Source organism: Amia ocellicauda, unplaced genomic scaffold (assembly GCF_036373705.1).
Source record: "Amia ocellicauda isolate fAmiCal2 unplaced genomic scaffold, fAmiCal2.hap1 HAP1_SCAFFOLD_113, whole genome shotgun sequence".
In the NCBI taxonomy this organism is placed as follows: Eukaryota; Metazoa; Chordata; class Actinopteri; order Amiiformes; family Amiidae; genus Amia; species Amia ocellicauda.
In genome coordinates, this window is record NW_027102678.1 from 136,009 (window position 1) to 242,964 (window position 106,956).

At 42.1% G+C, this 106,956-nt stretch overlaps 9 non-coding genes and 8 pseudogenes across 9 annotated transcripts; 10 read left to right on the forward strand and 7 right to left on the reverse strand.

Annotated features, from left to right (window-relative positions):
- The first annotated feature begins 20,615 nt into the window (after positions 1–20,615).
- On the forward strand, positions 20,616–20,734 carry LOC136721277 (uncharacterized; annotated as a pseudogene).
- Positions 20,735–20,950: 216 nt separating this feature from the next.
- On the forward strand, positions 20,951–21,069 carry LOC136721285 (uncharacterized; annotated as a pseudogene).
- Positions 21,070–21,278: 209 nt separating this feature from the next.
- Positions 21,279–21,397, forward strand: LOC136721273 (uncharacterized; annotated as a pseudogene).
- A 210-nt stretch (positions 21,398–21,607) lies between these two features.
- On the forward strand, positions 21,608–21,726 carry LOC136721275 (uncharacterized; annotated as a pseudogene).
- Positions 21,727–21,935: 209 nt separating this feature from the next.
- LOC136721281 (uncharacterized) lies at positions 21,936–22,054 on the forward strand (annotated as a pseudogene).
- Positions 22,055–22,269: 215 nt separating this feature from the next.
- Positions 22,270–22,388, forward strand: LOC136721284 (uncharacterized; annotated as a pseudogene).
- A 218-nt stretch (positions 22,389–22,606) lies between these two features.
- Positions 22,607–22,725, forward strand: LOC136721294 (uncharacterized; annotated as a pseudogene).
- A 209-nt stretch (positions 22,726–22,934) lies between these two features.
- Positions 22,935–23,053, forward strand: LOC136721279 (uncharacterized; annotated as a pseudogene).
- Positions 23,054–24,032: 979 nt separating this feature from the next.
- LOC136721288 (U6 spliceosomal RNA) lies at positions 24,033–24,139 on the forward strand. Its single transcript, XR_010805878.1, has one exon. It is a non-coding gene; the product is annotated as a U6 spliceosomal RNA (small nuclear RNA).
- A 1,394-nt stretch (positions 24,140–25,533) lies between these two features.
- trnak-uuu (transfer RNA lysine (anticodon UUU)) lies at positions 25,534–25,606 on the reverse strand. The gene has a single exon. It is a non-coding gene; the product is annotated as a tRNA-Lys (tRNA).
- Positions 25,607–25,841: 235 nt separating this feature from the next.
- On the reverse strand, positions 25,842–25,930 carry trnay-gua (transfer RNA tyrosine (anticodon GUA)). Its single transcript is given in 2 exon segments — positions 25,842–25,877; positions 25,894–25,930. It is a non-coding gene; the product is annotated as a tRNA-Tyr (tRNA).
- A 3,386-nt stretch (positions 25,931–29,316) lies between these two features.
- On the reverse strand, positions 29,317–29,405 carry trnay-gua (transfer RNA tyrosine (anticodon GUA)). Its single transcript is given in 2 exon segments — positions 29,317–29,352; positions 29,369–29,405. It is a non-coding gene; the product is annotated as a tRNA-Tyr (tRNA).
- Positions 29,406–32,745: 3,340 nt separating this feature from the next.
- Positions 32,746–32,818, reverse strand: trnak-uuu (transfer RNA lysine (anticodon UUU)). The gene has a single exon. It is a non-coding gene; the product is annotated as a tRNA-Lys (tRNA).
- Positions 32,819–36,379: 3,561 nt separating this feature from the next.
- On the reverse strand, positions 36,380–36,452 carry trnak-uuu (transfer RNA lysine (anticodon UUU)). Its single transcript has one exon. It is a non-coding gene; the product is annotated as a tRNA-Lys (tRNA).
- Positions 36,453–48,863: 12,411 nt separating this feature from the next.
- trnak-uuu (transfer RNA lysine (anticodon UUU)) lies at positions 48,864–48,936 on the reverse strand. Its single transcript has one exon. It is a non-coding gene; the product is annotated as a tRNA-Lys (tRNA).
- A 235-nt stretch (positions 48,937–49,171) lies between these two features.
- trnay-gua (transfer RNA tyrosine (anticodon GUA)) lies at positions 49,172–49,260 on the reverse strand. The gene is given in 2 exon segments: positions 49,172–49,207; positions 49,224–49,260. It is a non-coding gene; the product is annotated as a tRNA-Tyr (tRNA).
- Positions 49,261–86,240: 36,980 nt separating this feature from the next.
- LOC136721291 (small nucleolar RNA SNORD66) lies at positions 86,241–86,317 on the forward strand. Its single transcript, XR_010805881.1, has one exon. It is a non-coding gene; the product is annotated as a small nucleolar RNA SNORD66 (small nucleolar RNA).
- The last annotated feature ends 20,639 nt before the right edge of the window (positions 86,318–106,956 follow it).

The following is a 106,956-nucleotide window of genomic DNA, read 5'->3' on the forward strand; positions in this document are numbered from 1 at the left end:
GCCTTGTTGGGGCGGAGCTGTGATCCAGGTGAACAGCAGATCGGGCATAGGTGGGCATGTGGGCAGAGGAGTAGGAAGGCCGGTCAACCAAATAAGCTTGCTAAGGTACGCAGAAGCAGCAAACAGCCCCCCCATCCAGCCAGCCAGCCACTCTGGCTGGCAGTGACTGAGTGGTTGACAGACGGCAAGCAACGGAATGTACGTGCTCTGTGATGTCATAGCAGTCAGCTGAGAGAGGCTCGTGATGTCATCGCTGAGCTGGCTGGCTGGCGGGCTGGCTGGCTCTGTGTTTGTGTGTGTGTGTGTGTGTGTGTGTGTGTGTCTGTCTGTCTGTCTGTCAATTCATTTGAATTCAATTCAAAGGTGCTTTAATGGCATGATCTATCACAATATTGCCAAAGCAGATACAAATGTTCTATCAAACAAGACAAAACATTGCAATACAAGATTCAGTGGAACAAATATCATACACATTGAAATAAAATTACGTAGAATATAAACCATATTTGTTGTTTGTATCAAAATTTGTGTCATGACATCAGAAAAATCACTGTTTTTATTTTGTTTTGCAAATGGAGTCCCACAGGCTGGTGTCTACACACTATCTCGCAGGCTGTGGCAGGTGGATACATATTGTGCTGCTAAGATGGCAGTGCGCTCCTCCTCTCCCAGCAGGACGGGGAGTTTGCAGCAATCGGGGATCATGTTGAACTCAGGGATTTGCATTTTGAATATTTTAAAGTATGTCTCCCTGATTTTTGTGTATTTAGGGCAGGACAGCAGGAAATGCGCCTCTGTTTCGACCTCCCCTAGGTCACACTGGCTGCACAGCCGCTCTTCTCTGGCAACCCAGAATTTTCTGTTGCGGCCTTTTTCAATGGCGAGGCTGTGGTCAGTGAGCCTGTATTTAGTTAGATTTTGTCTCTCTTTTATATTTTGGATTTTTAAGTATTCAGCCAATGTAATGTTTCTATTCTGGGCCCGGTAGCATTCTAATTTGTTTTGTAATTCTAATTCGTGTCTCCATTCTTTTGTGTATTTGCTTTTCAGGTACATGTCAATTTTCCCAATTGTTGTTGTTTTGGTCATTGTGTGTTCGGGCTCTGTGAGCCTCAGAGCCAGCCGGCCAAGGGGGTCCTTGTCTGGGGAGAGGTGGTTGCTCAGTGGAGCCTTGTATTGTTAGGACTGGGTCTCTGCTGTGTTTAGGTGCAGCCAGAACTTGGCTGCTCTTTCTTGTGCAGAGTGAAGAGTCCTAATTCGGCTCTGCAGGCGATGTTGGGGGCGTTTCTGTGTACGTGTAAGATGTTTTTAATAAATTCTAGGTGGAATATTTCCGTGGGGCTTTTGTCCCAATTTTTGTTATTGAGGTTCATGAGGGGACCCCACACTTCGCTCCCATATAGCAGGATTGGTTAGATGATGGAGTTGAATATTTTAATCCAAATAGTTATTGGTATTGTTGTTTTCCCAAATCGTGTCTTTATGGCATAAAATGCCCGTCGTGCCTTGTCTTTTAATGCGTTTATATCCAGGCTGAAGCTCCCTGACACACTGATGGTCAGGCCAAGGTAGTTGTATCTGGTGCAGTGCTCAAATACAGTGCTGCCCAGAGTGAAGCAGTACCTGTTTCCCTGAGATCGGGCTTTTTTCTGGAAAACCATAACTCTGGTCTTGTCCAGATTGACTGCCAGGGCCCATTTCTGACAGTACTGCTCTAGCAGAGCCAGGTTCTGCTGAAGCCCCTGCTCTGTGGGCGACAGCAGCACCAGGTCGTCTGCGTAGAGCAGGAACTTGATCTCTGTGTCGTGGAGAGTGAGGCCGGGGGCGTCAGACTGCTCCAACACTGTGGCCAACTCGATGATGTAGATGTTGAACAGTGTTGGACTCAGACTGCAGCCCTGTCTCACTCCCCGCCTCTGAGTGAAGAACTCTGTTCTTGAGTTGCCAATTTGAACTCCGCATTTGTTTTCAGAATACATTGATTTAATGATGTCATAAACTATACCCCCTACACCACTCTGTAGAAGTTTATAAAATAGTCCTTTGTGCCAGATTGAGTCAAATGCCTTTCTAAAGTCTACAAAACAGGCAAATATTTTTCCTTTATTGTTTTGGGTATATTTATTTATGAGGGAGTGTAGAGTGTAAATATGATCGGTTGTGCGGTGTATTGGTAGGAAGCCAATCTGACTCTTATTCAGGACACTGTGCTCGGTAAGGAAGGCCAGTATCCGGGCGTTGATGATACTGCAGAACACCTTCCCCAGGTTACTGCTCACACAGATGCCCCGGTAGTTATTGGGGTCTAATTTGTCTCCACTTTTAAAAATCGGGGTGATCAATCCTTGATTCCAGACCTCAGGGAAACACCCGGCTCTCAGCACCAGGTTAAAGCGTTTGAGCAGAACCTCCTGCAGCTGCGGGCTGCTGTGCTTCAGCATCTCAGGGCTGATGCTGTCGGGGCCGCTGGCTTTCCTGGGTTTGAGGATTTTGAGTTGATGTTTTAGGTCCTGTATTTTGTAATTGGGTTATCTAAGGGATTTTGATTATTCTTAATGATTTCTTCCAATTTATTTAGGTTTTTTAATATTTTAACCTGTTCTGGGTTTGGATTGTTTTCAACATTTTGGTAAAGTTTTTCAAAGTGTGTTTTCCAGATTTCTCCATTTTGAATTGGTATTTCATTTTTTGTTTTTGGGGTATTTATTCTGCCCATATAGTGGTCTTTTTTCTTCCTGAAGAGTTGCTTGTAGTGCCGCAGGGCCTGGCAGTAGCTGGCCTGGTTGTCGGGCTCTCTGTGTTTAGTGTTGGAGAGATGTCTCAGGTGTTTCCTAGAAGTTTCACACTCCTGGTCACACCACTGTTCTTTTTTTCTTTTAGACGATTTTATATTTTGGTTTTTAATTGTTTTAATGTTTCATTTTAAAGCCAGTCTTTCAAATATTTCATTCAATGTTTTGGTGGCTGAGTTTATTCCGTTTTGGTTTATTTGATAGTGTGAGGATTGATATCTGTCTAACATGTTTTCAATCTCATCACTATTCAGGGCTCTTGTGTAGTTCTCTGTGCTGGGCTCTGACCATCTGTAACTGGGGGGCAGGGAGACCAGTTTTGTGGGAAGTTTGGCTCTGATTTGTGGCTGCGCTGATCTTTTTAGGTAAAGTGTTATTTGGCTGTGGTCTGATAGTGGAGATTGTTGTCTGACTATAAACGCATTGATGGCTTGTGGGTCCAGGTCACTTATGGCGTAGTCCACCACACTTCTGCCCAGAGCCGAGCAGTATGTGAATCTCCCCAGAGAGTCCCCCCTGGTCCTGCCATTGATGATATATAGACCCAGGCTTTTACATAGGCGCACTACCTGCTTCCCGCTCTTGTTTACCACGCTGTCCTGGCTGTGTCTCAGTGTGGAGGTGTGTGTGTGGCACAGCGGGGAGTCTCAGAACAGGTGTGTGTTCCCCTCTGCATTGATGTAGTCCATCTCTCTGCCAGTCCTGGCATTGAGATCGCCACACAGCAGTACAGAGCCCAGGGTCTGGAAGTGGCAGATTTCTTTTTGAATCTCTTGAAAGCCTTCCTCATTATAGTAGGGGGAGTCTGCGGGTGGCATATAAATTGCACATAGGTATATATCTGTGTTATTTTGTAGGGTGTCTTTTCTGATTTTCAACCGCAGGTGTGTGTCTCCTCTCTGTACTGGGCATAGGGCTGCTCGGAGCTCCTCCCTGTACCACACGATAATCCCCCCCGAGGCCCTGCCACACCTGACTTTGGGTTTTTTATAGGAGGGCACAATCAGCTCCCTGTATACATTGGGACAGGATGTAGACATATCTGCACAGCACCAAGTCTCTACAAGAATGAAAACATCTGAACTATTTACAGTGTTGATCAGTTCAGGGTCTGTGCTCTTCATTCCAAAAGTTGAGGAGCGTAAACCCTGGATATTCCAACTGCTTATTTTAAAGGACATGTTAATATATTTTATTATACTTGTCTCTTCTACATAAGAAAGTTTAATTTGTGGTCTACAACTGATATTATATTACTATTAATAATTATATATGGATATACATAATGTATAGAATTCTATTATTATTATTGGTAGCGTTATCACTCACAGATTTAATCTTTGCATCAAAATATCAGAATAATTAAATTACATTTTTTCTTACTCTCCATCTCCACAACCATATATATGTGTGTTGAGGCTCAGTTAACTCAGCAGTGTGGTACAGATGACACTGAGGAGTTGCCTTATCTGGGCCAGCTGGGCGGCATTGGGCCTCCAGGCTCTGGAAGCCGCTGCTGCGTGGCTGTGTGGCTGTGCTGGTCCCCGGCTGTCCGCTCTGCTGTGCTGGACGGGCCCTCTGGGGATGGGGGGTGGGGCCGCGGGGTCTCAGGGGCTGGGGCTGGAGTGGGGCCGGTGGCTGGGGATGTGGCCGGGGGCTGGGGGGTTTGCTCCTGGTCTCGAGGTGGGGGTGTGTGGGGTTTCGGCACAGGGTTGTGTCCTTGAGGACCTTTGCGAAGATCCTCACACCCGTCTTGTTGAGGTGGTCGTGGTCATACAGGTGATGTGGCTGGATGTCTCAGTGGTGTGCCAGGTGTACATTGGGGAGGAGGGCACATCTTCGGGACACATCTGCGTTGATGGCCTGGATGATGTGCAGGGGCATGTCTGTGCGGGGCAGCAGTGTGGAGATGGTGATTTTGGCAGTTGGGAATTCCTCTGTGGCTTTCGTTGCCACCTGTCTCAGGGCTGAGGCCACATCGCCCATGCGGGCACTCAGGTCGTTAGTGCCGGTGTGGATGAGGATGTGTTTGACCTGGCACAGCCTCCTCTTGGAGAGCAGCTCCAGGGCTCTCTGTGCTGTCGGGCACCAAAGCTTTTTCACTTTTCACCCAGGGAAGAGGCACCTCTCATCCAGGAACTTCCCATTGGAGTCGCTCAGAATGACCACCTCTGTGTTGACCTGCCACTCCGGGTTTGCGTCGGAAGTGGTGGGGGCAGCGGGTGTGTTTTGGGGGAGTGGCGTTTCAGGGGTTTGTGTATTAGTGGCAGGTCTGGTGATAGTGGGGGTGTCAGGAGTGGTGGGGAGTGTGGGTGGATCAGTGGGTGTGTCAGTGTTGGAGGTGTCAGGGGTTGGAGGTGTTGTGGGGTCAGTGCAGTGTAGTCTCTGTGCTCCAGTGATGTGTAGCTCCTCTCTTAGCTCCTCCAGCTGGCTCTGCAGGCTCCTTAGCTGGCTGTGCTGGGGTGTCCTGGTCAGCTCCTCCCTCGCTCTGCACAGCTCAGTCCTCAGGGTTTGACTCTGCTCCTCCAGGTCTCTCACTGCTGCTCTCAGCTCATGGATCTCAGCCTTGTGCTGCATCTTTAGTCTGTGCATCTCATCCCGGAGCTGCGCAAACTCCAGCTCCAGCACTGATAGGCATTCCTTTAGTGTTTTAATGTTGCTGGAGAGTTTTGGGTAGACAGGAGGGCAGTCTGTGGGAGATTGGGCACTGTCTGGCTCCGTGTGGCTGGGGGCAGACTGCAGGGTGGCCGGCTCTGGCACTTGTTTCTCTACCTCAGTCTGCTGCTTTGAGGTGTGGAAGCCGAGAGATAATTGGTCCAGGCTGCTCTCGCTGCCCTGCACCATGATGGTCCCATTGTGGTATACATTAAAAGTGAGCATCACACTGTCTGTGTCTTTCTCTACCAGCACTGAGATCTGCCTGCCTCTGCTAATGCCCCTCTTGTTGTTATTGGGGTATGTCTGGCACAGGGTTTTGTGAAAGGCGGTGTAGAACAGTAGATTGTTCTTGACCCTGTTTTCTCCTTTACCGGTGTAGTCTAGGATGAGGGTCTCAGGAGATGCTCTCATCACAGCTTGTTTGTAGTCCTTCTTAGCCTGTGTAGAGCGAATGTCTTCAGGGTATCGGATTTCAAAAGGCAGCTCTGCAGTCAGACTGCTGTTCGATAGATTTGTATCAGTCTCAGTGGCAGTTGGGCTCTCTCCTACTGTCACTCTATTCAAAGTGAGCTCTGCATTTTCATTAGCTGAGTCAACTACTGAGAATGCTTATTTATTTTATTTATATATATTGTTTTGTTTAATAATTTGTGTCTATAGGTGAAAGGTCTTACCTCCAATTCTTGTCTTCAGCTTTTCTTTTCTGACTTTTCTTCCTGAACTGTCTCTCTGCTTTCTACTTTTTGTGTTTTTATTAAAATTATTATTTTTTGAATACTTTTTCTTCTGAATTTCTATTCCATGTCTTCTGTGTATGTTTATAGTGCTATATATTCATTTGTAAATGACAAATTAAATCTGCTTATGTATAAAAACAAATGTTTTTTAGGAGCTCATATTCCTCTCTCTCTCTCTCTCTCTCTCTCTTTCTCTCTCTCCCTCTCAATTCAATTCATTTGTATTGTCAAAGCAATTGGACATACATACATATACATATATATATATATATATATATATATATATATATATATATATATATATACACACATACATACATACATATATACATATACACGGAAAATGAATAATAGAATTATGAATCACGTAATCAAGTACAGAAAAAGAAAATGTAATAAAATGTGATCTTTAATACATACAAATAAAGAAAATAGGTTTACTATTTCCAGATTCCTTTTTTGAAATACAACGACATGCATTACAAACGAGTATTTACATTATATTTACAGTCGGTGCTCGTGTGTCACTGTGTCCCTCAGGCTGTGGTAGGCGCTGACATATTGGGCAGCCAGGGTGGCTGTGTGTCCCTACCCCAGGAGGACTGAGCGTTTTTCTTTTTTCTCAGTTTTGTCACAGGTTGGGTGGGCATCCATTATGTTGTTACAGAATGTGTCCCTTATTTTGGGCTAAAGTTTTCCGTGGAGGGGAACGTGAATCAGTTTGTACCATTTTTGGGAGGATCTGCCTTGTTGGGGCGGAGCTGTGATCCAGGTGAACAGCAGATCGGGCATAGGTGGGCATGTGGGCAGAGGAGTAGGAAGGCCGGTCAAGCAAATAAGCTTGCTAAGGTACGCAGAAGCAGCAAGCAGCCCCCCCATCCAGCCAGCCAGCCAGTCTGGCTGGCAGTGACTGGGTGGTTGACAGACGGCAAGCAATGGAATGTACGTGCTCTGTGATGTCATAGAAGTCAGCTGAGAGAGGCTCGTGATGTCATCGCTGAGCTGGCTGGCTGGCTGGCTCTGTGTGTGTGTGTGTGTGTGTGTCTGTGTCTGTCTGTTTTTCTGTTTGTCAGTCTGTCTGTTTGTCTCTCTCTCTCTCTCCCTCTCAATTCTATTCATTTGTATTGTCAAAGCAATTGGACATACATACATTCATACATATATATATATATATATATATATATATATATATATATATATATATACATACATACATACATGCTAGAAAGTCATTACTATGTTATCTTAAAGGCTAACTAAGCAGAACATATATCATTATAGAACAGAGTTCATAGGTCTACACATGGTATTAGGGAACAGGCACGTAGGTCATTCTGTTTGACATTGTCTCCAAGGTTCTCATTGTAAATAACAAAGAGAAATCAAACTACCTTATGGCCTCCTGACCTTCTAGCTTGACCTTATCTTTCTTAAGTATACAAGAAAGAAAAACAGTTGTGAGAAAAGAAATTCTAACTTTCCTTCCACACATACATACATACATACATACATACATACATACATACAAACCAGAGGCATGCAAAAAAATATAAAGAGGAAGAAAATGTTGTATAGCACATACAAAAGGGATGGTGATGAAACAAAATACATAGAATATGTTGAGCTGCAAAGAGATCTTAAGAAAGGGATCAGGAAAGCAAAGAGGGAAATAGAAAGAAACATAGCTCTTGGAGCTACAACCAATGCAATGAGCTTTTTTCAAAATTACAACAGCAAGCGGTCAATTAAGGAGGAGGTGAAACAGATAAAGAGCAAAAATGGAGGTATCTTGGAAAACGAACAAGATGTGTCAAATATTCTAAATGAGTATTTCACAGAGGTTTTTAGAAAAGAAGAAACAGATGACATGCCACAGGTTGACAATCAATCCAGTCAAACCCTAAGAGAGATCAGGATAAATGAGGAGGAGGTACTAAAGGGACTAGCAGAATTAAAATCAAACAAATCACCTGGGCCAGATGGGATATTTCCAACAGTACTTAAAGAAATGAGGGAAATTATGTATAGGCTGCTAACTCGATTATTCCAAATGACACTTAGAACAGGGGATGTTCCCACTGACTGGAAGACAGCAAATTTCATACCAATCCACAAGAAAGGGGACAAAACTGAGCCAGGAAATTACAGACCAATCAGTCTCACCTGCATCACCTGTAAAATGTTGGAAAAAATGATTAGACAGAAAATAAGAGGAGCATCTCAATGAAAACCATATTCTTGGAGATAGTCAACTTGGGTTTAGACGAGGCAGATCATGTCTTACTTACATAATAAATTTTTTTGAACATGCAACTGCAGCTGTAGATCACGTGAAAGCATATGATATGATATACTTAGATTTCCAAAAAGCTTTTGATAAGGTTCCACACCAAAGACTGATCCTCAAATTGGAAGCTGTCGGCATTCAGGGTAATGTAAGTAGATGGATTATGAACTGGTTGATGTATAGGAAACAGATTAGAGGAGTCACTTCTAACTGGAGTGAGGTTGTTAGTGGAGTTCCACAGGGATCAGTACTAGGGCCTTTGCTTTTTCTAATCTATATTAATGATCTGGACTCTGGGATACTTAGCGACCTTGTCAAATTTGCAGATGATACTAAAATAGGTGGCTCAGCAGATACAATCTTGGCAGCACATGCTATTCAGAGGAACTTAGATAAATTCAGTTGTGGGCTGACACCTCGCAAATGAAATTCAATGTGGACAAGTGCAAGGTAATACATGCAGGAAACAAAAATGTCCACTATAATTACACTATGGGAGGTACAGATCTAGATGAAGTAATGCATGAGAAAGACCTAGGAATCTATGTGGATTCACTTTCTCCATCCAAACAATGTGGGGAAGCAATACAAAAGGCATACAGAATGCTAGGGTATATCGTCAAAAGTGTAGAATTTAAAACAAGGGAAGTAATGTTAAGACTGTACAATGCGCTAGTTAAACCTCATCTGGAATACTGTGTACAGTTCTGGGCACCACACTTCAAGAAGGATATTGCTGCTTTAGAGGCAGTTCAGAGGAGAGCAACCAGACTTATTCCAGGTCTGAAGGGAAAGTCCTACTCGGAGAGACTGAGGGAACTGAACCTTTTCACCCTGGAACAGAGGAGATTACGTGGGGACTTGATCCAAGTCTTCAAAATCATGAAAGGTTCCTCAAACCAGAGGAGCTTTTCCAGATCAGCAGGGACACACACACCAGGGGACACAAATGGAAATTGGGCTTCAAGGCATTCAAGATGGAAAGTGGTAGAAGCTGAAAGTTTGGGAACATTTAAAAATAGACTGGATAGGATCCATGGATCACTTAGATATTAATGGACACCAAACGAGCATGATGGGTCGAATGGCCTCCTCTCGTTTGTAAACTTTCTTATGTTCTTATGTTCTTATGTTCTTATGAATGTTCCCTAAGCATGTTTCAAATGTTCCCTAATTTATGTTTCAAATGTGCCTTAGCACCTCTCTCTCTCTGTCTCTCTCTCTCTCTCTCTCTCTCTCTCTCTCTCTGTCTCAATTCAGTGCATTTGTATTGTCAAAGCAATTGGACATGCATACATACATACATACATATATATGGAAAATAAACAATATGTGTACATCTCTGCATTAATGGTGCCCTAACAGATGTGCAAGTTACATGACAGACAGACAGACAAACACTCACACACACTTTCACACACACACACACACACACACACTTTCACAGACAGACAGACAGACAGACAGACAGACACACACACACACTATCACAGACAGACACACACACTTACAGACACACACACAGACACACTTTCACACACACACAGGGGAATAGGCACCCCACCCTGACACGTATAGAAGACTGGATAGGGAGATATAAATAGCAACGGGGAGACTCTTGTACTTGGTGTGGCTCTATCCATATAGTGGGGCCAGCAGCCACTTAGCAGGTGTAGCAATAGAAGCTCAGCCTGGGGAGACTGGATTTAGCATTTCCTCTCCATTTTGATAAGTATCCTTAATCATTTCTGCAAAATACTTCTATGATACCTATGTATGTTTTTTACTTGTACTATATTATACTATCAAGTATCAGTGTACACATACAATGTGACCTGTTACATTAATACAGAGGCCATGGAAGGCCAGATCAGTAATAGCCACTGTCCCCTGATATTACACTTTTTTACAATCACTTTGGCACTCATTTCAGAACCTTGATGTCATTTTTCAAAACTCTAGACACAAAACTCACACCCAATGATCAAAATGCACATTTTTCAATTGCTTGGATACAATACACATCAACCTCAGATCATTTGTTCATTGAACTAAAATGACACAACTTAACATCAAAGAATTACCATTTCAAAATGCAATTCACACATTACATCTGAGATCACTGTCTATTCATTTCATTACAAAGATCTAACTATCAATTGATACAGCTGCTCAAAATGATAAGTGACTGTTGCATTACTCTTAATTCATAGTTTTATGGAAACTGACGAAGAGTATTCCATGTTTCGATAATGAAAGTTTCAGGATAATGAGATCCATTGACACCAATAACCGAGGAGCATGAACCAGTTGGACTACATTATCTATGGATGTAATATTTCATCATCATTCATCATCATGTAGCACTTTTCCACACCATGTTTTCAGTGTGGAAGGAAAGTTGGAAATTCTTTCTCTAATACCTGTTTTTCTTTCTTGTATACTTAAGAAAGATAAGGTCAAGCTAGAAGGTCAGGCCAGAAGGTAGTTTGATTTCTGTTTTTTATTTACGATGAGAATCTTGGAGACAATGTCAAACAGTATGATTGAAGTGCCTGCTCCCTAATCCATGTGTTGATCTATGAACTCTGTCCTATAATGATATAAATTCTGCTTAGCTAACTTTTAAGATAACATAGTAATGACTTTCTGATTATAACCAGCTCTTTGATTTTTGTGTATAAAAGCTCTGACTGTTAAAATGAAGGCAGAGTGACTTTGGGATCTTCTTGAGTCACTGTTCCTCTCCACGCTGCGTGTATTAAAGGCATTGCAACTAACGCTCCAACCTGGTTGAAGATGATTGTTCTTCCACATCAGATTTGACATTACTGTATGTATGCAGGCCCTTGTAATTGCTTTTCCAATACTGCCAACTGGTTATTGATGATTGATTTCACATTGTGGTACGAGTATCGAGTGAAATGAGTGCTATCCACCCCAGCAACACAGTGATAACATGGAGCCGGCAGGTCATCCAGGTCACAATAGAGGTAAAGCAGTGGGAGGAGGAAGACGTGGTGGTCAAAGGAATGGAAGGGGACATGCACCCCTTCTGAGAGGTGGTCATGGGCCTCGTCATAGAGGAGGGCTTAGGGCTCACCAGAGAGGCAGCCATGGGCCTCATTTGAGAGGTGTTGGGGGAACGTGGTAGAGGACAAGGCCACGGACCAGACAGCGGCAGCAACAGCAAATAGTGTCCAGTGAAATCCGAGAAATAGTTGTAGAGCATGTTGTAAATCATGGCATGACCATGACTGAGGCAGCTACAATGATTCAATCAAACCTCAGAATCAACTCAGGATCAACTGTGGCCTCAATCATCAGAAATTTCCGTACTGAGAAGCGGCAAGTCTTCAGCATGCACAAAACATTAGGCTACTCTCAATTGTCAAATGACTGTATACTGCATACCAATGTGTAGCACAGAGTATAGTGTGCCTTTTGAAAGAAATGCAGACAGAGTGAAGCAGCTGATGACTGAATATGTTCAGGTATGTTCAGTTTCAAGATGCCTCTTGTGAAAAATGGTTGTGAGAACCTGAACCTGAACACAGGGCTGATGGAAATTTAGAAGTACGGTAATCAATCCTTTGTTTTGCTTTTTACACTAAGCCAGGTGAGGAACACTGCAGTTGACATTTTACTGTAGTTTTGTTCTTTTTTGTAGCTAATTATTGTTGCATGGATTCAAAGAAACCTATGGTGTGATTTGATTGTATTGTATTGTATTGTATTTCAGATTTTGTTCAATGATTCCACTGTGTCTGTAGTATTCTCTCTACTAGTCCTTTTACAGTGATGTATTTATGTGTAGTACCATAATGAAACATGTATCACATATTTTGTACTACAATATTTAATGATTGTACGAACAACTACACAGTGAAACTATCGGTATCTTCTGTTTTACTATGTTACTATGGTATTTCATGATAAATGAGTTATTTGAACCAACAAGTCTGCAAGTGCAAGGTTTCTTTAAAGATATGAATGCACAATGCAATGTCTTGAACATTGGACAGCCTGTGTTACAAGTGATGACCGTTTTGAGTTTTGTGTCTAGAGTTTTGAAAAATGACATCAAGGTTCTGAAATTAGTGACAAAGTGATTGTAAAAAACTGTATATTCATCCTATTTAATGTGCTCTTTTAAAATGTACTTTTCTTTTTTATGTTGCCATTTCTGTTCTACCAATGTTTCAGTTGTTAGCCAAAGATTGACAGAGTACATCTCATACACACAGGCCAGACAGCAAGGATTTCTTTTTGAAATTCAATTAAAAATGCTGCATGAACTCATCAATACGATTAGAGCTCCTGAAAGCAATATAACTAACTCACTCTACAGCATCTCATTAGCAGTGAAAAGAAACCAAGAAAGTTGGGACAGTCGACTGTTTACCACTATGTAACATCACCTTTTCTTTTAATAACACTTATTAAGCACTTGGGCACTGAAGACACCACTTGGTTAAGTTTAGCAAGCGGGATTTTCCCCCATTCATCCATTATGCATTTCCTCAGCTGCGCAACTGCACAGGGCCTTCGTTGTCTTAATTTGCACTAGTGCGCCACACATTCTCAATTTGGAGACAGGTCAGGACTGCAGGCAGGCCATGCTAGCACCCGCACTCTCTGCCTATGCAACCATGCGCTTGAAATCTGGGCAGAATGTGGTTTGGCGTTATCCTGTATGTATGTGTGTGTGTGTGTGTGTCTGTCTCTGTGTGAAAGTTAGTGTGTGTGTCTGTACGTGTGTGTGCCTGTCTCTGTGTGAAAGTGAGTGTGTGTGTGTGTATGTCTCTCTGTGAAAGTGTGTGTGTGTGGGGGTGTGACAGTGTGTGTGAGTGTCTGTCTGTCTGTCTGTCTGTTTGTCTGTCATATAACTCGCACATCTGTGAGGGCACCATTTTTGCAGAAGAGATGTACACATTTTGGAGCAACATATGCTGCCATCCAGACCTCATCTTTTCCAGTGACGTCCCTGCATTTTCAAAAAGATCACATTTTATTACATTTTGTTTATCTGTACTTTATTACATCTTATTGTGATTTATACTTGTAATGTTTCTTTTCCATATATATGTATGTACAGTGGGGGAAAAAAGTATTTGATCCCCTGCTGATTTTGTACGTTTGCCCACTGACAAAGAAATGATCAGTCTATAATTTTAATGGTAGGTGTATTTTAACAGTGAGAGACAGAATAACAGCCAAAAAATCCAGAAAAATGCATTTCAAAAAAGTTATAAATTGATTTGCATGTTAATGAAGGAAATAAGTATTTGACCCATTTTCAATGCCCTGGCTTAGGGAAGGAGGTTCTCACCCATGATTTGACGGTACATGGCCCCGTCCATCGTCCCTTTGATGCGGTGCAGTTGTCCTGTCCCCTTAGCAGACTTTATACTCGAGTGGTCTATGCGATTACACCCTGTTGGTGTTATTAAGAACGCCAAGTACCAGAATGCAGAGCGGGACTGTTTTTTGTGCCGTGACTTGTCGGGGGAAAAACGCGCAGAAAAAACGGATGAGAAGGTGAAGGTAGTATGGCGGTGATGCACGCGTTGGTGAAGTGGGAAAGCGGGGTCGACAAAGACTCTTACAGCGTGATTCCCACTGCTTGCTTTCGCAATTTTGATTTATTCAGCATTGCTGATGATGACGAAGAGACGACTCGAAACTTCAGAGCAGAGTGGAGAGACATGAACAAACCTCCAAAAGGTGGATGGCCTGTCCATGAAGCGCAGATCATTATGACTGGTAAAAATGTTTATTTAAAAAAAAAAAACATTAAAGTCTTTACATGCTATTTGATATATACAATCACAGTATATTTGAAATGAATGTTTAAGTTATTAATGTGTTGTACTTCTAACATACTCTTATAACATGGTAGGTGGTGGTGAGGGCACTAAAAACTCGTCATACTTGACTGGCATTTGTAAGAACGATTTATTGTGTGTTGTGCTTTACAATAAAATCCCCCAAATCACAAAATAAATTAAACCAGATATAATTTAACTTCAGTTTTGATTCAGTGTTGGCTGTTCATCTTAATTTGTATGGTCAAAGCACAGTATTTTTATGACAAATAAATATAATCCCCAAATATCTGTGGACATAATGCAGGGTTTTATTTATTTTATTTTTATTTTAGGAAAAGAAGGTGAACTAAGAAGAAAACTTAATGACCTAACAAAAATGCCCTCTCCTAAAATGAAGAGAGTACCTAAAACAAACAAAAAACTTCAAATTTCAGATGATAGTGACCTTGATGAACCACAGTTACCGGTGAGATAATTACTGCAAATATTAAATAAATGTATTGCAGGATTGTTTTTTTTTAATCATTTTCTTATATATATATATATATATATATATATATATATATATATATATATATATCATTTTAAACTCTTTTTCTCTCTGAATACAGCACAAAATAAGAAAGAAAACCGATGGAGCTTCAAGAATTAGATCCCATCACATTCTACAGACATTTAAAGAGTCCAGTGAAGTTGAGCTACAGCAAAAAGTTAAGCAGCTCGAAAAGGAAAACACAAGACTTAAAAATGAAAACCAATGTCTTCGAAACCGTATGGTTGATGGTAAGTTTTTTTATTTATAGCAAATAATTCCTTACCTTGATAAATGTTATTCTTAAGTAATTTAGATTCCAGAGTAATGTATTATAGTTGATCATACTGAAGTAATCTAGAACCACAATACAGACTCGTAATGTGCACTGTCTAATAGTTTAATAATACTGATTATTAAATAAAGTTTTTCAACATAACTTCATAATCCTACATTAATGACTATATGCATTACATTAGACCTGGTAATTGTTGTATTTTATCTTTTTTATTTTTTTCGTAGCTAATGTTAATGACCCACAAAAAGGTCAGTTTGCCAATAACATAGAGCAAGTCTCTCAAGTATAATTGCAGGCATTGATGGTTTTGTTTTCACTTTGTATTAAATATATTACTAGAAATGATTATCAATCAATTTTGGACAATCTGAAAAAAATTGTAACAAAAGCCACATTTATCAGCAATGAAGACAAAAGTGTGTCACCATCAAGTGGTTCTGACAGCCCCACAGCAAATTGTTCTGAATCTGACAAAGAATCACCAAAACAGGTGTAACACTCTTGGTCTACAATATTACAAAGACAAGGTAAAAATATATATATTGAAAACAAATATTGGTTGTAAACAATCTAATGATGCTACATTATCAGGTATATTCATAGTTATAGTTGATAATAAGAATGTAATTGAATTATGGGTGTCACAGATTCACTGACTTTATTATGTCTGTAAATTAATAAACTTAGAATTGAGACATACTGTGGTCTTTAATAACACATTTCTGTAACAAAATCACAGCCTCACTGATAATGTCTGAGTATTCCACTTAACATAATATAAGAATAGTTTGGGGATAAACTTGTTTTTTATTTACCATTGTCTTTTAGGTGGAAATATTCCCAGGCACTGGAGTTTACATTGACAAACTGTCCTGGATCCTTGCAGAGAGGTGCAGCACGAATACGTCATATGCAAGAACCCTGACGGTTGCTGTCTTTGACTTTCCAACATTACTAAAGAGCAATCTTCGTGGTGGTGGCAGAAAGAGAGATCCAACTTCGGAGACATTAAGATCCTCATTGATGTTATTGAGGATCATATACAGCTGCCTTCGGAAGGACACGACGTGTTTCAGTTGCGGGGCTTTGCAGCCCAGCGGGACCCTCTTAATGCCGGACATCAGCTGCCCGAGCCGGTGCGGATGAACAGAGGGACGTTAGACAGCGTTACCTTCCGGGCAGGAGCAGCGAGCGGCAACACCGGGGTGAAAGTGTCGTCTAACACTGTGCCATTAGCCACTAGCTGATTGAGCAGATCAGTGGTTTTTAAGAAGATAACAATGGCAGCAGACTTGATATTTTCACACCCTGCTACCTCCCCAACCGCTAACACACACTGCTCTAGGGGGCAGAACTGCACCGGAGCGATCTTGACTCCATGGCGTCGGGTCAGTTTTTCTTATCAAAGACGCATTCAGGGGGTCCGACCCCCCGACCCGGGAAGAACTACCGGTACTCCCCCCTCCCCTCCCCTGTTCCCCCACAATAAGAAAAGCACTGAAAACAGAAGACAAAATAAACAAACTGAAAAAAGTAAAGCAACAAAAAAACGCAGCCAAAGGACAGAGCTCTCAGCAGCACTCCCGCTCACTGCAGACCCCTCCCACACACTCCCAGCTGAGAGAGAGAGAGAGAGAGAGTGTTAGTGTCTGTCTGTCTCTCTCTCTCTGTAGATGCATCATAGGGAACATATGTAACAATCTCTCTTTTTGTTTACCAAAAATGAGAATTAATGTATTTCAAGTGGGTGTTGCCTTGGTTGGAAACGTTTTAAGATTATTTATGAAGTGTAAAGTGGATTTGTCTCAGTTCTCTGTAGTTTTCAATGTATGTGCCATTCAGTAGCGTTCATGTTACAGATATGCCCTATGCAGTGGTAGGGTCAATAAAATGTCAGTAAAACTTTATTTTAGCAATTATGGAGGGGAAGAACTGCAAATAGAGGGTCCCCACTAATTATCTAACTTACCAACAACGTTTAAAATTAGGTCTTGCGAAGCTGCCAAATAATGCTGTATAATCGTATGTGTCTTCATACAACGGCTGCTATAGTCTGATAGCTTTGATTATATATATATATATATATATTTTCTTGTGAACCACAAATGCTATTTGCTTGATTTTTACAGAGTATGTTATAAATACCATTCTTATGAAGCCTGACAAATTGTATGCTGTAATTATGAATATTTTCAAATCATTTGTTTGTTTTTCCTAACATGTTACAAATGTTCCCTATGTGAAAGATGCATTATATCTTAATAATGTCTAAACAATTAAAGATATACAGATTATTATTTTTGGTAAAGTTATAATACATTGCTATTAACTATGTGTGTCAGTAAAAGTTTAAATTTCCTAAAGGATTTTTATTGATCTTGCAAAATAAGTGTTTAGGGAACATTTGTAACATAGAGGTGGGTTAGCCACCGAGTAAGGGCAGCGGCTCCGGCTCCAGCACCATCACCATGTCGCTGGAAAAGCACTAAGTGAGCTCACAGTGAGCTCAGTGTAATGTCTGCTCTGGTGAGCTCACAGTGTGACCTAGTCGTGAGTTCACGTCTTCACTGGGTAGTCCTTGACAACTTAATTGACTCAAATCTTGGGCTTAATTGGTCAAAATGACCATTGGTTGAAGGTACTCAGGGACTGATGTGTAGAGAGACTTATTAAACCTGCAGGATTGTGGTTTTCCCAGATCAGAATTAACCAGATCACCACAAAGGAACATGGTAGGTGCTATTGCAACACACATTACACAAATACATTGAAATCCAAGTTTGCAGTGGTCCTTGGGCCATTGTGTGGTGATCCAGATCACTTCAGCAGGAATTTTGCAGCGGTCTGGACTACCTCTCTCTCTCTCTCTCTCTCAATTCAGTGCATTTGTATTGTCAAAGCAATTGGACATGCATACATACATACATACGTCTGATGAGTCTCGATTTCAGAGTCAGAATTTGGTGTATACAGAATGAGAACATGGATCCATCATGCCTTGTTACCACTGTGCAGGCTGGTGGTGGTGGTGTAATGGTGTGGGGGATGTTTTCTTGGCACACTTTAGGCCCCTTAGTGCCAATCGGGCATCGTTTAAATGCCACGGCCCATTGTTTCTGACCATGTCCATCCCTTTATGACCACCATGTACCCGTCCTCTGATGGCTACTTCCAGCAGGATAATGCACCATGTCACAAAGGTCGAATCATTTCAAATTGGTTTCTTGAACATGACAATGAGTTCACTGTACTAAACTGGCAACCACAGTCACCAGATCTCAACCCAATAGAGCATCTTTGGGATGTGGTGTGTAGCGTTATGTTGGGTGTATTTGGATAAGAGTATTTGGGCTCTGAGCTGAAGCACGGATCTAAAGAAGACCTCTCCCCCCCAAAGTTATCAGATTTCCTTAGCTCATCAGCTTGGAACTGGTTTGCATCAAAGTGACAGTTTTGGGGAGGATGGCACCGAGAAGAGGCCAAATAGTTTGTTATTCTGCTATGAGATGTCTGGAGAAAGGGGCCTGTTGGTGATAAAAACTCTTTGAAGTGGATGAGAGCTGAAATCCCGACATAGAGCTACGAACCCAGGCCAACCGGCATTTCCAAAAGATGGCATGGATTGACATCAGTCATAAATCAAGCCCCCCTCCAATAGGACACTGGGGGCTGAAACCGAAATCCAATCTCAAGAACTCAGGAACCAATCACCTATTGATCTGACAGACTATAAAGGACAAACACGGCCTTTCTTTCTCTCTCTCTCTCACCTGAACCAGTAACTCGCTGCCACAGCATAACCTGTAGCTCTGTTGCCAGAACCGGAACCAGAAACCAACCAAGTCTTTGCCGGCAACAGAAGAGTTAAACTGGGAGAAGGAGATTGAGCCGTACGAAGAATTCTTTTAAAGGACTTTATTAAATAAAGAACTTTACAGACTGCACTGCCCGCCTGTGCCCACCTGATCAGTGGAGTTTTACAGCTGGACAATTGACTAAGTCGACTGAATACGAAAGTGTCAGTCATTTAAATAGCTATTTGAGTCTTAAGAAACTTGACCCTTGGAACAAACAGGGCCCTGCTTTCCTCAAAGACTTCATCTTCAAGTAACTACGGTGGAACCCCAGCTTACAAAGAAGATTTTGTGCACAACCTTGGAGCCTTCAAACCAGTGGAAAATCTGTTTGGAAACGACTCTACTTTCGCGAAACCCCAACTTCCAGGTGCATCGACTGAGTGGAAGTTCTTGGACAAAGCCGAACCGGACTGCCTTTGTTCCAACCACACGGAACTCGTGCCGTGTGCTGTTATCTGAGCCGGAAGCCAGAGAGGCCTATCTGCGACGAAGTTCACATAAGTTTAACAGTTTGGAGTTCATGATTCATGACATTTGAGAAATCAATTAGAAATGTTAATCTGTGATTCATAACTCTAGAATGTGTAATATCATTTAGTTTTCTTAAATATAAATGTGTGTTGCATTAAACTGTTTTGTTGATAATTTTAGAAATAAAATCTGTCAACGCCGAGAAATATCTTCTCATTCCTGTTTTACTGTTTATTCTGAAATTGACACAAGTTAATAGACATTAGATTAGTGGTGGCCCTGCCTATCCTTAATCATTGAATAATAATCAGTTAAGGGAAATTGTGGTAACAAGTAATGATAGGATCTTTCTTGGCACCTAAACGTAAATGAGACTGATATATATATATATATATATATATATATATATATATATATATATATATATATATATATATATATATATATATATATATATATATATAATGAGAAGTTACCTGACATAAATACTAACCTGCGTAGTTATTTAATGTGTGACTAATAATACTAACGAGAGACTCACCTTCGTCTTACTAACCGGTATTGTAGTCAATGTGTTTATAACCTTTTTTGTTTAACGATTTGTGTGTTATCATATGCGATCCCATGGTCTTTGATTTGGTCACGGAAGTGATTTGTCTTTGATTTGTTGATCTAGAGTTGAATTTTAATTAGTTTTTCCCTTTTGTATAATTAGTGTAGTGCTACATTTAGTCTTTGTTTTGAATAAATTTGACAATTTATATCTTTGGAAATGGTGTCTGCGTCAAATTATTACAGAAATTGAGTTCTACAAGATTCCAGGATTCGTGATAAGGTGATACTATAAATACACTTCTATAATTGAAATTTATAAGTGTACCTTACGCTACATAATTGGTGCCCCGTGAGAGGAATCTTAGACTGAAAAGAACTAAGTTCTGTAATAGTTATTGGAGAGCTTTGTCCAGAAATCCAGATTCCAAAGGTTAGTAACAAGAAAACTTTTGTAGGCACGATACACTGTTTGTACTCTAGGGGACGCTCTAGAATTGCCCACGTGGTATGTGTATTTTTCTTTTTTTTTTTTTTTTTGCTGGAAGTTCTGTCAATACCCTCCAGCCTTTAAGAGACATCATGCAGCCAGGCCTCTTGGCTTGCGGCCACACCGTTCTGAACGCGCCCGATTTCATCAGATCTCGGAAGCTAAATGGAGCAGCGCCTGATCAGTACTTGGATGGGAGACCTCCTGGAAATACCAGGTACTGCAAGCTTTTTACGTCTCCTGGGTAACTTCATCGTAGATCTTAATACTCTCTTTCTGTCTGGAGGAGATATAATTGATGAAATGTACACGTACCCGGCTACTTTCAACACCCTTTGCTGCACTGATATTTTTTCCTCCATTTTTCTTTTTCTTTTTTCTTTTTTCTGGAAGTTCCGTCAATATCCGCCAGCCTTAAAGAGACATCATGCAACCAGGCCTCTCGGCTTGCGGACACACAGTCCTGAACGCGCCCGATCTCGTCAGATCTCGGAAACTAAACGGGGCAGGACCTGGTCAGTACTTGGATGGGAGATCTCCAGGAAATACCAGGTGCTGCCAGCTTTTTACGTCTCCTGGGGAACTTCATCGTAGCTCTTAATACTCTCTTTCTGTCTGGAGAAGATATAATTGAAGAATTGTACACGTACCCGGCTACTTTCAACACCCTTTGCTGCACTGGTATTTTTCCCTCTATTTTTCTTTTTTTTTTTGCTGGAAGTTCCGTCAATACCCGCCAGCCTTTAAGAGACATCATGCAGCCAGGCATCTTGGCTTGCGGCCACACCATCCTGAACGCGACCGATCTCGTCAGATCTCGGAAGCTAAACGGGGCAGGACCTGGTCAGTACTTGAATGTGAGACCTCCTGGAAATACCTGGTGCTGCAAGCTTTTACGTCTCCTGGGTAACTTCATCGTAGCTCTTAATACTCTCTTTCTGTCTGAAGGAGATATAATTGAAGTATTATTCACATACCCGGCTTCTTTCAACACCCTTTGCTGCACTGGTATTTTTCCCTTCATTTTTCTTTTTTTTTTTTTGTTGGAAGTTCCATCAATACCCGCCAGCCTTTAAGAGATATCATGCAGCCAGCCCTCTTGGCTTGCGTCCACACCGTCCTGAACGCGCCCGATCTCGACAGATCTCGGAAGCTAAACGGGGCAGGGCCTGGTCAGTACTTTGATGGGTGATCTCCTGGAAATACCAGGTGCTGCCAGCTTTTTACGTCTCCTGGGAAACTTCATCGTAGCTCTTAATACTCTCTTTCTGTCTGGAGAAGATATAATTGAAGAATTGTACACGTACCCGGCTACTTTCAACACCCTTTGCTGCACTGGTATTTTTCCCTCTATTTTTCTTTTTTTTTTTGCTGGAAGTTCCGTCAATACCCGCCAGCCTTTAAGAGACATCATGCAGCCAGGCCTCTTTGCTTGCGGCCACACTGTCCTGAACGCGCCCAATCTTGTGAGATCTTGGAAGCAAATCGTGGCAGGGCCTGGTCAGTATTTGGATGGGTGACCTCCTGGAAATACCAGGTACTGCAAACTTTTTACGTCTCCTGGGTTACTTCATCGTAGTTCTTAATTCTCTCTTTCTGTCAGGAGGAGATATAATTGAAGAATTGTACACGTACCCGGCTACTGTCAACACCCTTTGCTGCACTGATATTTTTCCCTCCATTTTTCATTTTTTTTTTTTTTTTGCTGGAAGTTACGTCAATACCCGCCAGCCATTAAGAGACATCATGCAGCCTGGCCTCTTGGCTTGCGGCCTCACCGTCCTGAACACGCCCGATCTCATCAGATCTCGGAAGCTAAACGGGGCAGGGCCTGATCAGTACTTGCATGGGAGACCTCCTGGAAATACCAGGTACTGCAAGCTTTTTACGTCTCCTGGGTAACTTCATTGTAGCTCTTAATTCTCTCTTTCTGTCTGGAGGAGATATAATTGAAGAATTGTACACGTACCCGGCTTCTTTCAACACCCTTTGCTGCACTGATATTTTTCCATCCATTTTTCTTTTTTTTTTTTTTTTTTTTGCTGGAAGTTCCGTCAATACCCGCCAGCCTTTAAGAGACATCATGCAGCCAGGCGTCTCGGCTTGCGGCCTCACCGTCCTGAACGCTACCGATCTTGTCAGATCTCGGAAGCTAAACGGGGCAGGGCCTGGTCAGTACTTGGATGGGTGACCTCCTGGAAATACCAGGTGCTGCAAGCTTTTTATGTCTCCTGGGTAACTTCATTGTAGCTCTTAATTCTCTCTTTCTGTCTGGAGGAGATATAATTGAAGAAATGTACACGTACCCGGCTACTTTCAACACCCTTTGCTGAACTGATATTTTTCCCTCCATTTTTCTTTTTTTATTTGCTGGAAGTTCCGTCAACACCCGTCTGCCTTAAAGAGACATCATGCAGCCAGGCCTCTCGGCTTGCGGCTACACCGTCCTGGACGCACCCCGTCTCGTCAGATCTCGGAACTTAAACGGGTCAGGGCCTGGTCAGTACTTGGATGGGAGACCTCCTGGAAATACCAGGTGCTGCAAGCTTTTTACGTCACTTGGGTAACTTCATCGTAGCTCTTAATACTCTCTTTCTGTCTGGAGGAGATATAATTGAAGAATTTTACACGTACCCCGCTACTTACAACACCCTTTGCTGCACTGATATTGTTCCCTCCATTTTTTTTTTTTTTTTTTTTTTTTTTGCTGGAAGTTCCGTCAATACCCACCAGCCTTTAAGCGACATCATGCAGCCAGGCCTCTCTGCTTTTGGCCACACCATCCTGAACGCGCCCGATCTCGTCAGATCTCGGAAGCTAAACGGGGCAGGCGACCGATTGTCATTTCTCACTACTTCTTTCTTAGCAGACGCCCTCTTCCTGTGCGACTTGCCAAGGCACAAGAGATTTTTATAATGGTGCAATTCAGAATCAAATTACCCACCAAGGCTTAGTACCAATGACGTGTTCAAGACGTTACACAGGTGCAGTGGAGAAATCTACAGGTCACGCACGTCCTGCAGCCCACATTGTGAGCTAATCATTGCAGACCAGGTATGGAGTCATCGTTAATGGCTCAGGGGAGGGGGGCTGTAAGGGAACATCAAGATACGATACGATACGATACGATACACCTCACCTCACCAGCGCAGCCCCGGCCGCTCCGCCTGGCGGCTGGCAGGGGGGAAGCATCTCTGCCCACTACTTTGGCGTATCGGGGATTGTAGTGGATTTCTGCTCCGTTTTCCAATGACACTTGGGATTACGGTTGATTGATTACCTCTCCGGATTTGCACATTCCCCCAGCATGCCTCTGCCCGGCATGGGGATGGGGTGAAGTGTCCCTGTCTGCCATGGTGGTACGGACGTTTGGTGAAAGAGAGGCGCTAGAGTCTCTCCAGGGAAGGCCCCCGGCCTCACCGCCAACGAGCAGGGAGTGGGACAGGCTTCCCGGCCCCAAACAGCGAGTCGCCTCGCTCCCCCGGCCCACCTGGGTACAAAGGCGGGTGCTCTCTAACCCAGCCCTTGTGTTCGCGACGGCAATACGTATAATAAAACTGGAACGATACAGAGAAGATTTGCATGGCCCCTGTGCAAGGATGACACGCAAATTCGTGAAGCGTTCCATATCTTGGTCAGTTTCTCGGTAGCGCGCCGGTTCCCATTGTCCTTGCGGGCATCTGGTGCTTGCGTCGCGGGCGGTTTCTCACACCGTGGGTATCTCTCCCTCTCGCGCCCGTGCTCGGTGGTGTCGAGTCCTCTCGCACTCCTGCGTCACAGCGGATCTCTCGACCCCGTTCGGCGCAAGCGAATTTTCCCTCCGTTTTTGTTCTTTCCACTGCTAGCGCTGCCTCTGTGAAGGCGGATGGTGCTTGTGAGAAGTCAACAGCGTGTCCACCGAAAAGGGTGTCTGACTCCTGGTTTTGGATCCGGAAGGGTTGATAACAGACCGAAACGGTTACAATATGATACTGCTTAGATTAATTGTGAATATGTATTGTGATCGTGCTCGGCTCAGGTGTGCGTTCAGTCCGCACACAAAACATTTTGGTCGCGAAACGTCTAATCAAATCGAATAAAATGGCGGGGATAGCATGTTTGATCCGTGTGCTATTGTTTTTCAACAATTGTAATGCCCTTTGTAACGTTTAACCACTTCGTTACATACAGCTTGTTATAGGATATTTTGAACTGAACCTATTTTGCTGTGAATTTATATTTACTGCGAATAGTTTATTGTGGCTGGTCTTGGTCTGTCTGCACTAAATAAATGATTTGTATCAAGGGATTATTTAGTTTGTCTGTGTACTTTTTTACCTAACCACTAAAGGCCACTCCTTGCACTTCACACATTTGCCCTTTTAATTACTCCCTTACTGACATACATTAACATGCAATGTGCGTGTGATAATAGTTTTAGCAGCCTGTTGCCATTCAGCTGAGACAATAACTAGTAAATCCTTTTATTTATTTTTTCATGTTGGTGCGCCGCGAAGGTTTTTGGTCTCAGCAAAGTGTGCCGTGGCATTACAACGCTTGGGAACCACTGGCTTGGCTTGTTGGGCATCCAGGTATGCACTGAGATTACGATCGGCACGATGATTGTCGTTCTCAGGAGAATTGTGTTTCTTTGCTGATCACGTTCTCTGTCGCTTTTTACACAGTTCTTACAAGTGGCACATTGGGGATGAGGAGCAGAGCATGCTGACACGCATAGCTGTGGACTTCTGCATGGCATGGGGCCACAGGTCATTCCAAGTATTTCAAGACGACTGCAAATGTGTGGACACGTTGTGTTGGCCCAACCCTCACAGATTGTGCCAAGTCAAGTAGAGATGCATGTTGTGCTGTTCTAAAGTGACACGTCGTCAACGGCAAAAACACCTCTCAGAGTTCCTGGCTTGACTTGCCTCTGGAAGACAACAGGCTGGATATTTGCCGAAAGAAGCAAAGAGGACTAGACACCTCGCCTAGACGCAACTGCAGATTTCATTGTCATTTTACCATCATGGCCCTCGGTCAACAAGGCACCCAAACAGGGACTTGAACCCTGGCCCCTCGGATTAAAAGTCTGATGCTCTACCGGCTGAACTACCCGGGCTTCAGTGAGGTGCTTCACAATGTGTTGGCTTCATGATATTTCCAGACCGCTTTCTGGACGGTTTAGAAAACTGGGCTCAGGGTGAAAAGGGTCACATGCATATGAGATGTGTGGGCAATGCGAGTTCTCCACAACAAATCCGAATTTCCGGGGTTTTTTCCTTGTCCTCATGCAATTCCAATGGCTTGACATTTGGGAGCTCGTCCAAAACCGATGTCAAACCATAATCACGCCTTTCTTCGAGCCGGAATTGAACCAGCGACCTAAGGAAGCCCGCTGCCTGAAACCTACAGTCCTCCACTCTACCAACTGAGCTATCAAAGGGAAGCTTCTCACCGTCTTCCTCTGGAAGTCTCTGTGGCCGTGCAAAGCCAAGAAGCACCGTGGCTTGGCTCAGTGGTTTTCAACCCGTGTACCGTGAGTACTACCCAATTGTGTCGTGAGATTTTTATCCCCTGAAAAATATTATGTCATTTTGTTTGGTCAACTTCATAAATCTTGTATCAAATCAAACTTATTCAAATGTGTGAAAATATTACATTTATACATCACCTGTAGAAAGCGTTTCATAACTGAAATGTTGTGTTTGCCGGACTGAACGCACACCTACACTGAGTTGCAGTGCTATCAGTTGTATCGTAAGGTACACTTATAAATTTCAATTTAAGAAGTGAATTTATAGTATCACCTTATCACGAATCCTGGAATCTTGTAGAACTCAATTTCTGTAATAATTGGACACAGACACCAATTCCAAAGATATAAATTGTTAAATTTATTCAAAACCAAAGACTAAATGTAGCACTACACTAATTATACAAAAGGGAAAAGCTAATTAAAATTCAACTCTAGATCAACAAATCAAAGACAAATCACTTCCGTGACCAAATCAAAGACCATGGGATCGCATATGATTACACACAAATCGTTAAACAAAAAAGGTTATAAACACATTAACTACAATACCGGTTAGTAAGACGAAGGTGAGTCTCTCGTTAGTATTGTTAGTCAGACATTAAATAACTACGCAGGTTAGTATTTATGTCAGGTAACTTCTCGTGATATATATATCAGTCTCATTTACGTTTAGGTGCCGAGAAAGATCCTATCATTACTTGTTACCACAATTTCCCTTAACTGATTATTATTCAATGATCAAGGATAGGCAGGGCCACCAATAATCTAACGTCTATTGACTTGTGTCAATTTCAGACTAAACAGTTAAACAGGAATGAGAAGATATTTCTCGGGGTTGACAGATTTTATTTCTAAAATTATCAACAAAACAGTTTAATGCAACACACATTTATATTTAAGAAAACTAAATGATATTACACATTCAAGAGTTATGAATCACAGAATAACATTTCTAATTGATTTCTCAAATGTCATGAATCATGAACTCCAAACTGTTAAACTTATCTGAACTTCGTCGCAGAGAGGCCTCTCTGTCTTCGGGCTCAGATCACAGCACACGGCACATGGTCCGTGTGGTTTGGAACAAAGGCAGTGCGGTTCGGCTTTGTCCAAGAACTTCCACTCAGTCGATGCACCTGGAAGTTGGGGTTTCGCGAAATTAGAGTCTTTTCCAAACAGATTTTCCACTGGTTTGAAGGCTCCAAGGTTGTGCACAAAATCTTCTTTGTAAGCAGGGTTCCACCGTAGTTACTTGAAGACAAAGTCTTTGAGGAAAGCAGGGCCCTGTTCGTTCCAAGGGTCAAGTTTCTTAAGACTCAAATAGCTATTTAAATGACTGAACACTTTCATATACATTCGACTTACTCAATTGTCCAGCTGTAAAACTCCACTGATCAGGTGGGCACAGGCGGGCATGCGCAGTCTGTAAAGTTCTTTATTTAATAAAGTCCTTTAAAAGAATTCTTCGTACGGCTCAATCTCCTTCTCCCAGTTTAACTCTTCTGTTGCTGGCAAAGACTTGGTTGGTTTCTGGTTCCGGTTCGGGCAACAGAGCTACAGGTTGAGCTGTGGCAGCGAGTTACTGGTTCAGGTGAGAGAGAAAGAGAGAGAGAGAGAGAGAGAGAGAGAGAGAGAGAGACTGTGCACTGTTCCTTATAGTCTGTCAGATCAATAGGTGATTGGTTCTTGAGTTCTTGAGATTGGATTTCGGTTTCAGCCCCCAGTGTCCTAATGGAGGGGGGCTTGATTTATGACTGATGTCAATCCATGCCATCTTTTGGAAATGCCGGTTGGCCCGGGTTCGTAGCTCTATGTCGGGATTTCGGCTCTCGTCCACTTCAAAGAGTTTTTATCACCTACAGGCCCCTTTCTCCAGACATCTCATAGCAGGATTCAACCTATTTGGCCTCTTCTCGGTGCCATCCTCCCCAAAACTGTCACTTTGTCTCATTTGGCTTTGGTTTCCCCCCTCTGTGTTGAATAATCGGGCTCTAAATAGCCCCGGCGTTTCTCCTGCAGTTCTTCGTTCTTTCCACTGCTAGCGCTGCCTTTGTGAAGGCAGATGGTGCTTGTGAGAAGTCAACAGCGTGTCCACCGAAAAGGGTGTCTGACTCCTGGTTTTGGATCCGGAAGGGTTGATAACAGACCGAAACGGTTACAATATGATACTGCTTAGATTAACTGTGGATATGTATTGTGATCGTGCTCGGCTCAGGTGTGCATTCAGTCTGCACACAAAACATTTCGGTCGCGAAACGTCTAATCAAATCGAATAAAACGGCGGGGATAGCATGTTTGATCCGTGTGCTATTGTTTTTCAACAATTGTAATGCCCTTTGTAACGTTTAACCACTTCGTTAAATACAGCTTGTTATAGGATATTGTGAACTGAACCTATTTTGCTGTGAATTTATATTTACTGCGAATAGTTTATTGTGGCTGGTCTTGGTCTGTCTGCACTAAATAAATGATTTGTATCAAGGGATTATTTAGTTTGTCTGTGTACTATTTTACCTAACCACTAAGGGCCACTCCTTGCACTTCACACATTTGCCCTTTTAATTACTCCCTTACTGACATACTTTAACATGCAATGTGCATGTGATAATAGTTTTAGCAGCCTGTTGCCATTCAGGTGAGACAATACCTAGTAAATCCTTTTTTTTTTTTTTCATGTTGGTGCGCCGCGAAGGTTTTTGGTCTCAGCAAAGTGTGCCGTGGCATTACAACGCTTGGGAACCACTGGCTTGGCTTGTTGGGCATCCAGGTATGCACTGAGATTACGATCGGCACGATGATTGTCGTTCTCAGGAGAATTGTGTTTCTTTGCTGATCACGTTCTCTGTCGCTTTTTACACAGTTCTTACAAGTGGCACATTGGGGATGAGGAGCAGAGCATGCTGACACGCATAGCTGTGGACTTCTGCATGGCATGGGGCCACAGGTCATTCCAAGTATTTCAAGACGCCTGCAAATGTGTGGACACGTTGTGTTGGCCCAACCCTCACAGATTGTGCCAAGTCAAGTAGAGATGCATGTTGTGCTGTTCTAAAGTGACACGTCGTCAACGGCAAAAACATCTCTAAGAGTTCCTGGCTTGACTTGCCTCTGGAAGACAACACTTGCCCAGGCTGGATATTGAAAAGGGTCACATGCATATGAGATGTTTGGCCAATGCGAGTTTTCCACAGCAAATCCGAATTTCCGGTGTTTTCTCCTTGTCCTCATGCAATTCCAATGGCTTGACATTTGGGAGCTCGTCAAAAAACCGATGTCAAACCATAATCACGCCTTCCTTCGAGCAGGAATTGAACCAGCGACCTAAGGATGCCCGCTGCCTGAAACCTACAGTCCTCCACTCTACCAACTGAGCTATCAAAGGGAAGCTTCTCACTGTCTTCCCCTGGCAGTCTCAGTGGCCGTGCAACGCCAAGAAGCACCGTGGCTTGGCTCAGTGGTTTTCAACCCGTGTGCCGTGAGGACTACCCAATTGTGTCGTGAGATTTTTATCCCCTGAAAAATATTATGTCATTTTGTTTGGTCAACTTCATAAATCTTGTATCAAATCAAACTTATTCAAATGTGTGAAAATATTACATTTATACATCACCTGTAGAAAGCGTTTCATAACTGAAATTTTGTGTTTGCCGGACTGAACGCACACCTACACTGAGTTGCAGTGCTATCAGTTGTATCGTAAGGTACACTTATAAATTTCAATTTAAGAAGTGAATTTATAGTATCACCTTATCACGAATCCTGGAATCTTGTAGAACTCAATTTCTGTAATAATTGGACACAGACACCAATTCCAAAGATATAAATTGTTAAATTTATTCAAAACCAAAGACTAAATGTAGCACTACACTAATTATACAAAAGGGAAAAGCTAATTAAAATTCAACTCTAGATCAACAAATCAAAGACAAATCACTTCCGTGACCAAATCAAAGACCATGGGATCGCATATGATAACACACAAATCGTTAAACAAAAAAGGTTATAAACACATTAACTACAATACCGGTTAGTAAGACGAAGGTGAGTCTCTCGTTAGTATTGTTAGTCAGACATTAAATAACTACGCAGGTTAGTATTTATGTCAGGTAACTTCTCGTTATATATATATCAGTCTCATTTACGTTTAGGTGCCGAGAAAGATCCTATCATTACTTGTTACCACAATTTCCCTTAACTGATTATTATTCAATGATCAAGGATAGGCAGGGCCACCAATAATCTAACGTCTATTGACTTGTGTCAATTTCAGACTAAACAGTTAAACAGGAATGAGAAGATATTTCTCGGGGTTGACAGATTTTATTTCTAAAATTATCAACAAAACAGTTTAATGCAACACACATTTATATTTAAGAAAACTAAATGATATTACACATTCTAGAGTTATGAATCACAGAATAACATTTCTAATTGATTTCTCAAATGTCATGAATCATGAACTCCAAACTGTTAAACTTATCTGAACTTCGTCGCAGAGAGGCCTCTCTGTCTTCGGGCTCAGATCACAGCACACGGCACATGGTCCGTGTGGTTTGGAACAAAGGCAGTGCGGTTCGGCTTTGTCCGAGAACTTCCACTCAGTCGATGCACCTGGAAGTTGGGGTTTCGCGAAATTAGAGTCTTTTCCAAACAGATTTTCCACTGGTTTGAAGGCTCCAAGGTTGTGCACAAAATCTTCTTTGTAAGCAGGGTTCCACCGTAGTTACTTGAAGACAAAGTCTTTGAGGAAAGCAGGGCCCTGTTCGTTCCAAGGGTCAAGTTTCTTAAGACTCAAATAGCTATTTAAATGACTGAACACTTTCATATACATTCGACTTACTCAATTGTCCAGCTGTAAAACTCCACTGATCAGGTGGGCACAGGCGGGCATGCGCAGTCTGTAAAGTTCTTTATTTAATAAAGTCCTTTAAAAGAATTCTTCGTACGGCTCAATCTCCTTCTCCCAGTTTAACTCTTCTGTTGCCGGCAAAGACTTGGTTGGTTTCTGGTTCCGGTTTGGGCAACAGAGCTACAGGTTGAGCTGTTGCAGCAAGTTACTGGTTCAGGTGAGAGAGAAGAGAGAGAGAGAGAGAGAGAGAGAGAGAGAGACTGTGCACTGTTCCTTATAGTCTGTCAGATCAATAGGTGATTGGTTCTTGAGTTCTTGAGATTGGATTTCGGTTTCAGCCCCCAGTGTCCTAATGGAGGGGGGCTTGATTTATGACTGATGTCAATCCATGCCATCTTTTGGAAATGCCGGTTGGCCCGGGTTCGTAGCTCTATGTCGGGATTTCGGCTCTCGTCCACTTCAAAGAGTTTTTATCACCTACAGGCCCCTTTCTCCAGACATCTCATAGCAGGATTCAACCTATTTGGCCTCTTCTCGGTGCCATCCTCCCCAAAACTGTCACTTTGTCTCATTTGGCTTTGGTTTCCCCCCTCTGTGTTGAATAATCGGGCTCTAAATAGCCCCGGCGTTTCTCCTGCAGTTCTTCGTTCTTTCCACTGCTAGCGCTGCCTTTGTGAAGGCAGATGGTGCTTGTGAGAAGTCAACAGCGTGTCCACCGAAAAGGGTGTCTGACTCCTGGTTTTGGATCCGGAAGGGTTGATAACAGACCGAAACGGTTACAATATGATACTGCTTAGATTAACTGTGGATATGTATTGTGATCGTGCTCGGCTCAGGTGTGCGTTCCGTCTGCACACAAAACATTTCGGTCGCGAAACGTCTAATCGAATCGAATAAAACGGCGGGGATAGCATGTTTGATCCGTGTGCTATTGTTTTTCAACAATTGTAATGCCCTTTGTAACGTTTAACCACTTCGTAACATACAGCTTGTTATAGGATATTGTGAACTGAACCTATTTTGCTGTGAATTTATATTTACTGCGAATAGTTTATTGTGGCTGGTCTTGGTCTGTCTGCACTAAATAAATGATTTGTATCAAGGGATTATTTAGTTTGTCTGTGTAATTTTTTACCTAACCACTAAGGGCCACTCCTTGCACTTCACACATTTGCCCTTTTAATTACTCCCTTACTGACATACTTTAACATGCAATGTGCGTGTGATATTAGTTTTAGCAGCCTGTTGCCATTCAGGTGAGACAATACCTAGTAAATCCTTTTTTTTTTTTTTCATGTTGGTGCGCCGCGAAGGTTTTTGGTCTCAGCAAAGTGTGCCGTGGCATTACAACGCTTGGGAACCACTGGCTTGGCTTGTTGGGCATCCAGGTATGCACTGAGATTACGATCGGCACGATGATTGTCGTTCTCAGGAGAATTGTGTTTCTTTGCTGATCACGTTCTCTGTCGCTTTTTACACAGTTCTTACAAGTGGCACATTGGGGATGAGGAGCAGAGCATGCTGACACGCATAGCTGTGGACTTCTGCATGGCATGGGGCCACAGGTCATTCCAAGTATTTCAAGACGCCTGCAAATGTGTGGACACGTTGTGTTGGCCCAACCCTCACAGATTGTGCCAAGTCAAGTAGAGATGCATGTTGTGCTGTTCTAAAGTGACACGTCGTCAACGGCAAAAACATCTCTCAGAGTTCCTGGCTTGACTTGCCTCTGGAAGACAACACTTGCCCAGGCTGGATATTTGCCGAAAGAAGCAAAGAGGACTAGACACCTTGCCTAGACGCAACTGCATATTTCATTGTCACCTGGAAGGCCATCCAGGCTTTTCACCATTATGGCCCTCGGTCAACAAAGCGCCCAAACAGGGACTCGAACCCTGGACCCTCAGATTAAAAGTCTGATGCTCTACCGGCTGAGCTACCCGGGCTTCAGTGAAGTGCTTCACAATGTGTTGGCTTCATGATTGTTCCAGACCGCTTTCTGGCCGGTTTAGAAAACTGGGCTCAGGGTGAAAAGGGTCACATGCATATGAGATGTTTGGGCAATGCGAGTTTTCCACTGCAAATCCGAATTTCCGGTGTTTTCTCCTTGTCCTCATGCAATTCCAATGGCTTGACATTTGGGAGCTCGTCCAAAACCGATGTCAAACCATAATCACGCCTTCCTTCGAGCGACCTAAGGATGCCCGCTGCCTGAAACCTACAGTCCTCCGCTCTACCAACTGAGCTATCGAAGGGAAACTTCTCAATGTCTTCCCCTGGCAGTCTCAATGGCCGTGCAAAGCCAAAAAGCACCGTGGCTTGGCTCAGTGGTTTTCAACCCGTGTGCCGTGAGGACTACCCAATTGTGTCGTGAGATTTTTATCCCCTGAAAAATATTATGTCATTTTGTTTGGTCAACTTCATAAATCTTGTATCAAATCAAACTTATTCAAATGTGTGAAAATATTACATTTATACATCACCTGTAGAAAGCGTTTCATAACTGAAATGTTGTGTTTGCCGGACTGAACGCACACCTACACTGAGTTGCAGTGCTATCAGTTGTATCGTAAGGTACACTTATAAATTTCAATTTAAGAAGTGAATTTATAGTATCACCTTATCACGAATCCTGGAATCTTGTAGAACTCAATTTCTGTGATAATTGGACACAGACACCAATTCCAAAGATATAAATTGTTAAATTTATTCAAAAACAAAGACTAAATGTAGCACTACACTAATTATACAAAAGGGAAAAGCTAATTAAAATTCAACTCTAGATCAACAAATCAAAGACAAATCACTTCCGTGACCAAATCAAAGACCATGGGATCGCATATGATAACACACAAATCGTTAAACAAAAAAGGTTATAAACACATTAACTACAATACCGGTTAGTAAGACGAAGGTGAGTCTCTCGTTAGTATTGTTAGTCAGACATTAAATAACTACGCAGGTTAGTATTTATGTCAGGTAACTTCTCGTTATATATATATCAGTCTCATTTACGTTTAGGTGCCGAGAAAGATCCTATCGTTACTTGTTACCACAATTTCCCTTAACTGATTATTATTCAATGATCAAGGATAGGCAGGGCCACCAATAATCTAACGTCTATTGACTTGTGTCAATTTCAGACTAAACAGTTAAACAGGAATGAGAAGATATTTCTCGGGGTTGACAGATTTTATTTCTAAAATTATCAACAAAACAGTTTAATGCAACACACATTTATATTTAAGAAAACTAAATGATATTACACATTCTAGAGTTTTGAATCACAGAATAACATTTCTAATTGATTTCTCAAATGTCATGAATCATGAACTCCAAACTGTTAAACTTATCTGAACTTCGTCGCAGAGAGGCCTCTCTGTCTTCGGGCTCAGATCACAGCACACGGCACATGGTCCGTGTGGTTTGGAACAAAGGCAGTGCGGTTCGGCTTTGTCCGAGAACTTCCACTCAGTCGATGCACCTGGAAATTGGGGTTTCGCGAAATTAGAGTCTTTTCCAAACAGATTTTCCACTGGTTTGAAGGCTCCAAGGTTGTGCACAAAATCTTCTTTGTAAGCAGGGTTCCACCGTACTTACTTGAAGACAAAGTCTTTGAGGAAAGCAGGGCCCTGTTCGTTCCAAGGGTCAAGTTTCTTAAGACTCAAATAGCTATTTAAATGACTGAACACTTTCATATACATTCGACTTACTCAATTGTCCAGCTGTAAAACTCCACTGATCAGGTGGGCACAGGCGGGCATGCGCAGTCTGTAAAGTTCTTTATTTAGTAAAGTCCTTTAAAAGAATTCTTCGTACGGCTCAATCTCCTTCTCCCAGTTTAACTCTTCTGTTGCCGGCAAAGACTTGGTTGGTTTCTGGTTCCGGTTCGGGCAACAGAGCTACAGGTTGAGCTGTGGCAGCGAGTTACTGGTTCAGGTGAGAGAGAAAAAGAGAGAGAGAGAGAGCGAGAGAGAGAGACTGTGCACTGTTCCTTATAGTCTGTCAGATCAATAGGTGATTGGTTCTTGAGTTCTTGAGATTGGATTTCGGTTTCAGCCCCCAGTGTCCTAATGGAGGGGGGCTTGATTTATGACTGATGTCAATCCATGCCATCTTTTGGAAATGCCGGTTGGCCCGGGTTCGTAGCTCTATGTCGGGATTTCGGCTCTCGTCCACTTCAAAGAGTTTTTATCACCTACAGGCCCCTTTCTCCAGACATCTCATAGCAGGATTCAACCTATTTGGCCTCTTCTCGGTGCCATCCTCCCCAAAACTGTCACTTTGATGCAAACCAGTTCCAAGCTGATGAGCAAAGGAAATCTGATAACTTTGGGGGTGGAGAGGTCTTCTTTAGATCAGTGCTTCAGCTCAGAGCCCGAATGCTCTTATCAAAATACACCCAACATAATGCTACACAGTGGAACTGCAAGGCAATTGATTAAAGGGACATGTGGTGAATTCCTTTTTATCTTTATACTGTTGTTGGATGTCTCCTGTTCCTCTAAGTCTCATTTGGCCTTGGTTTTCCCCCTCTGTGTTGAATAATCGGGCTCTAAATAGCCCCGGCGTTTCTCCTGCAGTTCTTCGTTCTTTCCACTGCTAGCGCTGCCTTTGTGCAGCTTGTTATAGGATATTGTGAACTGAACCTATTTTGCTGTGAATTTATATTTACTGCGAATAGTTTATTGTGGCTGGTCTTGGTCTGTCTGCACTAAATAAATGATTTGTATCAAGGGATTATTTAGTTTGTCTGTGTACTTTTTTACCTAACCACTAAGGGCCACTCCTTGCACTTCACACATTTGCCCTTTTAATTACTCCCTTACTGACATACTTTAACATGCAATGTGCGTGTGATAATAGTTTTAGCAGCCTGTTGCCATTCAAGTGAGACAATACCTAGTAAATCCTTTTTTTTTTTTTTCATGTTGGTGCGCCGCGAAGGTTTTTGGTCTCAGCAAAGTGTGCCGTGGCATTACAACGCTTGGGAACCACTGGCTTGGCTTGTTGGGCATCCAGGTATGCACTGAGATTACGATCGGCACGATGATTGTCGTTCTCAGGAGAATTGTGTTTCTTTGCTGATCACGTTCTCTGTCGCTTTTTACACAGTTCTTACAAGTGGCACATTGGGGATGAGGAGCAGAGCATGCTGACACGCATAGCTGTGGACTTCTGCATGGCATGGGGCCACAGGTCATTCCAAGTATTTCAAGACGCCTGCAAATGTGTGGACACGTTGTGTTGGCCCAACCCTCACAGATTGTGCCAAGTCAAGTAGAGATGCATGTTGTGCTGTTCTAAAGTGACACGTCGTCAACGGCAAAAACATCTCTCAGAGTTCCTGGCTTGACTTGCCTCTGGAAGACAACACTTGCCCAGGCTGGATATTTGCCGAAAGAAGCAAAGAGGACTAGACACCTTGCCTAGACGCAACTGCATATTTCATTGTCACCTGGAAGGCCATCCAGGCTTTTCACCATCATGGCCCTCGGTCAACAAGGCGCCCGAACAGAGACTCGAACCCTGGACCCTCAGATTAAAAGTCTGATGCTCTACCGGCTGAGCTACCCGGGCTTCAGTGAAGTGCTTCATGATTGTTCCAGACCGCTTTCTGGCCGGTTTAGAAAACTGGGCTCAGGGTGAAAAGGGTCACATGCATATGAGATGTTTGGGCAATGCTTGTTCTCCACAGCAAATCCAAATTTCCGGTGTTTTCTCCTTGTCCTCATGCAATTCCAATGGCTTGACATTTGGGAGCTCGTCCAAAACCGATGTCAAACCATAATCACGCCTTCCTTCGAGCCTGAATTGAACCAGCGACCTAAGGATGCCCGCTGCCTGAAACCTACAGTCCTCCGCTATAACAACTGAGCTATCGAAGGGAAGCTTCTCACCGTCTTCCCCTGGCAGTCTCAGTGGCCGTGCAAAGCCAAGAAGCACCGTGGCTTGGCTCAGTGGTTTTCAACCCGTGTGCCGTGAGGACTACCCAATTGTGTCGTGAGATTTTTATCCCCTGAAAAATATTATGTCATTTTGTTTGGTCAACTTCATAAATCTTGTATCAAATCAAACTTATTCAAATGTGTGAAAATATTACATTTATACATCACCTGTAGAAAGCGTTTCATAACTGAAATGTTGTGTTTGCCGGACTGAACGCACACCTACACTGAGTTGCAGTGCTATCAGTTGTATCGTAAGGTACACTTATAAATTTCAATTTAAGAAGTGAATTTATAGTATCACCTTATCACGAATCCTGGAATCTTGTAGAACTCAATTTCTGTAATAATTGGACACAGACACCAATTCCAAAGATATAAATTGTTAAATTTATTCAAAACCAAAGACTAAATGTAGCACTACACTAATTATACAAAAGGGAAAAGCTAATTAAAATTCAACTCTAGATCAACAAATCAAAGACAAATCACTTCCGTGACCAAATCAAAGACCATGGGATCGCATATGATAACACACAAATCGTTAAACAAAAAAGGTTATAAACACATTAACTACAATACCGGTTAGTAAGACGAAGGTGAGTCTCTCGTTAGTATTGTTAGTCAGACATTAAATAACTACGCAGGTTAGTATTTATGTCAGGTAACTTCTCGTTATATATATATCAGTCTCATTTACGTTTAGGTGCCGAGAAAGATCCTATCATTACTTGTTACCACAATTTCCCTTAACTGATTATTATTCAATGATCAAGGATAGGCAGGGCCACCAATAATCTAACGTCTATTGACTTGTGTCAATTTCAGACTAAACAGTTAAACAGGAATGAGAAGATATTTCTCGGGGTTGACAGATTTTATTTCTAAAATTATCAACAAAACAGTTTAATGCAACACACATTTATATTTAAGAAAACTAAATGATATTACACATTCTAGAGTTTTGAATCACAGAATAACATTTCTAATTGATTTCTCAAATGTCATGAATCATGAACTCCAAACTGTTAAACTTATCTGAACTTCGTCGCAGAGAGGCCTCTCTGTCTTCGGGCTCAGATCACAGCACACGGCACATGGTCCGTGTGGTTTGGAACAAAGGCAGTGCGGTTCGGCTTTGTCCAAGAACTTCCACTCAGTCGATGCACCTGGAAATTGGGGTTTCGCGAAATTAGAGTCTTTTCCAAACAGATTTTCCACTGGTTTGAAGGCTCCAAGGTTGTGCACAAAATCTTCTTTGTAAGCAGGGTTCCACCGTAGTTACTTGAAGACAAAGTCTTTGAGGAAAGCAGGGCCCTGTTCGTTCCAAGGGTCAAGTTTCTTAAGACTCAAATAGCTATTTAAATGACTGAACACTTTCATATACATTCGACTTACTCAATTGTCCAGCTGTAAAACTCCACTGATCAGGTGGGCACAGGCGGGCATGCGCAGTCTGTAAAGTTCTTTATTTAATAAAGTCCTTTAATAGAATTCTTCGTACGGCTCAATCTCCTTCTCCCAGTTTAACTCTTCTGTTGCCGGCAAAGACTTGGTTGGTTTCTGGTTCCGGTTCGGGCAACAGAGCTACAGGTTGAGCTGTGGCAGCGAGTTACTGGTTCAGGTGAGAGAGAAATAGAGCGAGAGAGAGAGAGAGAGAGAGAGAGAGAGAGAGAGACTGTGCACTGTTCCTTATAGTCTGTCAGATCAATAGGTGATTGGTTCTTGAGTTCTTGAGATTGGATTTCGGTTTCAGCCCCCAGTGTCCTAATGGAGGGGGGCTTGATTTATGACTGATGTCAATCCATGCCATCTTTTGGAAATGCCGGTTGGCCCGGGTTCGTAGCTCTATGTCGGGATTTCGGCTCTCGTCCACTTCAAAGAGTTTTTATCACCTACAGGCCCCTTTCTCCAGACATCTCATAGCAGGATTCAACCTATTTGGCCTCTTCTCGGTGCCATCCTCCCCAAAACTGTCACTTTGATGCAAACCAGTTCCAAGCTGATGAGCAAAGGAAATCTGATAACTTTGGGGGTGGAGAGGTCTTCTTTAGATCAGTGCTTCAGCTCAGAGCCCGAATGCTCTTATCAAAATAAACCCAACATAACGCTACACAGTGGAACTGCAAGGCAATTGATTAAAGGGACATGTGGTGAATTCCTTTTTATCTTTATACTGTTGTTGGATGTCTCCTGTTCCTCTAAGTCTCATTTGGCCTTGGTTTTCCCCCTCTGTGTTGAATAATCGGGCTCTAAATAGCCCCGGCGTTTCTCCTGCAGTTCTTCGTTCTTTCCACTGCTAGCGCTGCCTTTGTGCAGCTTGTTATAGGATATTGTGAACTGAACCTATTTTGCTGTGAATTTATATTTACTGCGAATAGTTTATTGTGGCTGGTCTTGGTCTGTCTGCACTAAATAAATGATTTGTATCAAGGGATTATTTAGTTTGTCTGTGTACTTTTTTACCTAACCACTAAGGTCCACTCCTTGCACTTCACACATTTGCCCTTTTAATTACTCCCTTACTGACATACTTTAACATGCAATGTGCGTGTGATAATAGTTTTAGCAGCCTGTTGCCATTCAGGTGAGACAATACCTAGTAAATCCTTTTTTTTTTTTTTCATGTTGGTGCGCCGCGAAGGTTTTTGGTCTCAGCAAAGTGTGCCGTGGCATTACAACGCTTGGGAACCACTGGCTTGGCTTGTTGGGCATCCAGGTATGCACTGAGATTACGATCGGCACGATGATTGTCGTTCTCAGGAGAATTGTGTTTCTTTGCTGATCACGTTCTCTGTCGCTTTTTACACAGTTCTTACAAGTGGCACATTGGGGATGAAGAGCAGAGCATGCTGACACGCATAGCTGTGGACTTCTGCATGGCATGGGGCCACAGGTCATTCCAAGTATTTCAAGACGCCTGCAAGTGTGTGGACACGTTGTGTTGGCCCAACCCTCACAGATTGTGCCAAGTCAAGTAGAGATGCATGTTGTGCTGTTATAAAGTGACACGTCGTCAACGGCAAAAACATCTCTCAGAGTTCCTGGCTTGACTTGCCTCTGGAAGACAACACTTGCCCAGGCTGGATATTTGCCGAAAGAAGCAAAGAGGACTAGACACCTTGCCTAGACGCAACTGCATATTTCATTGTCACCTGGAAGGCCATCCAGGCTTTTCACCATCATGGCCCTCGGTCAACAAGGCGCCCGAACAGGGACTCGAACCCTGGACCCTCAGATTAAAAGTCTGATGCTCTAACACACAAATCGTTAAACAAAAAAGGTTATAAACACATTAACTACAATACCGGTTAGTAAGACGAAGGTGAGTCTCTCGTTAGTATTGTTAGTCAGACATTAAATAACTACGCAGGTTAGTATTTATGTCAGGTAACTTCTCGTTATATATATATCAGTCTCATTTACGTTTAGGTGCCGAGAAAGATCCTATCGTTACTTGTTACCACAATTTCCCTTAACTGATTATTATTCAATGATCAAGGATAGGCAGGGCCACCAATAATCTAACGTCTATTGACTTGTGTCAATTTCAGACTAAACAGTTAAACAGGAATGAGAAGATATTTCTCGGGGTTGACAGATTTTATTTCTAAAATTATCAACAAAACAGTTTAATGCAACACACATTTATATTTAAGAAAACTAAATGATATTACACATTCTAGAGTTATGAATCACAGAATAACATTTCTAATTGATTTCTCAAATGTCATGAATCATGAACTCCAAACTGTTAAACTTATCTGAACTTCGTCGCAGAGAGGCCTCTCTGTCTTCGGGCTCAGATCACAGCACACGGCACATGGTCCGTGTGGTTTGGAACAAAGGCAGTGCGGTTCGGCTTTGTCCAAGAACTTCCACTCAGTCGATGCACCTGGAAGTTGGGGTTTCGCGAAATTAGAGTCTTTTCCAAACAGATTTTCCACTGGTTTGAAGGCTCCAAGGTTGTGCACAAAATCTTCTTTGTAAGCAGGGTTCCACCGTAGTTACTTGAAGACAAAGTCTTTGAGGAAAGCAGGGCCCTGTTCGTTCCAAGGGTCAAGTTTCTTAAGACTCAAATAGCTATTTAAATGACTGAACACTTTCATATACATTCGACTTACTCAATTGTCCAGCTGTAAAACTCCACTGATCAGGTGGGCACAGGCGGGCATGCGCAGTCTGTAAAGTTCTTTATTTAATAAAGTCCTTTAAAAGAATTCTTCGTACGGCTCAATCTCCTTCTCCCAGTTTAACTCTTCTGTTGCCGGCAAAGACTTGGTTGGTTTCTGGTTCCGGTTCGGGCAACAGAGCTACAGGTTGAGCTGTGGCAGCGAGTTACTGGTTCAGGTGAGAGAGAAAGAGAGAGAGAGAGAAAGAGAGAGAGAGAGAGAGAGAGAGAGACTGTGCACTGTTCCTTATAGTCTGTCAGATCAATAGGTGATTGGTTCTTGAGTTCTTGAGATTGGATTTCGGTTTCAGCCCCCAGTGTCCTAATGGGGAGGGGCTTGATTTATGACTGATGTCAATCCATGCCATCTTTTGGAAATGCCGGTTGGCCCGGGTTCGTAGCTCTATGTCGGGATTTCGGCTCTCGTCCACTTCAAAGAGTTTTTATCACCTACAGGCCCCTTTCTCCAGACATCTCATAGCAGGATTCAACCTATTTGGCCTCTTCTCGGTGCCATCCTCCCCAAAACTGTCACTTTGATGCAAACCAGTTCCAAGCTGATGAGCAAAGGAAATCTGATAACTTTGGGGGTGGAGAGGTCTTCTTTAGATCAGTGCTTCAGCTCAGAGCCCAAATGCTCTTATCAAAATACACCCAACATAACGCTACACAGTGGAACTGCAAGGCAATTGATTATAGGGACATGTGGTGAATTCCTTTTTATCTCTATACTGTTGTTGGATGTCTCCTCTTCCTCTAAGTCTCATTTGGCCTTGGTTTTCCCCCTCTGTGTTGAATAATCGGGCTCTAAATAGCCCCGGCGTTTCTCCTGCAGTTCTTCGTTCTTTCCACTGCTAGCGCTGCCTTTGTGAAGGCAGATGGTGCTTGTGAGAAGTCAACAGCATGTCCACCGAAAAGGGTGTCTGACTCCTGGTTTTGGATCCGGAAGGGTTGATAACAGACCGAAACGGTTACAATATGATACTGCTTAGATTAACTGTGGATATGTATAGTGATCGTGCTCGGCTCAGGTGTGCGTTCAGTCTGCACACAAAACATTTCGGTCGCGAAACGTCTAATCAAATCGAATAAAATGGCGGGGATAGCATGTTTGATCCGTGTGCTATTGTTTTTCAACAATTGTAATGCCCTTTGTAACGTTTAACTACTTCGTTAAATACAGCTTGTTATAGGATATTGTGAACTGAACCTATTTTGCTGTGAATTTATATTTACTGCGAATAGTTTATTGTGGCTGGTCTTGGTCTGTCTGCACTAAATAAATGATTTGTATCAAGGGATTATTTAGTTTGTCTGTGTACTTTTTTACCTAACCACTAAGGGCCACTCCTTGCACTTCACACATTTGCCCTTTTAATTACTCCCTTACTGACATACTTTAACATGCAATGTGCGTGTGATAATAGTTTTAGCAGCCTGTTGCCATTCAGGTGAGACAATACCTAGTAAATCCTTTTTTTTTTTTTTCATGTTGGTGCGCCGCGAAGGTTTTTGGTCTCAGCAAAGTGTGCCGTGGCATTACAACGCTTGGGAACCACTGGCTTGGCTTGTTGGGCATCCAGGTATGCACTGAGATTACGATCGGCACGATGATTGTCGTTCTCAGGAGAATTGTGTTTCTTTGCTGATCATGTTCTCTGTCGCTTTTTACAAAGTTCTTACAAGTGGCACATTGGGGATGAGGAGCAGAGCATGCTGACACGCATAGCTGTGGACTTCTGCATGGCATGGGGCCACAGGTCATTCCAAGTATTTCAAGACGCCTGCAAATGTGTGGACACGTTGTGTTGGCCCAACCCTCACAGATTGTGCCAAGTCAAGTAGAGATGCATGTTGTGCTGTTCTAAAGTGACACGTCGTCAACGGCAAAAACATCTCTCAGAGTTCCTGGCTTGACTTGCCTCTGGAAGACAACACTTGCCCAGGCTGGATATTTGCCGAAAGAAGCAAAGAGGACTAGACACCTTGCCTAGACGCAACTGCATATTTCATTGTCACCTGGAAGGCCATCCAGGCTTTTCACCATCATGGCCCTCGGTCAACAAGGCGCCCGAACAGGGACTCGAACCCTGGACCCTCAGATTAAAAGTCTGATGCTCTAACACACAAATCGTTAAACAAAAAAGGTTATAAACACATTAACTACAATACCGGTTAGTAAGACGAAGGTGAGTCTCTCGTTAGTATTGTTAGTCAGACATTAAATAACTACGCAGGTTAGTATTTATGTCAGGTAACTTCTCGTTATATATATATCAGTCTCATTTACGTTTAGGTGCCGAGAAAGATCCTATCGTTACTTGTTACCACAATTTCCCTTAACTGATTATTATTCAATGATCAAGGATAGGCAGGGCCACCAATAATCTAACGTCTATTGACTTGTGTCAATTTCAGACTAAACAGTTAAACAGGAATGAGAAGATATTTCTCGGGGTTGACAGATTTTATTTCTAAAATTATCAACAAAACAGTTTAATGCAACACACATTTATATTTAAGAAAACTAAATGATATTACACATTCTAGAGTTATGAATCACAGAATAACATTTCTAATTGATTTCTCAAATGTCATGAATCATGAACTCCAAACTGTTAAACTTATCTGAACTTCGTCGCAGAGAGGCCTCTCTGTCTTCGGGCTCAGATCACAGCACACGGCACATGGTCCGTGTGGTTTGGAACAAAGGCAGTGCGGTTCGGCTTTGTCCAAGAACTTCCACTCAGTCGATGCACCTGGAAGTTGGGGTTTCGCGAAATTAGAGTCTTTTCCAAACAGATTTTCCACTGGTTTGAAGGCTCCAAGGTTGTGCACAAAATCTTCTTTGTAAGCAGGGTTCCACCGTAGTTACTTGAAGACAAAGTCTTTGAGGAAAGCAGGGCCCTGTTCGTTCCAAGGGTCAAGTTTCTTAAGACTCAAATAGCTATTTAAATGACTGAACACTTTCATATACATTCGACTTACTCAATTGTCCAGCTGTAAAACTCCACTGATCAGGTGGGCACAGGCGGGCATGCGCAGTCTGTAAAGTTCTTTATTTAATAAAGTCCTTTAAAAGAATTCTTCGTACGGCTCAATCTCCTTCTCCCAGTTTAACTCTTCTGTTGCCGGCAAAGACTTGGTTGGTTTCTGGTTCCGGTTCGGGCAACAGAGCTACAGGTTGAGCTGTGGCAGCGAGTTACTGGTTCAGGTGAGAGAGAAAGAGAGAGAGAGAGAAAGAGAGAGAGAGAGAGAGAGAGAGAGACTGTGCACTGTTCCTTATAGTCTGTCAGATCAATAGGTGATTGGTTCTTGAGTTCTTGAGATTGGATTTCGGTTTCAGCCCCCAGTGTCCTAATGGAGGGGGGCTTGATTTATGACTGATGTCAATCCATGCCATCTTTTGGAAATGCCGGTTGGCCCGGGTTCGTAGCACTATGTCGGGATTTCGGCTCTCGTCCACTTCAAAGAGTTTTTATCACCTACAGGCCCCTTTCTCCAGACATCTCATAGCAGGATTCAACCTATTTGGCCTCTTCTCGGTGCCATCCTCCCCAAAACTGTCACTTTGATGCAAACCAGTTCCAAGCTGATGAGCAAAGGAAATCTGATAACTTTGGGGGTGGAGAGGTCTTCTTTAGATCAGTGCTTCAGCTCAGAGCCCAAATGCTCTTATCAAAATACACCCAACATAACGCTACACAGTGGAACTGCAAGGCAATTGATTAAAGGGACATGTGGTGAATTCCTTTTTATCTTTATACTGTTGTTGGATGTCTCCTGTTCCTCTAAGTCTCATTTGGCCTTGGTTTTCCCCCTCTGTGTTGAATAATCGGGCTCTAAATAGCCCCGGCGTTTCTCCTGCAGTTCTTCGTTCTTTCCACTGCTAGCGCTGCCTTTGTGCAGCTTGTTATAGGATATTGTGAACTGAACCTATTTTGCTGTGAATTTATATTTACTGCGAATAGTTTATTGTGGCTGGTCTTGGTCTGTCTGCACTAAATAAATGATTTGTATCAAGGGATTATTTAGTTTGTCTGTGTACTTTTTTACCTAACCACTAAGGGCCACTCCTTGCACTTCACACATTTGCCCTTTAAATTACTCCCTTACTGACATACTTTAACATGCAATGTGCGTGTGATAATAGTTTTAGCAGCCTGTTGCCATTCAGGTGAGACAATACCTAGTAAATCCGTTTTTTTTTTTTTCATGTTGGTGCGCCGCGAAGGTTTTTGGTCTCAGCAAAGTGTGCCGTGGCATTACAACGCTTGGGAACCACTGGCTTGGCTTATTGGGCATCCAGGTATGCACTGAGATTACGATCGGCACGATGATTGTCGTTCTCAGGAGAATTGTGTTTCTTTGCTGATCACGTTCTCTGTCGCTTTTTACAAAGTTCTTACAAGTGGCACATTGGGGATGAGGAGCAGAGCATGCTGACACGCATAGCTGTGGACTTCTGCATGGCATGGGGCCACAGGTCATTCCAAGTATTTCAAGACGCCTGCAAATGTGTGGACACGTTGTGTTGGCCCAACCCTCACAGATTGTGCCAAGTCAAGTAGAGATGCATGTTGTGCTGTTCTAAAGTGACACGTCGTCAACGGCAAAAACATCTCTCAGAGTTCCTGGCTTGACTTGCCTCTGGAAGACAACACTTGCCCAGGCTGGATATTTGCTCAGTGGTTTTCAACCCGTGTGCCGTGAGGACTACCCAATTGTGTCGTGAGATTTTTATCCCCTGAAAAATATTATGTCATTTTGTTTGGTCAACTTCATAAATCTTGTATCAAATCAAACTTATTCAAATGTGTGAAAATATTACATTTATACATCACCTGTAGAAAGCGTTTCATAACTGAAATGTTGTGTTTGCCGGACTGAACGCACACCTACACTGAGTTGCAGTGCTATCAGTTGTATCGTAAGGTACACTTATAAATTTCAATTTAAGAAGTGAATTTATAGTATCACCTTATCACGAATCCTGGAATCTTGTAGAACTCAATTTCTGTAATAATTGGACACAGACACCAATTCCAAAGATATAAATTGTTAAATTTATTCAAAAACAAAGACTAAATGTAGCACTACACTAATTATACAAAAGGGAAAAGCTAATCAAAATTCAACTCTAGATCAACAAATCAAAGACAAATCACTTCCGTGACCAAATCAAAGACCATGGGATCGCATATGATAACACACAAATCGTTAAACAAAAAAGGTTATAAACACATTAACTACAATACCGGTTAGTAAGACGAAGGTGAGTCTCTCGTTAGTATTGTTAGTCAGACATTAAATAACTACGCAGGTTAGTATTTATGTCAGGTAACTTCTCGTTATATATATATCAGTCTCATTTACGTTTAGGTGCCGAGAAAGATCCTATCGTTACTTGTTACCACAATTTCCCTTAACTGATTATTATTCAATGATCAAGGATAGGCAGGGCCACCAATAATCTAACGTCTATTGACTTGTGTCAATTTCAGACTAAACAGTTAAACAGGAATGAGAAGATATTTCTCGGGGTTGACAGATTTTATTTCTAAAATTATCAACAAAACAGTTTAATGCAACACACATTTATATTTAAGAAAACTAAATGATATTACACATTCTAGAGTTATGAATCACAGAATAACATTTCTAATTGATTTCTCAAATGTCATGAATCATGAACTCCAAACTGTTAAACTTATCTGAACTTCGTCGCAGAGAGGCCTCTCTGTCTTCGGGTTCAGATCACAGCACACGGCACATGGTCCGTGTGGTTTGGAACAAAGGCAGTGCGGTTCGGCTTTGTCCAAGAACTTCCACTCAGTCGATGCACCTGGAAGTTGGGGTTTCGCGAAATTAGAGTCTTTTCCAAACAGATTTTCCACTGGTTTGAAGGCTCCAAGGTTGTGCACAAAATCTTCTTTGTAAGCAGGGTTCCACCGTAGTTACTTGAAGACAAAGTCTTTGAGGAAAGCAGGGCCCTGTTCGTTCCAAGGGTCAAGTTTCTTAAGACTCAAATAGCTATTTAAATGACTGAACACTTTCATATACATTCGACTTACTCAATTGTCCAGCTGTAAAACTCCACTGATCAGGTGGGCACAGGCGGGCATGCGCAGTCTGTAAAGTTCTTTATTTAATAAAGTCCTTTAAAAGAATTCTTCGTACGGCTCAATCTCCTTCTCCCAGTTTAACTCTTCTGTTGCCGGCAAAGACTTGGTTGGTTTCTGGTTCCGGTTCGGGCAACAGAGCTACAGGTTGAGCTGTGGCAGCGAGTTACTGGTTCAGGTGAGAGAGAAAGAGAGAGAGAGAGAAAGAGAGAGAGAGAGAGAGACTGTGCACTGTTCCTTATAGTCTGTCAGATCAATAGGTGATTGGTTCTTGAGTTCTTGAGATTGGATTTCGGTTTCAGCCCCCAGTGTCCTAATGGAGGGGGGCTTGATTTATGACTGATGTCAATCCATGCCATCTTTTGGAAATGCCGGTTGGCCCGGGTTCGTAGCACTATGTCGGGATTTCGGCTCTCGTCCACTTCAAAGAGTTTTTATCACCTACAGGCCCCTTTCTCCAGACATCTCATAGCAGGATTCAACCTATTTGGCCTCTTCTCGGTGCCATCCTCCCCAAAACTGTCACTTTGATGCAAACCAGTTCCAAGCTGATGAGCAAAGGAAATCTGATAACTTTGGGGGTGGAGAGGTCTTCTTTAGATCAGTGCTTCAGCTCAGAGCCCAAATGCTCTTATCAAAATACACCCAACATAACGCTACACAGTGGAACTGCAAGGCAATTGATTAAAGGGACATGTGGTGAATTCCTTTTTATCTTTATACTGTTGTTGGATGTCTCCTGTTCCTCTAAGTCTCATTTGGCCCTGGTTTTCCCCCTCTGTGTTGAATAATCGGGCTCTAAATAGCCCCGGCGTTTCTCCTGCAGTTCTTCGTTCTTTCCACTGCTAGCGCTGCCTTTGTGCAGCTTGTTATAGGATATTGTGAACTGAACCTATTTTGCTGTGAATTTATATTTACTGCGAATAGTTTATTGTGGCTGGTCTTGGTCTGTCTGCACTAAATAAATGATTTGTATCAAGGGATTATTTAGTTTGTCTGTGTACTTTTTTACCTAACCACTAAGGGCCACTCCTTGCACTTCACACATTTGCCCTTTAAATTACTCCCTTACTGACATACTTTAACATGCAATGTGCGTGTGATAATAGTTTTAGCAGCCTGTTGCCATTCAGGTGAGACAATACCTAGTAAATCCGTTTTTTTTTTTTTCATGTTGGTGCGCCGCGAAGGTTTTTGGTCTCAGCAAAGTGTGCCGTGGCATTACAACGCTTGGGAACCACTGGCTTGGCTTGTTGGGCATCCAGGTATGCACTGAGATTACGATCGGCACGATGATTGTCGTTCTCAGGAGAATTGTGTTTCTTTGCTGATCATGTTCTCTGTCGCTTTTTACAAAGTTCTTACAAGTGGCACATTGGGGATGAGGAGCAGAGCATGCTGACACGCATACCTGTGGACTTCTGCATGGCATGGGGCCACAGGTCATTCCAAGTATTTCAAGACGCCTGCAAATGTGTGGACACGTTGTGTTGGCCCAACCCTCACAGATTGTGCCAAGTCAAGTAGAGATGCATGTTGTGCTGTTCTAAAGTGACACGTCGTCAACGGCAAAAACATCTCTCAGAGTTCCTGGCTTGACTTGCCTCTGGAAGACAACACTTGCCCAGGCTGGATATTTGCCGAAAGAAGCAAAGAGGACTAGACACCTTGCCTAGACGCAACTGCATATTTCATTGTCACCTGGAAGGCCATCCAGGCTTTTCACCATCATGGCCCTCGGTCAACAAGGCGCCCGAACAGGGACTCGAACCCTGGACCCTCAGATTAAAAGTCTGATGCTCTACCGGCTGAGCTACCCGGGCTTCAGTGAAGTGCTTCACAATGTGTTGGCTTCATGATTGTTCCAGACCGCTTTCTGGCCGGTTTAGAAAACTGGGCTCAGGGTGAAAAGGGTCACATGCATATGAGATGTTTGGGCAATGCGAGTTCTCCACAGCAAATCCGAATTTCCGGTGTTTTCTCCTTGTCCTCATGCAATTCCAATGGCTTGACATTTGGGAGCTCGTCCAAAACCGATGTCAAACCATAATCACGCCTTCCTTCGAGCCGGAATTGAACCAGCGACCTAAGGATGCCCGCTGCCTGAAACCTACAGTCCTCCGCTCTACCAACTGAGCTATCGAAGGGAAGCTTCTCACCGTCTTCCCCTGGCAGTCTCAGTGGTCGTGCAAAGCCAAGAAGCACCGTGGCTTGGCTCAGTGGTTTTCAACCCGTGTGCCGTGAGGACTACCCAATTGTGTCGTGAGATTTTTATCCCCTGAAAAATATTATGTCATTTTGTTTGGTCAACTTCATAAATCTTGTATCAAATCAAACTTATTCAAATGTGTGAAAATATTACATTTATACATCACCTGTAGAAAGCGTTTCATAACTGAAATGTTGTGTTTGCCGGACTGAACGCACACCTACACTGAGTTGCAGTGCTATCAGTTGTATCGTAAGGTACACTTATAAATTTCAATTTAAGAAGTGAATTTATAGTATCACCTTATCACGAATCCTGGAATCTTGTAGAACTCAATTTCTGTAATAATTGGACACAGACACCAATTCCAAAGATATAAATTGTTAAATTTATTCAAAAACAAAGACTAAATGTAGCACTACACTAATTATACAAAAGGGAAAAGCTAATCAAAATTCAACTCTAGATCAACAAATCAAAGACAAATCACTTCCGTGACCAAATCAAAGACCATGGGATCGCATATGATAACACACAAATCGTTAAACAAAAAAGGTTATAAACACATTAACTACAATACCGGTTAGTAAGACGAAGGTGAGTCTCTCGTTAGTATTGTTAGTCAGACATTAAATAACTACGCAGGTTAGTATTTATGTCAGGTAACTTCTCGTTATATATATATCAGTCTCATTTACGTTTAGGTGCCGAGAAAGATCCTATCATTACTTGTTACCACAATTTCCCTTAACTGATTATTATTCAATGATCAAGGATAGGCAGGGCCACCAATAATCTAACGTCTATTGACTTGTGTCAATTTCAGACTAAACAGTTAAACAGGAATGAGAAGATATTTCTCGGCGTTGACAGATTTTATTTCTAAAATTATCAACAAAACAGTTGAATGCAACACACATTTATATTTAAGAAAACTAAATGATATTACACATTCTAGAGTTATGAATCACAGATTAACATTTCTAATTGATTTCTTAAACTTATCTGAACTTCGTCGCAGAGAGGCCTCTCTGGCTTCGGGCTCAGATAACAGCACACGGCACGAGGTCCGTGTGGTTGGAACAAAGGCAGTCCGGTTCAGCTTTGTCCAAGAACTTCCACTCAGTCGATGCACCTGGAAGTTGGGGTTTCGCGAATGTAGAGTCTTTTCCAAACAGATTTTCCATTGGTTTGAAGGCTCCAAGGTTGTGCACAAAATCTTCTTTGTAAGCAGGGTTCCACCGTAGTTACTTGAAGACAAAGTCTTTGAGGAAAGCAGGGCCCTGTTTGTTCCAAGGGTCAAGTTTCTTAAGACTCAAATAGCTATTTAAATGACTGGCACTTTCGTATTCAGTCGACTTAGTCAATTGTCCAGCTGTAAAACTCCACTGATCAGGTGGGTCTGTAAAGTTCTTTATTTAATAAAGTCCTTTAAAAGAATTCTTCGTACGGCTCAATCTCCTTCTCCCAGTTTAATTCTTCTGTTGCCGGCAAAGACTTGGTTGGTTTCTGGTTCCGGTTCTGGCAACAGAGCTACAGGTTGCGAGTTTCTGGTTCAGGTGAGAGAGAGAGTAAGAGAGAGAGACCGTGCGCTGTTCTTTATAGTCTGTCAGATCAATAGGTGATTGGTTCTTGATTTTTTTAGATTGGATTTCGGTTTCAGCCCCCAGTGTCCTAATGGGGGGGGGCTTGATTTATGACTGATGTCAATCCATGCCATCTTTTGGAAATGCCGGTTGGCCCGGGTTCGTAGCTCTATGTCGGGATTTCGGCTCTCGTCCACTTCAAAGAGTTTTTATTACCTACAGGCCCCTTTCTCCTATCTCATAGCAGGATTCCAAACTATTTGGCCTATTCTCGGTGCCATCCTCCCCAAAACTGTCACTTTGATGTAAACCAGTTCCAAGCTGATGAGTTAAGGAAATCTGATAACTTTTGGTGGGGGGAGAGGTCTTCTTTAGATCAGTGCTTCAGCTCAGAGCTAAAATGCTCTTATCAAAATACACCCAACATAACACTACAATAATATATGGTTTGCTAAGTTGTAAATAATGGCTAAAATGCATTTACTGTGCATTCGGTTAATCATTAATTACTAGGTTTATGTTTATTTATTGCATGAATGTGGATCCTTCAAATGTTTAATAAATAATGACTAATATGTAAAGTTAAAAATTAATTACGAGTGTGTTTGTGCTTAACTAATGCATACTTCTGGCCCCTTAAAATAAAGTGTTATCAGATCTCCTTTGAGATATGACTCCCTCCCCTTCAGGTTCTGCAACGTTGAATAAATAAACTTAGATAGCCGCGACTGTTTCCCAAAAATGTATTGTTTCAAATATGCCGTTTAACAGCATTTGTTAGGGGTGTAACGTTACGGTACACAAAACTGACAGTTCGGTACGTACCTCGGTTTTGAAGTCTCGGTTCGTTATGGGTTCGGTACAGCGGGGGGGGGAACTAAACATTAATTCCTTTGTGCATGTTTCTAAGCTATGCAAAAGAGATTTCACTTGTTTCTCAGTCTGTCTGGTGATGCATAGCCCACATAGGGCACGTGCAACACATAACACAACATTTAGAAAGCGGGTGACACTTATTTTGTTACATATAAGAGCGACACTACTCCAGACACTCCCTTGCTCGTGATCTAAAGTTAGACAGAGATGCTGTGCTTGGCTGGGGTCACCTATCAGACAGGCCTCACACTTATCAACTAATTCACGGCCAATACAATGTTGTAACACTAGCGCAATAATGCCCTTTATGGTGTGTGTCATCACTAGTGTTACATGATCATCATAGTTTTTACAATTATATCTCGGAACTTCCCTGTCTGAATCAAAACTCTTGTGGGTTCTAGCAAGGCAAGAACAGAAGCATGCAATGTTCAATCTTGTTCGGGGTCTTAAAGAGTTGACAGAGGAATCAATATCACTGGTGTCTGGTACTCCACTATTCTAATGAAGAGAAAAGAAAATAACACTTAAAACTGTAATGTGTGTCGGTCAGTAAAGAAGTACACAACTAAACACAGTTGTAGGACCTCTATATTTACCTCTCTTTCCATTGATGGTCCAACTCCATCATCAGTGTCTGAGGTTTTATCCTCCCTGCCATGTTCATGGTCCTTGTCATCATCTTCAGACTCATCACCAGTGTTGACACCTTCGTCTTCATCAGACATTGGGAGAGCATCCCTGGGGCTCAGAGGAGGAGCGCTGACACTATTCTTTTGATAAACATACAAAGAAGAAAACATGCATTTAAATTCACTTTGCATTGAAATTCATATATACACACATACGGCCTAACAGCATGTAAACACCGGCATACGTTTAAAATTAATAATAATATTCTAAACACGTTTTTAAAGTAAAATAAAGTGTTACCTCTTTTGGGTCCCTGTCTTCCGACCATCTTAATTTTGTGTTAGGTGCCCCCGCATCTTCATCAGCAGCGTGGTCGCTAGGGGGTGTCTTCTTAGCTGGTGTAGCCATAGTGCGCTATGGGGGTTTCCACCAGTTACCGCAGACCTGTTCTGTCCCGAACGGGTGACATGTTTTCTGTGTTTACCAGCATGCTCTTTATACTGTAAATGGTGGCCGGCGGCTCTACAGAGGAGGCGGGGTGTGGGCGGGGTTGGGGGCGTGTGTGGGGACACGTGGGTAAATGGGGGGCAGTGGCTATACAGAGGAGGAGGAGTGTGGACGGAGTTGGGTGCGTGTATGGGTGCCACGTGGGTACAGTCATTTGTACCCATTAGGCTCGTGTCCATAACAAATATGTGATAACAATTTATCTCTCCAAATGGTCACCTCACCCAGTGTGTACACGTTGTTTTGAACGTGAGACCATGACCATAGCACGCATAGATACAGATGTCTGTTGGAGATCAACTTTATCGGAGTGAAATAGACACCCCAACATTCCGCCCCAACTGAATTCTGTAATGAGAACAACATTTTTGGCGGTTTCCTGGTATGTTATGTGGAATACAATTTTGTGTGATTCTTAGAAAAATTATGAAATACCATTTTGCCCCCCCATAAATAAGCCGCTCCAAGCAGTTAATTTTACACATCCAATATAATATATGAAGGGACACACTCTTCATAATGGCATCTGACTGGGGTCCATTTGATGATGATGGGGTCCGTTTAATGGCCAGTTTTATTCAGATTCCATGGTATGCCATAGAACAAGTTGTTATATATTATAAATTAATTACATCTTCTAAAACATTATATTGTGTACATTTATGGGACCAATGTTTGTTTTTTGAATTGACAGTTGTTTAACCCACATAACTAAGCACTCCCCCACCCACCCCAAGTCACAGAGCAAACTTTGAATGGAGGTGTGTAACATTCACCGTTTTTACCAATGTTATTAATAATAATAATAATAATAATATTATTATATTTTGTATTTGTTCGAAATGTAGTGAAAAGTCACTGTATAAAGTGTAATTGACATGTTTGTTTTATTATAGCTAAAAATGCGGCACAGCCTGCATTGCCCTGCTTGAGAGGCGTGTCAAGTGGAAAACAGCTGAAGAGATCCGATCGTGCTGATAAAGGGAGGTCCGTTCTACAGCGGGGGAGACAGCCACCAGTCACACAAAGGGGAAACACAGCGCCCAGAAAAGCCCTGAGTAAGACAAACCGGGTGGCACACGACACCACCGATGTGGGGGTGCAATGTGTGAAAGTGAACCGACCGAGCTCCGCTACTGTAAAAAGAGGTAAACGGGGTAAAAGCACGGTTAAAGCCACCACTAGTGGGGATACTGAGATGAAATGTGATCAATCACCCTGTGTTGACATACAGACCCCTGGTGATTGTAGGGCCCTGGTGTTTAGCAAGCAAGCAAGTCAGCTTGTGGAGGCGTTAAACACCGCTCAGTGCAAAATACATGTTTTGACAAATTTGTTAAAACAAATAGGGAATTGCCCCGTTTCTGATGAGAGTTTGATGAATCTGTAATTAACACTGTGAATCAATCAGTCTCTGCACGATCGAGAAGGGTTGTTACAAAAAACAACCAATTCTGAAAACAACAATTGACAAACAATGAAAAAGGAGAAGCACAAAAACTGTCAGTCTGCTTGTGTAATTAGGGGGGTAATGAGAAATAAAATTAATGCTGCGAAAAGAATGCTGCGTAGGCTTAAATTTAGAACAAATGTGTCACAATTAGCACGGTCACAGACACTGTTGCACACTCTCCAGACGGGAGGCCATCCGGTAAACTTGGAAATTCAGGAATATATAGATCAGGATGTATCTAAGGAACTAGCATCGGTAGCTAATAACAATGATAATCAGATTGGGGGTGGTGATGCTGCAATGTTAGAGATGAATAATGAAAATGATGAACAAATGGCTGAGGGTGGCGTTGGCGGGGACCCTCCTCGGGGGTTTTTGGAGATTATTCGTCGCTATGACCGAGAAATTAATAGGTTTCGGGATATGGAGTTTTATGAAGAATTCAGGTTTGTGAACCTGGATCTGGTACAATCTTATATGAATGCTGTCCGTATTGTGCATGGAGCTGTGCAAGGATTGCTAAATGAAATATCACACAATGTGGGTCCTAATGATTTTGTACAGCTGAGACCGAGCTCGGGGTCATTAAATAATCCTTTCTAATCGAGGAGGCGAAATGTGGGGGAGCTGGACGCTGCAGATTTCTTAGAGAGCATAGCTAATTTACTACAAAGTCACACCGAAATTCTAACACATGGGAGTTTGCGAATAACGGTCACTGTGATTAGAAATATGCAAGGTGGTGGTGGTGCGCGGAGGCGCTTAAAAGGTATTTTATTTAGTAAAATAATAGACATAAACCAAGGTAACAATTTATGTTTTGCTGCCAGTGTGTACCGCCTGTGGAAGGGTAAAGAATGCACAGATTCCGAAATGTTAGATGGTGCCAAACGAATGCATAGCCAGCTAGGGTTTTCAATTCAGAAAAAAAAATGTTTATCAGATATTCTGGCATTTGAAAGACTATTGGGGGTCATTATCAAAGTATTGTACCATGAAAACGGATGGGAATATTTTACTACGGGGCCTACACCTATAAATTCTAAGTATCCGTTGCTCTTATCCTGTATCAAGTGTTGCTCATTGCTTCGCTGTCCTCGTCCTGTACCCTCAGTGTTTTCAGAGCCCGTTCTTGATCTTGTAGAAATATATTGCAGAAGAGCAGAACTACAATCACACTTTTTCAATGCTATTGCTGTTTTCTACCTCCCTGGTGAGGTACCAATGCGGGAAGTTTGAGAGAGTATTTCTAAAATGTGTATGATCCAATACACACAGTTATTTAAAAAGCTGACGTCTTGTACATGCTCACCAGAACCAAGCCTAATTAAATAACACATTTAATATAAAATAAGTACATGTGCAGTAGCCACTTGGACAATTACAGATCCCCAGGTCAAAACACAACAGAAAGACATGGAAGATCGTTTTTTCAAATCACACCTGTGGCCCCCCTAACTGTAATTTGGTATTAGTGGGTCAAAGGATTTATTTAGTTCAAGTCATAATAAGATCATATTTTGAAAGGAAACACTACAGGATGTAATATTTAAAATGACTGTGAGTACCTTTCATTAACATTGTTTTAAAGGCTGGGACCAATATGGTGGAATATCTCCAACACACGGACATTGAGAGACTCGACCCCTTTGTGCTGCTGCTCAGAGACCAACTCTCAGTTGTCTCTGAGTAGGCTATGGATCAACTTCCTTTCCTAATATGAAGGAGACAATGGATACAAAACTACAAAACCTATAGGCAACTATGAAAAACAGGTGATTATTGTTATTCTTCTCATTATAAACTACTTAATACATCTCTCCCATAAAGTACAACAGGATAGTGGTGACGTCATTCAGGATTGGATTGCCATTGGTCAAAAGCCCTCTGAGAGAAATTGTGTGGCGACACTCCACACTCTTAGAAGAAATTGTTCTGCACAGAACCATAAAGGGTTCCTCGAGTAATCGCTCTGGTGGATCCCTTTATGGCTCTATGTAGAACCCCTTCAAAGGGGTTACATGAAGAACCCCCAAACATAGCGTTCTATACAGAATCATTCGTTTTAAAATGTTATATATAGAACCCATTCAAAAGGGGGACACGTGCTATACCTGAATTTGTTTTCCAAATACAATCTTTAAAAAATGTATGAGTTCATATATACAAACACACATACACAACGTAGAAATCACACTACTAGTGAAGTAACTTCATTTACATTATATGCCACAACTCCTCAATTTGGAAAGCAAAAACAAGACATCTGATGTAAAAGTGTAAACTAATTACGAACAGCACTTTTGATTTTTATCTTCAATTCAGGGGCTACTTATTCGCACAGTAAACTGTATTCTCTCTTCAGAGTGACTGGAATGTTTTTACCTACATTCAACTTAAATATGAAAGTTTCCAAAAACGGCATAGTTTTCTTTAAGGCTATTCAATGCCAAACACAAAATTCTCTCTGCTTTCAGTGCTTGTCCTTCAGCATAATTACACAGGTTCATGATGTTCTCATTTCAATACATTGTTTTCTTATTTAAACTATTTGACTTTGAGCTTACATTGAGAATAAAATCACTTTTGCAAGTAAAACCTGGCCAAGAAAGGAAGCAGCACTACAATAAAACAATACACAGAATACAAAGCAGTTCCTTCAAAAGTGAAAGTGATAAAGAGTGATGTCTATCAGTAAATGACGTTGAGATCTATTGCATAATCTACAACACCTTATACATCAAACCCAATTTACTAATATTATTGTTATGCATTCATTTGTCACATCTGCCTTTGTTGGTAAGGATAACAGTACAGGATCATCAATATGTACTGTAACGAAACCTGTCCTAGTAAGGTCGTGTCCTAACTGGATTTGACAGAGGAGCGTGTAGCTGCCACCACCTTTGGTTTACCGGACGGTCCGGTCGAATAACCCTGGAAGCTAAAATTAGTGATGTAAAGGGAGAGTGAAAAGCCAAGAGGAAGTATATAACCAAGTCTTTTTAATAACCAATTTAATACGCTGGGTACACAATGTGCAATTTAGGCAAATAGAATAACAATCACAGTATCACTAAACAATCCATAAAAAGTCAATATCCATTAAACAGTTAAGTTAATTTCTCCCTCAAATACATACGACCAATTATTATAATAAAACCGCAATTGACCTTCATTAAAGAAATACTAAAAAAAAACATACAATAAACACCAATGTAAGTGAAAAGAAACCACAATATAAACATCAGATAAACCATACAATAAACACACCAATATAAGTTACCACAATTACAACAGCAATTTCAACTAAAAAAGAACACAATACAAACTCTTCAATGTAAAGCCAAAATTCACAACAATCCAAAAAAAAAAAAAGACAGAATAAAAGTATGAATGTTGTGTTTATGTGCTGCGTATGATGACATTGTCCCGGTGCTCCCGTTTGGTGCAGCACACACACCTCAACACAACATTCAGTCAGTGCGAGTGGTGCGGCCGAGCAGTGTGGCGAAAAAAAAATACGATCTTCCAACAGCAATTTCAACTAAAAAAAAAACACAATACAAACTCTTCAATGTAAAGCCAAAATTCACAACAAGCCAAAAAAAAACAAAAAAAAAACGGGTTAATTGCTGTTTTAGATCAATTGATTGGAATATAGCTAATAGGATCAGCAAAATCCAATCAATCAATCACTCACTTGGCCCTGTTACACAGACTGATTAATAGCAGTATGTTTAAGTCTAACCATAAATTCATAAATTAAAGCAAAGAAACTGTTACTATGGGCAAGGACTTGTATAAAACCAAGTTTAAACAATGAAAACATGTAATCAAATACACATAATCCCACAAACAAACACATATAGATTTAAAATAGAGTCAGAGAGCTCCCGTCAACTGAACAGCTCCCCAGTGGCTCCAGAGGTTCAGCTCCAGGCTGGATCTAAACATTTAACTGTATATAGAGTGCATATAGAGTGCATAAGGCATCACAAATTATAAATAAATTATATATTCTATTATGAGAATAATGTTAAAGTAATACACAATATACACTAAATAATAAAAATAAAGTAATAATAAAGTAAATAAATAGTAATGGTGTCGTCTAAGACCCAGAAGGACAAGGATTTGTTTGTTAAAAATCATATTATGGACAAATTCTATAAAGTCAAATTAAAGGGAAATGAAAGGCTGAAATCCACAGGAGCAGCACTCTGGTGCAGCCCTGACAGCCTGATGTAAAATCCAGGCAGGAGAATGTAAACAGAATAGTTATATATTATAGTCTTATTTTCAGAAAATGTTTGGGGCCAGCATAAAATACCTGAAATAAATGTTAAAATTAGACCTTGGATTTAAGATGAGTGAAATAGTCAAAGGGTACGAATTTGAAGGATACTATAGAAATATAAAATGACAAGCATTGAATAAGTGAGCTAAATTAACATTGAACCATTTAAAGGAGAAAATAAAAATAAAATACTATTTTACAAACCAGAACTACAAAATAAAATGTTGAAAATTGAATTTGAGCTAATTTCTGAAATGGGAATCTGAGGAAACAGTAAAATATGGTGAAGATATGAATACATAGATGTAGAACCGTCTCGGAAATAAGTGGAGAAATCGTGGAGATAAAGCAAATAGAACTTTAATCAAGCCGCTCGGAAGCCCCACGTCAGGCATAATTCCTTCAGTGAGAACTTAATGTTTACCAACATGAGTGCAGCTTTATAGGAAAATGACGTAACATCTTATGGCCGTTCATCCAATCAGAAGATACAGGTCCGGGTCCGTTTTATGATCTGTCCTCCCGTGAAGAGGTGATGGATCCAAAGCAGATGTCCGTCTTTGATGTGCACTAGGAAGATGCGATCCCACGGTCGTCATTTACCTAGTGTCAATCGCTCGTTAACAGAAACAATTCCTGCCTATCTGGAGAAATGATTAAGTCATAAACAAATTCTCAGCAGACATCTGTAGGCTATTTCGGCACTGGGTGATCTTTCATTTCTGACAGGAGTTTCTAACAAATCAACCTTGTTGACCCTTTACTTGTCCTGCTAAATCGAATCTGCTCAGTCTGTATACAAAACTACTTCTAATGCTAGTATTAATATAAAACATTATATAATTATCACAAAACACTTTCTTCAACTTCCTATACAGAGTCTTCAATAGATAACCAGATACTCCAGGAAATTAAAGGGTCATTTGGTAGCTGTGAGTTCCACAATGAAGAGTTTTTGAAATTCCCAGATATAAGATCCCTAAATACAGTGTGTAGGTAAGAAATTAACTATTGATCAGTTCAATCTGGTTTCGGGAACAGTTCTTCTGAACATGTACCGGTGTAGATTGGACTTCAATAGGAGGAAGTTGACACAATAAGGACATATGAGCCGCGCAGGTGGACAGTCTTAGTGCTCACGCAAACTCTTCATTGGGGAAATCATTGACTGGACACATTTTTTGAAACTTTGTTTTCCTGAGGTACCTGGGAATCATTATTGAAATCAATTAAAAGGCTTATTTTCTAAAAGATATTTTGTTAAGTAAATATTTTAGTTAAAATAATGGAGTGAAATGTGTGTATAAATAGTAATAATACATGTCAATAAATATAACTTGAATTTTCTTGTAAGAAATTAGGAAAAGGAGAAAGAACAGCTGTTAGGATACAGAGCAATTTAGTGGGTCTGAGCGATGTTGAGGAAGGTTTGAGGAAGTTGACGAGGGGTTTAAGAGTTAATAAGGCTTGGGAAGCTGGAAAAAGGGAGTTTGATATGTGTGAAAGACATGTGCTGCCACTTTCAGCATGAGAGTTGTGATGGTGGTTGAATGGAATATGAGGGAAAATAAGGAAGCTACTGAAGGTATAACTTAATGTAAAATAAATAAATCATTGAATGAGATATAGTTTAAAGTCTAAAGTCATGAAATTGTATGGAAATAGTCCTTTCACTAACAGAAATACCCTATCAATTAGGAAGGGATTCACCCCCCAGGAAGGAGGGGGGGGTCAGTGAAAGTGTCTGTGAGCTCAGCTGGGAAATTGAGAATAGTTACATTACTAATGCTAATAATATTGATGTTGATAGTCTTTGGCAAGATGGGCAAGATGGGCACTGCCTGTGGTATCTGTTCCAACAGAGCTCTCGATTGCTTAATTGAACCTTAATCAGAGCATTTTCATTATTTTTAACTGTAGAGGGTTTAAGTTAAGCATAGAATTGTATGAATAACATATTAAAGAACCAACTCTTTTTTACACAATTTGAAAAGTACAATCTAAGCCGGTTGTTCATTCAATGGAGTCATTAAGTGTCCGGTTGAACAGAAAGCAGCAGGTCGGGGCCTAACCGATGAGCCGCTGCCCTCTGCTCAAACCTGCAGCTCGCCAGGCAGGCGAGTAGATTCAACACAATTCATATTAAAGATGCGACTCGGGTCCGAGACCGGCAGCAGCCAATGAGAGTCGAGCACATCCACGAAAACAAGTTACATTATTTTGAGTTTTTGATTTTGATTTTCATAAGTATTGATTCAAATACCTCAAATAACAATAGTTGTTTTGGGGCATCATGATGCAAAAGACCTAAATTCCGTGAAATCCTGCCTGTCATTAAATGTGAGCAGCCCACCATTTTAAATATCGTCTGGGATTTAAAGAATCGCGTTAGCGTGGGTCTAGCTTTAATTTCAACACTTGTCAAGACACTTTTGGACTTTTGCACTTTTTTTACACGACATGTAATGAAAGCTTTTACTTTGCAGAACAATCTGAAGCAGAGTGACCATGATTTCACTTCGCTGTAAAATCATGGTTGCTCTGCGTCAGATTGTTGTACAGAGTAAAAGTGTGGAAGTGGAAACAGTGTAGCTCATTGCCAGAGCCAGGGATCGGACCTGGGGCTTCATACCTTCAGTCTGACGCGCTCCCGACTGAGCTACTCGGGCAACTCCGGAAAGACCCGGAAGAGCGCTATTAAGTGTGCGCTGTTTCTGCTGTCACTCATCTCCTGCAACAGGCCCGTAGCCAGCCTAGTGGAAGGGGGGTTCTTTTTTTCAAAAAGTGGACCTTTTTGCAGTTTTTCCCCTCATTTTGTATTCAATTATGAGGTTTAAATACTTCATTTTGGTTACTTTTTATGCACTAATTTGTGCTGGATTAGCTTGTCTGCTGGTATCTTAACGAGGACGCTTTTTGATGCACCGAAAATATTTACTACAATGCTGTCAAATTGCTTACCAAGATCATGTACCACCTTTTTCAGTCCAAACACACGCATGCACGCACACAGACACACAGACACATGCACACACACACACACACACACACACGTGAATGGAGCACCGACACATCACACATATTCAGGGTAAAAATCTTCTGAATCGGTCACTGTAGCTAGCTAGTCCCACTGGATGGATAATGGTCAGAATTTACTGTGTTCTTCCTTGACCCATGCTACACCCCTCCACTGAGTTTTGTGAAAATCGGTCTTGTAGTTTTTGTGTAATCCTGACAGACACAGACACACACGAGTAAAAACATTAGCTACCTTCTGCGTGGAGTTGACGACTGTTTGCTAGCACGTAGTTAGCGTTATCTATCTCAACTGTTAGATTAGGTAGTACATATAACAACCTTACCCTGTTTGGCAGTGTTTTTGAACATATGTTCAATATTCTGCGACAATGACGCTGCTGCCTGCTTTCTCTCCCGTCTCTCCTGCTCTTTTCACCCCATACTCACTATCCAGCTGGATGTCGTTTGCATAACGTCAGTTGCTGCGCACAGGGCCAATTTGGTGCCCTAGGCAAGATTTTAAGTGGTGCCCCCTGCATCGCAGGGTCATTGTGTTCATACACTCACAGACTGCATAGCTTTATGTCTTTGAGATCTTCTTTATTTTAGAAACAAAACCCCCACACAAACAGTATAAAAACATAATTTAAAGAAACAAGTGACATAAAATGAATTATAAATACAGTATTAAAAAAGTATTGCACGAAAAAATGATATTACAGACACCTTAGTGCAATATGCATAATGTAGCAATGTTCTACAGCAGGGGTAGTCAATTATGTTGTGTCAGGGTCCACATTTCTTGGTCAAGGTATAGTCAAGGTCCAGACATGGACTAAATCTGTGAATTAGTCATTTACCCCGTTGCTTATATTTAGTACATTCATTTCACAAAGTACAAAAATCAACTGGTTAAATAAATGTATATATTTGTATTAAAACTGTTTCAGACCACTTACATTTTAATTTGTTAAAGATTATTGTAGTCATATAGATAAACATAATAGAAACTTTCAAGCATTTTGTGTCTTATTAGATTAAAGTCTGTACCATTTCCCTTTGTCCCACTGTGCACTGCACAAAATTAGTGTTGAAAAATGAGGGCGAAGACGATTGAGTAATTCAGGGTGCGGGTTCTGGGGAAGATTTTAACAACTGGAGACAAGTCAAAAAACAGCTCAAAATCTCCATGAAATCAGGCAGATTTGGACTCAAACATATCCTTGCTTCACAACCACACATCAGCAGCGGAAAATCCCATATCAAGCAACATTATATATGCAAACTGGACGCGGTGCCGGTGGGTGTGATGGAAACGTGTCGCTGCTGAAACGCGTCTGCACTGAAATCCGCTGTGTCCGCCGCTGCCGGACGAGTTTCTAGGTGAACACAAGCTATGGCACCGTGACCCCCGGTCGTGTGCGCACTTTTATATTTTAGAGGCGAGGTTGACAATGTCCAATTTTAGCTGCTTATGTATAGAAATCAGCAAAACCCAATAGCTGTTTTTGTGTTGTTTTTGACAGTACAAAGTGCCGCTGTTGCCCAGTGCAACTCACTGACTGACTCCCTAACAGCAGCTCTATACAGGACATCCCATATTAACACTCACATCCTATTGGCTAATAACCAGGAATTGCTGTGACTTGGTTCCACACAATAACAAGCACTGAGTGCAACAAACCTCCGTACAAATGTTCACTCTTTCGGGCGCCCCTAGCATTTGCCTATTCCGATAGGGCCGGCCTTGGCTTCGCATGTAATACTCCTGTAAAGGATCATTTTAATGAAGACAAAAAAACGGACTTTGGCTACAGGCATGTGCAATGCCGTGTTTATGTGAGAGCTGTGACGCGCTGTAGCAGCAACTACATGTTTTCTACATCTCATCTCTAATGTGAGACAATAAATACATGCATGTGCAAATAGTGCTACATGTTCAATGAATCGCCAACATTGGAATCGGCAGGGACATGTATCTATGTATTTAATATTCGTTTAGTTATTTATTCCTGTAGTGTAAAATAAAAACCGCAAGAGTAGAAAAAGCATTTTTGCACGACCACGGTGTATTTCTGGACTCGATCATTGTAGCAGTGAATGACATCATACAAACCCGCTGTGTCAATCACAGCCAATGGGCGGTGTCCAGTGCGCTTATTGGCCGACATTATACTTCAGCGTTTAGTGTCACCGTCTCACAAACACTGAAACCCCAGAGGAGATGAGATGTAGTAAACATGTAGTTGCTGCTACAGCGCGTCACAGCTCTCACATAAACACGGCATTGCAGGAGATGAGTGACGGCAGAAACAGCGCACAGTTAATAGCGCCCTTCCGCGCTGATGTTCCGTTGCCGGAGTAGCTCAGCTGGAGAGCAGCAGGGTGACGATCCGGAGGATCCGGGTTCGAGGTCTGGCCCGGCAATGTGTGACTTGACATCCAGCCAATGTTTTTTTATTTGCAGGACGATGTCAAGCAGCGACCATGATTGCACTGCGCTGTATAAGTCATGCTCGCACTGTCCCGGGCCTTTGCTTTTGTATGCAGGATAATCCATGCCAGAATTAAAAATGAATACACAGAGAAAATCATCAATGAATCAATACATGTTGAAATAAATAAATGAATACATCAATAAATAAATAGACATTTAGACAATAGACATAGGTCAATATGCAGCGGCTCGTTTGGAAAACCGAGCTCAACATCCTTCCCCAACAAATAGGCCACGACTTGCCGCAGCCCTGTAGACGGGGCGTCCATTTTCCACATGAATTTACTAGCTAAGAGTTGTATTGTTGTGCAGAAGCTATTTTTGACTTTGTTCTGAATCGCACTGTCTGTTACACGTGGCTCGAAGCCCAATGTTTGCGCTACAATGTTAACGTTCATATTTCACACTTTCTATTTTTGTCTTTTTTTTAGCCCAAGTGTCCAGGCTTTTCGCGCATGTAGACGATGTGCAAAAAGAAGCGCACTTTCCCGCTCCAGCGCCACGCTGTTATGTCATGCTGTAAATATAGTAGTACTGTGATGAGCCAGTCGGCTCTGTCACTGATTGAATTGGCTCTTATTAACCCTAATTGGACTGAGCATTGCGACCAATCACGGGATGTCATACCGGGAGCAGATGGGGATATAAGCAGTGCTCAGAAGACACAAGAGAGACTCTTTCTATGGCTAGCATTGCTTGTGTTGGTTTGTGTGCAGATAATAGGGGGCTGCTTGTTTTTACATGTGCAGTGTGCAGTGTGCAGTGTGCGCCAAATGCTGGGGAGCTGTTCAGTTGACGGGAGCTCTCTGACTCTATTTTAAATCTATATGTATTTGTTTGTGGGATTATGTGTATTTGATTACATGTTTTCATTGTTTAAACTTGATTTTATACAAGTCCTTGCCCATAGTAATAGTTTCTTTGCTTTAATTTATGAATTTATGGTTAGACTTAAACATACTGCTATTAATCAGTCTGTGTAACAGGGCCAAGTGAGTGAGTGATTGATTGATTGGATTGTGCTGATCCTATTAGCTATATTCCAATCAATTGATCTAAAACAACAATTAACCCGTTTTTTATTTTTTTTTTGGCTTGTTGTGAATTTTGGCTTTACATTGAAGAGTTTGTATTGTGTTCCTTTTTTAGTTGAAATTGCTGTTGGAAGATCGTATTTTTTTTTCGCCACACTGCTCGGCCGCACCACTCGCACTGACTGAATCTTGTGTTGAGGTGTGTGTGCTGCACCAAACGGGAGCACCGGGACAATGTCATCATACGCAGCACATCAACACAACATTCATACTTTTTTTCTGTCTTGTATTCATTTATAAGAAATAAAAACATAAGAACAGACATCCTTTCTCAGACGGGACCCGGCACATTCGCGAACGACATCACTATTCTGTCCCTGTGCGCCGTGTTGATCTGGGTCCTGCTCCCAGGTCTGCCACCTCCCCTCCTGTCTGCTGTAGTCCACTTTCCAATGTGGGAGGTCTCTGCGGCTCGTATCAGACGCTCCCTCCTCTCCTCTCCCAGGGCAGGGTGATTAAGTGGGGATGCGTGTGAAGAGTGCAGGTGGACCCAGGTGAGTTGTGCGGTGGTGATTGGCTCAAAGAAACACAAATAATAAGGCACGCGTGCAAACAATCAAAATAATACTAAGTGAATAACAAATTAAACAATAAAGTGAAAGATAATCAACACACAAAATAATGGCAATATAGAACCAAACAAAATACACAAGCCATATTGCATAAAGTGAAGTGAAATATAAATATAATAAGTAATGGTGATTAAGGAGCTAATTAACACCGTCCGTGACATTTACATTGGTTGGGTGTGTGGATACCAGTAATAATTTTTGTTTTATTGAAATACAAAATAATTCTATTTTTCCGAAGTGCTGAACTTTAATACAGTCTAGAAAGATTAATATTTTTTGTCTTGGGCTATATTATTATTACCATAGTTTTTCTATTGTATAAGTATCTTGGAGTAGGGGCATCTCACCTGTCCTGTCCTGTAAGATTTGGGAGGGTAGGAATAGTGTAGTTATTTTCTCTGTTTACTTGTTGTGTGCCCCATTACTGTTAGTTCAGGTAGCCACTGTGAATTTAAATCCTGAACCCTACTTTGCCAAATAAGGTCACAGCTTTACTTTGGTATGTAAAAAAAAAAAGAAATAAGAAAAAAAAGAAAACGCAGGATAGGCACATACCTCAAATTTGGCACATACCCCCTGTGGCCCCCCTAACTGGCACCGTGGACAAAACACTGTCAGCATCCCCCCCACCACTAACATCATGGACAATACACCCCCCCGATGATGGCCCCGCTACGATTACAACTGGCCCCAGCCATGCCCCCCGAGATGAAAGGGGCTAGAACCACCGCTGAATGGCTTGTTAGTGAGTTTGACTTAGGATCATGTTTTTAGTGGTTTAATATCTGCAATATGAATAGCCTACAATCATTACACATAAGTTTGATTTAAAATAACTAATTAAAGGTTAGATATACTGTATAACTTTGAATACTATTCTATACGGAGACATTATGTATTCTTACCATGGCAACTTCGATATTCTTGTTTCTATTAACTTTTGCATGTAAAGATTACATATTGTGGTTATGGGATACTTCGTTGCATTTTTTGGCATGTTGTTGTCTTCTTTCATGTGTGACTTTTAACTTCATACCCTATAGGATCCAATAACTTTAAACAGTATAACAATAATAATATTATAAGAGAAGAACAGCTAATGTATTGTTTACATGCAAAACCTTGGAAAAACATACTATAGTAAGCAAATGTAAACTATGAGGAAATATAATATTTGCACCCACAGTATAATGGACTGGGGGATAATCAGTATTTAAAAACTTTAAACTTTCAATATTTCCTTAAGTGACATTACGTGTACATCTAGATTGGTGATTGTTTCGTTACTCTGTAGTATTTCCTTCTTTGTGTCATCCTGCCGAGCTCATGAATTCTTGCCAAGGATGTTTTTCCTTGACTCCTTTATTCTCCGCAGTGAGGCTGACTGGGACGAAGTATGGCTGTGGAGATGGGGGTGTGGGGCCTGCACGGTCATGGTCTCGCAATACCAGCCCCAGTCCAAGAGGATACTGTATATTTTCTGTGACATCTTCCGAGGAACAGTGCCTTCATTGAAACTGTGGCGACATAGAAACTAAAGCAATCTTCTGTCCTGTCTCGAAGCAGTACAAGGAGAAGCTGACATGGGAGACGTCAAACAGCAGCTAGATTATTTATTATTATTTGTAAACCTAATAAACTGCCTGGCTTGAAATGTCTCTATGGTGACATAGTGAAAAAAGGTGTTACGAGTTGGACGCCATGGCGTAACAAACTGAAAAAAACAGTTTTCGGCTAGAGAACATTTGACAGTACCTGATATTATGGCAACTGCCCTGTTTTGGAAATTACAACATTTAATATCTTTGGTTTATATTTACAATAGGGCTATTTAGAAACATTAAGGCAGATTGCATGCTTCTCCTGAAACCTCCGAAGTTTGCTTACTAATTACAGACTATAAAACATTTTTCACGACTTCAAAATCAATCAACAACTTTCGTTCAACAAACACAATACATTTTATTTAGCTTCATTGAGAGATTGACTAAAGTTAATCAAAGTAAAAACATTTCTGTGTGAATCTCAATTGTCAGATATAAGAGTAAAGTGGGTTACAGATAATCATATCATTATGTTATCTTTCAAGTCGGAAGCACTGCCCAAGGGGGAGGGGTTTCTGCGCACTTCCGTAGGAACCCGATCGAAACATCACTCTATCAAAGCTGGCATTGGCACCTGCGCGCGTCACTCAGAACAGGTCCCTTCCCACTTCCTGTTCTATAAAATGTGACGTCAGCGGAGGTTCATCCTCTTTTGCCTCTTCGCTGGACTCAGGAATGTAAGCTCTCTGTGTTTGTAATAAACATTCAAACTGCGTATTTCATCTGGCTAGCTGGCTCACTTCATAGTGTTGTTCACCACCGTTTTTCACTACACATAGTCTCTGTCTGGTGTGTGTTTAGTTATTATTGATAGCTAATCCCAATTCTGCCCCTTTCGGTTTCAGTTTCGTTCACAAGAAGACCCTTTAAAAAATAATAGTCGTATTTATATAGTTCTATATATATTCCGACTGCTTGCTGTGTTGGTTGTTTGTCCACAGGGCTTTTTCCTCCACAGCAGGAGTGCTAGCAGCGGCAGTAAAATCCATGAAGGTCTTCCTGTCATGCGATATGTTTATATTGTATATTGTTCAGCTCGGCTACTCTGCTGATTAGCCAGCTATGTATTATATTGTATTTTTCTCATTGGGTCTGTGACCCGCTCCTATTGGATCAGGGGTCCACTGCCATGATATTGCACGGAGGCCGCACAAGTGCTTGATTGCCTACACCAGACATTGTGCAAGTAGATTACGGCCTCGCTCCTAGCTGCACTAGTAGAGCAGCCGGCCTTGTTCTTGTAAGTGGAGGGCATAAGAGTTAACCTCTGTAGCCCCGCTTTGTATATGCTGATAGCAGACAGCTCCCGGTAGAGCGTGACTATGGTCCTCGCTCCTGGACGGCTCAGGTGCGGCCCTACGGGATCCCTGAGGTAACTGTCTGGAGTTGTGTTGCCTAGGCACACTTGCGGTGCACCTCGTGGCAGGCTCCCTTATCAGCTCGCTGCCTCTGCCCCTGCGACAGCTTTGTTATACAGCAACCCCTCCCCCTTGGGCAGTGCTTCCGACTTGAAAGATAACGATAGGTTGCGTATGCAATACAGTACACACAAACCATTATTTGAATAGGCACACAAAGCGCCAACTAAGCATGAATGATAGTATAAATGAAAAACACTTGTGGCTTTTGCTTTTTCATGTACAGGGCATAGCAGTTTGCAATAAAGTTTATTCATACATGTAGTAAACACACATACACACAGGCATCCAAATGTGTAAAGTATGCTTCCAACAAGGCCGACTTCATCTCCGCCTTCGCCTCCCACCACTCTCTGGATTTCCTTGCTCTCACTGAGACATGGATTTCCCCGGAGAACTCATCCACCCCTGCTGCCTTATCCTCTGTGTTTGTCCTGTCCCACTCCCCCTGTCTTACTGGGTGGGGGGGGAATAGGGCTCCTGATCTCCCCTTCTCTGCTCTTCTCTGTGCCACCCCCTTCTCTCTCCTCTATCGCCTCCAACAGCTTTGAATTCCCTCTCACCTCTTTCTTCTAGTTCTCTACTGTCCTCCTGGTCCACTCACCACCTTCCTGGATGAACTCGACTTTCTTCTCTCCTCCCTCCCCTCGCTGTCCTCACCTACCATCCTCTCCAAACCCTCCCACTCTGCCGGATTTCTTCCTCTCTTTTACTCCTTTAACTTCTCTCTTCGTCTCCACCCACTCACAGTGCAGGTTGCCAGTTAGACCTCATCTTGTCTAGAGGCTGTTCCCCTTCGCAACTCTTCGTGACACCCCTGGACATCTCAGACTCAGAATCACCACCGAGACGGCTCTCCTGGCAGTCACTGACTCCCCCCGGTGTGCTCGGGCGGCCTCCCTCTCCTCAGTCCTCATCCTCCTTGATCTCTCTGCAGCATTTGACACTGTCGATCACTCCATCCTCCTCTCCTACCTTGCTGACCTCGGTATCTCTGGAACTGCTCTCACCTGGATCTCCTCCTACCTCAACGACTGGACCTACCAAGTGACATGGCAAGGTTCCTCATCCACCCCCCAACCTCTCCTCATAGACGTACCCCAAGGCTCCATCCTGGGCCCGCTCCTGTTCTCTCTCTACACTCGCTCCCTGGGCCCCCTCATCGCATCCCATGGTTTCTCCTACCACTTCTATGCAGATGATGCCCAGATCTTCCTGTCTTTTCCCTCTTCTTACCCTCTCATCCCTTCTCGCATCTCTTCCTGTTTGTCTGCTATCTCCGCCTGGATGCAGTCACACCACCTCAAGCTCAACCTCTCTAAATCGGATCTCCTCTTTTTCCCCCACTCTTCCTCACCTTCTGCTGATCTCCCCATCTCAATCCCCTTGGAATCCACCACACTTTCTCCTGCTTCTTCCGCTAAAAATCTAGGAGTCATCCTTGATCCTGCGCTCTCCTACACCCAGCACATCACCACACTGACAGGCACCTGCAGATTCTTCCTGAGCAACATACGCCGAATCCGTCCCTTCCGCACCAACTTCTTGACTCAGCTGCTCGTCCAGTCACTGGTCCTCTCCCGCCTGGACTACTGCAACTCCCTCCTGGCCGGCCTGCCTGCAACTACTACCCGCTGCTCCAGCTCATCCAGAACTCTGCGGCTCACCTGGTAATCTCTTTCCCTCGCACACACTACTCCACTGCTCCGCTCCCGCCACTGGCTCCCGATACCGACACAATATTATTATTATTTTTTTTATTTCTTGGCAGACGCCCTTATCCAGGGCGACTTACAAAATAAGTGCAATACAAAGTGCAAGAATACAGTTAAATACAAGGCATCAAACATTACAGATTCAAATTTACATTAAACAAAGCAATTCAAGATATAATACATTTTACAACTTCCAATTTATACAGTTAAGTGCAGTAAGTGCGGACATACATCCTGGAAAGTAAAGCTAAGTGCTGTCAAGATGTAAGGTACAGTCAAGGGTTACGGGAAAGGGAGCAAGGAGGAAAATCAATCAATAATCCAAGAAGCATGACAAAATGCTATGAAGTGCTATCTAACGGGGATTAAAGGGACTAATATTACAAGTACTGTCTGAAAAGATGTCTTGAGTTAGCGCCGGAAGGATATATTAGTTGTAATATTAGTCCCTTTACTCTCCTGTAAGGTAGCACTTCACAACATTTTACCATGCTTCTTGCCTTGTATTACTAATACTTGTATTATTGATTTCCCCCTTGCTCCCTTTCCCGTAGCCCTTGACTGGGACCTAACATCTTGACAGCACTTAGCTTTCACTTTCCAGGATGTATGACTTTACTTATTGTATTTACTTGTGTAAATTGGAAGTTGTAAAATGTATTATGTTTTGAATTGCCTTGTATAATGTAAATTTTAATTTGTAATGGTTGATGCCTTGTACTGAATTGTATTCTTGCACTTTGTATTGCGCTTCTATTTTGTAAGTCGCCCTGGATAAGGGCGTCTGCCAAGAAAAAAAAATAATACTAATAATGTGTATTCCGAACATACAGTGAGGGGAAAAAAGTATTTGATCCCCTGCTGATTTTGTACGTTTGCCCACTGACAAAAAAATGATCAGTCTATAATTTTAATGGTAGGTGTATTTTAACAGTGAGAGACAGAATAACAACAAAAAAATCCAGAAAAACGCATTTCAAAAAGTTATAAATTGATTTGCATGTTAATGAGGGAAATACGTATTTGATCCCCTATCAATCAGCAAGATTTCTGGCTCCCAGGTGTCTTTAATACAGGTAATGAGCTGAGGTTAGGAGCACTCTCTTAAAGGGAGCACTCTCTTAAACGTACAAAATCAGCAGGGAATCAAATACTTTTTTCCCTCACTGTAACCCATTATCAATACAAATAAGGGGAATGTTTTTTTTTCTTTCTCTCAATGTTCTAACACTCCTCAAACAACAAAAATGCAGTAGAAGAAAAGACATTTGTGCTAGGAAAAAGAACAGAAAAAATTAGTCTACATCTCACCTTCTTTGTGGGTCTGGCCATAAGACTTCATCCACATCACATGCGATGTTGTCTTGAGCCAGGCAGCATGGAAAGTATCACTTGGAGTGCCATATCCAGGCCTGGCATGACCCCTGATCGAGGTCTCCACAAGCCTCCTCCATTGCCTGTAGAAGGGGTATGCGTTGGTGGGGCTGGCGATCATACACCTTCCAACGTCATACAGAGAAGAATTCTTCAATAGGATTCAAGAACGCAGATTATGGGGGCGATTGAGTGTGATGAAAAGTGGGTGACCTGTGAACCAATTGCGGACCACAGCAGCCCGGTGGAAACTAACATTGTCCCAGATGATAACGTACCTGGGCTGTTCTGGCACCCAGTCATTAGGGATTAGTCTGTTTGTGGAGGGTGTCCAGAAATGTGATGATGTGTGCAGTGTTGTATGGGCCAAGGATTGCATGATGGTGAAGGACCGCACACATTGTTACGTTGCCACCACATTGTCCTGGGATGTTGATGATTGCACGGTGTCCGATGATATTTCTGCCGTGGCCGCTTGTTTTTGCAAGGTTGAAACCTGCCTCGTCCACATATATTAGCTCACGATGCACTGAATCTGCTTCTAGCTCCATGACAAAACAATGTAGCACAGTATGAAAAGACAGGGATCAGTCAATATGATGTAGCACCATGCACTTCCAGATCCAGTACCAATGATAGGATAGTATATCTTACGTGCAGATATTCATATCTCAGTTGTTTTACACGGTCTGAGTTTTGTTCAAAAGGAACTCTGTATAGCTGCTTCATCCCAATTCTATTAAGTTTCAGTAGACGAGAGAGTGCAGAGAGACTCACTCTGTTGATGTTGTGGAATGTGTGTTATCTGCCATTATGTGGTCCTGCAGTTCTCTGAGTGTGATGCAGTTATTTTATATTTACAATGTGCGTCTCCTGCTCTGGGGTGAACAGTCGACCAGATACTGGTTTTCTTGCAGTCCTCTAAAAACATTTGAATGGTTTTATAGTTTTTCCCAATTGCATACACACTATTATACCACAATACTCCTAAACTGTTAACACAATGCCCATAATAAAAAGTCACATCTGCTAAACACACAGAGGGGAAAATTCTGGCCTAAAAACTATATACACAGCCCTCAAAATCAAAGAATTGGGTCAGAATCACACACACATACATCATATCTGTTTCTCACACTGAGCATTAAGAATACACTGTGTTTAGAAAAATAAAACTCTCTCCTCAAAATGGAAGATTCATGTAGGAAAACAAAAAGAATCCATCAACACAGACAGTAAAGAACTTTATATTATACAATGTTTGATCCTGGCCAGGCGTGGCACAGTGGTGTGTTGCCTTACAGCTCTAGGGGTCCCAGGTTCAAGACCCAGCTTGGGTTGCCTGTCTGTATGGAGTTTGCATGTTTTCCCCGGGTACATGTGGGTTTCCTCCCACCGTCCAACGACATGTGGGTTAGCTTAATTGGCCATACTAAATTGCCCTGTATGTGTGTGTTGCCCAGTGCTGGCCTGGCATCCTGCCCTGGGTGTGTTCCTGCCTTGCACCCTATGTGTGCTAGGATCAGCTCCAGCTTCCCTGCGACCCTAAGTGGTTTTGAAAATGGATGGATGCATGGATGATCCTGCCTACCCAAAAATTATCAATGTATTTATATATAACAAGCATAAAAATGCAATGACTGATAGCAGCCCACATGGTTATGTTTCCACCCCTTTGGCCAGGGACCTGCTCGCTGGCCAATGATGTTCCTTCCCCAGCACTGCCTCTTGAATCCTACCTCGTCCACATAGATGAACTCAATGTGGTCATCGCTGGCATCAAGCTTGAGTATTCTCTGACCATGTAGGAACAGTGATTAGAACATGGTGCATTACTGCACTTCCTGGACCTCTGTCTCTTCCAAGTGCACAATAGTACTGGAAACAGTTTCATACTCACTTGCATGTAAAAGTAGCACATCTCTTTCACACGATCAGAGTTCCTCTCAAATGGTACACGATATATTTGCTTCATGCTCATCCTGTGCCTTCTCAGCAAACGATCAATAGTGGATATTGAAACATGGTCTATGTTCTGAAACATCCCATTGTCCTCTATTATACACGTTTGGATTTCTCTGAGTCTAATCGCATTTTTTGCCAACACCATGTTGACTATTTCAGCCTCGTTTCTCCCACCAGCAGCTGGTCTTCTCAGCCCTGTATGCAAACAATACAATGTGATGTACAGACTTGCAGTACTCTTGTTGATATATGAAATCCAAATATTGTGCATGGTAAATTTATACCCACTCACCGGTTCGTAGTCCTGAATGTCCTGATGATTCCAGCCACAGTAAAGAGGCTCAAATTGGGCTGCACTCACTGCCCAGCTTTTCGCATACTCATCCCATGGTTGATTACACTATCAACCAGTGTGGCTCTTATTTCATTCAATATATTCCGTCGCCTTCATCGTCCTCTGTGTCTTCCCCTCCCTCTTCCCCTTTCTGCTCTTTGTGGCTCCATTTTTCTTGTACAATCATGAGTCCTCGTGTGACCTTTTTATATACTTGAGAGAACGAGGACAACTGAGTGAACAATTTGGTTAATTGGGTTTGCACAGGGTGGTGCGGTGGTTAGTGCTGCTACCTCACAACTCCATGGGTCATGGGATCTAGTCTGTTTGGAGTTTACATGTTCTCCCCGTGTCCGTGTGGGTTTTCTCCAGGCTCTGCAGTTTCCTCCCACTGTCCAAAGACATGCAGTTTAGGTTATGTTAAATTGCTGTGTATATGTTGCCCAGCGATGGCCTGGCATCCTGTCCTGGTTGTATTCCTGCCTTGTGCCCTATCACTGCCGGGATCGGCTCTGGCTGCCCCGCGACCCTCACAGGAATTGTGTGTTTTGAAAATGGATGGATGGGTTTGCAGACGTGAAGTGTGTTGTAGTACATTAGCACTTTGAGTTTTGTCTGATGACTCATGTATTGCACAAAAGGTACAGGTGTTTTCTCAATGACAATTGTGCCAACACATTGAGAGTTGCGAGTAATGTTTTGCAACATGAGTGAACTGGACTCACCAATTGAGTTGAAGCAAGGTGAAGGTGTGCATAGTCCTGCAGAAGTGGTTCTGGGATGTTAGCTTGAACCTCGGATCACTCTGTGCATGCTTTCGGTCACAGTGTATAAACGACTGAGAAACTGTAGTGAGAGATCCTTCTCATTATGAAAGTACAGTACATATTACTGTACCAGTAAGACTACAGCACTTACCGGTTTCCATCTCAAAATATCCCAATTATACCTGCAACAGTATAACAGCTCATATTTGATTGAACCCATTGCTCACTTGTTAAATACATTGCCTAAAAGTGTTAATTATTTCAGAGATAGTACTTCAAGAATCACTGTTAGTGTTTAAGCATTCAGAAAAACCTGAAAATTGTCACGAGTGGCAGTGAACAGTGGGTCCAGGGGTGTCGCAAATGGGAAACCCCACCATGCTCTCCCTGGCTTCACCATCAGGATTTATTTTGCCTGGGGCCCCCACATACCCTAGAATCACCTCTGACTGGGTCGCATGAAGTCTCGCTATGCCATCCCAACTGAGTTACACTCACTTATTTCCCCCTGCAGGTAAGGTCCCAGGACAGACGCCACCAGTAAATAAGAAAGGTCTTATTCTAGTCCATTAAATAAAATTCACCATGTACAATACAACAGGGGCAACTAGCAGGGCACCGTTCCCTCGATGTTTTTTTTACAATTAAAATTGCCTTTAATCACCTGGGCAAAAATAAAAATACAGAAACCTATACAAAAGCTGAAAATATAATAAACTATACTAAATTCCCAAATAAAACTAAGCCCAGACAATACCCCCTATATTCACAATCAAAAAACGTATGTATGAAACGATGGAGAATGGCGAGAGAATGGTCTCAATTACACAGTCCCAACCCGGCTCGGCCTCCGGTTCCGTCCCAGGCTAGAGATCCTCACAAACGAGCAGCTCGTCCGCACAAGCAGCCCCAATCCAGGACAAAGAGCAGTCTCAGGAGGAGGACACGCTCGCTCACTGGCAAGTGCTGCGATCACAAGCTCACAGGGATATTGAGTGCGTCCCTCTCACCCGTCCGCTATGTGCTTCTCCCTCCGGCTGCTGGTCCGGAGCCCCAAAGTGCCGTCTATCGCCGAGAAGCTGGAAACCGCAGAACCAAGAAGGCAAGTCCAGGAATACAGTCTTGTAGAAGCCAAGTCAATGTCTCTGGCCAGTAATAGTTCCTTAGATCCTCTTGTCGCTGTCGAGTCACTGCGTCCAGCGGCTAATGTTTCTCCAGGCAGCTCCCGATCTGCAGGGACCCGCTCCGACCCTGCGAGGAGTTAGTGCCTACCGGCTGGCACCCTCACAGCCGATATCCTCTCCTCTGTAACCCGTCCCGCAGTCACTGTCCCTGCTGGTGCTCCGCCGTGCCCCTTTGTTCTGGCAGGGCAGCCTTTATCTCCAGCTGAGTGTCCACAGGTGTAGTGGCCGTGAGGGAAGGCGGCCGCTGCTCAGTGATACAGGTGCGCCGCATCGGGGATCAAAGCTTCTGCCTGTTCAATAATAGTGAATATCAATAAAAGTCAATCAATCAGTGAATACAATCAATGAAAACAAACAATTTGAGAACATGACTCAATCAGTGAATAATTAAAATTAAATCAAATAAACAATAATAACAGTATAAGTGCAATAAAGAATCACATGGAGCCTTGGTACAGTCTGTGATTAATGCAACACTGTGGAGTAGTGCTTAGGGCTCTGGACTCATATTGTGGGTTTTGGGTTCAAATCCCAGGTGGGGCAGTGCTGTTGTACCCTTGAGCAAGGTACTTCACTTAGATTGCTCCAGTAAAATACCCAGTTGTATAGACCAACTCTGCCTCCTCCAGAACCGCTCCTTCTCATCCCTGGCACCTAAATGGTGGAACGACCTGCCCACCGAAGTCAAAACAGCAGAGTCCTTGACCTCATTCCGGCACTTACTCAAGACGCATCTCTTCCGACAGCACTTGTAATATTAGTCCTCTATCCCTGCTAGATAGCACTTCACAGTTTTATTATGCTTCTCGCGTTCTTGATTGTTTTACTCCTTGCTCCCTTTCCCGTAGCCCTTGACTGTGACCCTACATCTTGACAGCACTTAGCTTTCACTGTCAAGGATGTAGGAAGTCACTTACTGTACTTGTGTAAATTGTAAATTGAAATTTGTAAAATGTATTATTTTGAATTGCTGTTTTAGCTAAATTTAATTTGTAATGATTGATTGCCTTGTAGGAGGAGTAGAATTAGACACACGGAAAGGAACATAGAAACTCGCTGCCTAAATCCCACTGCTATTTATAAAATCACTATCCTCTTGCCAAATGCTAGCTTTATCAAAAGAAGGATCTGCAGATGAATTATTAAATAATTTCAACAATACACTAAGCACTGCTTTAGTAGCCCCATTAAGGACACGACAAATAAAAACCAACAAAACACTCACCGTGGTTCGACGAACAACCCGCGTTTTCTTTTTAATACAATAGCGACACTTACTAACCAGAAGGTAAAGCCTTCAGAGGTCATCCCCCCCAATTTCACCTGTAGTGACTTCGTGGATCATTTCAATAGCAAAGTTAACAGCATTAGAAAACAGATAGAACAGGAAACATACACAGATTTTATAGCTGACACATGCAGTCCTTCACAGCCCCTGCCTACCTTGGACTCGTTTAACGTAGTAAATCACCAGGAATTGGTCTCCTTAATTACTAAAATGAAAACAACAACCTGCGCACTAGACCCTATACGCACTAAACTGCTAAAACAATCTCTGCCATGAATTATTCACAGAATACACAATATTATCAATGTCTCTTTATTCTCAGGATCTGTTCCTGAATCATTTAAAATAGCTGTAATTAAACCACTTCTTAAGAAACCCAGTGTCGACCCTAACCAACTTAAACACTATCGACCTATCTCAAACCTTCCCTTCCTTTCTAAGGTTCTAGAGAAAGTAGTTGCAAACCAACTGCAAGCTTTTTTAACCGATAATCACCTTTATGAAGAATTTCAATCAGGTTTCCGTTCCGGCCTGAGTACAGAAACGGCCCTGTTAAAAGTATTGAATGACGTGTTTCAGTCCTCCAATGTAGGGCACACCAGTGTTATTATTTTATTAGACTTAAGTGCGGCTTTTGACACAATCGACCACAAAATCTTGATACACCGCTTAGAAAACCGTATTGGCCTATCTCGCAATGTGCTTTCATGGTTTAAATCATATCTGTCAAACAGACTCCAATATGCACAGATTAACGAGAACCACTCAAATTTAACTGAGGTTAAGTACGGAGTCCCACAGGGCTCAGTCCTCGGACCTGTACTTTTTTCATTGTACATGCTCCCTTTAGGTGATATCATTCGACGACATAATATTAACTTTCACAGTTACGCAGACGACACACAATTATATCTGTCAGTAAATCCTAACAACACCATAGACCTAGAAAAATGAATCTGCTGTCTGTCTGAGATTAAAACATGGATGACAAAAAAAATTCTTATGCTTAATTCTGACAAAACAGAAGTCATAATTTTAGGAGACAAAAATCGAACTGTTCATCATTCACTAACAAAACTGAGTAATGATAACTTTAATTTCTCCCCTAAGGGGATGGCATGAAACCTGGGTGTCATCTGTGATCATAATCTATCTTTTGAATCACACATTCAGAATGTGTCGAGATCTTCCTTCCTCCAGCTTAGAAACATTGCTAGACTAAGACAATTCCTCTCGTTACAGGACACTGAGAAATTGATACACGCATTTGTTACATCTAGATTGGACTACTGTAATGCCATTCTGTCAGGCAGCACAAACAGAGCTATTTGTGCACTTCAGTCCAAAATGCTGCTGCAAGAATCCTAACAAAAACATAAAAACATGAACACATCACTCCAGTATTGGCTTCTCTTCACTGGCTGCCCGTGCACTACAGGATAGACTTTAAAGTGCTCTTATTAACATGTAAAGCACTAAAGGGACTGGCACCTCCCTACCTGTCTGATGAGGCACAACCCATCCCAGAAGCACCTCACAATGGAGGGTCAACGGGGCATCCACACCCAAGGTTTGATGAGCCATCGCAACCCAAAGCCTGTTGATGGTCCAAACCCTCCACCCCCGATGGCCAGCGAGAGGCCTCCTCCACAGGGAAGACCACAGCCAGCAGCACCGATAAAGAACTTTCTGATCTCCTTGCTGCTGTAATAAGTATACTGCCTGGAGGGGAGGCAACCATTAGGCCTAGGCCCTAGGCCGTGGACCCCCAGAGATTCATTTTCTCCTACATGCCATTCTTAGGAGTTTTCTTGTTTTTCTCTCCTCCGTTCCTAAATGCTTTATTTACTTAAATGTTCACTCACTTTATTCTAGATCATGTAAAATGTTTACAGGTCTATATTTGATTTTATTGTATTTATGTTTTTTATTTTGCTGTACGTTTGTTGTATGTTTACCAGTCTGTAAAGCACTCTGTGGCTACCCTGCGAAGGGCGCTATACAAATAAAAATTGATTGATTGATTGATTGATTGATTGTACTTCACTGTATTTTTGCAGTTATGTTGTAAGTCGCCCTGGATAAGGGCGTCTGCCAAGAAATAAAAATATTAATAATAATAATAATAATAATATGGGTACAAATGTAAGTCGCCCTGGATAAGAGCGTCTGCTAAATGACAAATAATGTAATGTAAACTCTGCCACCTACTGTTTGACATGTTAAATAGATAAATTCTGTGATCAAATTGCATTTCAACGATACAAACCAAGACCAGTTAGGGGAATTAAGAATTAAATATTTGAGACCCAAAGAAAGTAGAGATTAACTTTAAAGCTTTCCTTTTATACAAGTTAAAATGGTATTTCCACAACACAGTCCTTAATTCCTGTCATTTCTTTGGGGATTGTGTGCTGGAAATAAATCACATTGACCATTTATAATGTGCTCTTTTTAGGGGTTTTAACAACTGATACAGAAAACATTGTCAATAATGTATAATATCCTTACAAAAATGAATTATCTATAGCTGTACTTTAAGATTTACTTGCTTATTTATTTGGTGATCCTATTTTTGAACCCAGAAACATTGTGGAAATATCTCAGGTTCATGTTTAACTTACAGTTTCTCTGCTGTTCCTATGGATGTTTTACACCATCCCCCTTAAAGTATTCTTTATTTATTAATATGCTGTAAATGCATTGTTTGCTAGGGCTGTTAAGAGGGACATGAAGTCTTTGAAAATTGATATGTTTCACTGACTATTCAAAATGTATCAACACTATTTTCCTGGAAATTACACAAAATTAAAGGTGAAAAATGCACGTTACTGAGACTAATGTGTTAATATATTTCTATATTGGATAATAATAATCATAGTAATGCAGTAAACTAGGTATTTTGAATAGATGAGTAATGCATTACATGCATTTGCTGGCAGTTTGTAATAGCAGGACTTTCTTTATGTTTGTACACTTATGTCCTCATTACTGGCATATTCCACTGAGGAGCTGTTTCCAATTGTCAACGGTGACTGTTGGGGTAAAATTGCCTCCTATGTATTGTATATACCCACTGTATAACTGTTAGAAAATATAGGAAACTTTCCAGTAAGTTACTAGTTAGGAACTGTGAGTTATTCATAACTTTACTTATTATCTATGTCTTATGCACACTGCTGAAATAGCTTGCAGAACTGCTTGTAATCCAAGCAGCTGTGGCAGACACAAAACATGTTGTTCGTACAGTATGTGCTACATTTTCCCCTTCCCGAAACACAAATATATTATGGGTTACACACATCCTCGGACAATAACATTCCCACGAGGCATGACATGTGCACCTGCTTGTGGGAACACTGCAAAATCAGTACTATTATGGTGTGTAACTACATATCGGGACTGCCCCGTAACTATCACTGAAGATGTTTGTTAGACTGTATAAAGGCTGTGTGAAACTTTCAATAAACTGAAGATAAACGAACAGACTACTTCTGTGTCTGTGCATTTTTCTTCCCGAGCGCTCGTCTCCTGCTGAAAAGTCTCCCCTGTAGCTGAAATGCTGACTGACCTGACTGCCCGATTCACTGGGATCCGAAGGGCTGCTTCAACTGAAGCGTTGTACCTTAACAGTGACCTTGACAGATTTCCCTTCAAATAACCGAGATGTTTGATAGAGTCAGAGGGACATTAGTTATAGAATCAATAGCAAACTGTGATCACAATATGGTCATCTTTGAGGCATTCTTTCTAGAAACAAGGCCCAAGTCTAAAGCAATGGTCTACAATTTTGGCGACACTTGGAAGAGGTAGACTGGAGCACACTGGATCAGATTCAGTTGAAAATGGATGGGTATATTTAAGAATATACTACTTGAGGCTCAGGAGAAATTTATACCAAAACTTAGCAAATTGAGGACCAAAAAACATTGGCCAAAATGGTTTAATGGAAGTATGCAAAAAAATTTGAAGAGAGAGAAAATGTGGTATAGCGCATACAAAAGGGATAGAGACTAAACAAAATACAAAGAATATGTTGAACTGCAAATAGATCTTAAGAAAGGGATCAGGAAAGCAAAGAGGGAAATAGAAAGAAACATAGCTCTATAACTAATGCAAAGAGCTTTTTTCAATACTACAACAGCAAGAGGTCAATAAAGGATGAAGTGAAACAGATAGAGGGCAAAAATTGAAGTATTTTGGAAAATGAACAAGATATGGTAAATGTTCTAAATGAGTATTTTAGAGGTTTTTACAAAAGAAAAAACAGATAACATGCCACAGGATAATAACCAGTCCAGTCAAACCCTAAGAGAGATCAGGAAAAATGAGGTGGAGGTACTACAGGGACTAGCAGAATTAAAAACAAACAAATCACCTAGGCCAGATGGTATATTTCCAACAGTACTTAAAGAAATGTGGGAAATTATTTACAGGCCGCTAACTCAAATATTCCAAAAGACACTTAGAACAGGGGATGTGCCAACTGACTGGAAGATAGCAAATGTCATACCAATCCACAAGAAAGGGGACAAAACTGAGCCAGGAAATTACAGACCAATCAGTCTCACCTGCATTACTTGTAAAATGTTGGAAAAAATGATTAGACAGAAATAGAGGAGCATTTTAATGAAAACCATATTCTTGGAGATAGTCAACATGGGTTTAGACGAGGCAGATCATGTCTTACAAATGTATTAGAGTTTTTTGAACATGCAACTGCAGCTGTAGATCATGTGAAAACACATGATATGATATACGTACATTTTCAAAAAGCTTCTGATAAGGTTCCACACCAAAGACTGATCCTCAAATTGGAAGCTGTAGGCATTCAGGGTAATGTAAGTAGTAGATTATGAACTGGTTGATGTAGAGGAAACAGAGGGTGTCGATTAGAGGAGTTGCTTCTATCTGGAGTGAGGTTGTTAGTGGAGATCCACAGGGATCAGTGTTAGGGCCATTGCTTTTAAATCAAGGGCAGTGATGTTCAGACTGTACGATGCACTAGTTAGAGCTGATGTCCTACTGAGATGTCCTACTGAGAGACTGAGGAACTGAACCTTTTCACCCTGGAACAGAGGAGACTACATGGGGACTTGATTCAAGTCTTCAAAATCATGAAAGGCATCGACCACATCAAACCAGAGGAGCTTTTCCAGATCAGCAGAGACACAAAAAGAAATTGGGCTTCAAAGCATTCAAGACGGAAAACAGGAGACACTTCTTCACACATAGAGTTGTCACAATCTGGAACAAACTCCCCAGTAGGGTTTCCAAAATCGGGGGAAAATTCCAGGCCAGGGTTTTTGGAGTTTAAATTTCATAAACCCTGGGTCCCCGGGGCATCTGTGATTGAAGCCAGATTATCTCATAGGCATATAAATTGAATAAATAATCAAAATGGAAACAAAATTAAATAAATAAAAAACACACTGTTAGACACATCAAACGTATGCTTGAACTCCTCGGATCTTAGTTTTCCCCCTTATTTTAATCATTAAACTACAACCTGGCCATATCATCAATGTTATTCTAAATAAGTAAAATAATACATGTCATTTTTGTGTCTGTATTTTATGTGAAGCTAAAATTAAACACGAACTCAGTTCATTCACAGAGTTATTATGTATTGATCATTTGTATGAACTGAAGTGACCTTGTAGAGCCCCCAGCTGTTTGCAATACGTTGTTTGCATACTTTTTGCATTTGTAGGAAGTAGAACCAAACCGAGCTTGGATCAGAACATTTTTTTTGAACTCCTCGTATTTTGCAACAGTGCTCAATTATATTGTAGGTTACGGAATGAACATCAATCTTCTCACCGAATGAAAAAACACAAGAGCTCACTGAGGCTCTGTGCACGCAAGTATGATTTTTGTTGGTTTGTTTCTCAGCCCCGGTTTTATACCCATGCCAAACCCGGGCTTGTGAGATTGACAAATCGTCCGGGTTGCCCGGGTTTTCGGTACCACGGGTCCCCGGGCTGGAAACACTACTCCCCAGTGATGTGGTTGAAGCTGAAAATTTGGGAACAATTAAAATCAGACTGGATAGGATCCTTGGATCACTTAGTTATTAATGGACACCAAACGAGCACGATGTGGCAAATGACCTCCTCTCGTTTGTAAACTTTCTTATGTTGTTATGTTAAATATTTGAAAAAGATTTGGAAATGCTTGTGCTCTGTGCAACGGAAATGATAACAGTGCTACTCTTGGGACAAGAAAAGGTTCACATATATGTCGCTTATGCTCACAATGTATTTAATTTACCAGCAATTCAATGAATTGTGCACTGTGCGGTAGATATACCAGATCACAGAGTGTGGAGGGGGTGATGTGGGGAAGTGTGGGCCCCTGCTTTGGACCCTGGGGCCCTGCAGAGGTCTGCGGCCCGGTGTGGGTGCCTAGGCTGGTGTTGGTGCCTGCTGACCACTGTCCACCCTTGACCAGGAGACGGCGCTACAATCAGGCCCTATTTAATGCATGGGATTACCGGCGCAGTTCTGTCCTATCAGAGTTGGTTTCTCTGCTTGAAGGTGGGACTAAGCAGACTGACAATCCAGAGAGCCTTTCACGGGTTCAATTACTGTAAAGACAAAGCGGGGGAAAGTAATAGCGAAGTTTGGAAACAGGACGGACATCAGCTCTCATCTCAAGAACCCCGATCCTGTGCTGTTGCTTCAGAGGAAACACTGCGCTGATCTAAGAGGATTTCACAGACGCAATGTCTCATTTCAAGGGATATATCAAAACTGCAAGCGCCTTGCTTCAGTCACTGCGTGAAAGAAGCTGCAATCTGTGGCCCGAAGGTGGACATTGCATTGCGCATATATGTCACTTTCCCAGTTGCGTGGCTGTGCAGGTCGCTCTGTGTGTAACCCGGCCTGTGCAGAACAGGGCGCCTCTACAGTGGGGCTGACAGACTGAGCGCTCACTCTGAAGCCCTTAAAGCACCACCTGGGTTTTGGTGACATCATCAAAGACTTGGCTTCCTGAAAATCCAGAGGAAAACACATGTAAGGTAGGCCCTCTCTCTAGACTTACAGCCTTGTATTGATGAATAGGGTTGTTCCGCTCATTTTACAGGAGGGGGTGCCAGCCTACTAGCTCTGCTGTTGATCGGGAGTTACAGGCCACTCGTGTGTGTTGTGGACTTGGACTGAGGGACACTTGTGCTGCTCGTTGCTTGTTGTGTTGGCGCTGATGTGATAAGCCATGCAGATCAAATGTTGATCCTTAATGATCAGTAGTGCGACTCTTCACCAGCAAAAGACAGCATCCAGGGAAAGCCACGCTGCCCGCCTCTCAGACTCGGGTCGGGTTGTAAAAGTGCGCAGTGTGAGCCTGGCTGAGGGACTGATTCTTTTGTGGGGCGATGCGAACCGATTGAGTGACTCGATTCAGTGTGTTTGGACACAAATGGAAATTGGGCTTCAAGCCATTCAAGACAGAAAACAGGAGACACTTGTTCACACAGAGAGTTATTACAATCTGGAACAGACTCCCCAGCGATGTGGTTGAAGCCACAATTTGGGAACATTCAGAAATAGACTGGATGTGATCCTTGGATCATTTAGTTATTAATGGACACCAAACGAGCTGATGGGTCGAGTGGCCTCTCGTTTCTGAACTGTATTATGTTGTTCTGATATGTGTTGGGTATGACGTCAGTTGTTGTCAGTTGCATACGTAACAGTTGCTGGAATTCGATTCTGTTTGCTCTGTGGATATTGCCTAATTAGAGCTGATAGTGTGTTTGGAGACGGAGTCGTACGGTTGATTGATTTTACCTCTGAGTAATTTCAGTGTTCCCGAGAGCCTTTTGGTTGTATTGAATTCAAAAGCATGGCAGCGATTGCAAACTTCAAGTTTTGTCTTGAAGACTCCGCAAGATTCAGGTAGGCCGTTTCATTAATCTATCTTTTTCTTTTCATTGCAGCAGGGTATGTATAGCCTACATTTTTTTAAATGACATATTGTGAATAATAATGTTCTTCACCAGTACAAGATCGTGTGAATTGCTCCTAAGCATAGGTGTGTAGCTACAAATTGAACCATTATTCTCGTTTATTGATTACTGTATGAGAGGATGTGAATATGGTGAACTGGATATGGTATAAATACAAAATAAACCTGGGTCATTTCAACGCCGAATGGTAGGGATTTTGAGCCGACGTCTAAAATGTATTGCTTTCATTATTTCGTAATCCTCGGCACAACCAAGACTCCTGTGGAAATGTTGTTGCTTTCAAATTATGTTGCAGGTGTAATTATGTCCCTGATGAGAAGGAGAAAAATGAGCGTCAGTTCCTGCTGGACTTAGAGTTCATCTGTGACAGGCTGCAGAAACTCCGCATTAGCGATGTGGTCCTGGCTAAGGTATGCAGCCCCCTGCTTGTCTAGGAGACCCTAGAGTTTTATTTTCATGTTTTTATATATAAATCCTTCTGATTGAGATGGTTACCTGCATTGTTCTGATGGATCTGTTTAATGCTGATCTTGGACATTTGTCTCATTTGTACTTTTTGTCAACTGCTGTCTAATTGCGATTGTTATTTAGATGACTGTATGTGTGTTACCTGCCTACAATTAAGAAGGCTCCCACAGTGGGTGATGACCCCGAGGTCATTAAGACCCAGGTATGTAGGAGCAGAGGACACGGTTCATGTTTGGGGGGGTGGGAATAATAATTTGCTAGTCTAGTAAAGGGGATTGTGGGTAAAATTGGAGCCCCACTGATGATCTATTTGTAGTGCATTGGTGTCTGGGCCACTGACCTCTACTGATGGAGAAGATGAACTGAGGGGCTGAGTACGCTCACATGCACCCACCTCTCCAGAACAAATAAAAACACGGACTTGGCCGAGGTTTGCAGAACTAACTCTTTTTCCTTCCTTCCCTCCTCCCCCCTTTCCCCTTCAACAGGAGCTCTTCCGCAGGGTGAGTGGTATTCTGAACAAGCTGACCCCACAGATGTTCCAGCCGTGGATGCGTCAAGTGAACGAGCTGACCATCGACACGGAGCAGCGACTCCAGGGTGTCATTGGAGCTCATCTTCGAGAAGGCCGTCTCCGAACCCAACTTCTCCGCCTCATACGCCAATATGTGCCAGTGCCTTCTGAGGGTGAGAGAAGGAGGGTGACGGGGAGAGTGAAGTGAAAGAGGGAGGGAGGGAATGGTAGAGGATTGTGAAGATGCTATTTGTGTAAATTTGAACTTGTAAAATGTATTACGACTTGAACTGCTCTGTATTATTGCACTTTGTATTGCTCTTATATTGGACAAGGACATCTGCTAGGAAATAAATAATAATAATAATAATAATAATAATAATAATAATAATAATAATAATAATAATAATAATAATAATAATAATACATGGATCAGATTTGTTTAGCTCTGGAATTGTAATTTGTGGGAGTTCAGTTTTGAATGGACTAGCAGATGCCTGTCTTGTGATGCGCATATCAAGAGTTTTCACTCCGATACCTATTAAAGCTGGAAGCCAGCCTAGCACACCATCTTGCTTAGGGTTTATGTTGTTCCTGCTCCCCTTTCTGTAGCTCAAAGTCCCAGCCGTTGACAAGCCGGGAGAGACGGTGCCTTTCCGCTCTCTGCTTTTGAACCGCTGCCAGAAGGAGTTTGATACGGAGGAGGATGGAGACGAGGTCTTGGAGAAGAAGCAGAAGTTGCTGGATGCATCCTTGGTGGTAGGAACATTTGAACGTATTTTTAGGGCTGCCTCGATTAATCAATTAATCGGGTCTATGAATCAACTAATTGAATTGACGATCAACATTTTTTCTATTTAATCGAGCTGATTTAAAAAACAAAAATGTCATAATAGTGATATACGGTTAACAGTAGAATCACAGAGTTTTTGAACCACCTACAACAGCCGATAGCTCTTTAAATGCTGTGGTATAATGAAAGGCAAACAATCAAATAAAACTAGCATAAGTAGTATTTACATTTAAATATGAACATAAAACATTCAAATGATTGGTATAAATAAGATCAAAGCACTTTGTTTTCTGAAGGCGTCCACAGCACAATCAAAACTAAAGAAACAAGTGTTTAATCACTCAATCTGACTACACCTGTAATGCTATACAATGCGTGTGTTTTTCAAGCACATGAAAGACTGTAGACTGTAGGTGAGGTAGAGATCGTGACAGCTAAAACGCTTCTTAGGCATATTTGATACATATATTTAGTAAAAGTAAAGAACGGGTCTGCACAGAGTATTCAGGAACCCAGAGTAATTAACATTAAATCAGTCAAACTGAGCAGCCCTGCGCTTGTATAGTGTTAATTATAATGATTTAGTGTTTTTTATTTAATATTCATTTATATATTTTTCTCCTTTCCCATTCAGCATTGTTCTACTGTATTATCAATGACTAGTATTTATTAAAGTATAACTGTGTGGCACAACCACTTAAAGACTGTAACACTTATTGTAATTTGAATCGACTGACAACCCAAGTATTTATTTTAAATATAAACAGGGTTTGTACGCTAGTCTGGATGTCTGGAAAAAGTCTGAAAAAAAAAAACTGATTTCCAGTGCTTGAAAATGCTTGTAGAATCATGCCTCTGTTATGATAGTATGTAATTAAGTGCCGTGTGTGCGCAGGGTGAGGAGTGGCAGCGTCTACGTGACGAGCTGCAGGAGGCCAAGTGCAAGGCCCAGCAGCGCTCACTAGGCAACATCAGGTTCATTGGGGAGCTGTTCAAGGTGAAGATGCTGATAAAGACCACCATGCACAATTGCATCGTCAAGCTGTTGAAGAACCACGAAGAGTCCCTGGAGTGCCTGTGCCTACTCCTCTCCACTATCGGCAAAGACCTGGACTTGGAAACCGCCAAGGTAAGGCAGTTCCGGCCGTCGTGCCAGACTGAGCCCTGGCTAAACATCCAGCAACGTGATGAGGCCTATTGACAGTGGTCTGAATAAGTGTTTCTGAGCATCTGCAGACGCCTTCTTGAAGGAATGCTGCTTCACTTGGTGGTATAAAGTTACTTTTGTACCTGCTGTCTGCTCAGTTTTCTAATCGACCTTTTCACCAGCCCCGCATGGACCAGTACTTCAGCCAGATGGAGCAGATCATCAAAGAAAGGAAGACCTCCTCTTGAATCCGCTTCATGCTGCAGGACGTCTTGGACCTGAGAAGAGTAAGTCATGAGTGTTGGGAGAATAGAAACCTTCCTTGCTTTCAGCTTCCCAGCCCCCCAATCCCTGTCTGCCTCTCGTTCTCTCTCTCTACCATGGTCACTGACTCTTTCTCCTCTTCTTCAGGATAACTGGGTGCCCAGGAGGGGTGACCAGGGTCCTAAGACAATCGACCAGGTCCACAAGGATGCAGAGCAGGAGGTGCACCGTGAGCAGATCAAGGTGCAGCAGAAGCTCATGATCAAGATGTACAACCGACGTGAAGCGAACTCCAGCGAAAGTGTCCTGTCACGCGTCGGTCAGGCCTGAGCAGAGCAGGCCAGGAAGAGAGGGCCTTTTGTGAAAGCACTAGAAATAGAAGCACCAGTCCTTCTCTGGCGAAGATGAAAGCATCAACATACAATCATTACATTTCTTTCCCTTCTCTGTCTAATCTACAAAATAAAATGAAAATGGATATCTATATCTATACTATATTGAATGGTGGTGCACTGTAGATCAGAGTGTGGAGGGAGGACTGTCTTCACAGCACCAGCTGCTGGTGGGTCAATCCTGTTTAAAATAATCTCGGTACAAAGAAGTACGTGGGGAGTGAAATATGTGTTATAATGTGGAGTTATTTCAAGTACAACAACGTTTCAGATACAAGCAGGCTACATATGTAGTTCAGACTACAGGACTTGCAGAAATAGTGTGATGATCACTGGCCAGAGATGTAAACTCAGTTTCACCGACCTCGGTTAGCACTAGTCTCGGAGTTCTCTACCTCATATAAAATCTGATAGTCAGAGACAAGTACTAAACTGTGTTTGTGAAGCCACCGGTAAGAAATTGTGAGCAGAAGCTCAATAGATGTACAGGGGGACAGGAACTGCTACAAATTAGAAAAAGGATGTTTTAAGACCAATTCAAATAGTATCTAATGAATGTAAGCAGTTCAGCATGTTAAATGCCTTTTAAATAATTGTAGCTTCAAAGCAGCTTTATAGCTTTTTTCTGGAAGGATTTATGAGAGGACTTTGAATTTGAGCTGACAGGAAGGTCAAAGGTCATCAGAAAGGGCATTTTCAGGTACATACATGGGTTCCTATATGTGCTCCATTGTAAGTATGAGCCTAAGTGCACTATGAAAGGAGTTATGAGTTAGTTCTCACTTTGATCTTAAGTAGAGGTCAATGGTCACAGTGGAGGACATTTGTGAACAGACCTCATATGAGTTACTATCTGAGTTCTGTAGCAATCATCAGCCTAAAGGAAGGGTCAAAGTTCAAGCATTTATTCAGAAGAACATATTTGGCACTTTATGACATGTATGATGACTGTGATGACTTTTGAAAGCTGTAAGCCAAAAATCAAAAAATCACCTTTGACCTGAAAGGAAAGGTCGGAGGTGAAGTTGAAGGTTGAAGAGCCGTTATTAATATTTTATATAAACTGTATTATGTTTTATATTAATAATAATATGCAGACAAGCAAAGTAAATGTATTATGGTAGCAACAACCATTTTGTAAGTTGTTCAGGGCATACCCTCTAGACATTCCTGTCAATAATAGAAAAGATCAAACTGCAGAGAGAGAGGGCCCACAGATGTTTGTTAAAAGTCTGTGGACTTAATCTTTTCTCCAGATAGGCAGGAACTGTTTTTGTTAATGAACGATTGACAGTTGTTAAATAAGATCCGTGGGATCGGACCTTTCCTAGTATATCAAAGGAAGACATCTGTTCTTTGAATCCCACACCTCTACCAAGGAAGACTACCATGAACATTACAAGGGTCAGAAATCTGACCTCAAGATAACACTCTGGCAAACCCCCAGTGACAGACTCCGGCCACAGACCCACATGTCCTGCAATGTATATAAGGCTGACCACTTGTGCTGTTCAATAAGTCTCTGCTGAGGTAGAGTGCTTCCATGCTGGGCCCCTTTCAGGCCTGGCATGTTAAATAAATAAATGTACCATCTATGCATCCAGACTGGGTTCTTCAAAGGTCATGCTTGGAAAGAGCCCATCTGGTTACATATATGTGTTCTATAGTGACAAACATTATATCTGCCACCCGTAAAGCGTTATAGGCTGTCAAATGTCAAAAAAAATTTTTTTACAGTATCCCATGATCCTTAGCTCCGATAGCAAGCTAGATAGCATTTTTGGAAGCTTCATACACACTTTTCTATCTATGTTCCATTCATATTACTCTTAAATGCATGCTGGAAGGAGAAATGAGATGTTCAACATCTGAAAACAAGTTCTAACATAAACAGCATGCAGTACTTGGCTCTCAGTGGGTCAAAGGATAGATATATATTCAGAAAGATAATCTATGGTTTACTATTAGTGTTAAATTGTAAGTATGGTGCTAAAAGTAAGCTATCAGCAGTTATTAGATGTAAAAAATGTTAGGGTCCTTGGGGGCCTCAAGAGGATCTGGACCTGGAGCAATAGCATACATTCTCAGATATTGTACAAAAAGTGTTTATCGTGATGTTTGAAAAACTGAAGGAGGAGACGCGTTTAAAAAAGTGGTCAGAAACGAGAAGACGGAAAAATTATTAAGAAACCAAGAAAGAACGAGATAACTAACTTAAATCCAATAACTATAACTAAATACAACTAGGATCAAAAATCGTTAACTATTAGTGTAACTATCCGAAAACCCATAACTAAACAACACTGCCCCTTACCAGGGGATTGAGAATGACTGGATGAAACCCAAGACAGCCTCCCAGGACCAGGATTGTGTGACAGCTGTTTCCTCTGAATCTGTCAGCATGACACATGTTAAAAAAAAGAGACTCATCCTGAGTTTTTGCTTTCCCTCACAGGAAAAGCATTGTAACTTCGAAGGTCACCTGGGATGGATTTCCTGGTATCACTCAACTTGAAGAGTGTAATTTTAGGACAGAATTGACCCATGTCTAAGGAGGTGTTCAGGCTGGCTTGTCCCCCACTAGGATGTCCAGAGTAAGGGATCCTGGCTCCTGCAGATGAGGAGGAGAGAATCAGGACAGTCAGGACCTCACACAGACGTCCAGAGGCCCAGAGTGGCCAACATGCTCTGTTGTGCACATCTGCCTTAAGCACAGAGAGCAGTCTTACACATCGCAGCTGTCTGGAATCAAGATACCGACCTGCCCTCCGCAAATCACCAAACCTCTTTGCTGGAATTTTTGTTTGGTGATGTTCCAATCCTGCAAAATATAAAAACATAGAAGCACTGAATGTCATTGCCAGAAATGATGGGACAGATGGGACTTCTCATTCCTGACGTTTAAATTACTAGACTAGATGGGGCGCTGTTGAGCATGGTTTCGGTGTAGACGTGTGAAGAGAGCTCCTGCGATATTTAGATTTTTTTTTCCAGCAAACAGGTTATTTTCTTTTATTTATTTTAAGCAATAAGCTGCAGTATATTATAAGTGTATTATTGTTTTAAAAACATGTCTAAACAAAAGAGCAAGAAGGGGCCAGCGACAGAGGCAACTCAACCCGAGTTAGATTCAGGCCTGACAGGGGGTGGCAATCCCTCACCAGAGAGTGGCGGAGACCTGGCCTTTCTTGTCGCAGCGGTGAGCAAAATACAGAGCTCCATTAAATCGTTTCAATCTGAGACGCGAGAGTCTATTGCTACTCTTCAGGGCACAGTCGATTCGTATGGCAGCCGACTGCAGGAGGTAGAGAGATCTCTGAGCGACTGAAGACTCTGTATAGGAAGTTGAAGAAAGTGTGTTGTGATTATTATATAATGTTTTATATTAATACTAGCATTAGAAGTAGTTTTGTATACAGACTGAGCAGATTCGATTTAGCAGGACAAGTAAAGGGTCAACAAGGTCGATTTGTTAGAAACTCCTGTCAGTAATGAAAGATCACACAGTGCCGAAATAGCCTACAGCTGTCTGCTGAGAATTTGTTTATGACTTAATCGTTTCTCCAGATAGGCAGGAATTGTTTCTGTTAACGAGCGATTGACATTAGGTAAATGACGACCGTGGGATCGCATCTTCCTAGTGCACATCAAAGACGGACATCTGCTTTGGATCCATCACCTCTTCAGGGGAGAACAGATCATAAAACGGACCCGGACATGTATCTTCTGATTGGATGAACGGCCATAAGATGTTACGTCATTTTCCTATAAAGTTGTACTCATGTTTGTAAACATTAAGTCTCACTGAAGGAATTATTTCTGACGTGGAGCTTCCGAGCGGCTCGATTAAAGTTCTATTTGCTTTATCTCCACGACTTCTCCACTTATTTCCCATACGGTTCTACACATACATATATATATAACAGATCGGGCTTTTTTCTGGAAAACCATAACTCTGGTCTTGTCCAGATTGACTGCCAGGGCCCATTTCTGACAGTACTGCTCTAGTAGCGCCAGGTTCTGCTAAAGCCCCTGCTCTGTGGGCGACAGCAGCACCAGGTCGTCTGCGTAGAGCAGGAACTTGATCTCTGTGTCATGGAGAGTTAGGCCGTGGGCGTCAGACTGCTCCAACACTGTGGCCAACTCATTGATGTAGATGTTGCAGCCCTGTCTCACTCCCCGCCCCTGAGTGAAGAACTCTGTTCTTGAGTTGCCAATTTGAACTCTGCATTTGTTTTCAGAAAACATTGATTTAATGATGTCATAAACTTGACCCCCTACACCACTCTGTAGAAGTTTATAAAATAGTCCTTTGTGCCAGATTGAGTCAAATGCCTTTCTAAAGTCTACAAAACAGGCAAATATTTTTCCTTTATTGTTTTGGGTATATATATATATATATATATATATATATATATACATATATATATACGTATATATGTATATATACATATATATATACACTCACCTAAAGGATTATTAGGAACACCTGTTCAATTTCTCATTAATGCAATTATCTAACCAACCAATCACATGGCAGTTGCTTCAATGCATTTAGGGGTGTGGTCCTGGTCAAGACAATCTCCTGAACTCCAAACTGAATGTCTGAATGGGAAAGAAAGGTGATTTAAGCAATTTTGAGCGTGGCATGGTTGTTGGTGCCAGGCGGGCCGGTCTGAGTATTTCACAATCTGCTCAGTTACTGGGATTTTCACGCACAACCATTTCTAGGGTTTACAAAGAATGGTGTGAAAAGGGAAAAACATCCAGTATGCGGCAGTCCTGTGGGCGAAAATGCCTTGTTGATGCTAGAGGTCAGAGGAGAATGGGCCGACTGATTCAAGCTGATAGAAGAGCAACTTTGACTGAAATAACCACTCGTTACAACCGAGGTATGCAGCAAAGCATTTGTGAAGCCACAACACGTACAACCTTGAGGCGGATGGGCTACAACAGCAGAAGACCCCACCGGGTACCACTCATCTCCACTACAAATAGGAAAAAGAGGCTACAATTTACACAAGCTCACCAAAATTGGACAGTTGAAGACTGGAAAAATGTTGCCTGGTCTGATGAGTCTCGATTTCTGTTGAGACATTCAGATGGTAGAGTCAGAATTTGGCGTAAACAGAATGAGAACATGGATCCATCATGCCTTGTTACCACTGTGCAGGCTGGTGGTGGTGGTGTAATGGTGTGGGGGATGTTTTCTTGGCACACTTTAGGCCCCTTAGTGCCAATTGGGCATCGTTTAAATGCCACGGCCTACCTGAGCATTGTTTCTGACCATGTCCATCCCTTTATGACCACCATGTACCCATCCTCTGATGGCTACTTCCAGCAGGATAATGCACCATGTCACAAAGGTCGAATCATTTCAAATTGGTTTCTTGAACATGACAATGAGTTCACTGTACTAAACTGGCCCCCACAGTCACCAGATCTCAACCCAATAGAGCATCTTTGGGATGTGGTGGAACGGGAGCTTCGTGCCCTGGATGTGCATCCCACAAATCTCCATCAACTGCAAGATGCTATCCTATCAATATGGGCCAACATTTCTAAAGAATGCTTTCAGCACCTTGTTGAATCAATGCCACGTAGAATTAAGGCAGTTCTGAAGGCGAAAGGGGGTCAAACACAGTATTAGTATGGTGTTCCTAATAATCCTTTAGGTGAGTGTATATATATATATATGTATATATACATATATATATATATATATATATATATATATATATTTATATATACATACATACATTCATACATGCTAGAAAGTCATTACTATGTTATCTTAAAGGCTAACTAAGCAGAACATATATCATTATAGAACAGAGTTCATAGGTCTACACATGGTTTTAGGGAACAGGCACGTAGGTCATACCGTTTGACATTGTCTCCAAGGTTCTCATCGTTAAAATAACAAAGTGAAATCAAACTACCTTATGGCCTCCTGACCTTCTAGCTTGACCTTATCTTTCTGGAGTATGCAAGAGAGAAAAACAGGTGTGAGAAAAGAATTTCTAACTTTCCTTCCATATATACATACATACATACATACATACATACATACATACATACATACAAACATACATACATACAGAAAATAAATAATAGAATTATGAATCACAATAAGATGTAATGAAGTACAGAAAAAGAAAATGTAATAAAAGGTGATCTTTAATACATACAAATAAAGAAAATAGGTTTACTATTTCCAGATTCCTTTTTTGAAATACAATGACATGCATTACAAACGAGTATTTACATTATAATTACAGCCGGTGCTCATGTGTCACTGTGTCCCTCAGGCTGTGGTAGGCGCTGACATATTGGGCAGCCAGGGTGGCTGTGTGTCCCTCCCCCAGGAGGACTGAGCGTTTTTCTTTTTTCTCAGTTTTGTCACAGGTTGGGTGGGCATCCATTATGTTGTTACAGAATGTGTCCCTTATTTTGGGCTAAAGTTTTCCGTGGAGGGGAACGTGAATCAGTTTGTACCATTTTTGGGAGGATCTGCCTTGTTGGGGCGGAGCTGTGATCCAGGTGAACAGCAGATCGGGCATAGGTGGGCATGTGGGCAGAGGAGTAGGAAGGCCGGTCAACCAAATAAGCTTGCTAAGGTACGCAGAAGCAGCAAACAGCCCCCCCATCCAGCCAGCCAGCCACTCTGGCTGGCAGTGACTGAGTGGTTGACAGACGGCAAGCAACGGAATGTACGTGCTCTGTGATGTCATAGCAGTCAGCTGAGAGAGGCTCGTGATGTCATCGCTGAGCTGGCTGGCTGGCGGGCTGGCTGGCTCTGTGTTTGTGTGTGTGTGTGTGTGTGTGTGTGTGTGTCTGTCTGTCTGTCTGTCAATTCATTTCAATTCAATTCAAAGGTGCTTTAATGGCATGATCTATCACAATATTGCCAAAGCAGATACAAATGTTCTATCAAACAAGACAAAACATTGCAATACAAGATTCAGTGGAACAAATATCAAACACATTGAAATAAAATTACGTAGAATATAAACCATATTTGTTGTTTGTATCAAAATTTGTGTCATGACATCAGAAAAATCACTGTTTTTATTTTGTTTTGCAAATGGAGTCCCACAGGCTGGTGTCTACACACTATCTCGCAGGCTGTGGCAGGTGGATACATATTGTGCTGCTAAGATGGCAGTGCGCTCCTCCTCTCCCAGCAGGACGGGGAGTTTGCAGCAATCGGGGATCATGTTGAACTCAGGGATTTGCATTTTGAATATTTTAAAGTATGTCTCCCTGATTTTTGTGTATTTAGGGCAGGACAGCAGGAAATGCGCCTCTGTTTCGACCTCCCCTAGGTCACACTGGCTGCACAGCCGCTCTTCTCTGGCAACCCAGAATTTTCTGTTGCGGCCTTTTTCAATGGCGAGGCTGTGGTCAGTGAGCCTGTATTTAGTTAGATTTTGTCTCTCTTTTATATTTTGGATTTTTAAGTATTCAGCCAATGTAATGTTTCTATTCTGGGCCCGGTAGCATTCTAATTTGTTTTGTAATTCTAATTCGTGTCTCCATTCTTTTGTGTATTTGCTTTTCAGGTACATGTCAATTTTCCCAATTGTTGTTGTTTTGGTCATTGTGTGTTCGGGCTCTGTGAGCCTCAGAGCCAGCCGGCCAAGGGGGTCCTTGTCTGGGGAGAGGTGGTTGCTCAGTGGAGCCTTGTATTGTTAGGACTGGGTCTCTGCTGTGTTTAGGTGCAGCCAGAACTTGGCTGCTCTTTCTTGTGCAGAGTGAAGAGTCCTAATTCGGCTCTGCAGGCGATGTTGGGGGCGTTTCTGTGTACGTGTAAGATGTTTTTAATAAATTCTAGGTGGAATATTTCCATGGGGCTTTTGTCCCAATTTTTGTTATTGAGGTTCATGAGGGGACCCCACACTTCGCTCCCATATAGCAGGATTGGTTAGATGATGGAGTTGAATATTTTAATCCAAATAGTTATTGGTATTGTTGTTTTCCCAAATCGTGTCTTTATGGCATAAAATGCCCGTCGTGCCTTGTCTTTTAATGCGTTTATATCCAGGCTGAAGCTCCCTGACACACTGATGGTCAGGCCAAGGTAGTTGTATCTGGTGCAGTGCTCAAATACAGTGCTGCCCAGAGTGAAGCAGTACCTGTTTCCCTGAGATCGGGCTTTTTTCTGGAAAACCATAACTCTGGTCTTGTCCAGATTGACTGCCAGGGCCCATTTCTGACAGTACTGCTCTAGCAGAGCCAGGTTCTGCTGAAGCCCCTGCTCTGTGGGCGACAGCAGCACCAGGTCGTCTGCGTAGAGCAGGAACTTGATCTCTGTGTCGTGGAGAGTGAGGCCGGGGGCGTCAGACTGCTCCAACACTGTGGCCAACTCGATGATGTAGATGTTGAACAGTGTTGGACTCAGACTGCAGCCCTGTCTCACTCCCCGCCTCTGAGTGAAGAACTCTGTTCTTGAGTTGCCAATTTGAACTCCGCATTTGTTTTCAGAATACATTGATTTAATGATGTCATAAACTATACCCCCTACACCACTCTGTAGAAGTTTATAAAATAGTCCTTTGTGCCAGATTGAGTCAAATGCCTTTCTAAAGTCTACAAAACAGGCAAATATTTTTCCTTTATTGTTTTGGGTATATTTATTTATGAGGGAGTGTAGAGTGTAAATATGATCGGTTGTGCGGTGTATTGGTAGGAAGCCAATCTGACTCTTATTCAGGACACTGTGCTCGGTAAGGAAGGCCAGTATCCGGGCGTTGATGATACTGCAGAACACCTTCCCCAGGTTACTGCTCACACAGATGCCCCGGTAGTTATTGGGGTCTAATTTGTCTCCACTTTTAAAAATCGGGGTGATCAATCCTTGATTCCAGACCTCAGGGAAACACCCGGCTCTCAGCACCAGGTTAAAGCGTTTGAGCAGAACCTCCTGCAGCTGCGGGCTGCTGTGCTTCAGCATCTCAGGGCTGATGCTGTCGGGGCCGCTGGCTTTCCTGGGTTTGAGGATTTTGAGTTGATGTTTTAGGTCCTGTATTTTGTAATTGGGTTATCTAAGGGATTTTGATTATTCTTAATGATTTCTTCCAATTTATTTAGGTTTTTTAATATTTTAACCTGTTCTGGGTTTGGATTGTTTTCAACATTTTGGTAAAGTTTTTCAAAGTGTGTTTTCCAGATTTCTCCATTTTGAATTGGTATTTCATTTTTTGTTTTTGGGGTATTTATTCTGCCCATATAGTGGTCTTTTTTCTTCCTGAAGAGTTGCTTGTAGTGCCGCAGGGCCTGGCAGTAGCTGGCCTGGTTGTCGGGCTCTCTGTGTTTAGTGTTGGAGAGATGTCTCAGGTGTTTCCTAGAAGTTTCACACTCCTGGTCACACCACTGTTCTTTTTTTCTTTTAGACGATTTTATATTTTGGTTTTTAATTGTTTTAATGTTTCATTTTAAAGCCAGTCTTTCAAATATTTCATTCAATGTTTTGGTGGCTGAGTTTATTCCGTTTTGGTTTATTTGATAGTGTGAGGATTGATATCTGTCTAACATGTTTTCAATCTCATCACTATTCAGGGCTCTTGTGTAGTTCTCTGTGCTGGGCTCTGACCATCTGTAACTGGGGGGCAGGGAGACCAGTTTTGTGGGAAGTTTGGCTCTGATTTGTGGCTGCGCTGATCTTTTTAGGTAAAGTGTTATTTGGCTGTGGTCTGATAGTGGAGATTGTTGTCTGACTATAAACGCATTGATGGCTTGTGGGTCCAGGTCACTTATGGCGTAGTCCACCACACTTCTGCCCAGAGCCGAGCAGTATGTGAATCTCCCCAGAGAGTCCCCCCTGGTCCTGCCATTGATGATATATAGACCCAGGCTTTTACATAGGCGCACTACCTGCTTCCCGCTCTTGTTTACCACGCTGTCCTGGCTGTGTCTCAGTGTGGAGGTGTGTGTGTGGCACAGCGGGGAGTCTCAGAACAGGTGTGTGTTCCCCTCTGCATTGATGTAGTCCATCTCTCTGCCAGTCCTGGCATTGAGATCGCCACACAGCAGTACAGAGCCCAGGGTCTGGAAGTGGCAGATTTCTTTTTGAATCTCTTGAAAGCCTTCCTCATTATAGTAGGGGGAGTCTGCGGGTGGCATATAAATTGCACATAGGTATATATCTGTGTTATTTTGTAGGGTGTCTTTTCTGATTTTCAACCGCAGGTGTGTGTCTCCTCTCTGTACTGGGCATAGGGCTGCTCGGAGCTCCTCCCTGTACCACACGATAATCCCCCCCGAGGCCCTGCCACACCTGACTTTGGGTTTTTTATAGGAGGGCACAATCAGCTCCCTGTATACATTGGGACAGGATGTAGACATATCTGCACAGCACCAAGTCTCTACAAGAATGAAAACATCTGAACTATTTACAGTGTTGATCAGTTCAGGGTCTGTGCTCTTCATTCCAAAAGTTGAGGAGCGTAAACCCTGGATATTCCAACTGCTTATTTTAAAGGACATGTTAATATATTTTATTATACTTGTCTCTTCTACATAAGAAAGTTTAATTTGTGGTCTACAACTGATATTATATTACTATTAATAATTATATATGGATATACATAATGTATAGAATTCTATTATTATTATTGGTAGCGTTATCACTCACAGATTTAATCTTTGCATCAAAATATCAGAATAATTAAATTACATTTTTTCTTACTCTCCATCTCCACAACCATATATATGTGTGTTGAGGCTCAGTTAACTCAGCAGTGTGGTACAGATGACACTGAGGAGTTGCCTTATCTGGGCCAGCTGGGCGGCATTGGGCCTCCAGGCTCTGGAAGCCGCTGCTGCGTGGCTGTGTGGCTGTGCTGGTCCCCGGCTGTCCGCTCTGCTGTGCTGGACGGGCCCTCTGGGGATGGGGGGTGGGGCCGCGGGGTCTCAGGGGCTGGGGCTGGAGTGGGGCCGGTGGCTGGGGATGTGGCCGGGGGCTGGGGGGTTTGCTCCTGGTCTCGAGGTGGGGGTGTGTGGGGTTTCGGCACAGGGTTGTGTCCTTGAGGACCTTTGCGAAGATCCTCACACCCGTCTTGTTGAGGTGGTCGTGGTCATACAGGTGATGTGGCTGGATGTCTCAGTGGTGTGCCAGGTGTACATTGGGGAGGAGGGCACATCTTCGGGACACATCTGCGTTGATGGCCTGGATGATGTGCAGGGGCATGTCTGTGCGCGGCAGCAGTGTGGAGATGGTGATTTTGGCAGTTGGGAATTCCTCTGTGGCTTTCGTTGCCACCTGTCTCAGGGCTGAGGCCACATCGCCCATGCGGGCACTCAGGTCGTTAGTGCCGGTGTGGATGAGGATGTGTTTGACCTGGCACAGCCTCCTCTTGGAGAGCAGCTCCAGGGCTCTCTGTGCTGTCGGGCACCAAAGCTTTTTCACTTTTCACCCAGGGAAGAGGCACCTCTCATCCAGGAACTTCCCATTGGAGTCGCTCAGAATGACCACCTCTGTGTTGACCTGCCACTCCGGGTTTGCGTCGGAAGTGGTGGGGGCAGCGGGTGTGTTTTGGGGGAGTGGCGTTTCAGGGGTTTGTGTATTAGTGGCAGGTCTGGTGATAGTGGGGGTGTCAGGAGTGGTGGGGAGTGTGGGTGGATCAGTGGGTGTGTCAGTGTTGGAGGTGTCAGGGGTTGGAGGTGTTGTGGGGTCAGTGCAGTGTAGTCTCTGTGCTCCAGTGATGTGTAGCTCCTCTCTTAGCTCCTCCAGCTGGCTCTGCAGGCTCCTTAGCTGGCTGTGCTGGGGTGTCCTGGTCAGCTCCTCCCTCGCTCTGCACAGCTCCGTCCTCAGGGTTTGACTCTGCTCCTCCAGGTCTCTCACTGCTGCTCTCAGCTCATGGATCTCAGCCTTGTGCTGCATCTTTAGTCTGTGCATCTCATCCCGGAGCTGCGCAAACTCCAGCTCCAGCACTGATAGGCATTCCTTTAGTGTTTTAATGTTGCTGGAGAGTTTTGGGTAGACAGGAGGGCAGTCTGTGGGAGATTGGGCACTGTCTGGCTCCGTGTGGCTGGGGGCAGACTGCAGGGTGGCCGGCTCTGGCACTTGTTTCTCTACCTCAGTCTGCTGCTTTGAGGTGTGGAAGCCGAGAGATAATTGGTCCAGGCTGCTCTCGCTGCCCTGCACCATGATGGTCCCATTGTGGTATACATTAAAAGTGAGCATCACACTGTCTGTGTCTTTCTCTACCAGCACTGAGATCTGCCTGCCTCTGCTAATGCCCCTCTTGTTGTTATTGGGGTATGTCTGGCACAGGGTTTTGTGAAAGGCGGTGTAGAACAGTAGATTGTTCTTGACCCTGTTTTCTCCTTTACCGGTGTAGTCTAGGATGAGGGTCTCAGGAGATGCTCTCATCACAGCTTGTTTGTAGTCCTTCTTAGCCTGTGTAGAGCGAATGTCTTCAGGGTATCGGATTTCAAAAGGCAGCTCTGCAGTCAGACTGCTGTTCGATAGATTTGTATCAGTCTCAGTGGCAGTTGGGCTCTCTCCTACTGTCACTCTATTCAAAGTGAGCTCTGCATTTTCATTAGCTGAGTCAACTACTGAGAATGCTTATTTATTTTATTTATATATATTGTTTTGTTTAATAATTTGTGTCTATAGGTGAAAGGTCTTACCTCCAATTCTTGTCTTCAGCTTTTCTTTTCTGACTTTTCTTCCTGAACTGTCTCTCTGCTTTCTACTTTTTGTGTTTTTATTAAAATTATTATTTTTTGAATACTTTTTCTTCTGAATTTCTATTCCATGTCTTCTGTGTATGTTTATAGTGCTATATATTCATTTGTAAATGACAAATTAAATCTGCTTATGTATAAAAACAAATGTTTTTTAGGAGCTCATATTCCTCTCTCTCTCTCTCTCTCTCTCTCTTTCTCTCTCTCCCTCTCAATTCAATTCATTTGTATTGTCAAAGCAATTGGACATACATACATATACATATATATATATATATATATATATATATATATATATATATATATATATATATATACACACATACATACATACATATATACATATACACGGAAAATGAATAATAGAATTATGAATCACGTAATCAAGTACAGAAAAAGAAAATGTAATAAAATGTGATCTTTAATACATACAAATAAAGAAAATAGGTTTACTATTTCCAGATTCCTTTTTTGAAATACAACGACATGCATTACAAACGAGTATTTACATTATATTTACAGTCGGTGCTCGTGTGTCACTGTGTCCCTCAGGCTGTGGTAGGCGCTGACATATTGGGCAGCCAGGGTGGCTGTGTGTCCCTACCCCAGGAGGACTGAGCGTTTTTCTTTTTTCTCAGTTTTGTCACAGGTTGGGTGGGCATCCATTATGTTGTTACAGAATGTGTCCCTTATTTTGGGCTAAAGTTTTCCGTGGAGGGGAACGTGAATCAGTTTGTACCATTTTTGGGAGGATCTGCCTTGTTGGGGCGGAGCTGTGATCCAGGTGAACAGCAGATCGGGCATAGGTGGGCATGTGGGCAGAGGAGTAGGAAGGCCGGTCAAGCAAATAAGCTTGCTAAGGTACGCAGAAGCAGCAAGCAGCCCCCCCATCCAGCCAGCCAGCCAGTCTGGCTGGCAGTGACTGGGTGGTTGACAGACGGCAAGCAATGGAATGTACGTGCTCTGTGATGTCATAGAAGTCAGCTGAGAGAGGCTCGTGATGTCATCGCTGAGCTGGCTGGCTGGCTGGCTCTGTGTGTGTGTGTGTGTGTGTGTCTGTGTCTGTCTGTTTTTCTGTTTGTCAGTCTGTCTGTTTGTCTCTCTCTCTCTCTCCCTCTCAATTCTATTCATTTGTATTGTCAAAGCAATTGGACATACATACATTCATACATATATATATATATATATATATATATATATATATATATATATATATATACATACATACATACATGCTAGAAAGTCATTACTATGTTATCTTAAAGGCTAACTAAGCAGAACATATATCATTATAGAACAGAGTTCATAGGTCTACACATGGTATTAGGGAACAGGCACGTAGGTCATTCTGTTTGACATTGTCTCCAAGGTTCTCATTGTAAATAACAAAGAGAAATCAAACTACCTTATGGCCTCCTGACCTTCTAGCTTGACCTTATCTTTCTTAAGTATACAAGAAAGAAAAACAGTTGTGAGAAAAGAAATTCTAACTTTCCTTCCACACATACATACATACATACATACATACATACATACAAACCAGAGGCATGCAAAAAAATATAAAGAGGAAGAAAATGTTGTATAGCACATACAAAAGGGATGGTGATGAAACAAAATACATAGAATATGTTGAGCTGCAAAGAGATCTTAAGAAAGGGATCAGGAAAGCAAAGAGGGAAATAGAAAGAAACATAGCTCTTGGAGCTACAACCAATGCAATGAGCTTTTTTCAAAATTACAACAGCAAGCGGTCAATTAAGGAGGAGGTGAAACAGATAAAGAGCAAAAATGGAGGTATCTTGGAAAACGAACAAGATGTGTCAAATATTCTAAATGAGTATTTCACAGAGGTTTTTAGAAAAGAAGAAACAGATGACATGCCACAGGTTGACAATCAATCCAGTCAAACCCTAAGAGAGATCAGGATAAATGAGGAGGAGGTACTAAAGGGACTAGCAGAATTAAAATCAAACAAATCACCTGGGCCAGATGGGATATTTCCAACAGTACTTAAAGAAATGAGGGAAATTATGTATAGGCTGCTAACTCGATTATTCCAAATGACACTTAGAACAGGGGATGTTCCCACTGACTGGAAGACAGCAAATTTCATACCAATCCACAAGAAAGGGGACAAAACTGAGCCAGGAAATTACAGACCAATCAGTCTCACCTGCATCACCTGTAAAATGTTGGAAAAAATGATTAGACAGAAAATAAGAGGAGCATCTCAATGAAAACCATATTCTTGGAGATAGTCAACTTGGGTTTAGACGAGGCAGATCATGTCTTACTTACTTAATAAATTTTTTTGAACATGCAACTGCAGCTGTAGATCACGTGAAAGCATATGATATGATATACTTAGATTTCCAAAAAGCTTTTGATAAGGTTCCACACCAAAGACTGATCCTCAAATTGGAAGCTGTAGGCATTCAGGGTAATGTAAGTAGATGGATTATGAACTGGTTGATGTATAGGAAACAGATTAGAGGAGTCACTTCTAACTGGAGTGAGGTTGTTAGTGGAGTTCCACAGGGATCAGTACTAGGGCCTTTGCTTTTTCTAATCTATATTAATGATCTGGACTCTGGGATACTTAGCAACCTTGTCAAATTTGCAGATGATACTAAAATAGGTGGCTCAGCAGATACAATCTTGGCAGCACATGCTATTCAGAGGAACTTAGATAAATTCAGTTGTGGGCTGACACCTCGCAAATGAAATTCAATGTGGACAAGTGCAAGGTAATACATGCAGGAAACAAAAATGTCCACTATAATTACACTATGGGAGGTACAGATCTAGATGAAGTAATGCATGAGAAAGACCTAGGAATCTATGTGGATTCACTTTCTCCATCCAAACAATGTGGGGAAGCAATACAAAAGGCATACAGAATGCTAGGGTATATCGTCAAAAGTGTAGAATTTAAAACAAGGGAAGTAATGTTAAGACTGTACAATGCGCTAGTTAAACCTCATCTGGAATACTGTGTACAGTTCTGGGCACCACACTTCAAGAAGGATATTGCTGCTTTAGAGGCAGTTCAGAGGAGAGCAACCAGACTTATTCCAGATCTGAAGGGAAAGTCCTACTCGGAGAGACTGAGGGAACTGAACCTTTTCACCCTGGAACAGAGGAGATTACGTGGGGACTTGATCCAAGTCTTCAAAATCATGAAAGGTTCCTCAAACCAGAGGAGCTTTTCCAGATCAGCAGGGACACACACACCAGGGGAGAACAAATGGAAATTGGGCTTCAAGGCATTCAAGATGGAAAGTGGTAGAAGCTGAAAGTTTGGGAACATTTAAAAATAGACTGGATAGGATCCATGGATCACTTAGATATTAATGGACACCAAACGAGCATGATGGGTCGAATGGCCTCCTCTCGTTTGTAAACTTTCTTATGTTCTTATGTTCTTATGTTCTTATGAATGTTCCCTAAGCATGTTTCAAATGTTCCCTAATTTATGTTACAAATGTGCCTTAGCACCTCTCTCTCTCTGTCTCTCTCTCTCTCTCTCTCTCTCTCTCTCTCTCTCTCTCTCTGTCTCAATTCAGTGCATTTGTATTGTCAAAGCAATTGGACATGCATACATACATACATACATATATATGGAAAATAAACAATATGTGTACATCTCTGCATTAATGGTGCCCTAACAGATGTGCAAGTTACATGACAGACAGACAGACAAACACTCACACACACTTTCACACACACACACACACACACACACTTTCACAGACAGACAGACAGACAGACAGACAGACACACACACACACTATCACAGACAGACACACACACTTACAGACACACACACAGACACACTTTCACACACACACAGGGGAATAGGCACCCCACCCTGACACGTATAGAAGACTGGATAGGGAGATATAAATAGCAACGGGGAGACTCTTGTACTTGGTGTGGCTCTATCCATATAGTGGGGCCAGCAGCCACTTAGCAGGTGTAGCAATAGAAGCTCAGCCTGGGGAGACTGGATTTAGCATTTCCTCTCCATTTTGATAAGTATCCTTAATCATTTCTGCAAAATACTTCTATGATACCTATGTATGTTTTTTACTTGTACTATATTATACTATCAAGTATCAGTGTACACATACAATGTGACCTGTTACATTAATACAGAGGCCATGGAAGGCCAGATCAGTAATAGCCACTGTCCCCTGATATTACACTTTTTTACAATCACTTTGGCACTCATTTCAGAACCTTGATGTCATTTTTCAAAACTCTAGACACAAAACTCACACCCAATGATCAAAATGCACATTTTTCAATTGCTTGGATACAATACACATCAACCTCAGATCATTTGTTCATTGAACTAAAATGACACAACTTAACATCAAAGAATTACCATTTCAAAATGCAATTCACACATTACATCTGAGATCACTGTCTATTCATTTCATTACAAAGATCTAACTATCAATTGATACAGCTGCTCAAAATGATAAGTGACTGTTGCATTACTCTTAATTCATAGTTTTATGGAAACTGACGAAGAGTATTCCATGTTTCGATAATGAAAGTTTCAGGATAATGAGATCCATTGACACCAATAACCGAGGAGCATGAACCAGTTGGACTACATTATCTATGGATGTAATATTTCATCATCATTCATCATCATGTAGCACTTTTCCACACCATGTTTTCAGTGTGGAAGGAAAGTTGGAAATTCTTTCTCTAATACCTGTTTTTCTTTCTTGTATACTTAAGAAAGATAAGGTCAAGCTAGAAGGTCAGGCCAGAAGGTAGTTTGATTTCTGTTTTTTATTTACGATGAGAATCTTGGAGACAATGTCAAACAGTATGATTGAAGTGCCTGCTCCCTAATCCATGTGTTGATCTATGAACTCTGTCCTATAATGATATAAATTCTGCTTAGCTAACTTTTAAGATAACATAGTAATGACTTTCTGATTATAACCAGCTCTTTGATTTTTGTGTATAAAAGCTCTGACTGTTAAAATGAAGGCAGAGTGACTTTGGGATCTTCTTGAGTCACTGTTCCTCTCCACGCTGCGTGTATTAAAGGCATTGCAACTAACGCTCCAACCTGGTTGAAGATGATTGTTCTTCCACATCAGATTTGACATTACTGTATGTATGCAGGCCCTTGTAATTGCTTTTCCAATACTGCCAACTGGTTATTGATGATTGATTT